Source organism: Gopherus evgoodei, chromosome 11 (assembly GCF_007399415.2).
Source record: "Gopherus evgoodei ecotype Sinaloan lineage chromosome 11, rGopEvg1_v1.p, whole genome shotgun sequence".
Classification (NCBI taxonomy): Eukaryota; Metazoa; Chordata; order Testudines; family Testudinidae; genus Gopherus; species Gopherus evgoodei.
In genome coordinates, this window is record NC_044332.1 from 48,103,467 (window position 1) to 48,228,172 (window position 124,706).

Genomic DNA, 124,706 nt, shown 5'->3' on the forward strand with positions numbered 1-124,706 from the left:
TTACAAGTTCTGCTAATACTGTATTGCTAAACTACCATAATGTAGAAAATTTACTTTCAGGTTCTTTTAATCTCTTCCCACCTTGTCCTTCTCTCTTTCTTTAGTCCTAGTTGTCCGCTAGTGCTTATGTGTAGCAAATACTGAGAGCTACGGAGATGATGCACAAAAGCAATTACCATCTGAGCCAGTTCAAGAATAATGAAATTGTCTTCCATCCCTCCCTGGGCTGATGAGTTAAATGGCAACAGATAAGGTACAGTGAATATTCATAATATTGTTGACAGCGATTGATTAAGTTTAAATGAGCCCCAGATGGATCAAGAATGTGAATCTCCAAATATGATCTCACATATCTGTAGTAGTGGGGAAGTCTCAACACTGGGGGAAGGGCTATGCATAAACAAAGGACCCAACTCCTCTTTCAAGAAGGTGAAGGTGCCACAAAATGTCACAGCTATGACATTAGTTGGATTGTGGGCCCAAACCATCCAGTTTGTTTTAGGCCTTCACTTGTAAAAAAAAAAAAATAGGATGGATATCCAATAATTGTTTGTATTTACTATTGTACCTTTGATAAAGCAAACATTATCTTAATAGCAAAAGATTCCAGATTGACCCACCAGACAGTCCACAAGGCCAATAGCCAGCCAATCATTTGTGGTTCAGAGGAAGATTAGCAAAAGAAAAAAGTAGACAGTTATGTAATTTAATGTTGTGCTATTTGGGGACAGGTGCAGTATTAGTGAATTGAGCACAAGGCTGGCATTAATGAGATGCCACACCTGAGTTCTCTTCCCAACTTTGGTGTTGACTCATGTGACCTTAGCTAACTCAATCACTTTCTCTGTCTTAGTCACTCCATCTGTAAAATCGGGATAAGGATATTTACTCACCAGTGTGACAGGTTTCAGAGTGGTATATATCACATTGGTATGAGATCATGTGCCAGCAATGCCCCTCTGCCATGTACATTGGCCAATCCAGACAGTCTATGCAAAAGAATAAATGGACACAAATCTGACATCAAGAATTATAACATTCAAAAAGCAGGAGAACACTTCAGTTTCCCTGGACACTCAATAACAGACTTAAAAGTGGCAATTCTTCAACAAAAAAACTTCAGAAACAGACTACAATGAGAAACTGCAGAACTGGAATTAATTTGCAAACTGGACACCATCAAATTAAGCCTGAATAAAGACTGGGAGTGGATGGGTCACTACAAAAACTAATTTCCCCCTGCTGATACTCACACCTTCTTGTCAACTGTTTGAAATGGACCACCTTGATTACATTGGCCTCATTACCACTACAAAAGTGATTTCCGCCCCTTGTCAACTGTTGAGAATAGCCCACTTCCACCTTAATTGAATTGGCTCATTAGCACTGACCCCACCACTTGGTAAAACAACTCCCATCTTTTCATATGCTGTGTATTTATACCTCCCTACTGTATTTTCCATTCCATGCATCTCATGAAATGGGTTTTAGCCCACGAAAGCTTATGCCCAAATAAATTTGTTAGTCTCTAAGGTGCCACAAGGGCGCCTCATTGTTTCCACCAATATGAAGCATTCTGGGATCAATGGCTGAAAAGTGCTATGTGAGTCAAAAGAGTTATTTATCTGTTAACAGTGGGGAAATCCTTCCTGACCCCCTTCAGCAACGGTTTGAAGTATCCTATTTTATACCTCATCCTTATAGTGCTTCTCAGGATATGGGAGAAGACCATTATCTGGAAAATTTGAATGCAGAACTGCGTTTTCTAAGTTTTATTTTAAAACCAAATTTGGAATAGTGTTAATTCTAAAACCAATCTATGCTAACACCACTGTAATGAACGACTACCAATTTCAGCATAAAAAAGATGCACAAAACAACTGTTCTTTTCACTGAAGTTGTGGGTAAAAAAAGTGGCAGAGTACTGCCAACCAAAAACTTGTTAATGCTTGAATATGTGTTAGTAACAGTCTTCTGAAACTGTGGCATAATGTATAAAAAGAAACTAGAGTAAGACATATCTTCTATTTAAATCAATGTCAGACACTAAATTTGTGTTTCCTCTGTGCTTCTCTTTTGTGTCCAATGTTTGGGTTTAGGCATGTTTTCTCAGATGACTGAGTCTCTGCTCACGCTTTGGTTTTTGAAGCCAAGCAAGACTCTTGGCTTCACTCTAGCTTGTTCTCACCTTACAATGTTCTGTCATACCTTGTCTTCCAATGTGCCTGACCATAAAAGTGTGTAGGCGTAAAGGTTAAAGATAAGTGCTTGGTTTGTAGTTATGATTGGAGTTAGGATTTCACTTACAGCTTGGGTTACTGGTAATGCTTGTGTTTGTTTTAAGGTTAAGATTAAAAGTATTGTCAGTGTTAGTGCCTGAGTTAAGGTGGGTTAGGGTTAGTATGTGGTAAAGATAATTCTGACACATTTTTAGCACTTTCTATTTTAAGAGCTGTATAAATGTTAAAAACCAAGTATTCGATGTGCACACGCTGGATAGCACTGTAAAATGCACATGAACATGAAGTGTGGAATTTATAGAGTGAAATGTCGCCATTGCAGAGTAAATGTATCATGATTGATGCTCTTGAATTGTGCACATCAGTTACAGATTTAATGTACACAGATTATAATTACTGGGCTTTGTAGACAGGGCTAGTGTATGTGTAGTCAAGCCCTGATCCCTATGTGTATTCCACACGTGATATGCATGTGCACCGTATGCCTGTGATAGATTTCTAGTAACTAATGTTCATTGGTCTGCGCAGTTGCCATCTTTGTGTTCCAAACCTAGGGTATTACTCGGGCAGTGTGGACCAACGCCTCTCCAGTTCCTTCTTATGGCCACCGTAGCCTTAGTCAGAATCATGTGTGTTCACAGATTTCTCCGTGTTTCTTCTTCGGAACCTTTTAAGATATTATGCCTAGTTTTTAGTATTGTTAGAGTTTTGGGAGAAACTAATCTCAGAGTCCTGGGGTTTAAGAACTATATCTCCTGCCTCTGCTCCTTCTCCTTGAGTGATGAATACCAGCATTGGTGGCTCTAGACATTTCACCGCCCCAAGCAGGGCGGCATGCCACGGGGGTGCTCTGCCAGTCGCCGAGCCGGAGCCACCTGCCGCCCTCCCGGTGACTTGGCGTGCTGGGGCCTGGAGCCACCCCTGGTCTGGGAGAAGCTCATCTCTCTGCTAAGTGAAGCTTCTCCCGCTCCTTGCCCCCAGGAAACTTCAAGGCACTAAAGGTCAATATGACTGGAAAGTACTTTATGGAGAAGTCCATAAGACCTCAGTCAGATTCTGGTCAGGGAGACGCTCATGTATATCAGTTTCAACCGACGAGCAGTGCCCTTTGAGCATGAGCAGTGCCCTTTGAGCATGAGCTCAGGAGCGGAAGCGAGAGCTGCTAAGCCCAAAGAGTCATCAACTAGGGCTTCTCATGAGAGTAAGGGACACTCTCACAAGCACAAGGAGAGAGACCCTGTGAGGCCTGCGTCTAAAGTCATATGTATCCTCATGCACAGGTCCTAAGGGCTTAGACCTATATAAAACCTCCAAACACGAGGGTAAAGCACAAATGAGAAAGGATCTGCTGGTACTGACTATGGCTCCGGTTCATAAGCTTACTGATCAGCACCCACCAACACTATCAAAGAGTATATCTACACTGCAAGAAAACACCTATGGCTGGCTTGTGTCAGCTGACTCGGGCTCACAGGGCTCAGGCTGCAGAGCTATACAACTGCAGTGTAGACATTCAAGATCAGGCTGGAGCCCAGGATCTGGGGTTCACAAGGGGAAAGGGTCCCAGAGCCTGGGCTCCAATTCAAGCCCAAATATCTACACTGCCATTTGATAGATCTACAGCTCAAGCCCTGTGAGCCAAAGTCAAGTGACACAGGCCAGCCATTGGTGTTTTATTCCACTGTATACATACCTTAAGAGTTCCCAATTAGACTGTCAGTACCAATCCATCCCCAACTCATTATCCACCATGACCACGGATCCACTGGATCCATCAGGCCCAACTACCAGAACATCATATACTACAGGGCAAACCAAAACCTACATGTCTCTGGAGAACAACATCCTTCCCTACCCTCAATCTCTTCTTCTTTCAGGTCCAACCTTTATGAGAGACATTCTGACACCGGAAGAGGAATCAACCTTGAGGAGACAGGGATGCTCTTCTCTCCTGTGTGTAGGCAAGAGTTTTCACCCATCAGTACTTTACCACTCTACAGGTTGAACGAGAGCCCGTTTTCTTTTCTGATGAAAATCTAGATGAATCATCATCCCCAAGTAGAAGGTGAGTTAAGACATAGACTCAAGGCAATCTGGGATCTGTCATTCACCCAGATACAACTATTCAAGGAACCAATGGTACCCTATGCCAAGGGGTCCCTCAACCAGTCAACTCTTCATATTGGCCCTGTTGGGGTCCATGGAATCCCTATGCTAGACACCTCTGATCCTTTCATGAATCCCACTGACCCTCTCCTACATTACATCAGTCAGCTCCGTTGGAGCATGAGGGAGAGAAAATCAAATCTGATCCACAGGTACCACAGATGTTTCATCTTCCTCTCCAGATGAGGCAATTGTTCCATCTTCCCCATCTCCGCCTGATGACCCCAGGCAATATCAAGAGCTCCTGCAGGGAGCAGCAATGATCTCCAAATTCCATTTGAGGAGGTCCAAGATACTCAGCATCAAGGGTGTGGTGAAAGGGACTCTTGTTTCAGGTTCATCTACCAGGAGAGAGAAGCCATGACCTTGAAGGGAATTGTTACTCTGGTGTTTATGTGGTCTCCATCTGGTGAGTAAACAGACCAATGCTAGGCCTGTAGGCAACATAGGTGAAGTTAATTTAGGCACTGGTTACTCCTGCTGGATCAGACATGGCAGAGATGTAGAGTGGGAAGTCATTAGCATTACAGAATGCTCTGCAGCCCTTATCTCCTCACTAACCCTCCGAGTGGCCTCCTATTCATACTGAACAAAAAAGCTGACAATATCAACCTCTGGCCACTAGAGAGATCCCTTGAGGCAGTGGTAAAGTATTCTCAGAAAGATAAGAATGGAACCTTCTTGAGCAGCTCCAGCCACATATACTAGTGTTCACAAACAACTCAACAATGTCTTGTGCTCAATGGTGTCAAAGGCTGCTGACAGGTCTGAAAGAGTCAGCATGGGCACTTTAATCTTCATCCAGTGCTAGGAGGAGGTCAGCAACTAACTCAGAAAGTGCAGTTTTAATTCCATCCAAGCCTATAATGAGACTGACTGGAAATCTGAGGCATGAAGAAACAGCCACCATTATCTTGTCACAGCCATCTCACTGGGAAGTTAGCCAGATTTGTCAACATCAAGAATTGGTTTCTTGACCATGGGTCTCACAGTAGCTTCTTTAAGGGAGGCAAGAATGCTGCCCCTCTCTGATAGGGAAACACTAGCAATCTCAACCAGCAGTGGAGCCTGTACTTCCCTGTGGCCTTCACCATCTAGGAAAGCCAGGCTCCAATGTGCAAGTTGTGGAATGAAGCTGCCTCAGCACCTCTATGACCTCAGCAACTAATATTGACTGTGACACAGAGAAAGACATAAGGTTTGTCCTACGTCAGTGGCTCTCAAACTTTTTTTACTGGTGACCCCTTTCACATAGTAAGTCTCTGAGTGCGACCCTCCGCATACATTAAAAACACATTTAAAATCTATTTAACACCATTATAAATGCTGAAGGCAAAGCAAGGTTTGGGGTGGAGATTGACAGCCCGTGACCCCCCCAGATAATAACCTTGTGACCCCCTGAGGGGTCCCAACCCCCAGTTTGAGAACCCCTGTCTTATGTGGTTTTGTTTCTGCAGCAGCAGATATCTCAGTCTGAATCTCAGCAATTTTATCTGCAAAGTAATATGGCAACTCTTCACAATGAGAACAACTAAAATCAGCAATTACGTAGAAATTGCAAGGATTCACAACTGGCTGTCAACAGTTCACTGTGCAAGTTTTTGCAGACATTCTGGTGGAAGTGAAGAAACCGTCCTAGCTTCCCACATATCATATGATTTTACGAACTCTATATGCTGCAATCAGTCAGAGACAAGAGACTTCCTCAACCGATGCGCCAACTTTCTACCATGTCACTGCATCTGTTGCAGTACAAGAATGCAGAGAAATACTTGCCAGAAAATCCCCCAGTTTCAAAGGGAGAAAGAAAAATATGTTCAAGATCAAAAATTTCTATGAATGGAACATGCTACTGAGCTGGCCTACTAGGCTACTACCTTCTCTACATTTAAATCCCCTCATTAAGACCCTTTTCTATAAAGCCTACAAGAAACTAGCTAACTAAGACATTTATTTTATACCATTAAAAAAAGCTTCACTGCACCATGCTGAACATTAGCCCTCAGTGAACCTATTTTAGTGATATTACCCCTTTCCTTTTTTTAACATTCTTCAGAACAGTGACGATTCACCTTATTCTCCCCTCACTTATGCCAATGTAAATAAGAATCAGCAGTCTGAGCCAGATACTATGTAAAACAAAAGCCCTGAAGTTTGTCCTAAGGAATTCTGTAAAAATTGTAAAAGAAATATCAGAAATCTATAAAAAATCTAGTTGAAAAATTAGATCTCTTACCTCTCAGTTACTTTCCTGAAGTTATGCAACACAATGATTTCGTAATGCCTTCAAAGACTGTGCTGTTGCTCCTGGAATAGGAAGTCTAAACAACAACAAACCTATTTTCCTTTTTTATTAAAAAACTCTAAATACTCTTTAACATTTACAAATAATTCTTACGCATACAATGTTTGGTTACAAAATAAGCCAACAAATTGAATAAGAATCTAGAAGAAGATCATATTTAGAGATTAAAGATCTTTGGTGTCATCTCTTTTAACTTCTAACCAGCTGCTGGCTGTGTCTCACTTATCCCTGAATGCCACCAAAACTGGTTATATGGTCACCAACAGGGGCGGGTCAGCCAAACCCATGCATTCCTCCAAAGACATTCATTTGGCATTCAGTCATAGTTAAGATGAAAGTTGCTATTATCACATTCTTTGTACCCTTATTTATCATACTAATTTCTGCAATAATAAAAACCAGTATTGACTCCAAGCCAGACAAGTGCAAACTTAATCATGTTTTGGAAAGTTTTGTGTAAAAATGTTTGCAGTGTTACTCAGACCAAACTTCTCTATATGTGAAATAACAATTAAATGACTTTTAGTATTTCAGGTAAGTGATAAAATATGAATCTCTGCATGTTTTCATTGCAAATATGTTTTCACTCAGCAGAGATTCTTTTTTATTAGAAAAAAAATCAGAAAAAGGACCATTTTCATGTTTGTAACAAAAGTTGAAAATGCTATTTTCGAGAAATGCATTTAATTTTGCATGAATATTTCAAATGCACCCAAATTTATCATTTTGCAAAATGTACATGTCCCAACAATGCCAAAAAATACACACAGCCAAACAGCCATAAAAAGAAATTCATTTGTATTAAATTTGATAATCCAACCATGCTTCTAAAGAATCTCCCCAAGTTGTGCTTCAGAACTCCACTTTCATTTTGCATTTTTAGTGAGACTGGTGTTAGCAGATGCTTTATAAAATACAGTTATGGATGATTTCTGACAGATTGAAGATCTGGACAACTCCCTAACATTTTACAGGCAGTAGATAGAACCTCTCTTTGCTCATAACTTCAGCAAAAGACAAACTAAACTAAGGGCTTCGATGCTCCACCTTTGGAGATAGCCATTACATGGAAACCAGCTATTATCCAATTATAACTAATAAGTCTGCATTTATTGTCAGATTGCTTGATTTTGACCAGTTCCTCTGGTTCAGAGGAGATGCTCGCTGTCATTTGGTTTTTGTTTTTCAGTTCTTGTTACTTTCATCAAAAATTTTACCATCTGAGTCTTTATTCCAAACTCATAGCTTACTGCAGTGTAAGCACTTTTGACCTATAATACCCTTTCTTCTCACACCTCTGCCATGCAGATTACACCCATCTATATCTACATTTCAGTTATGAGAATTATCCTAGCAGGTTTTAATTACAGTTTGCCCATTAGATCAAAATCTCTAAAATTTAGAAGTGTTTCTGGTTGTTCTTGTTTGTTTCTCAATACTCCTTGTATGCATATAGACACATTAGTATGCTCATACTCTTCATTTTGTTTCAGAACAACCCCATTGTCAGTCTTTTTTTGCCAGAGGCACATGCCAGATCATGTGAGTTAACCAAAAACTCTCCTCCTCCAGAAACCTAGTTCAAAGCTCACCTAACAAGCCCTGTCCATTTTGAATCCAGAAGGTTGGCACTCCCATATCCTTAATTGCATAAAATCGTGTCTCATGGCAGATGTAATTCCAGAGCTTCAGAAATCCAAAATCCTCTCCCCATCACTGTTGAGTGAGCTGGAGGCTTCCATTATCAGTCTTCCTTCTTCACTTGTGCTTGTCAACGTGGGGGGAAAGATGCTCAGATGCTTTTCCAGACCTCTGTTACCCAAAAACTTCTTTTACATGTGCCAGGTGTCCCCATATGAATTATGATCAGTAAGAGTTGCCCAACATTTTACAGAAATCTGGAACCCTTACTGTGATATTTTTGTCATGGCTCTCAGGAGCCAGCATCTTTTCTTTGTTTGGCTACAGGTTCCAGGTTTGATTTTCATTTCTACTAAGGCCCTTTTACACTGCTCTGGCAGTTTAAAGGTGCCATAAAGGTGGGTATTTTCCACCCATTTTAATGCCAGAGTTGTATAAAATGTCTGTAGTGTAAATGAATAATAGGCCCATTATGTTCATCATTATAGAGTCACCAAACAAGATAATTTGCCCCTCTTTCCAGTGGCTCCATTTCAGTGCTCTTGCCTACCATTCACTGTTTGGAGTGCTGACCTCATCTGGGCCTCTTCTGTCAGAAGCAAATATCAATTTTAAATATGTGCTTCCCTTCTGTTTTTCCTAGTTTTTAGTCTTCCTTGTGGTTGCATTCCTCCATCTGCTTTCAATTTCCACCTCTGTCTTACCCAGGGCACCCCACCTTCCCTGTGTCTCCTACTTTTTTATTTAAATTTTGTGTTTATATTCCATGGAAACAAAACAAGATTCTGTCCTTCCTTTTTTGTCTTATCAGCTATAATAGCTTTCTACATATCTTTCCTGGTGATCATTCCTTCTATCCAAATTGGAATCCTGGCTTTTTCTTGGTGGCTTAATTACTGTCCTTGCCCACACAATCTTTACCTTCAGAATAGAAATGAGCTTGCACTTCATAAATAGTCATTATTCATTTTAAATTGTTTTTGAAACTTTTACAATATACAAACATCAAAGGGCATAAAACTTGGGTATATAAATTAATATACATTGTGCTTTTGTATGTTATAATAACAAGTGCGTCTTTTAGCAACTTTCATCATCAAAATGTTTGTTCCCATGTTTATACACTGAGCAACAAAGCAGTTTACCCGAGCAACAACAGGTGTGAGTTCTTTAACTATTTTTTTTCCTGACTTTATAACTGTCTGTCCCCAGTCTGGGTGTGTGGGGGGGGGATGGGAGGGAGACAGAAAATGTGTTTTAGCTGGCAACTGAAATCTGCAGGCTGCATGTCTACTGCGTTATCTCAAGATTTCAATATATTAAGTATAAAAAAAAAGTCATTGCTGAAACATAATAAACTGTACAAACATTCATTTTTAGCACTCCTAAAATGTTCTTTTACCTTGAGACATGAAGGAGCAAGGCCTGTGATACCAATGATTTTGTCCCTGGTGTGATGTCTGTAGACAGCTATATGAAAAGAGACCACCAGCTGGAATTGTATTTTAGGGGAGCCAAACATGATTCTTTGCACAGTTTAGATTTCATTAGATTTTAACTTACTTAATATACATCATTGTTAGTGTAAGTGCAGTAAATATGCACCACATTGCACTTGCTACAGACTTAAAACTATGTTCCCCTTCCTCACCCAGACTGGAGACAGACCGTTATAAAGTTGGAGGAAAACAGTTAAAGAACTCACACTCATGGGTACAGGTGTCTGTGCTAGTGATTGTTGTTATGATATTGTATGAAGGGAGAGACATCACATAATGTCTGAATATATTTTTAATTTTAGTTTTAATCTCCTACTTGTGTATCAGAATTTCCATTGAGAACTGTGCTCTCCCTCACTCTGGGTTAACTGTTTATTTACAGCTCCAGTGTTCCAGAAAATGTATATTTTGTTCTAAAAGAGCAGTCTTAATTTTAAGGCAACTTACAGAGCCCTCTTCCCCGTTTGAAACATTTTTTTTTTAAATCATCTATGGAAACACCTGCTTCCTGACTCAGGGCTCATTGCTGAGTTCCAGGAAGAACATAATTTTTGCTCCCTTATACAGTTTTGTTTGTATCCCTCCTTTCTGACAGTTACACCTGACAGCATTATATTCAGCCTACCTACATTCTCAGATGGGTGTCCAGATTTTAAAGTGACTGGATATGTTAGAAATATGTAACATTGTAAGTGGGGTTGATTTAGATTACTGATCAATGATATGTCAAATAGCTCAGCTCAGTTGGTATTTATTAGTCAAAAATAGATCAGCACAAACAGAGAAGCAAATACATACCAGTCCCTGGGAAATGGCTCTGCAGCTCGAATCTGTTCCAAAAATGTGAACTCATTTTGATCTGTATTTATATCTTATCTACTTACATCAAACAGAAAATACCCTAATTATCACAGACCTTTCTTCTATTTCTTCTCTAGTTTGTACCACCTGTTTTTCAGGGTACAGAGAGACACCTACCCCAAATATTTCTAGGGCCAGCACCAATTATCCTGGCATCTTATCTTGCCCAAATATTCCTGATATTTCTGCCCAGCACACTAATTATTAGTTGGCAAATCTTAACAAAACACACATCTCATTTCTGACAGTTCCTGCATGTACAAGAAATTGAGGTTATAAAAATTTTTCTGGCTAATACAATTCTACTGTAAAGCTTAGCATACCTAATAAGGTATACTACAAGTTTGGTTCATAGTTATATAGCTTAGCATAAACCTTCTAAAATATATGGTATTGGCTAACAAAATAGATTCAGGGTTGCACCTTCCACCGTGATGGAAATCTGACTTACCCCCCTTGAATAGTTTTGTCTTCTAAATTTAATTATAATAGATTCCCCCAATATTTTTTTCTGCAAATTTTGAGTGAGGGAATTTGTTTCCTAGCTGGGGCCCTGCCTATATAGATATCTCTGGATCACCATATACACAGTATATCTCTTCATAAACAGATTATATTTTATTTCACATGCCTTTTTGGGAAGGCTTTGGGATTTTTTTTCCCCTTCAAGTCTTATTTTTTCGTATCTGTGACTCACTTATCCCATATGCTCATGTTCTTAGCTGCAGTTGTTTCAAATCCGAGAGGCCATAGACACCTGAATTTTATAATCTGACAGTTAACTCCCCTACCAGTTCCTTCACAGAATGACCTTTCTCCTCCTCATCATCTGTGGGAAGAAGGCATCTGTTTATTCCTGTGGATTATGTCTAGCACACTTTGTGTTCTTCTTTATGTTTTGATATGGCTCTTTGGCAACTAGCTTTCCACTACAATCCAAAGGAATACCACTCATCTCCCCAACCTGCACTTGGTAAAAACTTTTAGAGCCAACTTTTGATGGTCTTGCTCCTGTGAGTAATGGCTCTGAAGTAATTTGTTTTGGATGGAGCAGCAGCAAAATGTTATCACTCAAGTGGAGTTAAATGATTTTTTTAAACTCTCGTATGTTAATAATGTACATAGATTATATAGCACAAATCCAGCCCCTCCTCAACAAACACAGAGGGCCTTGTTGAAGTTCTGTTGCAGAAAGGATGAGGGAAGAATTTGAGATCTTCACATGGGGATTCCACTCCTCTGCATGTGCACAGAGGTCTTCTCTGTGTACACTCCTTGTACACTGGCTGTCCTCCTCTGTAGGGGGAGCGCACCAGCAGCAGAGGCTGTTACAGCCCTCAGGATGTAACAGTGCCACAGAACAGTTTCATTGTCATGCTGCAGCCTCAGGAGAGAGTGCCTCAATTGAGAAACCCATTCTTAGGACTGTATGTTGGGTCAAAAATTTTCCCCACAGATTAAAAAAATAAAATTAAATGAAAAGGCTTTCTATGTGTTTGATAGTGTCATGTTGCTGCTTATTAGATTGTGAAGCAAAGCCATGTTGATGTCAAAGGCTGTAATTTCCCTTATTGAACTGAAGTAATTCAGCCAAGAAACACCAGCGAGCTACGAAGGCAGCTCAGGCTGAACTCAGAAAGCCTTAAAACTGTACTAAGGAGCTGAGGCCTGATCCAGCTTCTAGTGAAGTCAATAACGAAACTCTCCCCCTTGAGCTTCTTTCTTCCATCATTTCTCCTTATCCTACCTTCTCCTCCATAGTCCTTACTCCCCACCTCACTACATTCTCACCCTCGGCTTCTTCTTCCTTCTCCCATTTTCTCCCTTGGTTTTCTTTCCTCCTGAAGGTTTTTGTTTTTCTTTTCTGAGAACAGACATGATCTATTTGGCATGTTGCAGTACCATAGGACATATATATCCCTACGTTTTTCTTTCCCTTTTTAACATTATTGTCTTAAGCATGCCTCTCTGTAGTGCCTCTTCACTTAGACCCAAATCTGCCCCCATCCCATAAGGATCTTGTATTTCTCTTTAATTATTACCAACCAGGCCCCAGATACTCAGCCTGTGTAAATTACAATAGTTCCAGTGACATCAATGGGGCTAAACAGATTTACACAGTGGAAAACCTGGCCCATCATTATTATGTATTATTTGTTAATCACCTTGAGGGGCCGGGCTGTATACAAGACCCAGTATTAGACCAATCCTTACTCCAAATATTTACGTTCTAAACATAGGCTGCCACCAAAGCTCTGGATTAGAACATCAGCAGGAAATTCCAGAGCTAGCTCTGGTTCAGGCTCTGAACTTGGTATTATAAGAGCATCAGTAATGCTGAATCAAACACTATTGGTTGCCAGCTCCTGTGAGTTTTGTTGCAAATGACATTTAGGGCTGGTGCTAGTCCCCATCTCCAGTCCTTTGGCAAGTTAAGAGGCGGCAGAACCCCCTCTGATTGGCTGCCTGCCCCACTTACCCACCACCCGGGGAAGAGCAATCAATCAATCAATCAGAGCTGCTATAGGAAGAGTGTACTCTCTCTGTCTCTCTTAGCAACACCAAGCCATTCTCACAAGACCTTAGAAGCTCCCTCCTCCTCCTTCCTTCTTGTGAACAGCTGGACAGGCCTCTGCTCCTCCCGCTCCCTCCTGGGCCTGGAAAAGGGCAGAGAGGGTGAAGTAGGGTTGCCAATCCTACAGTATTGCCTTGGAGTCTCCAGAATGAAAGATTATTATCTTTAATTTAGGATTGTCATGTGGTGGAACCTCAAAGAATATGTCCAACCAAACTTGGCATCCCTAAAAGAGCAAGTGAAGATGCACTTCAAGCCCAGAAATGGGTTAAATTGACTGATGTGTGGGCTGGAGCTGAACTGATGGGGGCTGAGGGGTTGTGACTATTGGGCAGGCTGCAGCTGAAGTGATGAGGGCTGAGAGGAAGTGACTACTGAGGGGCTGGAGCTGAACTGATGGGGAGGTGACGTGGAGGGCTGCAGCCGAACTGATGGAGGGTAGAAATAAATCCTGTGCTTGTAAAGCTTCTCCCACTGCTCCTTTTATGTGTGTCTCAGTGAGGCCCTTCGTCCCCCGTGCACCCCCACCAGGTGCCTGAGTGCCCTGAGAGATGTGATCTTGAGTGAGGCCCGCGGTGAAAGTAGTAGCGTAACCTCCTAGGACCGGCTTTCGCCCGGCAACAACTTACCCGCCCAGCCTGGAGTCAAGGAGAACGCTCTGATTGGCCCCAGCCTCCTCCAATGGGTCGCAGCGAGTGCCCGTGGGACTGGAGAGTGTCACTGAGCTGGGAAGCGCTCGGGGAGCTCTCGGGGGTCGGGCCAGCTGCCTGTCGTGCTCCGCGCTCGCCCCGTTAGAGGATGAGGAGGGGGCCCGGGCGCTCGCTGGCCACATGCTGGGTGGCTCTGCTCGCAGCCTGCTGCTTTGCGTGCGGGGCATCCGCAGGTAACGCACAGCGGGACTTTGACTTTGACCTGCTTCCAGGCACGCACCCGGCCCAAGTCCCTGGAGCAGCGGGGCCACAGCCCCGGGGAGCCTGAGCCCAGGCCAGACAGCTGGGCACGGGGGAAGACTCGGGACCTGGGGGAGGGAAGAGTCTCTGCAGGGGGCTGCGCTGTCCCGTCTGCGCTTTGGTGGCGCATTTAGTTGCAACTTCAGGATACTTGGGGGAGCGGGCAGCCAAACGCATGTAACTAGCTGGGAGGAGCGGGCGTCTGTGGCGAGGGGCAGGGTCTCCTAGTGGGAAGGGATGTGCGCCCCATGGAGAGGGGAAGGGACCGTCCCAAGGACAGGCGAGAGGACCCCACCGTAGGAGTGATCACGAAGGCGGCGGGGCAGGGCTCAGCTTAAACGCTAATTCACTTTTACTTAAATTCCCTTCACATTTGCGGCGAGTCCCCTCCGGCTCTTCTACCGTGTAATCGTCCCCTTTGCGTCTCCAGAAGTAACACAGCCCCAGACGGGCCATGTCTTGGCCTCAGTACCTGGATCCGAAACACCCAGGGAATCCCAGCTCCGAGAGATGAGAGTTCGGGTCCGCAGTATGAGGAAGTGGCGCAGCCCTGTGCAGCCGGGGAATTTCAGCTCGTGCGTTTGTGTTTGTTCACTGCTAGACGAGGCAAAGGAAACTCTCCTGCTAGGGCCAAGGAAATGGAAGAAGTTTAGTTTCGATATAATGTGACAAGGGCAAACCAATGTATTAAAAGCAGGCGAGGCAAGTAGGGTAGGAAGCAAAGTCCAAAGAATTGCAGCCTGCTTAATTCCTAGTCTGTTTCACTCCGGAGGTGACTCTGCTGCTAGAAAAGTGCTAGTGCTGATGTGTTTAGGATTGGGGCACTAGGGAGTTCTTCCAGTGTGTAGTCCCACTCTCAGGTGCTGGACAAATTCTTCTGGTAGTCAGGGTGGATCCTAAGCAGATCAGCTGCTGATTTGTTCATCCAAATGGGGATATTTTAGAATATTAAATATTTGGTGGGACAGATGAGCTCTCCAGGGGCTCTAAAATTTAAAATAGTCTAAGGCTGATTTCTCAGGATCTGATTACTAGTTTTATTCATACACAGGTTGGTTGAACACTTGACAGTTGTTACAATTTGATGAATGTTGTCATCTGATGTTCATAAAAAGGACTTTGAATTCATTTTTAACTCTGCTGAAAAAAGGTCCACGTCACCAAAGCCATTCTAGGTATTCCTGTTGGCAGACTCAGAAGAGAAGCCAGAGATTGAATAGAGAAGGTCCCTGTAGATGAGAGCAGAGGCATGTTGGTTAAAGTAGTGTGGGAAGCTTTTCTAAATTCACTTACAAAAGAATTTTTTTTTAAAATCCACTATCCCTGCCTGTACCCTGTACTATCCAAATGGCTTGGAAAAATCACATTGCCTTCCAGCTTGGGAAAACTTGCCATAGCTGCAGGACAAAGGATGCTGCTTTTCACATGCCCAAGAGACAACCAAAATCCACAATAGATCTTTTTCTCTTTCCTTATCTCATCAGGTACTACTAAGGTGCCTATCAGAACAGTATCTAAAGTGCTGATTACGTCTCCATTGTAATTCCCAATCTCTGCAGATGTTCCAAAATAGTCAGACCCTGAGAAGAGAAGTGGATACAACTCAAGTGGATACATAAGCTATGATTCCGTGGTGTTCTCTGCTCTGCACTTCTAGTAGAAGTACAGTCTTGAATCTTACCATTTAAGAATCATAGCTATGTAGGGCTGGAAGGGACCCTAAGCAGATACAGCCAGGCCAAACCTGAGTGGACCTGTCACACCAGCCAGGCCACAATACCTGGAGTAGGAAACCGAGCCCGACCAGCCCTGTGGAACAGGATCTACTGCTGTGGGATGTGTGTGGGGCAGACTTGCACCCCTCCTGCTCCCCCGAGTCTCTCACACCCCCAGGGGTAGGACCCATCCCACTTTACCACTGGAAATGGGGGAGGTACGTACTCCTCTGCCAGCATAGTTGCGACTACACAGGGGGTTTTGCTGCCAGGGCTGTATCAGCTGGGGTGTTTAAATTTTTTCACACTCCTAGTTGACATAGCATATGTGAACATAACTTTATTGTGTAGGCCTTGCCTACAGGACAGTTTTACCATAATACTGATATAGTTAAACTGGTATAACTCTGTGGACACTCTTATTCAGATATAAGAATTGTTTGTTTGTTTTTTCAGTTTTAGCCTCAAATCCTTCCCAGCTGACATAAGATATATTGAAAAAGAGCCAGTCAGTATCCACATGGGAAGTTATACTAGTGTAACGATATCCTTTTAAATCCACATCTTCGGTTATACCTGAAAAACTTTCCCATATAGACAAAAATCTAAGTCACTCTTGAAGGGACCTAGGCCCCTAATGCTTCTGAAAATGTTACCTTAGTCCTAAGGCTGGTAAGTGTTAGGTAATTATTTTAAGCCCTGGTTAATTGTATGGTTTTATGGTTGTATGCACATTTCCAAGGTGGGATAATTGTCCATTATTATATTATGGTCGCAACCAAGAACTCCAGTCTGGATGGGGGTTCCAATGAGCTGCACACCATACAAACACACATTCAGAGACAATTCCTGCTGATTAGTAGATAAAGATGAGGATGATCATTATTTATTATTGCTTGTGTATCAGCTACAGCGTGCTGGTTGTTTTACCACAGGCATGAAAACAAGGTCCCGGACACAGACAGGTTTCACATTAATCCAACATATGATCCAGTGTGCACTGAAGTCAATAGAAAGACTCCCATTGACCTCACTGGGCTTAGGATCAGGCCTTACATTGTAAACTCATTTTATGCGCATTCAGAAAGAATTACTTTTGTTTTATTAACAGAAATTTTTCACTTAGAAGGATGAAATTAAATGTGCTACTAACACTAGGGTTTATGTAAGTTGTGCCACTGGTAAGTAAGACTGTGATTTTGTCACAGAGGTCAGGGAAGTCACAGTATCTGTGACTTCCAGAGACCTCCAGGACTTCAGCCTGCAGTGGCAGGGGGACCCTGCAGCCATCCACTGCCGTGGGTGGCAGGGGGATCCCCGAATCCACTGTCCGCTGCAGGCGACAGGGGTATCTGGCAGCTCCCAGCCACCCTCATCCCCCGTCTGCTGCAGCATCAGGGGGACCCCAGCAGCTCCCCATCATGGGCGGCAGGTAGATCCCTGCAACCTCTAGCAGCCATGGGTGGCAGGTTATACCTGCGGCAGCAGGGGGACCCCCCCGGCAGCTCCGGCCGCTATGGGCAGCAGGGGGCCCACCACAGCTCCCCGCCTTCGTGGCAGCAGGGGGATCCCTGCAGCCCCCAGTCACCCGTAGCATTATCCCTGCAGCTTCCCACCATGGCAGGGAAACCCCCGCAGCCAGCCCTCCACTGTTGTGGGTGGCAAGGGGATCACCACAGCTAAGCCATGCCGCAGAGCGTGGCGGGGGACCCTGCAGCTCCCAGCCTGGGGGTGGCCCTGACTCTCCAAGCCCCCATGAGTGGTGGGGGGCCCAGAGCGCCTATCCAGCCCCGCAGCTGCCCAGAGGTTCCCATTTTGTCATGGATATTTTTCTTTATTGCCCTTGACCGGTCCGTGACTTTTACTAAAAATATCCATAACGAAATCTTAGCCTTAGTGATAAGGAGTCGTATATGTACTGCAATTGCTAGTCCTTTCTGGTAGAGCATATCAAAACTTGTCTTAGTTTTAAAAACAAAATTTCGCATGTAAATCACACGTGTATTTATATATAGGTAATGGTGCATTTACCATTCACCATGAAAAAAGCAGCAAGTGCCTACAAGTTAAAAACTCACAGATCATGGCAGCAGACTGCAAGGAGACAAATGAAACTTTGTGGAAATGGGTCTCCCAAAATCGCCTTTTCCACTTGGGATCCCAACAGTGCCTTGGATTAAATATAGCCAAACCAGCATCTCCGTTGAAAATGGTTAACTGTGATTCACAACTTATGCTATGGTGGCGATGTGTTGATGCTTCCATATTTGGTGCATCCCAGTACAAGCTGACTTTAAAAGACAGTGTTGTCACTGCAAGTATAAATTCGTCAGACGCCTGGAGAAGAAGTAACTCTTCCGATGATATTTGTGAATACCCTTACCGTGGTAAGTCTATGGTTTTGATTTTGTTCTGGAAGAAGTAGGAGATGTGGTGATGATTTTCACTAACAATATGTGGGTGTATGCCAACTTCTAAGCATTTGAAAGACTGATAAAGGAAGGAAATGTTTGCCACAGAGAGAGAGTGATGTTCAGGTACTGCAAATTTGTAACCTGGTGTTTATTGATTGATTAATCACACAGAAGTGGTGTCAAGTAAAAGGCTAGTTTTGTACATGTACACCTACCATTCTTTTGATAGCATCCCCTTCATATATGAAACACTAGCCACCTTTTAGCAAGACTGTCGTTGATAGGCCTTTTCCTGTCCCTGTTTAATTCACTGGAAGTTTTGCCATTAACTTCATTCAGACCAGGATTTCAGGTTTTTTTCTTTATCTACCATTCTAAATCTGTTCTTGACACTGATTAGTAGGAGTGGTGATTTGAAAACTGTGTAACTGGTTATCTGCAGTATTTTTTGCATTTAAATAAAAAATATTTTAATTGTTGGATCACTGGCTACTGTGCGAAAGTTCACGAGTAAATAGTTTTTCATGGAGAAAGTGTAGATTGAGCTATTTTCCCCATAACAGCATTATTTAAAAAAGTCAGGCCCTCAATAACAAACAATTAACTGCTTGGTTTGAAAAAAATAGGCCTGGATTGTATCTTTGCCACAAGCCCTGTATAAAAGGCAGGAAATAGCTGCCTCTGGAGTATGCGAAGAAGGAACAGAGAGATGGTTTTTGTCTTTAATAGTTTATTCTCTGCTGTCTAGGTAAAGGGGAATAGTCTGCACACTGTGCAAAGCCAAAAGCAGTAATAGTTCAATACCAGACAGCTGCTGAGCTGATTGGAAGATGATCTCATGCAACATGCTCCAAAACTCTCTATTATTAACTATTATTTTATTTATTTTATTCCTTATTAAAATGCTTTGCATTGATGATACACACAAGTAAAGACAGCCCAGCCTTTCTTTCCAGGATCCCAGGATCTGCTTCACTCTTCTCCTTCTTGGTGCCATGCAGCTTACCAAAATTACTGCTACTGCCATAGCTAAAGTAACTTATTATAGGGCTTCTGGTTTTCAGTTTTATCCAATAAACACCAGTAAAACATTCCTGATACAGAAAAGCAAAAAGAAATTGGTGTTTATCCAGTAAACCCTAGAAAAAACAGAAATTGTTACTTGTATCTAAGGGCTTGTGTACGTGGAGCAATAAGATGAATGATGAGGGTGTGATTTCTAAAGTGCTCTACTGTGTTATGCATTAATTGGTCCATATTGACCCTTCTGGTGCACATTAAAGAGTCCCTAGTGCACTTTAACATAGTGCTGTTTGAAACAGTACTATGTGAAATAGCACCAGGGAACATTACAAAGCGATTACTCATGGCAGTATATAATATACATTATTCATACAGTATATGTAAAAGAAAACCCTGAAAATCCCATCTGTATCAAACTCAACAATTACAAAAGTAAGCCCCCAAACCAAAATTAATATACCCCGTAAAACAGAAGCCCTATGTATTGTTATTATTTTATTATTTATTTATTTTATTTTATTTTATTTATTTATTTGCGTTGCAATAGCGGCTCAAGTCAGGGATTGGGGCTGCATAGTGCAAGGTGCTGTACAGACATATGATGAAAAGGATGGTACTGCCCCCAAAAGCCTATACAAGCTTTTATATGACAAGAGACAACAGATGGATATAACAGACACATAGGGGAATGCACAGTGACAATGAGACTTTTATGTTTAGCATAAGCAGCAGTGGTTAAAGCACACCAGCTGCTTTGCTGTTGTCAAGTGTTCTGTAGGCAACATGGCAGAAGTGAATTTTTAGGAGGGATTTAAAGGAGGACAGTGTGTCAGCTTCATGGATTTTTACTGGGAGTTCTGGTCATGCATACTTACCCTGCAACTCACATGTGTTTGCCACAATAGGAAGAGGATCAGCTTCCTTTAGCTATTTGGAAGTTGTAGGGAACCTGTGCCCACAGTGACAGCTTCCAGCGCTGTTTTTACAACTATCGTCCTGATAGTAAATGAGCACCTCACACTCATCAGTGGATTTTATACTCACAACACCCCTCTTAGGTAGGGAAGTATTATTATCCCCATTTTACAGATGGGGAATGAGGCACTGAGAGACAGAGGAGTTTAAGTGCCCAAAGATGCAGATAAACACCGAGGCCCAGATCTTCAAAGTTATTTAGGTATGTGACTCACTTAGGTGCCTTAAATACCTTTTGAAGATCTGGGCCCTAGTGTGATTTACAGAAGTACCTAAGGAAGGTGGGCACCTGTCTGTAGCTTTAGACATTGAAATACCTTTGTCAGTTTGGCCCCAAGTAACTTGCCCAAGGTCACACAGGAAGTCTGTGGCTAAGCCAGGAAGTGAACAATGGTTTCTGGAGTCTCAGTCCAGTGCCCTATCTAGTAGACCATTCTTCCTCCCCTCCAAGAGATTCCCCTATCAGAGATCTACTGGGGGAATCCCTGATCCTTGATTTTTGTTTAGGTTAAGAGGAATCTCAGGGGAGTCCTGAGGGTCATATGAAGCCTCGCCCTCTAACAGAGGGAACTGTCACTTAGGCCATGTGTACACTTCAGACTTTTGCTAGCATAGCTGTATTTTTGAGGCATGTCATGTGGAGTGATCCCAGACGGACATAGGTGTGCTGACAAAAGCTCTAGTGTAGATGTAGTTTTGCGGTGTCCTTGCTGGGCGAGAATAGCTATAGCAGCAAATTGTTCCTAGTGTAGACTTAGTCTTGGGGAAAAGTTGCTGCAGGCCATAATGTTCCTTTAGCATTTTCATGTTTGTTTAAAGGGATCATCAACTTGAAATCGAATCGAGGGGTCCCATACTGGGGTGTGGCTCACTTATGTCCTCAGAGCTCTTGGTGGTGCTTTGTGGCTAGCTGGCCCCGACTCCTTGTGGGAAGGATTCACAGGAACAAAAGGGGAAACTAACTAAGGTGATGATCCTGCAAATGCTTATACGCATGCTTAACCTTACATGTGTAAAGAGTCTTATTGAACTCAGTGGGATTACTGAAATGCATGAAGTTCAACACAAGTATGTTCACAGGATTGGGATCTAATTGACCACAGAGGAAGCATGGTGAAACTGGCTAATACACAAAGTAATGCCTGGGGAGTGGGGAGGAACAGAAAAAATATTTTTCTTTAATCCCTTCTAGTTATAGTATTATATGTTATTCGTAACAATAGAGTACAGTATTCCTAGATAGTAGTTTGATTTGGTAATTTTTAAATTAACATTCTCCACGTAAGTAGTAGCTTTTATTTGCTACTCTTTTCTTCCTCAACAAATTTGTGAGAGGGGAGTTTTAGATTATTCATTATAATGCTTTCAGGTATGTTCAGATTTCTCTTTCAAATACTATATCTTCTGTTTTGTTGCTTTTCCTACAGAGGTCTATACGAGGGATGGTAACTCCTATGGAAGGCCCTGTGAGTTCCCCTTCCTAGTTAATAAGACATGGTATCATGACTGCATTCGGGATGAAACACACACAGATGGTGACTGGTGTGCCACAACCTCCAGCTACAATCAGGATGCCAAATGGGGAATCTGCTTAAAACCAGGCACGTAGTTTTTCTAAACAGATGTTCTAACAGAGTTCTGCAATTTCATGTGTGTACAGCTCCATTTTATGGTACAATATCTGCACACTAAACTCTTTTTAAATTAGGTCTCACTGATATTGGAACATTGATGTAACAATCAACACAAATATACTCTGTAATATAAGTGATTTTAACATACAACTAAAACACTTCCTTGCATTTTCCTCTGCATTACAATAAAGTTCACTAAAATGTTTGAAAAAACCCAAATGCCATTATTGTTTTGCTACAGTCACCAGTATCATGTGTTTGCATTAAACAGAGGATGGTTGTCGTGATACCTGGGAACACGATCCAGGATTGGAAAGTTGCTACCAGTTAAACACACAGTCTGCTCTTTCTTGGAAAGAAGCCTATATTTCATGTCAAACACAAGGGGGAGATTTACTGAGCATCACAAATACAAGTAAATTAAGTTATATACAAGGTAGGTATAAAACTGTCTGTAATAAATGGATGAGAGGAGTATGTTGGCAGCAGAATATCAGGAAACCCTGACAAGTAGAATAACTTCAAGGGAGCATTAAAATTCTCTGGCACGTAAGATCTCTTGGTGCTGTAACTTGTATAATAGGAATGAATTACTAATCTAACCTGAGATTTTCTCATATAGCTCATCTGATTGTATTATAGTGTTTGTGAATGTAAACAGAAGTAAACTGCCAGTGTCCACACACAAAATGCAGAATGTGTCAGCATGACAGTTTTAGTGTCAGTGCAGTGCACAGGATCCAGGCTTGGATCTGGAAATCAAATTAGTTCTATCCATTCTAGCAGTGCACTCATCCCTTGAGGAAGAGGGTGTTTTGTGCCATTGTCATGTCATCACCTGTGCAGCCATACAGGGCTTAATTCAGGCTTGGATTGCAGGAGGTGTCACTGTGTCTTTGAGTATGTGGGGAATAAAACAATCAGCTTCTGGAGGAAACAGGAGGAAGAAACAGAATTCTGTAACGTATTAAGGGCCAAATTTTGCCCATGGACCTTAACTTCTTACTTCAGTAGAAGTTGCACATCCATATTCAATGCAAAATGTTTCTCTATTGGACATGTTTTCAGTTAGCTCTTTAATTTTAAAACAACGGTTTAATGGATGAACGTAGTTTTAGTTAACCACTTTTAATTATTAATTCCAGCTAAAGATGGCATTGCAGAGGCATTTTGGATTGGCTTAAACCAACTGGACATTTCTGGAGGCTGGCAGTGGTCAGACCACACACCCTTGAACTTTCTTAACTGGAATCCAGGTAACCATCTTTTCAATTAAATGAATGTATATTCATAACATGCACTAGAACTTTACTTTTCATCTTCCTTTATTGCACTTTACCAAAGAGAACATTATTGTTCCATTGCTGTAAAAAGTTGAAAAACATCCATAAACATTTTTCTTAAAAGGTGAATCCTACTATTTAAACAAGTTTCAAATTATGGAACAGTAGGGATTATAAACCCCTAGTAAAAAAGACAACTTTTAAAAACACCTTCAGTTTGAGATTGTCTGCATATTTGGTGCAGCTCCAGGGTTCTTTTACAATTTCTTCTTCCCACTGGCAGAATGGATGAGATTTTATACACAAATTGTGGACTTCAAAGATATGATTATCATAACGACTATAATTCACCACATTATACTGCTATATGAAGGCATACATTTAACAGCATATAAAATAACACGTATGTGCCGGGGACCTGGGATAAATTGCAATAGCAGCCTGACTTGTGCAGTTAAATTCTTAACTTTAAGGTTACATTAACTTGTGGCGTCTTAGGAGGTGAGGTAGAAAGACGAATTTTGGTAAACTTATTTTAATTGCTCAGAGTTCCATTGAAATCAGTGAGAGTTTTGCTCATTAAGTATCTTGGAATTTGAAGCCTTTCATTTGAAATCTGGTTTCATTTGTTGTGGGTATTTATGAGAATCTTTGCTGTATAACTGAACATTAATACTAAGGCTCCAGCCTCTCCCCAAAGTAAGTCTGTCTGGTCTTTTTGGAACTGAACTCTCTCTTTTTTCAGCTTATTAAATAGCTTCTTGTTCCATCAAATGGTGGCCATTTGAGGAAGCAAGGAAAAGAGAGATAAGATGTGGCTTTTGTGAGAGTTTATTATTTTTGGATAAGTTTGCTAAGTAGAGCTTTGTATAAGATTTGCCACATGAAGCATTTCTTTTATCATCTCTTCAAAGTCTAAGGACCCAGCTTTGCCACTTTTACACGAGTCACACCTTATTTGTGATTTCAGTGGGACAATTTGCAAAGCAGGGCGCTATTCAAGTAGAGCTGTCAATCGCAGATAACTCATGCAATTAACTCAAAAAAACTAATTGCAATAAAAAAATTAATCGTGATTAATTGCACTTATAACAATATAATACCAATTGAAATTTATTAAATATTTTTGGATGTTTTTCTACATTTTCAATGTTGACTTCAATTACAAAACAGAATACAAAGTGCATAGTGTTCACTTTCTATTATTATTTTTGCTACAAAAATATACACTAAAAATGATAAACAAAAGAAATAGTATTTTTCAGTTCACCTCATACAAGTACTGAAGTGCAATCTCTTTATCGTGAAAGTGTAACTTACAAATGCAGATTTTTTTTGGTTACATAACGGCACTCAAAAACAAAACAGTGTAAAACTTTAGAGCCTACAAGTCCAGTCAGTCCTACTTCTTATTCTGCCAATCGCTAAGACAAACAAGTTTGTTTACATTGACCGGAGATACTGCTGCCTGCTTCTTACTCACAACGTCACTTGAAAGTCAGAACAGACATTCGCATGGCAATTTTGTAGCCAGCATTGCAATGTATTTATATGCCAGATATACTAAACATTCGTATGCCCCTTCATGCTTCAGCCACCATTCCAGAGGACATGCCTCCATGCTGATGATGCTTGCTAAAAAAAATAATGCGTCAATTAAATTTGTGACTGTACTCCCTGGGAAGAAGAATTGTATGTTTCCTGCTTTGTTTTACCCACTTTCTGCATATATTTTGTGTTACCGCAGTCTCGGATGATGAGCCAGCAATGTTCGTTTTAAGAACACTTTCACAGCAGATTTGACAAAAGGCAAAGAAGGTACCAATGTGAGATTTCTAAAAATAGCTATAGCACTTGACCCAAGGTTTAAGAATCTGAAGTGCTGTCCAAAATATAAGAGGGATGAGGTGTGGAGTATGCTTTTAGAAGTCTTAAAAGAGCAACACTCTGATGCGGAAACTACAGAACCCAAACCACCAGAAAAGAAAATCAACCTTCTGCTGATAGCTTCTGACTCAGATGATGAAAATGAACATGCATCAGTCTGCGCTGCTTTGACTCATTATCAAGCAGAACCCATCATCAGCATGGAAACATGTCCTCTGGAATGGTGGTTGAAGCATGAATCTTTAGCACATCTGGCACGTAAATATCTTGCAACCCCAGCTAAAACAGTGCCATGTGAACGCCTGTTCTAACTTTCAGGTGACATTGTAAACAAGAAGCAAGTAGAATTATTTTCTGCAAATTGTAACCAAGCTTGTTTGTCTGAGTGATTGGCTGACCAAGGGAGGGATAGCTCAGTGGTTTGAGCATTGGCCTGTTAAACCCAGGGTTGTGAGTTCAATCCTTGAGGGGGACATTTAGGGATTTGGGATTGATCCTGCTTTGAGCAGGGGATTGGACTAGATGATCTCCTGAGGTCCCTTCCAACCCTAATAATCTATGATAAGAAGTAGGACTGAGTAGACTTGTAGCTCTAAAGTTTTACATTTTGTTTTATTTTTGAATGCAGTTTTTTTGGTACATGATTCTACATTTGTAAGTTCAACTTTTGTGAGATTACACTATAGTACTTGTATGAAGTAAACTGAAAAATACATTTTTTTTGTTTTTTACAGTGCAAATATTTAATCAAAAATAAATATAAAGTGAGCATTGTACACTTTGTATTCTGTGTTGTAATTGAAATCAATATATTTGAAAATATAATAAACATCCAAAAATATTTAAAATAAATGGTATTCTATTGTTATTTACTAATATAATTAATTGTGACAAATTGTTTTAATCGCTTGAGAGCCCTAATCATAAGAGTGGCAGAATCTGGCCCCAGTTGTCTGACAATCCAAACCGTGTAGCTCAAAATGTAAAACTTTTAAGGGGTAGATGGAAAAGCCCAGTAAATTACAACCTGCTCCACTCCCTCTTTAAATCCATGGCAAAACTCACAATAATTTCCAAGTGTGCAGGATTGAGCCCTTAATCAAGAAACCAAATTATTCTTTTGGCACCCAGTTTCCAAACAACAGAGAGAAGTGACCAGGAGGGACCGTGTATTGAAATACTTGTTACCTCACTCATTATAAAGACAGAAAAACTTGATAAAACATAAAGCAGTGCCTATTACCAAATGATTTCTGTGTCAAATGTAGTCATTATTCTTTCGTTTTGCTTTTACTGTGCTTACTATATTAATACAGGCTTTCTGTTTTGGTAAACAGTATATTGGTAGTTTCCATTTGAAACTCCTATGATCATAAAAGCAGGTATTTGTAACTGAGCTACCTCTAAACATACACAAGGACATTTAAGAGTTGACTTTTACTTAAAAGGAAATGAATTAATGAAATAATTGTATCTGCTGGTTTATGTCATAGCTTAAATTTTCCTTGTGTTGATTGTAGTTTAGATAGAATATTCTGCTAGGTCTGCTAGGTGGTTAAAGTACAGGACTAGGAATGAGGATTCCTTGGCTCTATTCCTGGTTCTTTCAGAAGGCTTCCTGTGTGACCTACCGTAAAACAAATTCCTTAGGCCAAAGGTTGTAAAGTGCATTATGATCCTCAGATGGAAGAAACTACAGAAGCAAGAAGTATTATTATTGCATCAAAAAGTGTGAGACAAAAGAAGCAATAATCACCTTCATTTTATATAAATCTGCACTCTTACATATAGTTCTTTCTCTCCCAAAGACATGCAAAATGTGTCGCCTTTGGATGGGTCAAGTTGTGTGGCGATGAATGCTGCCTCAGGTCAATGGCAGAGTTACCACTGTGGGACTGCACTTCCATATGTCTGCAAGAAACCACTTAACAATACAAAATCAGAATTACCAGGTAATCCATCTCTAAGCATCTGCGTTTCTGGTCAATATATAGTGATATGAGGGTAATATCCACTGCTGCTATAGTCACTTGCCAGTGTTAAAATAATGGTCCTCTCCCCGCTCTGACCACATCAGCCTCCCTCCCCAATATCTGTTTGCACTGAGTCCCTTCTTTTCCTACATCAAGCTCAAACTTTTTGCCTTCCATTTCAAAACAGTGCAGGATCTTCCCTCACCCTCATCTCCCATTTCCTCCTACTTTCTCAAACATTCCCTGAATGCTTCCCAGTTGCCTCCTCCATGCTGCTTTCTTTATCATATTTTCCTGTTTTCAGCTTGTGGCTTCTTTCATACTGTACCCAATGTTTGGAAGTTCCTATCCTCTAGGCAGCCTTGCTCATTCAAACTCTTCTGAAAACCCATTTCCCTCACAAAGCTTGTCTGTATTGACAAGATAGTGTTTTAGGTGGATTAAGCACAGGGAACCTGATTCAAAGCCCATTCAACTCAATGGGAATCTTTTCATTGACTCCTTTGACTTTATATCAAGCCCAGAATTAGAAGCCTGAGTTGGTGTCTGACCCACAGTATAATCTTTACCTCTCTGCTACCTTCTGCAGAGGGGTGTGCTGAGAGGTAGTTAATGTTTGTACAATGTTTTGGTGATGTAAACTAGAGAAGAGCTCAGTGTTATTCCAACACAGACCTCATTACCAGTGGTGTCCTCACACCTCCCATATCTGAACTGTGTCTCCTTGTTTGGTTTTGTATGAGTTAGCATATAAGATCTTTGAGGCAGGATCTTCTCTTCTGTTTTATAAAATAATTTGTGTAGTGTTGTAAACATTCAGTAAGCTTCTAGGAAAGGTCTGACAGGCTGTATGAAATAGTAAGTTTACCGACTGTAACACTTCACCATTCAACTTGTGATTACTTCAAACGTATTTATGTTTTGTGCTGTGTTTTAAATCAGTAAGGCTGAATCTCATTGGAGTTTGAGACTATTTACAGAAAACCTACTTAGGAGAAAAAGATAGTAGGATCTTCAGGGCTGAGACTGGGAATTTTTGTGTGTGTTCACAGCATTAATCTTGAATGAGGCCATTCAGTGATACACAATACATACAAATAATATTGTATACTTGACATGCATAATTCCTTCTAAATCAAGCTGCTGAAGCTGAGGGAGTGATATACTGGCCACTAACAATGAAGTAGCTTTGTTTTTTAGCTGCTTGGCTGTGTGTTCTAATATAGTTTCAAGGAAAGCTGTGGCAGTGGTCATTTTTCTGACAAATACCTTTCACTTACATCTCAATTAGGGTGATGGATAACTTTTACTTTCCACTGCAACCAGCTGCATTTTCTTTGCCGCTTCCCTACCACCTATAAATATTACTAATCACTGTTATTAGTTTCTCCCCCGCTAAACTAGCTGGATAGATGCAAGCCCCACATGTTTCTCGTTGACCCTTAGGTTAGGTTCCAACGTTGTAAGAGCCATGTTACTTGTTTTTATTAACGTTACCTCTCTCCATTTTACTTTAAGTCAATGATGTTTGTAATAAGTGAGAGACATACAGGAATGCTGGTAGAGACTGAAGCATTTTCTGTGCACTTCATGTTAGAACGATTTCTGTACTTTGGGAAGAGAACTTGAACAGTATCACAGAAGTAGAATTCTCCTTCCATTTGACATAGTTGGGGTAGCTCTTCTCACTGAATCGGAGGGTACAATGTGGGACATTGAGATCGGAGCCAGAGAAAGAGGAAATACTAGTAGTTTCCTGCTGAGTGAATACATTATAATTGCTCTGTTTTGGAAGCTTCAAGATTCTGCAAGAAAACATTTAACAAACTTTCAGTTTATACAATAATTTGTGTAACTCACATGGCATGTAATCCACTTTCTGTTCATTCTCAGATGTTTGGAGGTACTTGGAGACTCAGTGTGATTCAGGCTGGCTTCCATACAGTGGTTTTTGTTATATGCTAATGAATAACCAGGCTTCCTGGAATATGGCAAGTCAGTCATGCAGAGAAAATAAAAGTGACCTCATCAGCATACATTCTTTAGCAGATGTTGAGCTGGTTGTTACAAAGCTCCATAATGGTAAGTTTGGATAGTTAACAATATTAACAAAATTAACAATAGCTCACTGAGGCCAGAAATTAATGAATCAGCAGTTTAAAGAGAGAGATACAAGGCTAGATCCTCAGTATGTCTACATCAGTGTACCTCCATTGACTTCAGTAGTAGTATTACATTGATTTCAGTGTAGTAAACTGATTCATGTTAGCTGAGGAACTGACCCAAGAAGATCATCCTCTCTTGAGAAAACTATTTTTTTTTCTCCAAAGTTTTTCGGGTTGTTTACTCTGTTTTATACTGGTAGGGTTATATTTATTTTTATTTTACTTTGTGTTTTATTGTATTATGTTTTAAACAGAATGGTGATAGTTCTTCATTCAAATCTACACAGTTACTTGAATTATTACTTGACTATTGGTCATTGAACTTGTCTGTATTCTCCACTGCTGCTTTCTCTTTTTGGATTAGTGGTAATTTTGCTGGTACATGTAAGCATCACAAAAAAAGCAATTACGTATATTTATGCATAATAATAAAAAACTGCATGGTAAAAAATGTTTTGTACTAGTCTCAGATCGCATTGTGAGAATGGATATTTGAGAATAATGCAGTGCATTCTGAGATGTGGCAGGTTTGGGGAGGCTTCTATAGTATTTTGCATGCTGTTAAATCTTAAACTTGTTGGTTTCATTTTCATTTGCAATTATCTTACTTACTAAACTGAAGTTATATTCTCATCCCCATGTTAACTTTAGAAACTAAAGAGGAGATATGGATGGGTTTCATGAATGAGAATACTCCAGCTTTGTTTAAGTGGTCAGATGGGTCCAAAGTGGTTTTCACTTACTGGGATCAGAATGAACCAAAAATTCCTTTTAACAACACTCCTAACTGTGTGTCGTATTCAGGAAAGGTAAGAACCCAATGCTCTTTCAGTCACAGTAGATTCAATGTTATGTGGTGTATGTGTGAAGGTTGAGAGCAAAAAACCTCAAATACTACTGAATCATCTTAGATATATAAAGAAGTATAGGGATAATGAAAGCAAATCTCTTTGTTTCGGAAATAACTATTTGACACTAGTAAAAGCAGCAAAGAGTCCTGTGGCACCTTATAGACTAACAGACGTTTTGGAGCATGAGCTTTCGTGGGTGAAGTGGAGCTCATGCTCCAAAACGTCTGTTAGTCTATAAGGTGCCACAGGACTCTTTGCTGCTTTTACAGATCCAGACTAACACGACTACCCCTCTGATATTTGACACTATTTTAAAAAAAGAAATTGCTTGAAATTATTTATCCAAAGTTTGCATACTGTGTATCTTGGTTTCCCTGTTTGTATGATGGGCTTCAAGGGAATGAAAACAATTGTTTGCATTTCTCAAATTCTGCCACTAGCAGCTGCTGCTTTGGCTGCTGTTGAGGGGCAGCTAGTTGTTTCTCCTGTTGCTCCATGTTGTTCTTTCTAATCCTGCTCTGCCTTCTGAGTTGCCACTTACCAGCTCCTTGGTATGTCTAGGTGACAGAGAGCCAAGAGGGATGCGGGCAGAGCTATAGAGACGAGGAGCCAGCCTGAATCAAACCCTACAGGCTTGAAGCACTATGGGCAATTTAGTCCCTCCCTTCTGAGAAGGGGTAGTGAGACACCTGGAGTGTGGAGTGAAGGAGAGAGACCCTGACTCGTGGAGGGTAGTAAAGGGGACTGGAGGGAAGAGAGATCTTGATAACACCACAGAGATGCCAGAGTAGGGAGCTGGCCATAGCCATTCTCCTGGAAAAGACTTACTAGCTATTCCGCAAATACTCAAAAGAGGGTAGCGAGCCTTCCCTAAGGAGACATATGAGGGGGAGCAATGGAATGTTTTGGGAAGAAAGAGGTAGTGTAGAGGAGGGCTTCAGGGCTTGCCTGGAGGTATCACTGATATTGATAGCATCCGGACTTCTGCATACATAGCCGAACAAGTTGTTTCAGCAAACTCTGAACTTTGGGGTTTCTCCATTAAGGCTTTTATATGTACTTTTTAAATGATGACAGTGGGATTTTATGTGATTATGTATGTTTGGGCAGTATTGGATCATGATGAAACATCATTGTCTGTTGATGTAACAACATAGTGCATGTTAAAAGTGCAATTTAGGGCAGTTTGGGTTTGTATTTGGAGGGAACGATCTGATGAACCTGGGGGAGCTATTAAGTACTCTGTGACCAGCAGAGCTGGTGTCTTCAAGAGGGTCATCGCAGGCCCTGATCAGTTAAGAAGAAAATGAGGTATCCGTGTAATGCTTTGGTAAAGGAGAGCAAGAGACGGCACTGGCAAGAAATAGCAGGACACCCAGCAGACAACGGTCCCTTAAGCAGGCATAATTAATCAGGCTTTTTATAAGGCCAGTAGCCAGGAGAATCATTAATCCTTAAAGAGCAAGAACCAGGAAATGCTGATTCAGCCTGGAGGAATCCTCACAACTTAAATTGGCTTATGTCTATATCACAGCAATGATTTTAAACTAAAGTATAAATGGAAATACGTTCAAATTTGAAAGTTTTGAGGGGTTTTTAAATCCCATTTTTTCCTCCTTTCTAATAGTTGGGTCGATGGAGAGTCAGATCTTGTGAAGAGAAACTGAAGTACGTGTGCATGAAAAAAGGAGAGGTTTTGAATGAAACATCTGATAAACATTGTTTCCCGAAAGAGGTAATAATTCATAATGCCAATTATTTAAAAAATATGTGATTCTTTTATCTTACTTCAGTGTAAAAATGCTGCCTACATAAAATTACTTTTATTTCCTCTATTTTTGGAGTTCTAATTTTTAAAAGAATTTATCAAACATTGGATTGTCCTAGCTTTATAAAGATACATCCAAGTAGTTTTGACCCAAAATTTGACTTAATTTAAAATTCTCTTCACTCGGTACGGGGTTGTCTTTTAAAAGTCATACTCCTCTGTTTAGTGAGAAGTATACTGGGATGCTGGCAAGCAGTTTATTCCCAATATGTAAGCTGTAATGTTGAATTACTTTATTTTAAAAAATATATTTTACAAACTGTGACAAAGTTCCTCCTCTGTCCTGATGGTTCCTGCGCTTATTGACGTATTTGTTCGCTTCAGAGATTCACCAGGTGGGTTAGGGAACAGCCCAGAGACCTTCCCCTCTGGTAGAACCCACGGTCCAAGTCAATTCCTCCTGTGTCTGATCGGAAATTGGGAGGTTTGGGGGGAACCCGGGCCCGCCCTCTACTCCAGGTTCCAGCCCAGGGCCCTGTGGACTGCAGCTGTCTAGAGTGCCTCCTGGAACAGCTGCATGACAGCTACAACTCCTGAGCTACTTCCCCATGGCCTCCTCCCAACACCTTCTTTATCCTCACCACAGGGCCTTTCTTCTGGTGTCTGATAATGCTCATACTCTTCAATCCTCCAGCAATACACCTTCCCACTCTCAGCTTCTAGTGCCTCTTGCTCTCAGCTCCTCACATGCATGCTACAAACTGAAGCAAGATCCTTTTTAAGCTCAGGTGGCCTGATTAGCCAGCCTGTCCTAATTGATTCTAGCAGTTTCTTCTTAATTGGCTCCAAGTGTCCTAATTAGCCTGCCTGCCTTAATTGGTTCCAGCTGGTACCTGCTGGTTCTGGAACTGCCCCTGTTACCTTACACTGGGAAAAGGGATCTATTTAATCTGGGACTAATATATCTGCCTTCTAATGCCCCATGAAGTCGCGGGACCTGCTGGTCAGCCTCCTCCTGGCCCTGGCTAAAATGGCCATCTATAAGACCAGGGAGAGGAGGTTGGCCAACGGGGTCTCCTGTGACTGTGGGGCCTATTTCCAATCCTCTGTCCTTTCACACATCTGGGCAGAGTTCCTCTGGGCGGCTTCCACTGGCTCCCTTGACACCTTCAAGGAGCAGTGGGCGCTGTTCAGGGATCTCTGCTCGGTGTCCCAGTCAGGTTCCCTTCATTTGATCCTTTGACCACACTCCTGTCCCTGTTATTTCATTAGTTGTCCCCCCGAATTATTTGTTGTAAAAAAAAAAGAAAACACTCTCCTGTATCCATCTGGCCTGACTGTCACAAAACCCTAATTTTAATAGATGTATTTTCATTAATTTCCTTTGGGTTTGTTTGTTTGTTTAATTCAATTAAAACCATTTTCACCCCGAGACTTTCAAATGGTGTGCCTCCCAGCTCCTTCTGGATCTCAGAACAACTGAATACATTCTTGATGCATAATGCAACACCTCTTCCCCTTTTTCCCCCACCTACGTTCCGGAACAGGGTATTCGCCTCTAAATCACTACTCCAGTCATGGTCCTAAATTGATATTAATTGCATTTTTAAAATAAAATGTTTTAAAAATCTTGAGCTCATTAAAGTCAGTGGCAAAACTCTCATTTACTTCAGTGGGGCCAGAATTTCACTCTAGTATTGACTTTTGACAAGCAACAATTATAGTGCTCTTCCTGCACAGTTTTGCACACATAGTGTTGTGTTCTCTTTTGCCTTGTTTCCCCAAACACTATAGGTCTAGGGCTTGATCCTGTGGCCCTTACTCAAAGTAAGGATATTTGGTGTCGGACAGAGCCCATGATGTGTCACTCCTTCGCATGTTCTTTTTTCCCTTGCTGAGAGGGTGAAAATTCTGCAATTCCCTGATCTTGGGTCTTATATGTAGTAGCATATCTGTGCCTGGACACCAAACAACGGTGTAATGCTTTCTTTTTGGGAAGTAGGTTGGACTATACTGTCAGAACTTGCCTATAAAAATATAAATGTTTCATTCTCTAAACTTTTAGGGATGGAAGAGACATGGAGACTTCTGTTACAAGATTCATAACAATAAAGTATCGTTTGGAGCTCAGTGCAATCTTACGATAATGAACAGGTACAACCCTGTATCTTTTATTATTATTATTTATTAATTTGTACTGCAGTAGATCCTGGAGAAGGGGTTCTCAAACTGGGGGTTGGGACCTCTCAGGGGGTTGTGAGGTTATTACATGGGGGGTTGCAAGCTGTCAGCCTCCACCCTAAACCTGGGTTTGTCTCCAGCGTTTATAATGGGGTTAAATATATAAAAAAGTGTTTTTAATTTATAAGGGGGGGTCGCACTCAGAGGCTTGTTATATGAAAGGGGTCACCAGTACTAAAGTTTGAGAACCACTGTCCTAGAGGCTCCAATTAAGGGCTGTTGTGGTAAGCACAGTATAGACAAGTATTAAGAAGACAATTCCTACACCAAAGATCTCATAAGCTAGGTTTATATGACACAACAACAGTTGGTGGTGGGAGGATTAGGTAACATTAAAACAAGAATGATATGCGTGGTAGGCAGTAGTCTCAGCTTACCACCTGCCTATCCATTATCAGCTGTTAGTATTTTATAGGCAATTCAAACTTGCATATTTAGAAATTAAATTCTCTTAATGTACAGAATTCGTCAACTGCCTCTTATAACCATTTGGACTTACCCATCTACGTAGAGAAGAGAATATCCCTTCATTTTCAAATTGATTTAATAGTTACAAATGTCTTTTTAATATCTTTTTTAAATAAATTGTGACTATTACAGGTTTGAGCAAGAATTTATAAACAGTTTGATTGGAAAATACAGTAAAGGCAAAGAAAAATATTTCTGGACAGGCTTGCAAGATATCAGCCGGTCAGGAAAGTATACTTGGGGTGATGCAGATGGGAGAAAAAATGAAGCTGTGATGTATGCAAACTGGAATTCCTTACAGCCAGGTAAAATATTTAACAGTTAAGAAAACTAAAATAAATAATTGTGATAAAGTGCATTTATAGTCTCACAAGAGTGGCACAACTGTAATTCAAAAACCTTATGGCTTTTCTGAAAACCAGCAAGGACATTTTAAAAGTTGTCTTTGTTTATTAAAATCTTAGCATTTCCTGGAGGATGTGTAGCAATGTCAAGTGGGAAATCTCTTGGAAAATGGGAGGCCAAGGACTGTAAAACCTTTACAGCTTTATCTGTCTGCAAGAACTATACTGGGCCTCCCAGACAACCAGAAGTACTTCCTAAGCCAACTGATCCTTGTCCTGCTGGATGGCAAAATGGATCAGGCCTTGCCTGCTATAAGGTAATACATTTTCTTATTAAATGCCTTATTTATTCTGGCACTCTCTTGCAGCCGTCTGTATATACATGTTAGTGGCCAGTTTGTGGATTTAAGCTGTGCTGCAGGGAGTTTCAGAGAAGCCATACTGCACTGGGAGCCCAAGGAAGAATTCTTGCTGACTCAGAATTCCTCCAAAGGCTCTAGGCACACTGGAGCAGCAACTCTACCATCCTTTGAAAGGTGCAGCATGCACTCCCCTCCATGCCAGGCCAGCACTGCTGACCAGTGCAAGGAAGGTTGAGGCACAGCTCTACCATCACCTTGCCTCCTTTCAGGATGCCACTAACAGAGGCATTACTGCAGCGCTACACAGCAGCATTCGTTTGCTTTTGCATGATAGCAGAGACGGTTATCAGTCGTTCTGTACTGTCTGCTGCCATTGTAAATTGGCTAACATGACGGTTATCTGTCATTCTGTACTGTCTGCTGCTATCATGGTTGCCCCGGCTGAGATCGGTTGGGGGCGCAAAGCCAAAACTGGGAATAACTCCCCGAGTCAAAGTGGCACAGTGCCAGCACTTTCAGGAGGCTAGTGCTGTTGACTGCACTAACAGGGAGTGTCTTCCCTCCAGCCTGACTGTGTCTGGCTGTTGTACAGAGGCACAAAGAAGGCCCTTGGCACCTTGCAGCTTCTCTCCTCTCACATTCCCTTGTATACCGTCAGAAGCCATGAATGGGGACATTTGACTTTTCATTCTGGATGGCTACAGGAATATGTCGATCTTATCCACTAAAGAGTATAGGCAAATTTTGAAGTTGTATTTGCTGTTTTAAGATAGCTTTCTGAGTTGGCTGGAATGGCTTCATTGATCTTGAATTTAGAAGCACACTTTATTTTTCCATTTAAAAATCCTAATGGAAATGCTTAGAATCAAATCCCATTAAAATGAATGGCCTATTTGATTTATACCTCCTAATTTCTGGATTCAGTGTTTGGGATGCAGTACAAAGTTTAGACAGATAGTAAACTCGAGATCACATTTTGTTGCTCAGGGTACGTCTACGCTACAGGATTATTCTGATTTTACATAAACCGGTTTTGTAAAACAGATTGTATAAAGTCGAGGGCATGCAGCCACACTAAGCACATTAATTCGGCGGTGTGGTCCATGGTCCGAGGCTAGCGTCGATTTCTGGAGCGTTGCACTGTGGGTAGCTATTCTGTAGCTATCCCATAGTTCCCGCAGTCTCCCTCGCCCCTTGGAATTCTGGGCTGAGATCCCAGTGCCTGATGGGGCAAAAATCATTGTCGTGAGTGGTTCTGGGCAAATGTTGTCACTCATTCCTTCCTCCAGGAAGACAACGGCAGACAATCATTTTGTGCCCTTTTTCCCTGGATTGCCCTGACAGACGCCATAGCACGGCAACCATGGAGCCCATTCAGCTTTTTTTTTTACTGTCACCGTATGTGTACTGGATGCCACTAACAGAGGCGTTACTGCAGCGCTACACAGCAGCATTTGTTTGCTTTTACATGATAGCAGAGACGGTTATCAGTCGTTCTGTACCGTCTGCTGCCATTGTAAATTGGCTAAGATGACGGTTATCTGTCGTTCTGTACTGTCTGCTGCTATCATGGATGCCCCGGCTGAGATCGGCTGGGGGCGCAAAGCCAAAACTGGGAATAACTTCCCGAGTCAATCCCTCCTTTATGGTTTCTAAAAATAGAGTCAGTCCTGCCTAGAATATGGGGCAAGTGTACTAGAGAACCAGTGTATCAGAGAGTACAGCTGCTCCGTGTCAGATCCCGCAGAAATGATGAGCTACATGCCATTCACGGGGGGTGACTCTGCAACAACCCCACCTGTTGCTTCCCTCCTCCCCCAACCTTCCTGGGCTACCGTGGCAGTGTCCCCCCCATTTGTGTCATGAAGTTATAAAGAATGCAGGAATAAGAAACAGTGACTTGTTAGTGAGAGAAAATGAGGGGGAGGCAGCCTCCCCGTGCTGTGACAGTCCAGGCAGGACATTAAGCAGTGCGGGGGAGAGGAGCCCAGCATCCCACTGCTATAATAGTCCAGGCAGTACAGAATCATTTCTTTACACAGGAAAGGGAGGGGGCTGATGGAGCTCAGCCCCCAGTTGCTATGATGAGGACGGTTACCAGCCGTTCTGTACCATCTACTGGGAATGACCAGGAATCATTCCTATTTTTACCCAGGCGCCCCCAGCCAGCCTTACCTGAGGCCGGCCAGGAGCACTCATGGGCTGATGGTGACGACGGATAGCAGTCATATTGTACTGACTGCCACCAGGGAGGGGAGAGGAGCAGATACTGCTCTTCACTGCTGCAGCATCGTGTCTACCACCAGCATTCAGTAGACATAGGGTGACATTGAAAAGAGTCAAGAAACGATTTCTTTCCCTTTTCTTTCACGTGGTGGGGGGAGGGAGTAAATTGATGAGCTATACCCTGAACCACGCTGGACAATGTGTTTGAACCTACAGGCACTGGGAGCTCAGCCAAGAATGCAAATAGTTTTCAGAGACTGCTGTGGACTGTGAGAGAGCTGGAGTCCTCAGTACCCCCTCCCTCCTTCCATGAGCGTCCATTTGATTCTTTGGCTTTCCATTACGCTTGTCACGCAGCACTGTGTAGCCTGGAGATTTTTTTCAAACGCTTTGGCATTTCGTCTTCTGTAACGGAGCTGTGATAGAACAGATTTGTCTCCCCATACAGCGATCAGATCCAGTATCTCCTGTACGGTCCATACTGGAGCTCTTTTTGGATTTGGGACTGCATCGCCACCAATGCTGATCAGAGCTCCACGCTGGGCAAACAGGAAATGTAATTCAAAAGTTCGCGGGGCTTTTCCTGTTTACCTGGCCACTGCATCCGAGTTCAGATTGCTGTCCAGAGCAGTCACAGTGGTGCACTGTGGGATACTGCCCGGAGGCCAATACCGTCGATTTGCGGCCACACTAACCCTAATCCGATATGGTAATACCGATTTTAGTGCTACTCCTCTCGTTGGGGAGGAGTACAGAAACCGATTTTAAAAGCCCTTTATATCGATATAAAGGGCCTCGTAGTGTGGATGGGTGCGGCGTTAAATTGGTTTAACGCTGCTAAAATCTGTTTAAACGCGTAGTGTAGACCAAGCCTCAGCTAGGCTGAACTTTGGGTAGCCAGCTTTTTAGGTGCGAATGTAGTCCCTGCTGGGAGGTTGGATAGAACTGGGAGGAGGGGTTGGTGAGAGTAGGGGGTAGGGGAGAAGGTGGCAGTAGAGGGCGTCTGAGAGCTTCTTCAGCACAAAATGGGCTTTCTGTTGGCATGATTTTAGTGAAAATCAGGCTTTTCAGATTTTCACCAAAATCCATACAGTTCTGTCTTTCCATACATAGAACATTCCTTAGCATTTTGGGATTTAGCAGATGCCTTTTTCAAAAATTATTGTGGTACATACAGATAGGAGGAGAAATACTGTCGAGCTGAATGTAGACCAACAAAAATTGGACTAAAAATCCAGAGAATCCAGCCATTCCCTCAGAACTGGGGAAAAAGAATGATTTAAAAAAAATGTTTAATATCAAGCTCTCCACTTTCTTCCCCTGGAAAGAAATAATTTGTTCCTACAAATAATGCCCACATTTGAGCAGAATAACAGCGTCTAAACAATGCTGTCACTGAGTCATGCTGTCACTTTGTTTTTTTGTGAAGTTCTTTCATAGTGAAAGATTGCTGAGAACCAGGACATGGGAAGAGGCAGAACGATTCTGTGAAGCACTAGGAGGTCATCTTCCTAGTTTCAGTGATATTGCAGAAATGAAGGAACTCCATTATATACTAAGAGACATTATCAGGTAACAATCTAGAAATGCCATGATGATACGGTGATTTCAGTTACACACTGCTGAGATTGGAGTCTAACCTGGTGTTACATCTGAGAAACGCTGCATGTTTTGTGTATTTGTCATTTGAATAACTGTGATTGATGTTGAGGTTTTTACTTTTGTAAATGAGGGTCCTGAAGTTTCTGATTTAGTATGTGAAATCTGATTTTGTTTTGGGCTATGTTTCAACCCAGATTATTCATCAAAAGAAAATCTTCAACTAGTCAAAGTCTTCTCAGAAATGAAATTGAAAGCTCTAACAATTGGCCAGATTTAGGCTTAAAAGAAACAGGCTTGATTCCAGATGACTTTAGTTTTATGACAGTTATACATCTTTTTTTCCAAATAAGTCATTCCAATGCAGAACTAATTACTTTTTAGGACTCTCCTGGATCACTTACACCATTCATCTTAGACATGTCCCTAAAGTGTATATCACTAGATTGTCAAGAAGGAGACAGTGCAGGACTTTGAAAAGCTCTAATGAAGTAGAAAATTGTATTTTTCCTATATAAGTTTGTTGTATAATAGCAATAGCCTTAATTGTTCTGTAGCATATTTGATTGCCTCTTCTTTGCATAATAGTTCATCTGTCTCAGCACCCATTTATTTACTTCTTATTGCAAAGCAGTAGAGATTCTGTTAGTTAAATCAACCTTGTAAAATTCTGCTTTCCCACTAGAATGGAATGGGCAACTCTTCTTTTTAAAAATGAAGCAGTTATATGTTTTCATTATCATCTTTTTTGTATTGGTGACAAGATTTTGACAAAATCCTGGTCCCATTGAAGTCAAGGGCAAAACACCTATCGACTTCAATAGGATCAAGATTTCAACCTTTATGTCTCTTTATGTCCCCAGTACTGTAGTAAGTATAGATCCAAAACTTCATTGGACTCAGGTCCAGGGGCTTGCCCATTAGAAACATCTCCGAGGCAGCTTAGGCAATTATTAACTACTCTAAGAAGAGCCCATGACAGTCAATCTCCTGAACATAATATCTCTTCTTTGGATAGTGTTAAAGGGAACACAAGTTAGCCAAAGTTTTCTTGGTGCTACAGGAATAAAGAGGCAAAGCTGAGATGTTTGCTTTCCATCTTCTCTTTACAATGACTTTAAATCTACATTGTTACAGTAAAACGATTGCTTCTTTCTGCTGAATTTTGGTATAGTGACAGTTACTCTCTGTTCTCGACTGCTGTATTCCGATTGACTTGAAGAAAAAACTTACTCTAGGAATGGCTGATTATTAAATTTTTTAAAGTGAGCTTTATTTTTGTGCACAAGATGCTCTCTGCCTAAATAAAAGTTCTGTTTTTTAATTAATTAAATCAATGAATAATGTACTATCTAGCAATCTGGTTGGCAGAGATTCTATTTGGCATAACTGGGATAACACTGTACAGATATTAGATGAGTATGTTGAGTTCTCTGGTATCAATAAATTAAATGCTACATAAATTGTGAGTCTTGGATTTTTGTCAAAGAAGCTGTCTCTGAAAAGCCTTGTTATGCATGGGTATGATGTCGGATCCATGTGTAATAAGGTTTTTGATTGACAGTTTAGCCTTGCAGAACCCTTGCCAGCTTAAATTTGTTCTTGCAGCCAGCCTCACTTAACTTTTTAAATTTTTATCCACAAACTAAAGCCAAGAGCATTTAATATCTCCCAATGTACAGTCTCTTGTAATACGTTTTAAAAATTAAAAGTCAGTGGCTGAAGATTGGCATAACTGAATATCCAATTTGTTTTGTTTGGAAATCCACCAATTATGAAAAGGACCCAGCCATTGTTTGCACTAATACAAGACAACAGCAAACCCACATACTCTGTACATAGATGGAACATCCCAGAAAAAGGCACCTGTAATTTCTTTATTAAAGTGGCTTACTAATGTCCCTCAAATAAAATATACTATACAACTTTGTTGTATGTAGATGTAGTAAATCTATTCTAATTTTACTCTGTCATGTTGCAAATATAAGTTTTGTTTCTCTGTACCCAATTCACTATGAAATATGTTTAAGGAATCATTATATTTTGTTTCCCCACTGAACAGAGGTAGGTGGCACAGCTTGACAGCTTACCAATACCTATCCAATATTAATTACAACTAATGGCCATTTTTATTTTGTTAGGAGTCAGGAGATGAAGATTTACAATTTCTATAGATTCTGGCAATGTTATAATGTGAGATATTGTATATGTCATATGTAAGGAACCTCAGACATTGCTTGATAGAGAAAGGGCTGGATCCATTTCCCTCCTCTTCTTCTCCTCCTCCTCCTCCCCCTCGTATCCTTGTCACAAACTAGATGTTTTTCCAGAACTATCACTGCAATGAGGTCCTCCTTCATACAGATCTCCCAAAGAGTTGGCAATGAGCAGGTGCTCCATGGTCTGCACCTCACCTCATGTAATTAGAGTAGCCCCATTTGATCATATTAGTGTTTGATCTGCCAGTTTGTATGCACAGGCAGTTCAGGCATCGCTACATTGACCAGTCTTTGTCGGCCCTTCCGGGAAGGTCCTCGTGGGGTTCCAGCTCTATTTCAGTGCATCTGACTGCACAGTGTCTTTCATTCCATAACCTCAGTCATGCCTTGCCAGCTGTCGTATCCAATGGTATAACACTGGTTATAATCCTCTTTCGTGATTTAAGGCATTCGTTTACTCCTGACTTGGATATCCCACCTGAAGTCATTTAGGATCTTTTACTTGACCACAGTGGAATTTAAATTGGCCCTAATACAGTAAGCACAGTATAAACTGACTGTATAATCAAAGAGAGCAGCAATAACAGAATGCACACAACAGTAGCCCAAAACATGGAGAGAATGTTGATGAGATTGCAGGAGTGAATCATTTATGTCTTGAGATCATTAACTTCCACTAAAGAGATGTTACATGTTTAATATTGCCTCCGGAGACTGGCACATTAAAATTATTATTCTTTTAATACATTTACACGGTGCTATTAGTTTACGCTGTGCTTTGCATTTTTTTAATTATGTAGAGCATTTAGAACTTTTATTTCCTGAGTTATTGTTTTTTTTTCTTTTAGAACAATCTTTGAAAAGTGCAACATACCTACCTCTCTGTTGCAGTATTGTCAGTGATCCATATAGTATTTACATCAAGTAGTAAAAAAGACCATACCGCACTTGGTAGCATTTACCAAGGTCTAATTCTGTGTGAGTACTCCTCATCTGAATGGAAAGCCTTCAGCACAGAAACAGCAGATGATGGAGACTTACAATCCTTTAAACTCAATCAAATTTGAGTGCATGGTAAAGCATAGATTGAGTCCATTTTAGGTTCCATCTGTGCTACAACACTATATGATGATCTAACTGTAACCACCCCAAAACCTAGGTTACGCAAGGTTTTAAACTAGAACAGATTTAGGTGCAATCTACAATACAACTTTTAACCATGTTGTAACTGGAGCAGGGGACAACAGTGGTGTAACAAGGTTCTCTGATGCCATCATAGGTGCAGTGCAGATGGAATCTTAATTAACAGCTGTATTCCAGCGTTACTTTGGCCTGGGATGCCTTCTAAATTTACTTCATGTGAAGTGATAGTGCACTCAACTTAGGGTACTAAAAGACTTGACTTGAGCAGGAGTCTATCAAAAATAGTGGATCAGTTTCTGAATAAGTTTCATAATTATGTTTGAGCTCTCACAAAGAAGCCAAACTATGAATTGATATTATAAGTGTCACATCAGCTGAAAAGTCTTATTACATAATCAGGTTAATTATTACAAATTGGGAAATAAATTGGGGAAACTCTTGACTTGACATCTGGTTAAGAAATAGGTGGGAGCATCAAAGTTCAAGGATTTTGAAAATTGCTCTGTTTCCTCAAATAATTATTGCAAGTCTTCTTAAATAAGTGTTTTAGGGTCATTAGTCAGTACGTGTGTCTGTGGTGATTCCTTGTGCCACTCTGAGCTTTGGGATGTGTCTCAGAGAGAGTTAAGCAGTGCTTGAATAACTGTGCAGGGATGGACAATTGTAGAAGAATAAAATCCTAAAAGAAGAATGTCAGAAGCAATTCAGCTGTTAGATAAATGTAAATACCTGTTTCTGAGTGGTTTGCTGGGGAATGACATATAGCATTCTAAGTTCTTTAGAGTCTACACTTGTACAAATTTAATTCCTATCACTATAGAAGAGCAGAAAATATTGAACATGGTAAGTTTATATCCCACTGGTATATGAAGACGGTTAATGTTAGAGCAAGGCAAAATGTTTGCCACGTAAAGATTATTTTTTAAGTAAAACATCTATCCTATTAATCAAAATCCAAGTAAACAAAATGAATAATGCCGTTTTTTGGATCTGAAGTCAACTGACTTCAAAGAATTTTGAATCAGCCCTATGTATGTGGAATTGCTGGTTGTCATTCTTCAGTGCATTAAGTGCCATTTCCCCTAGGACAAAGCAGACTTAAACCAGCAGATCTGGTTACTGGAGTAAGAGCCAATTTTTGGCCCCAAATGATGATCTAGAATATAGAATTGTAAAATCTTTAGTTATGTACAATATCTGCATCTATAGGCCAGACTCTGATGGTTTAACACCCAAAGTGACCTCACTGACTTCAGTAGGCTACATACATTGTAAGTCAATGCAGTATTTGGTGTATGTCTACAAATTAAATAAAAGGATGACCAAGAATTTCCATAAAAAGAATCGGAGGACAAATAGAAATGGATGGTCTTGGAAATTAGTATCTTTACTATATTCAAATTAGTTATGCCTGTTACAGCCTGTCCCACTTCATTTCTAGACAGGCACCAGTCTATTTTAAATGGACTCAAATTCTAGCCTATGTCCCACTTTTTTCTGAGCTGAGTCATTGCTTCTGGCTCTGGGTCTCTAGGGCACACTCTCAGACTCATACCTCTTATCTGAGCCCTTCCTTGGGATATGGGACTCAGCAGTCCAGCCATCCCAGACCCTGGAGTCAGTGCCTCAGATCTCCCAACCCCCAGCTGTTTACTTCTGCTCCCTGAGAGTTCCATCTAGGCTGTGGGCACTCTGGCTTCTACATTAACCCCTTCAAGGCCAGTAAGGCAAGGAACACAGGCTTAGCAAAATAATTTTAGTCACAATCACTTTCCTCTTTAAAAGCATTCAAGAGATACAGATCTTTGGAAATAATTTTTTTAAAAAGTGCTGAGATGCTCCCTTGCCTAGTTTGAGCTCATCTCTTCTGTGAGTCCATGGTCTGGTCAGCATTTCGGGTTAGGCAGAGTCCCTCCTGCCTCCTCTCTCTCTCCAACCCTGTCTTTTTGCATGTGGCGATGGAGAGATCCTTTGCCAGAAAAGCATTCCTTAAATACAGTCTCTCTTCCTTTTTGCCATGTGCTCTACTGTGATGCTTTTCCCTTTCCCCCTCCAGGATCCTGTGTAAAACATCCATTTTTCCATGGGAATGGACTGGTAGTTTAGAGACAATCAGAGTCAGTGGCACTAGATTGTTGTCTTTTTGAAGGATAATCTCTGAGAAGTCATCAAGATACCAGCACTGTTCCCTAGGCAGCGTAACTGACTAGAACACTTCATAACCTTGCTTTGGCAAGGCTGGACATGTGTTCAGCACATAGAACAAAGTAGATGTCCTAAACCAAAATGAAGCTTACAATACAAATGGAGTTCACAGTCTGACCCAGATATATCCCACTCTGTCACAATGCCCTTAAAGTCCCAATCAATAGTAAAGAGACCTGTGGTATTACTGCAGTTTTGAATGTATTGAAATCCCCTTTTATAGTGACAACCTTGCTCCTGGAATGGAACTGAGAATTTTAAGTTGTAATTACCCCACTCCTAAAAAATGAAAAACAAAAAGAAAAAAAGACAGCCCTGCATTTGTTTAGTCCCCAGTAACTTCAATGAATTTACATGTGCCTAAGTGCTTTGCTGAATCAGAACCTAAGAGAAGAGAGAAAACACAAACCCCTTTGTCTCAGCTTGTTTCATCTATGCTACTTTTGTTTTAAATATCCCAGGCAATGGGACTCCAAATTAATATTGGCTTGTTTAATTAATATGTGCTATCAGAGGCTGTTTAAACTGGGATACAATACTAGTAATTCACACGGGGCTTTGTGGACAAAGCGAAGGGTTTGAAAAATTAGACACTATACTTGTATTTTTGTACTTGTCTCAAAAGTTTGATATTTAAAGGAAGGCTTTTAAAATGACTCATTAATCTTTTTATTTAATGTGCTAGAATGAACATACACTCATGCCGAGGTTTTTCTTTTAAATATATATTTACAGTAATGACCGATGGGTCTGGGTGGGACTCAATAAGAGGAATCCAGATTCTCTAGGAACCTGGCAGTGGAGTGATAACAATCCGGTAAGTTACATTAATCTTTATCCAGAAAATACATAGTAACATTTGTTTGAATTTAGATTGGATTGAAAATATAATCAAGTTACTGATATTTTAGATTAATCTTGTTCTGTGGCACATGAAGAATATAGAAAAACACTTATGTAAAACTTTGCACTTAGGAGACTTTCTCAATTAAAAATCTCATAAATAATAATCTGTCTTTATACTGTATTGCTGTCAAAATATTTAAATGTAATAAGGATCCAAATGCTGCTGGACAGAACAAAGTGTCTTTATATCCCAGGATGTACTTCAGCTTCTCAACCCCGTATCCTTGGTTTGTCTAGACCCCTCCAGAAAATGTCTATCTCACTTTCAAGCTGGTTTATGTGTATAAAGTAGGGCTGTCAAGCAATTAAAAAAATTAATTGTTATTAATCGTGTGATTAAAAAAATTAATCGCTGTTAATAGCACTGTTAAACAATAATAGAATACCATTTATTTAAATATTTTTGGATGTTTTCTAACATTTTCAAATATATTGATTTCAATCACAACACAGAATGCAAAGTGTACAGTGCTCACTTTATATTTATTTTTATTACAAATATTTGCACTGTAAAAAACAAAAGAAATTGTATTTTTCAGTTCACCTAATACAAGTACTGTAGTGCAATCTCTTTATCATGAAAGTTGAACTTACAAATGAGGAATTATATACAAAAAAAACTGCATTCAAAAATAAAACAATATCAAACTTTAGAGCCTACAAGTCCACTTAGTTCTATTTCTTGTTCAGCCAATTGCTCAGGCAAACAAGATTGTTTACATTTGCAGAAGATAATGCTGCCCACATCTTATTCAGAATGTTACCTGAAAGTGAGAATCATATATTCCTTCATGTTTCAACCACCATTCCAGAGGACATGCATCCATGCTGATGATGGGTTCTGCTCGATAACAATCCAAAGCAGTACAGACCAATGCATGTTCATTTTCATCATCTGAGTCAGATGCCACTAGCAGAAAGTTGATTTTCTTTTTTGGTGATTTAGGTTCTGTAGTTTTCATATCAGAGTGTTGCTTTTAAGACTTCTGAAAGCATGCTCCACACTTTGTCCCTCTCATATATTGGACAGCGCTTCAGATTCTTAAACTTTGGGTTGAGTGCTGTGGCTATCTTAAGAAATCTCACATTGGTACCTTCTTTGCCTTTTGTCAAATCTGCTGTGAAAGTGTTCTTAAAACGAACATTGCTGGGTCATCATTCGAGACTGCTATAACATGAAATATGTGCAGAAAGTGGGTAAAACAAAGCAGGAAACATACAGTTCTTCCACCCAGAGAGTACAGTCACAAATTTAATTGACGTGTTATTTTTTTAACAAGCATCATCAGCATGGAAACATGTCCTCTGGAATGGTGGCCAAAGCATGAAGGGGCATACGAATGTTTAGCACATCTGGCACGTAAATACCTTGCAATGCTGGCTACAAAAGTGCCATGCGAACGCCTGTTCTCACTTTCTGGTGACATTGTAAATAAGAAGTCAGCAGTATTATCTCCCATAAATATAAACAAACTTTTTTTGTCTTAGCGATTGGCTGAATGAGACATAGGACTGAGTGGACTTGTAGGCTCTAAAGTTTTGCATTGTTTTGAGTGCAGTTAAGTAACAAAAAAAAATCTGCATTTGTAAGTTCCACTTTCATGATAAAGAGATCACACTACAGTACTTGTATGAGGTGAATTGCAAAATACTATTTCTTATGTTTATCGTTTTTACAGTGCAAATATTTGTAATAAAAATAATAATATAAAGTGAGCAGTGTACACTTTGTATTCTGTGTTGTATTTGAAATCAATATATTTGAAAATGTAGAAAAATGTCCAAAATATTTAATAAATTTCAATTGGTATTCTATCATTTAAGAATGCGATTAAAACTGATTAATCATGATTAATTTTTTTGAGTTAATCGTGTGAGTTAACTGTGATTAATCGGCACCCTAGTATAAAGTTAAGTACTGTATGTACACATGTCTTTGCAGAATCAGGGCCATAGATTGAAAGCTGTTTGGGGCAGGTACAGTCTTTTATTCTGTATTACAACAGTGCCCAGCACAAAGGGACCGAATCATGACCGGGGTCCCTAGACAGTACTTCAATACAAATAATAATAAGTCACAATTCTGCTATCACTCCCCTTTCTGTAGGAAACTACTGTTGTTATGTCACACGATTTCCAAAGAGATGTCTATGACATTAGAGACTGTGCTGCTTTAAAGGTATGTTTCAAGATTTTAATAATATGAATATATTCATATGAAATTTTTATTTACAGTATATTTACTTTGTACTTTTAAGTTTTTGTACATTAAACTTAGACTGCTGCCGTAAATTTATAACTGTACACATTAGAAAGATGCTACTTTTCTTTTTATTAATTCACAAACCTGCTAATTTTCACAAAAAACAGCAGCTTTACCTCCTTTGCTGAGTAAATATTTAATAACAACATATAATGAGGATTTCCTTCACCAACACTTCTTTACTTCTATTAAAATACTACTGTAATAATATGTTGCATACAGAGCAATTTAGCAAAATACTGTAATTATGGTCCTACAAGTCATTAATCCAGACTGGTGTGGTTCTCTTATATTCATAAATGCCTCATTACTGTGTAACTCTAACCACATGGTATGACTGCTAAAACAGTACTTCTCAACCTTTTCCATACAATTACCTGGTTTCCTGTTTTGGGATCATGCTGGGACGTTCCCTCCCATTTATCCAGAACCACCTCTCATTTAGTATTCATTGAAGAGGGTGGTGGTCACTACCCTCTTGCCCCTGAAACCCCCAGGAGCCATGGCCCTTAGACTGAGAACCTCTCATCTAAAATATTAGGCTAACAAATTTTTGAATGTTAAGAAGACTGTCCCTAAACAAGTGTGAAGTAGGCATTGTGGCTTTTGTAACCACTATTTTCACAATTACAAGAGTCTGATCCTGTGTTGTCAAACTAAAGGAACCAACGTTATCTTTATTGTAGAAACCAGGAGGTGGCATCGAGCTTTTTTTATTTTGATTATACTAAGAAGAATCCTGTTTCTGGGCCAATTCAGACGATTGTCCCTTCAGGGCAGATACAAGAATCCTTTAAGGGGCAGTGACTATTACTCCAGATGAAATTTGTGGATTACAAAAAAAACAAACAAACACACAGTGTTGTAGTGAGCTGCAAGATGAGATTTCTGTGAATGGATACATTTTAAACTGATTGCTTCATAATTTCTAGTTGTTCAGAGACTATTTTTGAAGCTGTACCTATATTTTATCATTTTAAAAATTCAGTTAAAACTGCAAAGGGTTGGCAACAGGGTAGATGACTTCTGTTATCAAGGATATCTAAGGTATCTTATAAACAGTTTTATTGCTTCAGAAATTTGTATCTAGTATACCAACACAGTTTCCCACCCCCTACTTTTATGCAGACCACTCGAATGTCACGGAGGTATTTTTGGAGACTTCATTTCCATGATGACAGACAATTGGATTTTTATTTAAAACCTTTCCTGTGTGATGCTAGACTTGAATGGGTTTGCCAGATAACAAAAGGTAAGCTGCATTTACATACATTTATTCATCTATACCAGGGGTAGGCAACCTATGGCATGCGTGCCGAAGGTGGCACGCAAGCTGATTTTCAGTGGCACTCACGCTGCCTGGCTCCTGGCCACCGGTCCAGGGGGCTCTGCATTTTAATTTAATTTTAAATGAAGTTTCTAAAACATTAAAAAACCTTATTTACTTTACATACAACAATAGTTTAGTTATATATTATAGACTTATAGAAAGAGACCTTCTAAAAACATTAAAATACATTACAGGCACGCAAAACCTTAAATTAGAGTGAATAAATGAAAGCTCGGCACACCACTTCTGAAAGGTTGCCGACCCCTGATCTAAACTCTCATCTGTTTTTTGTTTAAAATGTCTTTAATTACTTCTTTCACTTTGCCATCATTAACAGTAAACCCAGGATCTCTGACTTTAAAACATCTCAGAAGGCATTAAAATAATCTTGAGACCTAGAGTCCTTAGAATGTGAGAGCGAGACTTGAACTTTGTGTATTTTAAATAAATAAGACGAGAGAGACTGTCACACTTGCAATGCTGTTTATTATCAACTTGAAAGGGTGCTTGATATAGGAAGTGTAAGGTTGAAGTATGAGTAACAGCTGGGTTATATTCTCTAAAGTTGTGTGAAATTCACAGTTTTTGGTTGTTGGGCGTCTTTTTCTTTTCTACTTGGGGAAAAGAAGGATATGAGCACAATAAATTTGGCAAACAGTACTTCACCACATCCTCTAACCAACTGGCCATAACAGTACACAAGGCAAGGGCCTGAATCCCTTGCATGTGTCATAAGCTCCTGTTCATAGAAACATAAACATACAAAACACTCATAAATAAACTATTACTGGGGGAAGGACCTTGTATCAGTTCTCTAGGATCCAACCTTGCTTCTACCCCTTAAGTTCCCTTGGAGTGAGAAATGTGCCACAAAGAATGTGGATATCTTAGTGTAATGGGGAGATACAGATCATAGCGTTCCAGCATTTATGTGCTTTATTTAAAATGTATAAACAAAAGAAAATCCCCTGGACAGCTTGAACAGCTAATTCCTCCAGACTTGAATTCAGCCTCTAATCGTCTTGTAAAATTTATGACTTGGGTCTCCAGAGTAGCAAAATACACAGAAAAGGGTTTCTCTGGTGAGGGTGGAGAAAGGATGGCATGAGGGTTCTGCACAGATTCACTTGTTTTTGTGAGGAGTTAGGAGTTTTAGCATCTAGTAATCTTAGCTTCTTCTAATTATTCTAGTTGGTCAGAAAAATAGCTTTTGGGGACTTAAAACTTTCCTTGACTTGTTGGAAATTGCAGTGAAAATGCCAAATCTTAGTGCCTATGTGTGTGGAGAATTGGCATTATTATTAGTGTGAGCTTTGGTGCTTACGCATCTCTAATAAGGAGAAAAAAATAATTTTAAGTCTGATGCGTGCAAAGCTCCCGTTGACTTCTGTGGAAGTTGTGTATCAGGAATGCAAGATCAGTGATTGTTTCTTTCTCTCCTGAACAGGTAGTACCCCAAAGACGCCAGAGTGGTATACACCAGGTAAACAGATTTAGTTTTTACATATGTTTCAGTTACTTGTGTCTAGTGTTTCTCACTGTATATCCTTTCTAATGTTAGTGAAGATCATGCTGACACACAGAAGGCCTGATTCAGAGATAGGCCAACACTCTCAGCTCTCATTGATTTCAATGGGAGATGTAAATACAGCTCCTCTCAGCATCAGGCTCAGATTGTCCAGCCCTTTCCTTTTCTGAGTGTAATCATTTTCTAGGATTAATGTCATGTGTGTATGTGTGCTTTTCTTCCCCAGATGTAGATGGAATTCATGGACCGCCACTTGTTATTGATGGAGCTGAATTTTGGTTTGTGCCAGATAAAAACCTGAGCTACCAAGAAGCTGCTGTCTACTGTGCAAACAATGATAGTGACTTAGCATCTGTGGACTCCTATACAAAACTAAGGGCACTCCTAACCAAAATAGAAAAGGTAATGAAATACATTGTACATCAGGAATTGTCTTTGTTGTGTTTCCACTATACGAATGTTAATGTTTTTCTCTTAATTTTACTCTGACATATAATCCGTAATAGTTTTTAAAACTCCTGTAAAAGGAAAGGCTTAGTTGAAAGAGGAAATAATCAATTTTGTTTTAATCTCCTTTAAATCTGCATTTAAATATTTAAATTTAAAACAACCTTAATAATAATTAATAATAATATTAATAATATTAATAACAGAACACAAGCTCCAAACAGCAAGGAGATGTTGTGACAAGATTAGCATAAACATTCCATTGTTCGTGGATTCAGCCAGAGGTGTAACACTGTATAGTCATTTTGTATATGTGTGTTCCAACATGGGGACATCACACCATTATCTGAATAAGAGGACTATATTAGAAACTAGTAATAAACAGATGTGATCAGTCCCTGTAGGGCAGAGCGTATGGTTTATGTAATCAGGAAATCAGCTGCTCTGTGGGAATCATTTAAAAAAAAAAGACTTCAGAGTGCCATATCTCAGTTACTGCCATTTTTCAGTGTCATTGAGACATCACATCACTCTTTATTTTGTGGAAGTGGGAAGTTAACAGGGTCCCCTCATGGAGTTTCCTTAGAATTGTTCCATTAGGATTAAGATGGGGTTTGCCCCCAGGAAGAAAAATTCATGAGTCCAACTCTCCAATTTTGCAGATCCTACATGGATTTGGAGGACACACAGGGTCATCCACAAGAAGGTTCTATGACTTCACACCAACTTTCGGTACCTTGCAGCAGAGGCGATGTTGGGGGGGGGGTTAGGGGTGTCATGTCCCCGCCCCACCATTTCTGCCTTCCATTTAGCACAGAGCATTTCAAACTCTGGGTGCACCCCACAGTTTGAAAACTGTCATCCTGCCAGGAGCTGGCAGATCAGAAGCTGGTGGGAGTCGCCTGGCCCACTTGGGCGCCTGGCTCTCCATACTGGCCACCTCCACCAGGCAACCTCTGCCACCTCTGCACAGCTGGGTGCCCCCCAGGCAGGGCGGGCAGCACAGCCTGAGGTGCACCCAAAGGAGCCTGGTGCCACTGGCAATGCCCCATGGAGCTGGCCCTTGTCTGCAGAGCCCAGCTGCCATGAGATGCTCTCTGAGGTGCTCACTTGCAATTACTGTAGTGCTTCTGGCTCTGTTGCTGCTCCTCAGCCCAAAGGCGACACATGGGGTGGTCATGTGCCCCCCACTTTCAAGAGTTACGTGTCCCCCACACCTTTAAATTATGCGTCATCTCTGCCTGACAGTGTGACTGCACTGGAGTTGTTAGGGATCCTGGAGCAAGTGCCCAGAACCCCTCTTTAAGATGTTTCCCATAACAGAGGGTGCTCTGTTTCTATATATAATCTGTTTCTCTGTGCATTGGTGGGAGAAGAGGCACATCAATCCAGCCTGCCTCATCCCCCCCCCCCAAACTAGCGAAAGGCTTCCTCACAGCCTGGGTGAAAGGGCTATATTGCCACAGAGACAGTTGTTCTCTTTACTTTCTATGTGTAGGGATGGCTCTATGCTCAGAGGTGTCCCATCACTGCATGTATCCTGAGGGTATGATCTGGCCCCTAAGAAAGTTTTTATTTTAGTATTGTACTTTCATTTCAGTTACAACCATTTCATTCTTTATTTTAAATGTTCCTTCATGCTCTTTGCAAACAAATATTACTTCATTGTGCTGGCACAGAGGTTCCCATACTGCTCAGGGGGATTTTGATGGTCCAAAGAGCACTTTCTATTAGTCCACAGAGATCTAGCTCTCACCCTTGTTTCCAGGTGAGAGAAACAGTGTAGATGGAGGAAAAGTTTAAGGACTGGATCCTCAGGCTCATTGCACTACTTTTTCCCACTCCTGTTCTCAGCAAAGGTTTCTTAAAACCACCCTTTATTCCTCCCTCCTCATTCCGCACTGAGAGCTACTTGGCTGGGCCAGAGGATCCATCCCAAAATGAAGTATGTAAGGCAGTAAGATTATCTCTGTTCAAAAAGGTCAAGAAACTTATTGCACTAAAGACAGCTACAAATACACAAAATCTATCCTTATATTATCTTTCTATCTAAGTAATTGCTATAGTTGCCACAGAGATATTATATGATCTTGAATGGGAGAGTAGATCATACATGATTTTATGAAGAATAGGATGTACAAGATGTGAAGATGTCATTAAGATCACTATTAAGATGTGACCTACCATGAAAAAAGTTGGAGAACCCTTGTGTATTAGCACATGGGAACCCAACATTGAAACTAACTAGCCCGATTTTATGATCCCAACTGAGTGAAATGTAAATGTTCAAAATATAGTAAGCAGTGGGAAAATATACACCTCTACCCTGATATAACGCTGTCCTCAGGAGCCAAAAAATCTTACCGCATTATAGGTGAAACCAAGTTATATCGAACTTGCTTTGATCCACCGGAGTGTGCCGCTCCGCCCCCTCCCCCAGAGCACTGCTTTACTGTGTTAAATTCATGTTATATCGGGTGGCGTTATACTGGGGTAGAGGTGTATTTGAATGTAATATTGGTTTTAATAATAAAGAACTACTAGAAACAGATTTGAGATTATAAAATATCTGACCTGACAATGCCCCTTTATGAACTAGAATTTGTGAATTCCCCATGCATAGTCTATAGCCAAGACCAAGAAGTTAGTCACTTGAATTTTTGAATCATTTACAAGAACATTACTTGTAAGTTCCAGTCCTGCTTCTGTTAAACCATTTACATCAAAAGGAATTTTACCACAAGGATGGATGAAGACCAATGGTCTATCTTGGGATATTGTATTGTACATGGTAGTAAAATCTAGTTGTTTATGTTTTTTATTTGTTTGTTTATTTTGGCAGTTGTCGGGTGCAGAGCAGAAGTGGTGGCTGAAATACATGGATCGTGGAACTAGCCATCATTCACCGTATGTATTGTATTTGCAGGCAACATTATTATAAACTTTTGTTGACATTTCTTGTATGGGGAAAAAAATTAGTGAAATAAGTGGGTTTTTTAAAATGACTATTGAATAGTCCCAAATTGTTAACAAAGCTCACTTCTGACAGGTACAAAAAGCATAAAATAATTATTTGAAAAACCTTGTTAAAAAACCACATTATCTGATAATTGTGACTCTTTTCCATTCTCTTGCTTTCCCCCTTTTTTATCTGCTTATGACCTGCACTTTTCCTGGCCATGTCAAATTTAAAGTGTAAGGTCTCTCGAGCACCGACTGAGTCTTTATTTCTTTTGGTGAGGAGTTTAGGACACTGGGGATTTTGAGTATAATAAATAATCAACAGAATATATGTGTAGACTTAATACTTGAACTAAGGACGTAGCATCTAATTCAAGCAGGAATGTTTACAAAGTGCTGTTCCCACTACAAAGGTTAGAAACATTTCTAACGCCTAAATTAGTAATAACAACACTTAGCTCTTATATGAGGCTTCATGTCTTCAAAGTGCTTTTCAGACATTGTCCCCAAAGACTTCTGCACAGGCATAAGTCTTTGAATGGCCAGGGACTTAATACATTAGTGGTATCATCAGAAGCCCTGAAAGCTTGAATCCTGGTCCTAACAGTTAACACTTGCCAGTTCCTATTTCATTTGTTTTTATTTGTGATTTTAAGCCTGTCCATGTAGCCCATTAATTACTTGAGTTCTGAAACAGGATTGAAGGTTTTTACATTATTTTACTCTTCCATTTAAGAAACCAACAAAACCAAAAACTTTCAGTTCATCTTGTAAGTTAAAAACCATGAACAAAATATTTACATATAGAGCATATGAAATTAGATAAGTCATCTTCTGTCCTTGTCTCTGCTTTCTGCCATGCCCAGCCACAGGAAGATTATCCTAGGTTAGGGGATCCTTTGGTGTTGTAAAACTAGGATAAGGCTCCTACACTACTACTCCTCCCCCCTTTGGCTGGCTTGAGAGTTATCCAGGGCTTCTTTGTGCCCTGGGGGTCCCTGGTCCTTGGTGCCATTGGCAGGCAGTATAATTTAGAGCAGCCTTCAGGCTGCTTCTATTTTATGACATAGTCTGGCACAGTGTTGATCCAGGATCAGGGAAATGCAGAGATGTCTTACAGCAACCTTTATACAACCCTCCCGAGTTGCACTGTGTGCTCCTCAGCTGCAGCTAAGGAACAGGGCCTTCCTATCCAAGAAAATCTTAGGATGCATAAGTAGCAAAATGTTACATTTAAAAAAAAAATAATTTAGAACAGAAGAATGTAGAATCTATATTTTATTATCCTCATGGTGCATGATAATGTAGGAGGGGTTGCAGTAGAGGCAAACAATTAGACAGCTCCTTAGTGTACAGCCTGAGTAGCCAGGCAGAGCTCCTGTTGTGTACCTCTCTGTAGGGTTTATTTGGTCAGTATATCCGTGACTACACTAATCACTACAGATCTTCTGACCCTACTGCCCGCTTTCCTCTACACTAGCCCTCTCCCTAAACCTCTTGCACATTAGGGCACAGGCAACCCCTTCATATGTGTACACTCTTGAAATTTCCTCTTTCCCAAGCAGCAGAGGCACGCTAGTTCTGCTGCCATGCCCAGGATTTTCCCCTAAAAGAGCATCTTTTGTTAGGGACTGACTCTGAAATGTTTGTATCTAGTTTACAGTTATTTCCACGTTTCCATGATCGATTCTGGAGGGATTGTTGGTATATTTCTTCGAAGGGCTGGTATAGAGGTAAGGTTGTTTCTTTAATAAAAAAAATTAGCTCTGTCCAGAATGCAATACTGAATACAAGATCCAGGAGCAAATGACTTTTTGCACTGTGAGACAGATTCTGAAACTCACACTTACAGCGTATAGGACTTTATTCCACATTTCTCCACTGAAGTCAGTGATACTACTTGTAGAGTAAGTAACTACTGAAAGTGAGTAAGGTTGTCAAATCTGGTCCTTTCTTATCAATACGATATTTTCTCATACATTTAATTTTTTATGCTTTATTCTACTGTCATTTTAAAATACTTTACTTTGCATAATTTGCAGCTGTATGTTATAGTTACATAGGACTGTCTCTTCTCACAAGGCTAGGTAACACCTAACACATTGTAGTCATCAGAATACAGATAATAACTTTATTTATATTTCCTACAGACTATCCAATAAACTGCAATCTGAAACTGCCCTTTATATGTGAAAAATCTAATGCATCCTTACTGGAGAAACATGAGCCAGAATATCACCCCCCTAAAGGAGGATGCCCTAAAGAATGGATTCTGTTTCAGAACAAGGTGAAGGGGGAATATAGGACGATCATCATTAGTTGCATTACGGCAACCTAACTTTGTAGTGTAGACCAAGCCTCACTTTCAGGCCAGAGTGTTTAAACCAGATCCCTCCTTTGCAGAGGACTCGGTAGCCTTCAGCCCCAACCCCTGGTCTTCTTTCAGGTGTCCCACAGCTCTCCTTCTCAATGTTTGCATCAGTTCCATCAAGTTCCTTCTCCTAGGCTCGTCAGTCCAAAAGCTGCCTTCTTGCGATCTGCATTAATTCAGAGTAGCTGATGCCTTAAAACCGGCTTCTTTCTCCGCTGCCTCCACCACTTTGTAGTTCAGCCCTTTTCCTCTCTGGGATGAGAGACATTAGCAGATGGCAATCCTTGCCCTCCTGTGAAAGAGGAGGCAGCTATATGCTGCCCTCCTTCTCCATGCTCCTCTCACTTAGCTGGGAGAGAGGGGAGCCTTGTCCCACCCTGCACACAAGGCTTCTGGGCCTTTAAAGAAACAGTAGCCTTGGTTTCCCCCAAGCATTACCTATGTCTCTGGGACCATCTTCCTCTCTCCCAACACCTGCCTCTGCCTGTCTGTAGGTCTTCATCTGCTCCAAAAGTCCTAGGAATCTTAAAGGAAAACAGGGTTTACTGACCCTTAGTCCCTGCTATCCTTAACTGGACAGTCACCTGTTAAAGGCACCTTGCTGAATCAGAGCCTGAATGCATTTATCTATAATTGCATTTCTAATACTTTCTCACAGAAAGCAAGATAAGTGAGGTGTGAGGGTTTTAGGGTCATTGATTTATCAATTACATCTAAGATACAATAAATCTTAAAGAGAAAGTGAACTTGTGCTACATTGCATAAGCTTTTACCATTTTTATTTTGCAGTGTTTTCTAAAGATAGAACACAGATTTTTAACATTTAAAGAAGCCAATGAAGTATGTGAAACTTTTGGAGGCACTCTTCCATCAATCTCAAGCCAAGCTGAACAAGGTATGATGGTAAATTCAAGAATCTTTATACTATATAGAACTTTAGACCAAAATAATATGTCAAGCCCCTTCCCCAGTCTATGCAGCATAACTGCACAGGATCATGAAGCAGACTGGGAATTATGTGACGGTGTTATCTGATTGTAAAATCATTCAATTACTTTGAGTCTTACTGAAATAATTCTAAAAATTCACAATAAAATAAAAACCTATAACTAATGCCTTTTAATTATTTGCACTGTGTCAGAGGACTTCTGTCTGTCACAGAATGGGAAATGCACACACAATGGGCAAACCATGGAAAAAGGAAAAGAACCAGTTCAAAGACCAGTTTTTCTTCATACCCTTGCGTATGAAGGGAATTAGAAATTGCAAAGACTACCAGAGATTTATGAAGAGTAGCAGGACTGTGTCTAAAGCAGTTTCCAAGCCTTACTTCAGAATTTAAAAGCTCATTGAGGTGAATGCAGTGAAGAGAAGACATTTGCTGCAAATAGCTGTCTACAGATGTGTCTGACTACCTATCTGTTGAGAGAGACATCTGTTAATACATTTGTATTTCTGTAGCGGGCAGGTATTTGCCTACAGATATGTCTGAAGATGTAGCTCACAACAGAGCACCATACTATGTGTAACATTATTTGTATAGGTAAGTGACCTCCAGCCAAGTCAGTTCAGTGCAGTGGAATATAGAAAATAGACCAGGCAGGCCACTTCAGTAGTTAACAGTGCACAGTGGAAGAGCAGTCTGCTGCTCTCTCAAGGCACTGAGATGGACCCACACTGGAACTCAAGTGGCTGAGACTGGAGCAATTCAGAACTCTTTTAACCCTAGAAAAGCATATTCTGCTTCAAACATTTCTTAGTATGATTGTGTAAATGGAAGTTCATTTCAATTGTTTGAAGGATATTTAGCATAATAAATTAGTCCTGGTGAGAGATTTCTGCCAGCAGGGCTGGCTCAGGCTCTTTTGCCTCCCCAAGCGGCGAAGAAGAAGAAAAAAAGCCGCGATCGGCGGCATTCCTCGGCGGCGGGTCCTTTGCTCCAAGAGGGACTGAGGGACCTGCCGCCGAATTGCCCCTGAAGACGCAGACGTGCCGCCCCTTTCCTTTGGCCACCCGAAGCACCTGCTTCCTGCTCTGGTGTCTGGAGCCGACCCTGTCTGCCAGGCAAGTCGGTGCAATGGCAAAGCTGTGGTGGAGAAAGACAGCTCTGCCATAATTTAGGTAACCACCTCTTCCTGCCAGCCTTCCCTCCACCCCTCATGTACTGTGGCCCTTTCTGTAGCTGTCTATCGGATAGTGACTACTCCTGAGAGGTGTTAACCGTTAATGGGTTTGTCTGGTTTAGGAAAAGAGCTTGGGACTAGCCTGGAGCTAGCTAACATATGGCAGGTAGCTAGTTCTAAATGTCTTAATGAACATTCAGTGCTTAATTTGTAATGAAAGAGGTGCTGGGGCTCAAGCAATTATTTTACATTCATAACTGATGCAGCAAGCCTAGAGGTCCCAGGGCTATGAACTGTCAAGCCTAGGGGTGCTGAGGCTAAGCCCTGGCACACATTAAGCATTCGTAATCTCACCCAATAGTGGGCGTTGCCACAGAGAAGAAAGAGTGGCTGTCTTGGGATTCCTGACTCTTTCTCAGTTGGAACTGATCCCTTCCCTTTATCCTGATTTTCTCTGTTTCTTGGTTGAGTAAATCAGACACTTATTCAGTAAGTGGCTCTGTTTTAGAGGCATGCCCAGCAGTCAGAGAGCGAAGTGCATGGGAAGCAAGTGAAACTCTCCATGCCCTCAAAGAGGACATGGAGCCCGCTTTTGATGCTTCTGTGGGAAGTCAGTAGAAGATCTTACAGCGCAATAGGGAGAAATTTGGGTGGAGACGCAAGGAGACAAGGTTGATGTCAGGGAGAGAGAGGAGGAGAGAGACAGAAACAAGTTAAACTAATCTCCTGGCCCTCTATTAGACCTTAGCCTGTTAAAAGGCTAATCCTCTCAAATGATTTGTTTAAATAATATCCTTGTCAGATATGGAAAGGATGGAATGATAAAACTGCAAAACACTTAATACTCTATTAAAATGGCTTATTGCATTTTCAAAGACTAGGGTGAGAAGTTAAGTTAATGTAGATGGGGGTTGTACTATCTTATTTATGCAAGCTGTTTTCCAAATGTTTGCTGTGGTTGTCTAAATCATAGTATGTAAATTTTTATTTTTCTGCCCAACAGATTTTTTAACATCCTTGCTTCCTGGTTTGGAAGAAAACATTTGGATTGGTTTGAAGTTTTTTTTCAGCATAAGGGAAAACAAATGGGTAGATGGCAGTAGACTGCTGTACAGTAACTTTCACCCATTGCTGAGAGGAAGGCTAAGGAAGATTCCACTTGATGTAAGTTATCTGTTTGAATATACAAACCCGGCTGATGTTTTGTCCTATAAAAAGTATAGAATGTTGGTGTTTTGGTAACTGTATCAAAATAACAAAAGAGAAAAAACATGTAAAGGTCCCAAACCAAGAAATTGTATTCTTAATTGGCAGACATGGGGACCAGTAATGACTGAGCTCTTTGTATCTTTATTTGGATAATATGTTTTAAACACTAATTATTAAAATGGAAAGGGATGTACAAATTGGAATCTCTTCAGTCTCTTCCATAAAAATGTAGATAGCAGAGGGATGTTACTATATAGTTTTTTGTTCAGTTATTTGCAGAATACATCCATAAACCATTACACATATCGTTTTCCTGGCTGCACTGTTCATTGAGCAGCATAAGAAACATAATGGAATGCCACTGATTAACAAGGATTTTTAAAGAGTATAGTGGGTCCAGGTAATGTTTTTCACAAACAATCCAGCAACCTGGTAATATTGCAAAATAAACTAGCTGCGTGTTGTACTACTGCTCTGCACATACTAAGAGAAGTATGTTCTTCTAACTTGATCTTCATTCGCTCTCTCCACACAAGAATGTTTGTATCATACATGAACTTGATGAGTTTTCTGGTTTTCAGATGTTTGATGAGGAGATAAACAACCAGTGTGGTGTAATGCTCAACAACCCCAAATCTTTGTATGTTGGAACATGGAATTTCTTGCCTTGTGCTGAGGAGCATTTTTTGGGTATCTGCCAGAAGGCACCAGGTAAGACTGACTGTGCCCCTAATATCCACCTGCCAAGAAGCCCCTTCGTGCATGGATATCACCCTTCCTGAGGCACAATCTCCCCCTACACAGCACCTCAAGAAGGGTGTTCCCTGGTGGCAGGATCCTTCTGGCAACTAAACAGGCCCATACTGGGCATCCAGTGGTGGGGCCATGAGGACAAACCTCATCGCTCCTGAAAAATTTCCCATGCCTACATTTTCCATGACACCATCCACAGTGTGAAACCCCTTTTAGGAGATGTTTGGGGAAAACCATGGGCAGTGGAGGCCCTGATAGTGAAGTTCCTGTGGAGTTACGCTGCCTGAGAGTGAAGGCAGGGGGGAGGGCCCAATAGATGGCATGGAGTACAAGGTCTCTAAGTGAATGGCCCTGATCTTCTTTGGACACTTTGGGGACCTACAGGGATTGGGGATGGACTTTGTTTCATTCAGTGAGGAATGGAGCAAACGACTCCTCTTCCCCAGAACAACATGGGCAAAACTCCATGAGGAGAACCACACAGAGTTTTAATCCCACGTAACCAACTCCTGTGAGTTTTAACAGTGAAGGGATAATATGAGGCCTCATCTACACTTGGAATTAGCCTTGATTTCAGACCACTTGTTTAGCTACCTTAGTGCAAACCCCAGGTGTAGACAAGGAGACACACAATTAACATTGGTGCAACTTGCCCTGGCTTCAAGCAGGGGTCACCTCCACTGATACAGTGTGGCTTTCCTGTTTATACTCAGGATTGGGGAGGGGCGCTGCACCAGTGCAGCTATATTGGTGGCTGCCCACTGATTACTCGAATCAGGGCAATTACCCAATCTGAATAAAGCTTTAGTTACTGTTTAACTGCCAAGGGTTTAATATGCGGTACATCCATCTTCGGGGTATGTTATGCTATGTATAAATCCTTTTAAACAGCTATTGATAAATTTGAAGGAGGGACGGACAGTGATTCAGTCTGAAAAATCTGAAGGGGATTTTTTTAAATTAATTATTAAAAAAAAAGAAAAGGTGAACTGCAGAGGCTCTGAACATTAAAAACGTTTGTAAGACTCCAATAAAAGAGTGCAGCTGCTATTGATAAATATATTTCTCTCCAGAAAAGGAAAATGACATTCAGGGAAAGTGCAGTGATTGCTGCAATATGGTCCCCATGATTCTTGGGTTGTTGAGCCTCTAAACACTCAGGCATGCAGGGAAGGAGCGCTCAGTTGGCTCTTCCAGAAACTGCAGTTGTGCCTGGCCACAGCTCAGGATGCTGCAGCAGGGGAGACTTCTTCCACTCTGCCATGGCATCCTTGGCCAAGTACAGTCTGGCCCTATGGTTTTCATGTCACTTTTGTCACAGAAGCAAGTGAGTCAGCAGCTCGGATTCCTTGGCATCTCAGACATTTAATGATTATCTCAAAATGTTGTGATAATTGTGCTTGTAAACATCAGCAATATTCTTTTTTCATCTTTGGGAAATGTATATTTTTCCCCTAACTCTTTACTATTAACCTTTAGGTATGTGAGAACAAAACAGTTCTCTTTTGAAGCTGTTTACTGCATAGAAGCACTTGACAGCAGCCATGAGCTAGATCAAAAATTCTGTTTCTTTCATGTCACCTCTCTAATCCACTGACAGCTGCAAATTGTGCATAAACATAAAATTAATATTATGGCTCTGTCGTTTGAGTATTGGTCTGTCAGCCTATTCATCAGTCACTTGAATGCTCTTATTTATACAGAGTAATTTTTTCCCTTGACAAATCTTTGTATTCCTGAGACACCTCTGTGTTAGATGCCAATGCACATTTTACAAAATTCTAGGGCCAAATTTAGCTCTGGTGTCAGCCCATAAACTTCTTGGAATCATTAGATCCACATGCTCTAATTCCCCATCCATGTAAAGTTTGCATTTTTTGTAGTTGCATACATCACTTGATTGGATTAAATTAATGCAGCTCAGTGTGATAATATTGGATGATTAGAACCCAAATGGTAAATTTCACCCTTCCCGCACAATACACAGGTCAGGCGGCTTTGTGCAAGAAACTGAGCATATGCTATGGAGGCAAACTTTTACCTCTCTGCTTGTGTACTGGCTGGAAGAGCTACCTATACCAGGTTTACTGCCCATTAGATTTATGTAAGAATGAATCTGATGGCTCTTTACTGGACTCATTCCTCTCTCTGTCAGACTGTTCGGAGATGCATGGCCTCTGTTGATTGTCACAACATCTGTGCGCAGTTCTGTAGAAGGCTACCAGTTTCACATTAATTTCACCCAGAGCATATGTTTTTTCCCTAATAACTTGAACTCTTTTGTGTTAAATTGAATGAATCTGGAAAGCCACAAAGCCCAGTAGTTCTGTTACTGCCTTTCTACCAAGCTTGTATACAGGGACTTACATATTTACATTTAAAAAGAGCTTTACATTTTTCCATAGATACACACTCTATCGATTCTGATATAGTAAAATTGTAGTCTACAACAGTCTATGAATCTTTTTTTAATTTTATTTTTGATGGTTATTCTCAAAAGAAATTTGAATGAGTTTTGCTGCTGTTGTTACAAAAAAAACCTGAGAACTAAAATGTTTTGCAGTGTTTATCCTACTTAATGCTTCTGTTTCTTGATTATTTACAGGGGCTGCTGACAACCAGACACAGCAAGTCCTTAGTGAAACACTGACCTATCAAAATGTCCATTACACAGTAATTCTGAAGAATTTGTCCTGGTATGATGCACTGCGGGAGTGCAAACAGAAAAACATGCAGCTTGTTAGCATCACAGATCAATACCAACAGGCTTTTCTTACTGTGCAGGCTGCTGTTCACAATTACCCTCTGTGGATTGGACTCTTCAGCAAAGATGTAAGTTTTATCTCCTTCCCATCCCTCCTTAGAACCATTTTTTAGGGTAGGGAGGAATAGTAAAGGAATGACTGGGGAAACAATGAAACTGAAAATTACTGGGTTATTTTTAAATAGATGTTTCCATTGACATCTATTTTCAGTTGCAGTGAACCATCTTGAAGCTAGAGATCTACCAGGAGATCATCCAGTCCTGATGCTCAGGGTTATATACTAGATTTTCAGTTCTCTGAGGTGCACATTCAGGTGTGGAACTCCTATTGATGGACTGATTGAGAGGAGACTACGTCCCTCAGGTTTAAGACGGAAGAAAATGTTTTATAGTAGCAGCAAACTATATCATTGCATCATCTTTGCCCCTCTGTTGTCAGTGGTTCTGTAATTGCTGCTGTCATTTGAAATTCTGGGGCAGGGTCAAGGAAGGTCAACCAAAATGTTTTAAAGAGAGAAAATCTGAAAGAGAGCAAATGAAATCCAAAAGCAACTGCTAAAAACTGTTTGAAATATATTGTAAAATCTTCTCTTAGAACTTGGAATGGATTTTTTCAGGTAGGGTTTGTATGCTTTATTGCTTCTTAATAATGGAGAAAAGTTGTGAAAGGGTATTTTTAAAAAAAATATGCTTTTTTATCTTAAAAATATCAATAGTGTCAAGTCTTCTTTCTTCTGTGTTTGTTGGAGGACTTCTTGGAAATTCCCAGTGTGGATTGGGAGCTTTCTCATCTGTTAATTAAAAAGCTTGGAGCATGAGTGTGTGAGTGAGTGCTGAATCTTTAACAAACATCTTTTCTTCTGACCATTTATGGATGTTTGAATTAAATAAGTATTACCAAAACCAAGCAAAACACAAAGTTTTAAATAGCCAGAATAAAAATTGTTTTCGTGGTCATGTATCTATGTCGTCATAATTCTCCTACTTCTGCAGCTGTCCGTAGAGTTTTCCAGGAACAACAGAGAAGGAAAAACCTGGTATTTTTAATGTATAAAACATACAGAGAATTTTTAAAGAAAACAAACTTTTCATGTCTTATGTGTACTTCACAAAGAAGCAAAAAAGAAGACAACCTCTCCTCCCTTTGTAGGTGACCTTTAAGTGGGGATCAAATGCCTCATCCTGTTGCATATGGCATTAAAGCTCTGAAACATGTAGAGGGGTACTGCCTACACAGCAGCTCATGCCTGTAGGCAATGAGACAGTGCCAGGAGAGTTCTAGCGCTGAACATACCAGGAAGATATATTCAGCTAAAAAAAAAAAAAAGATTAGCACAGCTGGTATCAATTCCTAATATAAGAGTGGTCTTAAATACAGAAGAAGACTTTTAAATTTAACTTTCCTAAAGCATAGATCCACTTACTTTTCTTGTGTTTTAATACGATTAATTATTATTATTTATTTATTGTTGTCATCTTCAGGGCAGGAATATGTCTAATTATAAATTTGAGAAGTACTTAATATTAAACATTAATACGTTATATTTGATCTAACATGGGGAAACAACAGGACTGACTCTTAGAAATTGCTTCTAATTTCCATGCACAAATAATTGTGCCCACAGTTAATGGCAGGTGCAAATGGTACCATTTAGAAATCAAACTACCTGGCTTTGCCTGCAAATCAAGCATAATAGTTAGACATCTAAGTTCTGCACTGTTGTTGTAGCCATGTTGATCCCAGAATATTAGAGAGACGAGGTGGGTGCGGTAATATTTTGTATTAGAACAACTTCTGTTGGTGAGAGAGGCAAACTTTCAAGCTTACAGAGTAGTTCTTCAGGTAACCTCTGTGTAAGGTTGAAAGCTTATCTCTCTCACCAACAGAAGTTGGTCCAGTAAAAGATATTACCCAACCCACCTTATCTCTCTAACATCTACGTGTTATCATTTGCCATTCACAATAGTCAATGTAGTTTTTTTCAGAACCAAAACTGAATGTGACAGACTTCGTTTATTATTTTAACAAGAGACCAAATCCTAAAAGCTGCTGAGCACCTGCAACTCTTGCTGAACACAGGATTTCACCGGGTAGAAATGTAGTATCATGTCATTTGATGTACCTAGACTTTTTTTTAAGTGTGTAAGCTCTCATCTTTTATTGGTATGATGCTAGGATGGAAAACATTATGGCTGGGCAGATGGAAAGCGCATTGATTTTAGTCGCTGGTCTGAAGAAGATGAAGAAACAAGTGAAGAATGTGTGTTTTTGGATATTGATGGATTCTGGAAAACTTCTGCATGTTCCTCTGAAAATCCGGGTGCTATTTGCTACTTGCCAAGAAGTATGTATTCTGAGAAAATACATTCTCATTATTTTTAAAAAACCATCTTTCATAAGTAATATACATAGTAAAACTTAATAACAAAGATGTTTTATAATTATTTTAAAATAAAAATGTTCCATTATATACACTGAACATAGACTACTTTCTAGAACAGGCTTGTTTAGTTGTTTGTGTACCAGAAAACCCGCTGGTGCCTTGGAAATGGGCCATGTATACACCTGAGCAAGTTACCCAAACACTGTGTAATTATTTAATAGCATTCAGGATTGCTGTGTTGACCCAGATTGTGCCCTCCAGATCTGCCAACTGAGGACACCCTCTGCACATGGATCTCCCTCACCTCCATGTGGAAGGAGGATTTAGCCATCTCCCCTGCACCATCTGGGCCCCCATTTGGGCCCTATGGAGGCCTCTTCATACAGTCTGGAGTCCAGGCTGCGGGGGGAGATTGGTGACTGGGTAGGTGGAAGGAGTTGCAGGTGGAGATCAAATCGAGAGGTGCAAATTGAGCCTTTGCCAACTCCACAGAAATTGTTCCAAATAGAATAATGCACCCTAGGAAGAGGTCCCTTGGGATCTTCTAGGTTTGGCCAAGGACAACGGGGGAGGACAACAATTCCCCCCTCAAAAACCAAACAAAAAAAACAGAAAAGAAAAGGATGATGTGAGGGAATCCCTCTGAGATCTTCACAGAAATTTCTTCCTCGTGAGACCACTCTTGTAGGTTTTTCTGTGGAAGGGCATGATATGGGCTATTGCTTTAAATACAAAATTGCAACCAGAAATTCCTTGTGATTATGGTATAATTAAGTTGATTCTTTCAGTCTGAATTACTAGAGGAGTAGTCTCATTAACTTCAATGGGAACAACAACGAGTACTTGTGGCACCTTATACACTAACAAATTTATTTGGGTATAAGCTTTTGTGTGCCAAAACCCACTTCATCAGATGCATGGAGTGGAAAATACAGTAGGAAGATATATATAGCAGCACATGAAAAGATGGAAATTGCCTTACCAACTGGGGGGTCGAGACAAATCAATTAAAGTGGGCTATTATCAACAGGATGAAAAATCAGTTTTCTAGTGGTAATCAAGGTGGCTCATTTCAAACTGTTAACAAGAAGGTTTGAGTAACAGTAGGGGAAAATTAGCATGAGGACATTAGTTTTTTTAGTTCTTGTTGTGACCCAGCCACTCCCAGTCTTTATTCAAGCCTAATTTGATGGTATCCATTTTGCAAATTAATTCCAGTTCTGCAGTTTCTCATTGGAGTCTGTTTTTAAGTTTTTTTGTTGAAGAATTGCCACTTTTAAGTCTGTTATTGAGTGTCCAGGGAGGTTGAAGTGTTCTCTGACTGGTTTTTGAATGTTATAATTCTTGACATCTGATTTGTGTCCATTTATTCTTTTGTGTAGAGACTGTCCGGTTTGGCCAATGTACATGGCAGAGGGGCATTGCTGGCACATGATGGCATATATCTCATTGGTAGATGTGCAGGTGAACGAGCCCCTGATGGTGTGGCTGATATGATTACTACTAATGATGGTGTCCCTTGAATAGATATCTAGACGGAGTTGGCAACGGGGTTTGTTGCAGGGATAGGTTCCTGGGTTAGTGTTTTTGTTGTGTGGTGTGTAGTTGCTGGTGATTATTTGCTTCAGGTTGAGGGGCTGCCTGTAAGTGAGGACTGGCCTGTCTCCCAAGGTCTATGGGAGTGAGGGATCATCCTTCAAGCTAGGTTGTTCTGGAGAGGTTTTAGTTGGGGACTTCAATGGGAATTACATGGTGCCCCAAGATTGGAATGTTTTACCCTTTCAGGATTGCTATGTACAAATGTAAAAGGGAGTCTGTGCTTGCACAAGAATCACTGCAAAAGCTAAGTTACTGGATAATATTTGTTCTGGTTTTATTATATGTATTTGTTTCTAAAACTACTTAACCTAAAATAGTTCCTGTGAAAAGCCTTTTTAAAGTATTTGCATATCCCATTTCATAAAATCATTACTTCTTACCATATTTAAGTTTATGGAAATATCACTGTTCTGAGAAGACTGGGAACAATTTTATATTTTATGCTGAATTTATGTTTTGTAACAGATTTTCGTATCACACTGGAATTTGTTGTGAGGAATGAGCTGTCTTATTTTAAAATTGTGCATGACCTAAGAGAGTCTTCTTTTTTTTTTCCAGATGAGACTGAGAAAGAACAAGTTGTTGAACATATTAAATGTCCACATAAGTTTAAAAATACACCATGGATATCATTTCAAAATAGTTGTTACACTTTCATGATAACAAAAGATAGATGGCAAGAAATGAAATCACAAGAAGCCCACCACTTATGCAAGAAAATAAGTAAGTACTTCTTTTAATTACTAGATTTCAGATTGGCAGTGTCTTTTACGCTGATTGTACAGAAACTGAAAAACTAGGGAGGTGAAGCCTAGGTGGAGTTTGAAAGATAGCAAATATTGTTGTCCATTTTTTAAAATCAGAAGGTCAATTTTTAATGCATAAAGGGTCCTACACAGCAAAGGAAAGCCTGTGGCTGGCCCATGCCAGCTGACTCAGTCTCGCAGGGCTTGGGTTGTGGGGCTGTTTCATTGCTGTGTAGTCTTCCGGGCTTGGGATGGAGCCTGAGTTCTGGGACTCTCCCTCCCCACAAAGTCCAGAGTATGGCCCCAGCCCAAGCCCCAAAGTCTACACAGCAATGAAACAGCTTCATAGCCTAAGTCCCACAAGCCCAAATCAGTTGGCATGGGCCAGTGATGGGTTTTTCCTTACTGGAAAAGGAATCTTGTTTTTAAGTGTATGAAGTGCTCCTGAAAAGTAAGCTGACAGTGCTAGAAGCTGAAATCCTCCACTTGTCTACAAAATACTCACAGAACAGGTAGTGTTGACATTGCCTTTTGAAAAATGGTAATTTGTCCTAATATTTTTGTTGGCTGATGTGTTGTCTGTCCTTTTAGAATGTTTGGGGGTGTGTGTGTGTGTGTAGTAATGATTAAACAATGGCGATTAAAACTTAATTTGTTTTGTAGATGATAGATAAACTTGTAATAAACTAATTATTATTTTAAAAATTGTTTCAACAGATCCAGATGCATTTGTCTTGAATATTAGAGATGAGGAAGAAAATAACTTTGTTGTTGAGCAGCTACATTCGTTCAGTGGCCTAGCTACATGGGTATGGTTGGGTGTAATTTATGATGACAGCGGTAAGATTTTTTTCTTAATAAAATTTGTTAATTTACTATCATTAGATTGATACATTTCTTACATACTACATGTGGTAGAGAAATCCAAGATACTATAAAAATAAATATATACTAATGCTTACAACTGCCTATATTTTCATTTATATTTTTAGAGGGAAATAATTGGATATCTTTTGTCTGTTCTAGTGATATTTAGATCCTACACAGTCTGCTTAATCCAGGTTATTGATTTTACCAAAAGGCAGGATTTAAAAAGAGCACAATGATATGTGCTGACATTTTTAGCAATATACATCGGCCAGACTTACAGAGATACTGAGCACCCACAACTCCCACTGAAGTTAGTAACAGTTTGGGTGCTCACTGCTTTGGAATTTCAAGCCCAGACTGAGTAGCAAACTACTAAAGCTCCTACAGCTGCAATTTGTGACCAACCCTGCATTCTCTATTATGTGCAGTAAGTTTTCTGCAATTTTTCCGTTAGAATAATAGTGCTTTTCATCTTCAAAGCACTTTACAAAGATGAATGAATAACATCTCAGTGATGTAGATCAGTAATTTTTTCATGATCCCCAAGAGTCCATGTACTCTGCTTCATTCTGAATGTAGATTCTGAAGCAGGGTGTCTGAATTCTGTTGCAATCTGGAGCCCTTGGAGAGGTGGAGCAGGGGTAGTTTTGGATTGTGGGGCAAGTGCATGAACTGGATGTTTCTATTTAAACAATAAACTGTAGAGCAGTTAGCAGGATTGGAACTTAAGGGATTCCATGCAGATGCAAAGATCTGATTTTAGTATTGTAGCCTTAAATTTTCATCTTTAGGTTTCAAATACTGAACTCATTGTGATGAATGATGTAGTTCACACTTCTCAGAGCTATTATTTCAGACTGTTTGCAGACTCAGAAATACAACACTGCATCAATTACATTCAGTTCTTGTTTTAAAAGTAATCTTCATGGGCAGGAAACATCATTTAAAAAAAAAAGAAAGAAGAAATCTTAGATTTGAGAGCATCTTATTCCAGAGTGATGGATATTCTGGCAAATTGCATGGCTAAGGAATTGCAGAACACACAGGGTAACGGCAGTCTCCATTTTACAAAATGTGAAAACAAGGCAGAGACATTAGTCACATTAAGCTACCGAGGGAGTGTGCATCATAGCCAGTATAGAATTCAGGAGTTCCTGATTCCTAGTTATAGCTATTATCCACCAGACCGCTCTTCTTCATAAAATAGTACTGGGTTACTTGCAGGGCACCTGTTGTTTGTTTGGTTTGGTTTGGTTTTTGTAATCTGAATTTTCACAATTCTAATTTGGGTAATCTACAGAGAACATTTTCTCGTGACACTTCGAATTTTGGTGAGGGCTTAGAGGAAACTCTAGCAACTTCAAAAAACAGATAATTTCTGATCTAAAGTGAGTGTTTATGAATACTGGTCAGGAGCACACCATCTTCAGTTGTAGATGAATTTCACGTTTCTTAAAAAATCAGTGCTTTGCTCAAGGCTAACTATGGAAACTTTTTCATATTTTCCACAGATAATTCCCTAAAATGGTATGATGAAACTTATGTGTCTTACAATAACTGGAAACAGGGAAGACCTAACGTAAAGAAGAATCAGTTTTTTGCTGGAGTGAACCGTGATGGGTTTTGGGATATTTACAATCTTACGCAAAATTGGCAAGCTCTCCAGTTTAATCAACACAGTATTCTTGCCTGTAAAATTGAAATGGGTAAGTAATATCCAGAAACAATTACACCCAAAGGTTTGGGGGCTGGGGAGGTAAAGTTTATTTTAAGGCTTAGTCCTGCAAGCCCTCCATGAACATGACTCCCAATGAAGACCCTGCATCTGCTCCCATTGAACTCATTGGCAAAACTGTCATGGATTTCAGTTTGCAGGATGAAGCTGTCTGTCAGTATTCTAGTACTTTGCCCAGGATGGATGTTGGCTGTGTGCCTCCATCTTTCTCCCATCATTTAGTATAAAAAAAGATAATGTGTATCCCATAAGTAATTTATATTGAACACTTCAGTGCTTGAATTGAGTTGTTATAGACTGATGGATTTCCACATATTTCTAATAACATGAATGAAGTGTATAGAATTAACTATGATCTTAATCTTGAAATAGGGCCCAGAGAAAACAAGCCTCCATTGCCTGAGTATATACTACATGGAAATAGCACATACAGGGTCCTTCAGAAAAAAATAACCTGGTATGAAGCATTAAGAGAATGCAAACAGAATGGAAGTGATTTAGTCAGCATACACAGTGAATCCCATCAGGTGTTTTTGGAAGATATTGTAAAGCGTGATGGATATCCACTGTGGCTTGGGCTATCAAGCCTTGATGTAAGTTTCTACTGTCATGACCATCGTTTCTTTTTCTGCAGTAATTTTCTGCAGTTGATTTCCAAAATCTTTGTGATCTTTCCAGGCTTTTTTAGAGGCTTGAATTTCATGCTAGAAAATTATTAGCTTTCTTTTCCCCCTACAACTAATAATATATGTTAATTTTTCCTACACGTTATTACACTTAGATATTAGGGATTAAAAATGTATTTTAGAATGAGTGCCTGATTTCATACTTACATGTGGGGTTCCGCAGGGGTCTGTTTTGGGGCCGGTTCTGTTCAATATCTTCATCAACGATTTAGATGTTGGCATAGAAAGTACGCTTATTAAGTTTGCGGATGATACCAAACTGGGAGGGATTGCAACTGCTTTGGAGGACAGGGTCAAAATTCAAAATGATCTGGACAAGTTGGAGAAATGGTCTGAGGTAAACAGGATGAAGTTCAATAAAGATAAATGCAAAGTGCTCCACTTAGGAAGGAACAATCAGTTTCACACATACAGAATGGGAAGAGACTGTCTAGGAAGAAGTATGGCAGAAAGAGATCTAGGGGTCATAGTGGACCACAAGCTTAATATGAGTCAACAGTGTGATACTGTTGCAAAAAAAGCAAACGTGATTCTGGGATGCATAAACAGGTGTGTTGTAAACAAGACACGAGAAGTCATTCTTCCGCTTTACTCTGCGCTGGTTAGGCCTCAACTGGAGTATTGTGTCCAGTTCTGGGCACCGCATTTCAAGAAAGATGTGGAGAAATTGGAGAGGGTCCAGAGAAGAGCAACAAGAATGATTAAAGGTCTTGAGAACATGACCTATGAAGGAAGGCTGAAGGAATTGGGTTTGTTTAGTTTGGAAAAGAGAAGACTGAGAGGGGACCTGATAGCAGTTTTCAGGTATCTAAAAGGGTGTCATCAGGAGGAGGGAGAAAACTTGTTCACCTTAGCCTCTAATGATAGAACAAGAAACAATGGGCTTAAACTGCAGCAAGGGAGATTTAGGTTGGACATTAGGAAAAAGTTCCTAACTGTCAGGGTAGTTAAACACTGGAATAGATTGCCTAGGGAAGTTGTGGAATCTCCATCGCTGGAGATATTTAAGAGTAGGTTAGATAAATGTCTATCAGGGATGGTCTAGACAGTATTTGGTCCTGCCATGAGGGCAGGGGACTGGACTCGATGACCTCTCGAGGTCCCTTCCAGTCCTAGAGTCTATGAGTCTATGAGTCTATGACGCGCCAAATTCACCCGACTAGCATAGAGAAGGTACAGCATGCAGCCTCTCTGCTCCACCTTGCCCATTATACCAGCATTCTTCCCCAGGGTTTTCAAAGAGGAGGGTAGCTTTAAGCTCCCCTTGGGGCCCACCAGCAAGTAGTGCTCAGGGAAACATCAATTCAGTGCATCTGTCCACCACCCTACCCATCTTTTGGGCTCCACTAATCCCTTCACTTCCCATTGCATACTTTCCACTGCTATGGTTTCCACCAGCCTACACTTCCAAGTGAATCTAGCTTAGTAGCTTTCATCAAAAACTGATAAACTTTACATATTGTTCCCACCCCTGTGGTTTCACAGCTCACAGCATGACTAAGTAATAGATTTGTTAGGACAGGAAGTGAAGAATGCCTTATGTAATTGAAATCATAGGGAAAAATTAGGGAGACATAATGTTACCAGGTTGGGATTTGGCCTGGCCACAACCCTACTCTTAGAATACCACAGACTCATCAATGATCACAAGTGGCCAGGGCCTCAGTTTTAAGTATTACCGGGAAGATAGAAGCTGCTAACCATGTTGGGCATTGGTTCAGTACTGACTTGGAGGAAATGGGTTTTTGACTCTTTAGTGCATCACTCTCTGTACGTTATCTGTGTTTATATTTGAGTAATTAAGACCTGAATGCAGTGGTATAAAAAATATTATTCTTTAATCAGGGAAGTAAATCTAATTTAGAATGGTCTGATGGAAGTGAATTTGATTACCGTCCCTGGGAACTAGAAAACTCTACATCTATTGGGAACTGCGTTTTTCTGGATACTAAAGGATTTTGGAAACGTAAAAGGTGCACAGATGTTGTTGATGGTGCCATTTGCTATACTTCTTCAGACAGTAAGCCTGATTTCCTTTCTTCCTGTAATTTAACACACACTCTATTTTACATGCTGTATTATGAACAGAAAATGAAGACTGAAAGAAATGTGATTTAGACTAAAGCAGACATTTTGTTCTTTAAGACTGATTGTTTAGAAGGAGTGGCAAAGTACTCGTCAGCATATCTTGTAAGCTTTGTGGCATCATACTTCGGTATTTGATAACAGTGGTGGCCAGATACCTAAACAAGCATTAAAAATAGATACTGCTTGTTAAACAGCCTAATGTGAGAGGGTTTCTTTATGCCCAAAATGTTTTCACTGCAGAGTTTTGTTGGCTCAGCTTCCATGAAATACCAACTCTGTCAAAGTCATGTGCTGTCACTGGATTTCTGTTTTAAGATTTTCATAACTGCCGGAGACATTTCTTTCCTATGCCCATTAATGGAGTGAAACTTTAAACTGATCTGAGCAGGGTGTAACACATTACTGAAAGGCTTTGGGGGGCATTGTTGAGTAGTAGTTAGAATAGGAGACTCGTAGTCAGTACTCCTGAGTTTTATTCTCAACTATGCCAAGATTAGCTTTGGGCCTTGGGCAAATGGCAACCTTTCTGTGCCTTAGTTTCTCCACTTATAAAATGGGAAATACATATCTTCCCTTTATAAAGCAATAAAGCACTTTGAGATCCTTGTGTGGAAGGTGCTGTGGAAATTACCATATTAATTTATGAATCTTAGTTTGAGTAGTGGGAACATGAAACTGTCACCATCTGTATCTGTTTCATACTCCCTCATTTTAGACAATTACCTTGGAAAAATCTGATAAATAAAACTGGTGACCTCAGATTATTTTAGTTTCTTCAAATTAGAGGGATCACTTTCAACATGACCCAATGTTTCATGGAATAAATTAATATAATTAAATTAATATAAATATAAATTAATATAATTTGTATAAATTGTTAGACTGATTACCTCTTTGTGACCTATGGTATAAATGTCAGCCCTTAAATCAGGTGCACAGTGAATGAGCATACCATATTTCAAGGCCATTTGAATGCTTGAAATCCAATAAGAATGAGCAGTTCCCCCACTAATGGGAAGGTGAAAGTCCCAGAATATCTGGAACTTTTCCTGTAATCATTGGCTGATAATGAATGAATCTACTATATTTCAAGAAGCAAGCTAAATGGGATATAAATCAATTTTGTCGGTTAGTCAGACCGTTTCCAGCATGTGTGTGTATTTTTGTATATAGCATCCCTACCCCAGAGTGATTTGACTCTGCAGAGCCTCTTTTAATTTGCATAATACAAAGTTTTTTAATACTTTTACAGAGAGACGACTACAGCCACAGCAAACCAAAGGCTCCTCCAGGTGTCCACAGGGTACTAGAACATCGCAGTGGTTGCAGTATAAAGATCATTGCTATGCATTTGACATGGCATTATACAATTTTTCAGTATATACTGCAGAAGAGGCTAAAAGAGTCTGCCAGAAGCTGGGTATGTTTGGTTTTATTTATAATGTGTTATATCTTGTAACTAGCTCCTCATTAAGGGAGGATTAGAAAAAACACACTGGCAAAACTTATGCTTTATGTTTCTTTGACTTGGGAATATGTCTAATGGCTGGTTTTATCTTATGATTTCTGGAGCATTTGATTAATATTTTTGGTAAAGTTGTGCAGTGTTCTGATTACTTATCTGGAACATGAATGTACAAAAAGTGATACCTCGTATAACCATTGATAAAGGATTCAGAAGATCAAGGCTGATTTTCAAGGGAAAACCTTTTTATTTTACACAAACCACTTTATACAAATTAAAGCCTGTATTGTTACAGTCATTCTTATTATAGCCCTGGGCCTAGGATGAATGCAGAGAAATCCCACGTAGGATTTGAAAGTAGACACTTCACACTTTAAACTTAATGACGCACACAGAAGCTGAAAGGCCAATTTTTGTGCTAAAAGAAGAGTTTTTTTTTCTTTAGTAAATACTGGGGATTGTTTTGTGACAGATAATATAAGCAGCATGCAATTCCTCATGTACAGAATCTTTTCCTCCCTTCACAATTTTAGGATGTTTGAATTGTCATAATTTTAGCTATGTCATTTTTTTTTAAGATTTAAGGTTAATTAAACTGTGTAAAATAAACTGAAATAAAAGAAGCAGGTATTCCCATTACCAGGTGTGACACCCAGTTCAGGGCCACTTGGACCCAGCGTGTGTTAGAGCAAGAATAGTCCTTCTTTAACTTATGCTGTTGGCAGAAAGTCCTTTATGCCAGCAGAGGATCTGGTGCATTGAAGCACGCCTCCTGCTCTCCCCACCCCCAGTGCACCCCTTATATATATATAAGTGCAGTGACGTATATCAATATATGATTGTTATTTAGATACAGAAAATTGCCCTGATTCAAGGTGCTGAGCCTCTATTAGGTTAATAGGAATCAAGGGGGTTTACAGAAGATTCTTAGCACCTGACAGGATCAGTGCTTCTGTTTCCATACAGTATCATTTAACATCTTTCCAGACTTGCAGGAGAATTGTCTTAATTTTATTTTGCATCACCTGCCCAGATGATAAAACAAGGAGTTAACTTTGATCTGAGGCTGCTCATGACATTGCACTGTTCTCCTAATCTGTGTTTTTCCTCTGCAGATTACATATCACAAAATTTTAGGAGTCCAAATTAGCAAATGTTCTTTCTCATTTCTGTGCCTTAAATGATCCCTTTTGAATTTTTAGAAAATCCATTTAATTTAAAAAGACTATGAGGGAAACCTCTAAAATTTCTTTCTGTACTGACCACTAAACTCTTTGCTTAGATCCTTCTGCAACACTATTGACTATAAAGGATGCCGAAGAGAATACATTTGTCAGCAAGCACATAAGGCAAAATGACCTCATCACCAGAAGAGTGTGGCTTGGATTGTCTCAGAACTTCAAGGGTAAGAAGTAACTACTAACTATGTGTGTGTATATATCTTATATGTTAAATAAAAATGAATGAACATAATATAAAAATACTTAGAATTTGAAAAGTTAACTGCCCTTGCTATGCAATTTGTTAGCATTAATTTATACGGTATAGTAACTTCTACCTCTTCCCAGTTTGTGTCAGTTCCTAATGTTTCTTGATTTGTGATTTAGAATTATTTTCTCATATATTCAGTGGGTTAAATTCAAACATTTAGCTGCTAGATTAAGACACATGAGTTAGTGGGGAGAGGTGTTTTTTGTTGGCTTTTTAAAATTATTCTGAAATTTATTTTACGAGTTTCACAGAATCACTTTTATTTTTGTGGTTTTGGAATGAAAATTAGATAATCAACAAAGGGATATTGTACTGGAGTTTGGGGGTTTGATGAGAACTAGTTGGCTGTGATTTAATCCAGGCAAAACTGAGATAATGGTGGATTGGTGGAAGCAGGAAGAAGAGTAAGTGGAATTTATATGGGCATGCAACTACCATTTGTAAAACAGTATGAAAATTTGAGATGGTATTAGATTCTGGGCCAGTCTTAGATGCCCAGGTAGCAGCTGCGACAAAGTATTTTCCATCTGCACCTGGCAAGACAAATATAAACCTTTCTCTCCAATGCGAACCTTGTCAGAATTATCCATGCTTTTATCACCTCAAGACTAGATTACTGTAATGTGCCCTACATGGGGCTACACATGGGGACTATTTAGAAGCTGAATCTACTGCTGGAATGCTGTAGTGCTCTTACTAAGCGGAGTCGCACATTGGGAGCACATTAGCCCAGTACACCATGGTCTACACTGGGTTCCAATAAGATTCTAGGTGGACTTTAAGCCCGAAATGATTTGAGACCTGGTTACCTGAGGTATCATCTCTCCCTGTGCCACATTTAGGATGAGCAGAGGCACTTGAGCTGGAACTCCTTCAATATAGATGAGACTGAGGTGCTGACAGGGCATTTTCTATGCAGGGTGCTCAGTAATTGAACTTACTTCACTCCCAACTCTTAGTCTGCCAGATCCCAGATTTGTTAACCTGGGCATGCTGCAAAGCCTGTCTCTCTCAGGAAGGGTGCACTGAGGTGGATATATTTATCTTTATGGGCAGTTTATGTTGTCATTTGTTATTTATGCAATAGGCACCCATCTCACTGGATGGGCACCTACAGTTGTTTTTTAGAAATGAGATGAAATTAATAAATGGCGATTTTCACATTATGTTGCAATATTGCAAAATTTTATGGTGATTTATCAAAGCAGTATTTGTGATCTTTCCCTACAGCTAAGTTCTTGAACTGGCTTGATGGTTCAGCAGTTAAATATGCCAATTGGGCAAACGGAACTTCAAAAGTCAATGGTAAATGCAGTGTTATCCTATCCACAAATGGATCATGGTCTGAAGTTGACTGCAGTCATAGTAAAGGCAGAGTTGTTTGTAAAGCTCCTCTAGGTATGTCTTTCTTGTGTTTAATATACAATTTACTTTTTTTTTATTGTTACACTAAAGGATTTTTATGTCAGGCAAGGTCTGTGTACAGATCACTCAGATGAAATTCACTCCAGAAGACCTGTGGCTTAAGTGGAACTTAAATGGTGCATAGATTCATTTATCCTGTTTATTTTTAGGCTGCTTTTGTTTTTGTACAACAGCTAATATCTGCTTTAATCTTTGTATGTTCAGTACCTGGTTGTCGCATTTCTATGCATGGGATATGTCGTGTTGATGGGCACACTAGAAATGCATAGATGGATATTAATAAATAGTTAAGTATCAGAGGGGAAGCTGTGTTAGTCTGGATCTGTAAAAAGTGACAAAGAGTCCTGTGTCACCTTATAGACTAATAGACGTATTAGAGCATGAGCTTTCATGGGAGAATACTGCATCTGACAAAGTGAGTATTCACCCAGGAAAGCTTATACTCCAATACATCTGTTAGTCTATAAGGTGTCACAGGACTCTTTGTCACTTTCAATAAATAGTTAGAGGCCCTCATTATAAGAATGGCCGTACTGAGTCAGACCAATGGTTCATCTAGCCCAGTATCTCATCTTCCGACAGTCGCCACTGCCAAATGCTTTCAAAGGGAATGAACAGAACAGGGCAACTGTCAAGTGATCCATCCTATCATCTATTCTGGAAGTCAGAGACTAGCGACAGCCAGAGCATGGGGCTGCATCCCTGACCATCTTGACTAATAGCCAATGATGGACCTATCCTCCATGAACTTATCTAATTCTTTTTTTAATCCAGTTATAGTTTTGGCCTTCACAACATCCCCCTGGCAATGAGTTCCACAGGTTGACTGTGCATTATGTGAAGAAGAACTTCCTTTTGTTTGTTTTAAATCTGCTGCCTATTAATTTCATTGAGTGACCCCTGGTTCTTCTGTTATTTGAAGGAATAATAATTCCTTATTCACTTTCTACACACCGTTCATGATTTTATAGACCTCTATCATATCGCCCCTTGGTCATCTATTCTCCAAACTGAACAATCCCAGTTTTTTAATCTCTCCTCATATGGAAGCTGTTCCACACCCTTAATCATTTTTGTTGCCCTTCTCTGTATCTTTTCCAGTTCTAATATACCTTTTTTGAGATGGGGCAACCAGAACTACACACAGTATTCAAGGTGTAGGCATACCATGGATTTATACAGTGGCATTATGATATTCACTGTTTTATTATCTATCCTGTTCCTAACATTTTGTTAACTTTTTTGACTGCTGCTGCACTATCCACAATGACTCCAAATTCTCTTTCTTGAATAATAACAATCAATTTAGATCCCATCATTTTGTATGTATAATGGGGATTATGTTTTCCACTGTGCATTACTTTGCATTTATCAACATTTTGTCTGCCATTTTGTTGCCCAGTCACCCAGCTTTGTGAGATTCTTTTGTAACTCCTTGCAATCTGCTTTGGCCTTAACTATCCTGAGTACCTTTGTATCGTCTGCAAATTTTGCCTCCTCACTGTTTACCCCTTTTTCGAGATCATTTATGAATATGTTGAACAGCACTGGTCCCAGTCCAGATCCCTTAGGGATCCTGCAGTTTACCTCTCTCTATTCTGAAAATTGACCACTTATTCCTACCCTTTGTTTTCTGTCTTTTAACCAGCTACTGATTCATGAAAGGACCTTCCCTCTTATCTCATGACTGCTTACTTTGCTTTAGACCCTTTGGTCAGGGACCTTGTCAAAGGCTTTCTGAAAGTCCAAGTACACTATATCCTCTGGATCACACTTGTCCACATGTTTATTGACCCCCTCAGAGAATTCTAATAGATTGGTGAGGCATGATTTCCCTTTAAAAAAGCCATGCTGGTTCCTCCACAGCAGATCGAGTTCATCTATGTGTCTCATACTTCTGTTATTTACTACAGTTTTAACCAGTTTTTCTGGTACTGAAGTTAGGTTTACTGACCTGTAATTGCCAGGATCGCCTCTGGAGCCTTTTTAAAAAATTGATGTCACATTAACTATCCTCCAGTCATCTGGTACAGAAGCTGAGTTAAGTGATAGGTTACATACCAAACTTAATAGTTCTGCAATTTCATATTTGAGTTCCTTCAGAACTCTTGGGTGAATACCATCTGGTCCTGGTGACTTATTACTGTTTAATTTACAAATCAGTTCTAAAATCTCCTCTATTGACACTTCAGTCTGGGACAGTTCCTCAGATTTGTCATGAAAAAGAATGGTTCAGGTGTGGGAATCTCCCTCACATCCTCTGCAGTGAGGAACGATGCAAACAATTCATTTAGCTTCTTCACAATGACTTTATCTTCCTTGAATGCTCCTTTGAACCTCCATCGTCCAGTGGCCCCACTGATTGCTTGGCAAGCTTCCTGCTTCTGGTGTATTTACAAAAAAATTGCTGTTAGTTTTTGAGTCTTTTCCTAGTTGCAAAATTGCAAAATTTGCTAGTTCCAGAATTCTTCTGCTGGCATGTACCAAATGTATACCATCAGTCTGCATTCCCTAATATCCAGTCTGCTGTATGACAGAAGTGTGTTTTCCCAAGTTTATTAACAGCTACAACAGAAATAAATATGGGGGCTACAGTATACAAGTATTTGTCTTCTTTCTTGCCCCACCAGTGGACCTCACATGGAGAGGCAGGAATTCATGGTTTTAGTACTGGGGCTGGTCCTATGGGCAGCAGGTGCATGTATGTAGCATGCCAGGGAAAAGTTGAGGGTGTCACCACCTGGTCACTGAGAGATCAGTTTGGAGCCACTAGCATCTTAGTGGCTTCATCTGTGTATGCAGTGTTAACATGACAGCTACATAGATTTCAGCAAAATCTAGAATGTGTGTCCATGTCATAGAATAATCTCTGTAAGTTTTCTTCATAGTAGCAAGTTTCCCCCTTACTAAAATACCTGTCTTTTCTAGCTATTTCTGTATAGGATGCGGCACTACACTTTTTCCATTGAGGAGCTAAAGTAATTCTTGCTGTGAGTCCCATGTGCAGGTTTATCCATTCTTGCAGGCAGACAAACTACACTAGATTAAGGTCTTGTTTACTCTTAAAGGTTTGCTGGTATAACTTTACTTGCCTGGTGGATGGGGAAAGGATCCAGTTCCCATACTGCTACTTCACATTTCACTCCTTTCAGAATAGAAATCAGTTTCTTGGGTCAGAAAGGGTCCTTGGAAGCAGTGGAATCTTTCAGATTTTGCCTACACCTTGATGGAAGTTGAGAGGGAGGAACAGTGGGAAGCTAATGTTCCTGTTCCTATTGTTAAGGAAGAGAGCTACAAGATCTTCTCTGACCCTGCCTCAGAAATGGGTTTCCTCCTGCTTCTAGGAAGCTCAGGGACAGAATTAACTATGCACTGAGGCACAAAGTACATTTAAACAGTGAGGAAAACCAACGTTAACAATGATAGGTTTTATGACGGATTCAGACCAGACGACTATAAAAGAGTTGTGGAAGGCAAATATATCAGCCTCAGGATGAGCATGTCCCTGTTCCCTGGGTAGCCAAACAAAGGCTACTCCAGGACAGTCAAGACCCCTGATGCCAATTAAAGTAGTTAGGCTCATAGGCACCAACTTTCCCCGGCACCAGTGGGTGCTTGTCTCCCGCCCCCACCCCCGGCCCCTTCCCCACCCCCATTCCAACCCCATACCCAAAGTCCCCACCCCAACTCCGTCCCCTCCCTGCTCCTATTGGACACCTTCTCCAAATGCTCCCCTGTACCCACCTCTTCCCCGAGTGTGCCACGTTCTCCCTCCTCCCCCCTCCCTTTTTTCAGCGCAAGCACTGGGAGCTAGGGGGAAAAGGCGGGCACACAGTGCACTCGGGAGGAGGTCAGGGAGCTGCTGCTGGGTGCTAAGCACCCATCAATTTTTCCCTGTGGGTGCTCCAGCCCCGGAGCACCCACAGAGTTGGTGTCTATGGTTAGGCTAATGCAGGCGCCTGACTCCAGTTAACTAGCAAAGGGTCAGTTAAGACCATTAGGCTAATGGAGACAGCTGGAACTAATTTAGGTCCCACTCACAGTGCTTAAAAGCTCTCCTTCCAGTTCTCTCAAGAGAGCCCAGGTGGAAGGAGCTGGAGGAGAGGAAGCATTGCTGAATCCTAAGGTAAGAGTGCAGCTAGGAAAAGGAGACTATGGGGAAGTGGCCCAGGGAATCAAAACAGCACCAGTGGTGAAGGGGAAGCTGCCAACAGCTGCTCCTATTAAGGTCCCTGGGCTGGAACCCAGAGTAGAGGGTGGGCCTGGGGTTCCCCACCCACCCCTTTGCTCTACAGCACCCCCTGAGGGGGAAGCAGGCCTAGGTCTAGGCAGGATTGCACCTACTGAGCTCTGAGGAGCGACAAAGGGGGGGGAGTATTCCCCATTCCACCCTTCTGTACTGGCCTGTGATGAAAATAGCTCAATAAAGCTGTGACCTTTGCCACTACATAAAGAAAGGGAGGTCACATTGAGGGCCTTAGCAAGCTTTGGAGGCCATTAAATCTGCCTGGAAGTACAGAACCCACAACTACAGGCTTGGAATTTTGTCACCATTTTTATGCTTCAGTGTAGACCTTTAAGGTGTGACTCCACTTCAAAATTTGCTGCTACTTCTATTTTTCAAAAAATGTTCATGTCAGAGGACCCAAAGTACACTCAGTTATATTGAGTGCAATTCCACATTGATTTAAATGCAAATAATTTCTTAATAGATTAAGAAATATCAGCAAAGTGATTCAAAATTAGCTACTAGATTAAATAGCAGAAAACTTTGTTAATATAGAGTTAATATTGTCCAGCAATAGCTTGTGCCATTCCAGAATGTCAAGTTCAGACTTCAGAAAATCAAGAAATACAGAGTTAAGGTACACCCACATATAACCTTAACTCTGGCCTCTTTGAGCAGTGCTCCCAAAACACCCATACTACACATACTCACTCTGTCTTTTCACTGTAAAGGAAAGAAGCTATCTGCACCTGCCCTGCCCTGCACTCACTTAACATACTCTCCTGATAGACTACCACACTTGTGAAATTCAGCAGTCACTTCCCAAATACATGCAAAAAAGTATTGCCAGAATAGGTCACCTTTAATTTAAGAAAAGCTGTTTGGGGTGGCTTTTTGTTTTGGTTTTCTGGGGAGCTGTATCCCAAATATAGATCACTGACCCTATTCTGAATCTCCATGAGGCAAACCAAATATCAAGGCAATCCAAGTAACCAGACGGATTGTAGCACAATCAGAACAGTCCAGCTTTAAACAGAAAGGGCTTCCTAACCTTAATCATAGTGGAGCTTGTGCTCAGCTATAATATTTGGCACTTAAAGGAAACTGGCTTTTGAATTGATGGTGTGGAAAATATTAGTGTGTGTCTGTCTGTAAGACTTAAAATAGAGTTCCTGAACTTCAATAAAATGACTTTATAGTAAATATATACATATTAGTATAAAACTTTACTGTATAACAAATATATTTCAGTCAAAAACACTGATTAACTATTTTCATTTCTCTTTTACAGGCATTAATCATACTGGAGTGGCTATAACATTTGCTCTGTTAATTATCCTAGTCTTGGTTGCTGGATTAATTTGGTATCTCTATAAAAAGAAACGGCTTCAGTGGGGTGGCTTCTTTGCAGTACGCTACGAACGAGGAATGAATGAAGATGAGACTGATAGCATGTTTACCAAAGATGGTTACTGAGAAATTGTTTTTGCTAATTGTTTTATTACAGATTCTACTGTGTGAAGCTATGGGGATGGGCTACTTGACACTTTATTAGCTCCTTCTGAAAAACAAGTAAAAAGATTATTAACTAATGGCTAAATTCTGCCCTATAACGTGTGCAATTTTAAGTCAGTGGGAGTTAACTGAATTTGGCCTTAGCTGTAAATCTTGCACAAGGTAGAAGTTCCCTGAGCCTCTATAGCTCTGTGATTCCATATTAAATCTGGGTACTGCCTCTAAAATCTTTGCGTATATTATCTTTTTTTTTTTTTTCTTTTGGTAAAGTGTTTTTGGGGGGTTGCAGGTGAGGAATAGACATTTAAAAACCGCAAACCAAACAAACTTTAAATTAAATATCTAGCTTTTAACAGGCAATTATCGATTAAACCGTTGGTGTCAAAAGACATACATTTTGAGGTACAGTACCTTCCCTGTTCCTAGCATTGGGTCATCCTGCAACAACTAGCACAAAATACAATGATAAATACCAGAAAAATGATATTTGGAATAACCACTTTTGTAATAACTCATTAATTATCAACTCTGATATAATACAGAAGGGCTTTTAACCACTGACAGTTTCTGTTCTCACTGAGGTAGAATCTTAACATTTGGTATGCTTATTATGATCCATTGAGTGCAAGAGAGAAAAAAATTATATCTGAACATTGTTGTTTGTTTTTCGCACCAACAAGCGATCATCACTCTTTCCTAATTATTGTTCAAGTGCCCTTCAGAGCTAGAATCATGACATAGAGTATGCTCTTTCACTCTGGGATTCTATCAATAAGGAAATATTCCTATTAAAAAACCAGGTAACATTTAAGTCTGAGCCTGTTGCAGGCTCATACATGAATAGGCATGACCTCCCAAGATGCCACTGATATCAGCACAACTGGGATTAAGGGCCAAATACAAACATGAGCAAAATTCAAACCTTATGTAAACACTCTGTGACCATCTAAAAGCAGTTCAAAGAATGGTGTATTTTTCACTGTAAGGAGACTGTCCCTTTTAAGAATTTTCAGTCTTCTTTTCATAGGCTCTTATATGTGGTGCTGCAAGTACCCCATAGCAGGCATGCTGAAAATCAGTTTCTGGGAATGAGGAGGCAATAGAAAAGGAAGACTAGTCTTTAAACTAGTAGTTAGAGAATAACCTTTAAATCTTCCAAAATCCATCCTATGTTTTTAAAGTTGGTATAGAATTAGATCTGAATGATGTCCTACACTAACACATGGGAAAGACTCACAGTTCATTTCCTAGTCTATTGCACTCTGTTGCAGGGCTACAGGAGTGTTTCAGAGCCAGTATTCCTGGTTCTGTAATGAGGAAATCCATACAGTTGATGAGCCACAGTCCTGCCAGCCAATTTAAGGAGCTTCATTGACTATTTCCTAAGCAAATGCTTGTTTTTCAAGGATAGTTGGAATGAGATATTACTTGGAGTGGGTGGTGTGTAAAGTGGGAGAAAAGTCAGGGCAGCAGAGGGTGCTGTGACAGAGACTCTGGAGTAATGGGGGAAAGTTTAGACTTAAAATACAAAGTGATCTAGCACAGCTGTTCTGATCACATAATACAAAAGGATAAACACTGTATTTGGTTTGAATAGTATCCTAAGTCACCTGTGCTATGATTAAACATACAACTTGATAACAAATAAGGTATTTCCTCTATAATCAGTTTCAAAGGTTGAGATGAAAATATGTCTTAGGTAGTGAGTGGGAGGGAATGTTTCGCAACTCAAGTTGTGTACATACGTGCTACAAATTCTTGATCTATTTACATGCGAGATAAACTTGATTTTTTTTTTTACATGCTGTGTCAGTTGCCTTTCCTATGTACTCCAAAAAGGCTACAAGAGTGAAGGGTTTTTTGAAGTATATATTACTTGATTAAACCATTATAGTAAGTCACTGTGTGAAAGTGGAATAATAATTGTAAGAAAAATGTTTCTTAATGCACACTGTCCTTTTTCAGATCAGATCTGTTTACTGTTTTGAAGGAATATATACTATTTAAGTAAAAAAACCACACTGTACACAAAAGACCAAATTCATTCCTGGTGTAATTCAATTGAGTGGTATTCTATCAGGAGTATATTTGGCCAAATATGCTGAGAACGCTTTTTTTTTAAGAGATATTTTTAAGGGTGACAGGCCAGACCTGTGAGCCTCTCTGTTTTTGTTGCTGATGAAACACTCCCCTTTGTGCTTGTTTGCACTATTCTGGATATGCAGTCTTTTTTAAAATGATACTTGAACAGTACAGTATCTTTCGAGCAAGATTCTTGTAAATGGTTTTAGCACCATAAAAAATAATAGGTACCAGACAAGCACACTAAAGAAAATAGTTCTGTATTAGTTCTCTGATTGGAGAAAAAGTAAGCACGTTGTCCTTTTGATACCTGGCCATAACTAAGAAACGAGAGTAAGAAAGAAATTGGCCTTGTAGCAATTCATGCAAAAAACTATTGAAATTGGCTGCAATACCTTGGAGTAAATTTTAGGTAAAATGTGAGACTATTTAACCTTGTTGCTGTGCTTCACATATTGCTTTTACAACAGTCTGGTTCTTGTGATCCTTTATTTTATTATAATTATGAAACACTTATATTACAGTAGCACCAAGCAGAGTGGGGTCTTACATGGTAAGTATTGTACAAACACATGAGAACACAGTTCTTGCCTCTATTGTGTATTTAATGACAAATTTCCAACAAATGTGATAAAAATATTATCAATAAAGCAATAGGGAGCATGGCCATGATCCAGCAAAGCACTTAAACATGCATTATTTTAAGTTAACATAAATACTTAAATGTTTTGCTGGAAGAGGTCTAAATTAGTAGATTTAGAGAAGTTTTGTACTGCATTAAATAAAGTTGTATATGGTTGTGTCCTTTTCTAACAAAAGTACAGGTCAGGGTATTTTTGTACAAATATAAATTAGATACATGTGTGTTCAGCCTTGCTAGTTTTTTGACTATTTGCACTTATGGGCTTGCCTGGATGTGAATTTACAGATAGAAAGTATATTTTTAATGTTATTACCAAGATAACTAAATTATGATTTCAAGACACATGAATATACAATAAAAGGATAGTGTTTTTATAAAGTGTTTGTGTATTATTGTTGTGAATTATGTAAATAATTTTGTAAGGCGCACTTCCAATGTTTTTTACAATATACCAGTAAATGGAATCTTGGGTAGCTTTTTTTCAGTGAGCACAACTGTCTTAGCATAAATGAACAGCCCACTTTCTGGATTGAAGTGTACAGTGAGGATAATATGCAAATATGCTCTTAACTCTTGAAAGAATAAAATTTATAAAAAGTCAGCCTAATTTTTTCGTTTGTTTTCTGTGGAGAAAAATTAACAATGCTGAATGTCTGTACAACACTTAGCACAATCATGTTTCTACAATAAAATAGTAACTAATGTTAAGGGAGTTAGTAGAAACTTGGATAAATTGGTGGTGTTAAATTCTTTTATAATGGAGAAAAACGTTGCTGTGGAATACAAGAAGACTCCTAATGACTACTAGGCTTCTGTTGTAAGGAGCTGGCAATAATTAAAGAGAAATGTGGCCAATTTAAAGCATTTAATGCATGTTAAGGTCTGATTCACCGGTGTCCCAGGGCTCCAGGGCTCCTTTCTGCCTATGTAACAACCTCTAAAGTTGCAGTAACAGCCCTAAAGGGAATTCCCTTGAAAACAGGGGAAGAACCCATCAGGTGTAGTCATCTATCTTCCAGTCCCAAGATACTTTTGGTCTGATGTATAATGAAACACATCAGTTATAAAATTTACATACCATCTTGCCTTTTTAAGATTTACTATGAATTCTCTCCTGCCTAAAATGACCTCTTTAAATGTTTCTGGGCCAAATTCTGCAGTTCATACTGATATAAATCTCCCATTGACTCTAGCAGGAGCTTTCACCTAAGGACTGCAGATTTTTTTGTTTGTTGGTTAGCAAAGGAGACAAAAGGTCCTATAATAGTGCAGCCTGATTAAATGCAGGGCAGATCTTCTTCACTGGTGCTTAATAATTGAGATGGGGTTATTTTATCTTAATGTAATAGTATTTGTGGGTGAAGTTCACTGGGTATATTATAAATGTTAACTTATTCTAAAATGCTAAAGAACAAGCATGAGAAAATGAGCTTTTTAAAAAGCCCATGTACTTCACCTCACACCGGGAGCTCAGTCATGGGCCTCAAACTATTATATGCATCTGTATTATTAGTGTCAAGTGTAGTTTAGATTCCTTGGGGAGGGGCTACATCTGTGTTTGCTCAGTATCTGTGTAATAAAAGGTGAGACAGGAGTGTGTGTAAAAGATTGATCTTTGTTACCCAGCTTCAGTCACATGACATGGATCAAGGCTATCAAAGTTTCTAGATCTGTGGCACCTGGCAGAAGTCAGTAGCCTACTGATTTCAGTAGCTACTGTTATTGCTTCCCTCCCCACACCTGTGTTGCCAGTTTTTCTCGTTCTGAAAATAAAATGCAAACAATATAACCCAAAGGTCACCACCACCACTGAATAGAGCCAATTGATAAACACAGACAACTAGGCCAGGCTTCTCCATAGCAGTTCGCAGGCAAGTTACCAGCACAATCGAATACTGTTGAGTTTTCAAACTGTTGTACTCAGAGCCTATTCCAAGCTAGCTCCACGTGGAGACGAGCTGACAGAAGTGCTGAGGCCCGGAGTTTAGAGAAGCCAGTTAAAAGCGAAGGGCGAAGCTAGAGGCCAGCACGTCTTACATTAGTGGGATGAGGGAAGATTTCTCCTGTTAGTATATTTGCATCGTGCGCTGCCGCGTTTCTGGTGGCTAATACGGGCCGGGCGCGCTCGCTCCCCCACTGCTGAAGGCAGAGTTGGCCCTGGACAGCCCAGTCACCTGGGGCTGGGTGTGTTTCCACGGCCCGACTCGCCTGCACCCCCGGACGCCTGGCCCGGTCATGCCCAGCAGATGTCACGTGGGCCCCACGCCGGAGCCAGCCCTGTTGGGAGCGGCGCGTTAGCCCAGCCCAGCCTGCAGGGGCTGGGCAGCCTTCGGGGGCCGCGCTCCCGGCCCCGGGCTGCCCCCGGAGTGGGTGGTGTCCGGCCGGCCAGGGCGCTGCTCCCCCCTGCGGGCGCAGCTTTCCGAGAGTGAGCCGGGGCTATGGAGCCCCCTTTCCCCGCGCTGCTCTGCCTGCTCGGCCTCCTCGCCACCGCCTCCGGAGCAGCCGGTAAGGGCCCCTCCTGCGCCTGTCAGCCCCCCGCCTCCCTCAGCGTGCAGGGCCGCTTCGAGCCCGGCCGTTGTCCCTCTCAGGGCGGGCGAGCGGGGGGTGACACCCCCTGCGGGAGGAAGCGCAGCCCACGCTGCTGGGTTTGCGGGCTAGCTGCGGCCCCCCACCCCGGTGCATTGTAAGCCTATAGAGGGGAGGAGTTCACCGTGCCGCTTGCATATTTCCCGCTGCGGGGGGGTGCTGCGTTGGGCACTGCAGGCCCGCGGGGGTAGCTGCTCTGGGACACTCTTGGCCTGCCATGAACATAGCTGTTGTCTACGCTAGAAACGTAGGCCATGGTTTGAAACGTGGGAGCGAAAACATATTAACTAGCCCGACCATTGCAGCAGATACTGTCAGTCGTGGTTAAAAACCTGTTCCCTGGCCGTGGTCAGCCGTTAAGGGAGTCTAGTGTTAGCCACAACCAGCAAAGATTTCAAAACACAACCTATCTCCAGATCCAGACAGGGCCACAGTCCCGTTATGTTTTTAGTCTTGCTCCTCATATAAAATCAGATGGGAGGCAAATTCATTTCCTGTTCCTCATGAGGGGAGAGGAGGCTTCTCCTGTTGTGTGCTGAGAAGTTTCATTTTCTGGAAAGTCCATTTGGCTAATGTACAACTATTGAGAAACAGTGGAAAGCAAACACCCCTTCAAACATGGAACATTAAAAAAACCATAGGATAGTCTGGAGCCAATGCCTTCTCATGCTTTCTTATCAAAACTAACCACCCAGTCCTGCAGAAATGTACACGTATGTTCAACTCTAAGCATGTGAATAGTACCGTTAATTTTATTTCAGCTGGACAGTTTGAGTGAGTAAAGTTAAGCATGTGCATAAAGATTTGAAGGCTTGTGACCTAATTATGAAATGAATAGTAGCAAAGGAAAGAACCAGTTAAACTAGGGAAAATGACACGTGATGTGTTCCTGTCAGTTAAATGCCTAATGCCTGGGAACTATATTTTTCCCTTACCCAGAGCTTTTTCTATATCTAGTTATATAGTAGGACTTTGATCCTACATAATTCTGGTAAAGAAAGTGTGTGCACATTATCAACATATATATCGGCGTTATGGCATAGAAAAAATCATGTTTAGTCTTGCAATTTATGAAAGACTTGCATTGCTGCACAGTCATGAGTTGTATGATTAAGTGGTTTTGATTTTTTAAAGAAATTAAGAGAGTTTTCTCCTTTTGAATTTTTCAACATTTCTGCGCTTTTCCTAGATAATGCTATTTATTAGTCATGTGAAGTGGAAAAGTAAGTAAACTGATCAGTGTTATTCATTAATGCACCAGCACAATGCTGCCATGTTTAGGTTACAAATTGTATAGGGAAATGTTTAAATTTAAACAAAATATATGTTTTCATTTAATTTAAAAAAATGTTTTAATTGTTATGGTAAAAGTTTCTAATTACTTGCATACTTGTTTATACATCGTGACCCCAGTCTACACTAGCACTTTTGTTGGTAAAATTTCTGTCGGGGCTATGAAAAAAACACACCTCTGACCGACATAAATTTCACTGACAGAAGCGCTTGTGTGGACAGCGCTGTCAGCGGGAGATGCTCTCCTGCTGACATAACTACCACCGCTTGTAGGAAGTGGTTTAATTATGTGGATGGGAAAGCTCTCTCCCATTGGCATAGAGCGGCTAGGCTACCCTGGAGACCTTACAGTGATGCATCTGCAGTGGTACATCTGTGCTGCTCTATGGTCTGTAGTGTAGACATAGCCAAAGTGAGATCAGGACCCCATTGCATTAGTCACTGCTCAAACACATAGGGTTAGTCTTCACTAGAAGTGATACAGCTGCGCTGCTGTAGTGCATCTGGTGAAGACGCTCTGTGTTGACAAGAGAGAGCATAATAAAACCATGAGAAGCAATAGCTATGATGTCAGGAGAATCTCTCCCACTGACATAGTGCTGTCCATATCAGCTGTAGGTTGGTGTAACTTATGTCATCACTCAGGAGAGTGACTTATTCACACCCTCGAGTGACATAAGTTATAGTGACATAAGTGATAGCGTGTACAAGCCCATGGTAAGAGAGAGTCTGCCCTGAAGAGCTTGCAGTCTAAATAGACAAAATAATTAAAGGGGGGTAGGGAGAGAATCAAAGCATGGAGAGGTGAAGTGACTTGTCCAAAGTCACAAAGCAGGTCAATAGCAGAACTAGGAAGATAACATGACTTTCTGAGTCCCAGTCCACTGCTTTATCCACTAGCGCACACTGCCTCTTGGACAAAACCCTAGAGTTTGGACCAGGATACAAGTAGCACTATAGATTTGTCTACAGACTCTTCACCAGGGATCTCAGACTCAAATCACCACGAGGGCCACATGAGGATTAGTACATTGGCCCAAGGGCCACATCACTGACACCTTTTCATACAACGATACAAACGTATAGTAAAAAATGAAGACTATAGTATGCTATTTAAAGTCAATGCATTAACTTTTCTGAAACTGTAATGCAAAAAGTCAATGCTAATTTTGACAGTCATTTCATTTTTTGGCCACTTAGCTGGCAACGTTTTGCATCAACCAGAGCATCAATATTAGGTTTGATATCCTCAGACAAAACCAATCTCAGTGTTGCTTGCAAATCATACCACATTCCATACAAAAACCTACACAAAGAGAATGTTAAGACTGCACAGTTAAGCACACATGCCAAAATTAGGGTTGCATACACAACTTTTTCTCTACCCCTTTGAGACTGTTATCATGTAATCTTTTAATTACAGGGTCACATACTGTTTCTCATATAATATATACCTTTTTTTCTACACCCTTAAATTTTATAGCATCTTACAGTGGTTTTTCTACTGACTTTTATTGCATTGTCACAGTAGCTGAATATATGCTTACTAGCAAAAGACTAGCCACTTAAGTTTATGGTAAGTATGAGTGAGGGTGGACAAATGTGTATTGTGATGTGAAGTTGTGTTGATTTGTGCCTGGGTTGTGTTGTGCTAGGAGATTTTGGTTGGTTTGTGTTGGTGGCAGATAAAGGGGTACGTGCTGGGGTGAGGAGCTATCTGTATTTGGACTTGCTGATTGTGTTGTTGTTTAGGTGGTTATGTTGATATGTGAGATGGCAAGTAGGCACAAGGATGTGGCAGTTGGGCCAAGTAATCCCCATTCCATGTATGCTGGTCTTCTTACCGAGGGAAAGATTGTCCCTGCCTGTAGAAAATCCCATGAGAGGAGAGTGGTGCAGGGATGATAATTCCATGCAGTTCCCCTTGCTGACTTTTTTCCCACATTGTTCTGTGAGGTGGGATGGAAATTCTCTCTTTTACCTTTCCACCACAAAAGGAAAAGGGATTTGGTCTCTGGAAGCACAGGACCATCTGGATGTAGATTCTGTGCCTTCCCATTCCTTTCTGGCCTGCAGTTGCTCTTTTTGATACGTGCATCCTCCCCTCCAGACCCATCAATGCCCTCTCAGCATAGTACCATTAGCCTACAACAGTGGTTCTCATCCAGGAGTATGTGTACCTCTGGGGGTACACAGAGGTCTACCCGGGGGTACATCAATTCATCTAGATGTTTGCCTAGTTTTACAACAGACTACATAAAAACCACTAGCAAAGTCAGTACAAATTAAAATTTCATACAGACAATGACTTGTTTATACTGCTCTATGTATGTACTGTACACTGAAATGTAAGTACAATATTTATACTCCAATAGATATATTTTATAATTATATAGTAAAAATGAGGAAGTAAGCAATTTTTCAGTACTAGTGTGCTGTGGCACTTCTGTATTTTTATGTAGGATTTTGTAAGCAGGTAGTTTTTAAGTGAGGTGACACTTGAGCTTACACAAGACAAATCAGACTCCTGAAATGGGTACAGTAGTCTGGAAAGGTTGAGAGCCATTGGCCTACTACAGGCATGTTACAAATGGTTGGTTTTGAAGTATAGGTATGGCCTGAGTGTTGAAGAATGTATGGTACATTTCACAATTTACAGTAAATTTGTATCATAACTGTCATTCATTTATTGATTTTTTTTTGCCTTGGCATTATTTTAGTTTCTCTTTTCTGTTGTCGAAAATAACTACATGTAATTGTGTATGCAAAATATAGGGCTTAAGAGTTTGTGGTGGTTCTATTTCTTTCTTTTTTAATCAAATGTACCATCTGTTCATTGCCCTGGGCATATGCTACACATTTTAAAAAAATTGAAAGACTGAAATAAATTCTGTGGCTAGTGAGTGATTCTATGGCTTTATGGCTGTAAACAAACAAAAGACAAGTATTGAGATTTTTAACATGGATTGTGATTTACATGAGTTTAAGTGGCTGCATTGTTGCCATTTCTGCAGTGCTGTCTTATTTTTAATAGTATTATATGAAGTTCTCAGATTTTTATGGTTAGAAAAGTCTATTCTGTTCTTAATAAGTATGTAAAACTCTTAATAACTAAACCAGGAGTGGGCAAACTTTTTGGCCTGAGGGCTGCATGGTGTTTCATAAATTGTATGGAGGGCTGGTTAGGGGAGGGGGTCGTGGCCCGACCCTCACCTCCTATCTGCCTCTGCCTCCCCCCAGGACTGCGGGTGTACCTGGGCTAAACTATTAGATTAGCTAGGTTTTGGATGTTTTTATCACTGTGAATGAAAACTTGTGTGTTTGAGTCACAACCACGCTAGTGGCTTAGCCCCATTGCTAGCTGTTACTGTAAAACAAATTGCCAATTTTTCAAGTGCAAATGGAATTGCCCAGGAAATCTGTGGCAGAACTGAGTAAAACCCAGACCTGCATATACCTATGCTTTAACCACCAGACCATGTGTCCTTCCTGTACAATATATAATTAACATATACTTTTTAATTTTTTTAAATGTAAGTAAAAATCACCTCAATTATACGTTACTGCTCCATAGCCTGCAGGAAAGGATAGAATGAGGTATAGATGGTATAATGAGGTGTTTTTATTTAAAATAAAAGTATACGAAAAGTGTGTATTATAATATTAGAAACCAATATTTTCCTCTTCTTTCTGTATGTCACTTGTCATCTTAGATTTTTAATCTGATCAGGGATGGAAAAGCATATTGTTAATGTGCTTGCACATGTCCTAGCACAAGGTGGCCCTGATCCTGACTGAGTCCTCTGGGCATTACTGTAATGCACATAATTCCTACTAGAGTTAATTCAAATTGTATTAATATTATTAACTGTATAAATACCACATATGCATAGATCATGTATTTCAAAGCAAACAGATGCACCTTAAAACTCTTAGCCATTAGGAAGCCTATGAAAGACTTGCCCAGCTGGAAATGTAATTTTGATTTGTCATATAAACACACCTGAGCCTGGCCTACACTAGAGAATCTAATTGATACAGTACTTAAAATGTTGGAGGCAGCTGACAGCCTTTATACATTAGGACTCTCAATTTTGCTACCACCAGTAAAATGTAACTGATTTTAGTATTAGTAGGAAGTTTTGCAAAATGTCCCAAGGCAAATTGGAAGAGAAAAACGTACTCACTTCCCCATCTAGAGTTTCTGTGGTTTAGGAGAAGAACAAGCAGTTCTATGAAGAATTCACTCCAGAGCTGCGAATCTTTCTGAGATAGTGTGATTCATCAGATGCCTCTTTTTGAGATATTGTGTATTGATCAGAGCAAAGCACAGGAACTGGTTCTGTTCCTGACTGTGTAAAAGTAAAAGAAACTGTTGAGATGCTGTGCTTTTTCTTCTAAGTAGAGTAAGAGATAGCTTGCAGCCCAAGGAGGTAGGGGGCAGGGTGTTAAGATTGCTTTAAACCATCTTTGACCCTGTCCAATCCTGGGCTGCACCTGTGTCCTCAATATCTGTGCTGGAGGAACCCTCTCCTGGATAGAACCAGGGTTTTTAGGGCCCAGTTATACTGCTTCATCCCCTCGCTGGTGTAAGGCTCTCATCTAGTGTATGCATTGGAAGGTATTTATAGTGAATTTAGTTGTAGTAAAGTTTCCTTTAGGGTGTTCTAACAGATTCCATTCTAAATGCACTTGTTTGCTGACCACAACTAAGCAGTCAGTATAAATCAGGGCAAACTGTGTTCAGTGTCTTATAAGCTAACTATGGCCATGTCTATACTCCCATTTTTGTTGGTATAATTTGTCACTCAGGGATGTGAAAAAACACACCCCTAAGCGACATGAGTTTCACTGACAGAAGTGCCAGTATGGACAGCGCTGTGTCAGCAGGAGAGTTTCTCCTGCCGACCTAGATACTGCCACTTGTGGAGGTGGTTTTATTATGTCGACGGGAACATAAGAACGGCCATACTGGGTCAGACAAAAGGTCCATCTGGCCCAGTATCTGTCTACCAACAGTGGTCAATGCCAGGTACCCCAGAGGGAGTGAACCTAACAGGGAATGATCAAGTGATCTCTCTCCTGCCATCCATCTCCATCCTCTGACAGACAGAGGCTAGGAGCACCATTCCTTACCCATCCTAGCTAATAGCCATTTATGGACTTCACCACCATGAATTTACCCAGTTCTCTTTTAAACGCTGTTATAGTCCTAGCCTTCACAACCTCCTCAGGTAAGGAGTTCCACAAGTTGACTGTGCGCTATGTGAAGAAGAACTTCCTTTTATTTGTTTTAAACCTGCTTCCTAGTAATTTCATTTGGTGACCCCTAGTTCTTGTATTATGGGAACAAGTAAATAACTTTTCCTTATCCACTTTCTCCACATCTCTCATGATTTTATATACCTCTATCATATCCCCCCCCTTAGTCTCCTCTTTTCCAAGCTGAAGAGTCCTAGCCTCTTTAATCTTTCCTTATATGGGACCCTCTCCAAACCCATAATCATTTTAATTGCCCTTTTCTGAACCTTTTCTAGTGCCAGTATATCTTTTTTGAGCTGAGGAGACCACATCTGTACACAGTATTCGAGATGTGGGCATACCATGAATTTATATAAGGGCAATAATATATTATCAGTCTTATTCTCTGTCCCCTTTTTAATGATTCCTAACATCCTGTTTGCTTTTTTGACCGCCTCTGCGCACTGTGTGGACCTCTTCAGAGAACTGTCCACGATTGCTCTCCTATTGGCATAGAGCGACTACACAAGCGATCTTACAGCGGCACAGCTGTATTGGTACAGCAGAGTCGCTGAAATCTTGCAAGTGTAGACATGGCCTTGTGATGGCATGCTGGTCGCAACAGGGTCTAATTTCTTTAGCAGACACCACAGTATGCCTCGGTCTGTGCTGGCCAACATTGTATCAGTAACGTGGTTCTTCAGAATTGTGTTCAAACACAATCAGATCTTATCATGTGGAAAAGTCCTTTTCCAATATCAGCTCTGACTTTGGTAGAAGGGAGAGGAGAGGAAGTGAGAATAATAATTGAAGCATTTCAACAAGTCTGCATACACACTGGCACTAAAAACTTCAGAGTAAACCAGTATTTAGTTCTGCAAAATCTATCTCTGTGGGACAACTGGTAACCCACTTGTAAATCATTTGTAGCACTTTAGAGTGGAATATTTAAATTTATCAAAACTTCTAAAACCATTTTATTATGCTGCTCTGTAAAACTTTTGTGACTATTAACTGTGTTCTCGCTATTCTCCTATGATGCCTCCTGATGCTCTGATTCTGTTCCTTTTCTGTTTTGAGACAAATTCTACTTTCAGATGAATACACACAGCTCCTATTGAAGTCAGTGGGTGTTGCACACATGTATCTGAGATTCTGAGACCAAACTTCATCATTTTCTGCTTTTCATTTTGCCTCTGTCCTCTTTTGTTCTGTTATATATTTAATGTTAAAGCTTTGCTTGCTGAGAGAGATTCTTGATGTACACATCTAATTTTGTTTCAGAGTAGCAGCCATGTTAATCTGTATCCGCAAAAAGAACAGGAGTACTTGTGGCTCTTTAGAGACTAACAAATTTATTTGAGCATAAGTTTTCGTGGGCTACAGCTCATTTCATTGGATGCATGTAGTGGAAAATACAGTAGGAAGATATATACACACAAAGAACGTGAAACAGTGGATGTTACCCTACACACTCTAATGAGAGTGATCAGTTAAGGTAAGCTATTATCAGCAGGATAGAAAAAGAACTGTTTGTAGTGGTAATGAAAATGGCCCATTTCCAGCAATTGACAAGGAGATGTGAGGAACTCGGGGGGAAATAAGCATGGGGAAATAGTTTTACTTTGTGTAATGGCCCATCCACTCCCAGTTTTTATTCAGGCCTTATTTGATGGTGTCCAATTTGCAAATTAATTCCAATTCAGCAGTCTCTCGTTGGAGTCTGGTTTTGAAGTTTTTTTGTTGTAATATTGCAACTTTTAGATCTGTAATCAAGTGGCCAGGGAGATTGAAGTGTTCTCCAACTGGTTTTTGAATGTTATAATTCTTGAGGTCTGATTTGTGTCCATTTATTCTTTTACATAGAGACTGTCTGGTTTGGCCAATGTACATGGCAGAGAGGCATTGCTGACACATGATGGCATATATCACATTGGCATATGTGCAGGTGAACGAGCCTCTGATAGTGTGACTGATGTGATTAGGTCCTATGATGGTATCCCCTGAATAGATATGTGAACAGAGTTGGCAATGGTCTTTGTTGCAAGGATAGGTTCCTGGGTTAGTGTTTTTTGTTGTGTGGTTGCTGGTGAGTATTTGCTTCAAGTTTGGGGGTTGTCTGTAAGCAAGGACTGGCCTGTCTCGCAAGATCTGTGAGAGTGATGGATCGTCCCTCAGGCTAGGTTGTAGATGCTTGATGATGCACTGGAGAGGTTTTAGTTGGGGGCTGAAGGTGACAGCTAATGGCGTTCTGTTACTTTCTTTGTTGGGCCTGTCCTGTAGTAGGTGACTTGTGGGTATTCTTCTGGCTGGTCAGTCTGTTTCTTCGCTTCAGCAGGTGGGGATTGTAGTTGTAAGAACGCTTGATAGAGATCTTGTAGGTGTTTATCTGAGGGGTTGGAGAAAATGCGATTGTATCGTTGAGCTTGGCTGTAAATAATGGATCGAGTGGTGTGGTCTGGATGAAAGCTGGAGGCATGTAGGTAAGTATAACAGTCAGTAGGTTTCCAGTATAGAGTGGTGTTTATGTGGCCATTATTTATTAGTACTGTAGTGTCCAGGAAGTGGATCTCTTGTGTGGACTGGTCCGGGCTGAGGTTGATGGTGGGGTGGAAATTGTTGAAATCATGATGGAATTCCTCAAGGGCTTCTTTTCCATGGGTCCAGATGATGAAGATGTCATCAATTTAGTGCAAGTAGAGATGGGGTGTTAGGGGACGACAGCTGAGGAAGCATTGTTCTAAGTCAGCCATAAAAATGTTGGCATACTGTGGGGCCATGCAAGTACCCATAGCAGTGCTGCTGATTTGAAGGTACTCATTGTCCCCAAATGTGAAATAGTTATGATTGAAGACAAAGTTCAGCTACCAGATTTGCTGTGACATTATCGGGGATACTGTTCCTGACGGCTTGTAGTCCATCTTTGTGTGGAATGTTGGTGTAGAGGGCTTCTACATCCATAGTGGCTAGGATGGTGTTTTCAGGAAGATCACTAATGGATTGTAGTTTCCTCAGGAAGTCAGTAGTGTCTCGAAGATAGCTAAGAGTGCTTTAGCATAGGACCTGAGGCAGGGCCGGCTTTAAACTAATTCACCCGATTCCCCGGAATCGGGTCCCACGCTGAAGAGGGCCCCATGCCTAAGAGGGCCCTGCTCCGGGTGTCTTTGGCCGCATTTTGGCGGCAGGGGGTCCACTCCGGGGGTCTTTGGTGGCATTTTGGCAGCCGGGAGTACTTCGGTGCCACAGAAAACCTGGAGCGGATCCCCCGCCGCAGAAGTGCTACCGAAGCCCCAGACAACTGCCAAGTGTTCCAGTCGGGCCCCACGGGTCATAAAGCCAGCCCTGGCCTGAGGAGGAAGTCTACATAGCCAGACAGTCCTGCTGTCGGGGTGCCAATCCCTGAGATGATGGGGCATCCAGGATTTCCAGGTTTATGGATCTTGGGTAGCAGATAGAACTCCGAGCAGGAGTATTCTAGGGGTGTGGCTGTGCGGATTTGCTCTTGTGCTTTTTCAGGGAGTTTCTTGAGTAGATGATGTAGTTTCTTTTGGTAACTGTCAGTGGGATCAGAGGGTAATGGCTTGTAGAATGTGGTGTTGGAGAGCTGCCTAGCAGCCTCTTGGTTATATTCCAACCTATTCATGATGACAACAGCACCTGCTTTGTCAGCCTTTTTGATTATGATGTCAGAGTTGTTTCTGAGGCTCTGGATGGCAATTGCTGGAAATGGGCCATTTTCATTACCACTACAAACGGTTCTTTTTCTCTCCTGCTGATAATAGCTCACCTTAACTGATCACTCTCGTTAGAGTGTGTATGTTAACACCCATTGTTTCATGTTCTGTGTGTGTGTGTGTGTGTGTGTGTGTGTAATCTTCCTACTGTATTTTCCACTACGTACATCTAATGAAGTGGACTGTAGTCCACAAAAGCTTATGCGCAAATAAATTTGTTAGTCTCTAAGGTGCCACGAGTACTCCTGTTCTTTTATCTAATTTTGTGAGTTTCCTGTAAGAGGCAACAGTCTTTTGGTCCCATAATGGTAATACACCAGCATAATTTAATAGTATGCAAAAAAAAAATAGTGCAGGACAAACAATCTCAAACAGAAGACAACAGTGAGTTGTCAATACTTAAATTGTTTTTACAATGAGAAATGGTTGTAAGAGATTAGAGAAAACAAGTTGACCATGTCTTCCTGTTTCTGTCCTTTGCTATCTCTTTCCTTCTGAGAACCTCCTCATTCCAAAGGGTCTCTGGGTATGTCTACTCTGCATTTGGAAGTGTGATTGCAGGACAGGAAGATGTACTCAAACTAGCTTTAATCTATTTTAGGAGTAGGCAACCTATGGCACACGTGCCGAAGGCGGCACGCGAGCTGATTTTCAGTGGCACTCACACTGCCCAGGTCCTGGCCACTGGTCTGGGGGGCTCTGCATTTTAATTGAATTTTAAATAAAGTTTCTTAAACATTTTAAAAACCTTATTTACTTTACATACAACAATAGTTTCATTATATATCATAGACTTATAGAAAGAGACTGTCTAAAAATGTTAAAATGTATGACTGGCACGCGAAACCTTAAATTAGAGTAAATAAATGAAGACTTGGCACATCACTCCTGAAAGGTTGCCTACCCCTGATCTAGCTAATGGGAATACCAATAGCAGTGAAGCTGCGGCAGCACAGGCTAGCCACACAAGTAAATAGCCCAGTCTTGGGCAGGCTTGTATAGCTTGCACTGAAGCAGCTTCATTGCTATTGGTACTTGTGCCAGCTAGATCAAATGTCTACATCTGTGCATCAATCATACCTCTGATTGCAGTGCAGACATACCCAATTACTGAGTCTTTCACCAGCACTTCCCCTGCAATACATCTTTGACGTTTGAGTGCCTTTTAACTTTTTTTCATTCAGTTGGCTAAGGGTTCCCCACTTGCTCTCCTGTGGCTCAGCAAGTTTGCCAGTTTAATTTTGCATTATGCAGCCAAAGTGATGTGCTTAATACTGCTAGTTTAGGCCCCATGTTTCCCTTCATTGGCAGTCAAGAACCTTTTCTGCAATTATAGTTAAAAGCTAACTTGTGATGGGTGTGATTTTTCAAAAGTACCTGAGTGAAAATCAATTAGACTTGAGCTCCTAAGATGTTTAGGCACTTTCAAAACTCTCACACTGTGTGTGTGTGTGGCTTGCTCACTCGCTCTCTGCTCAGATATATATTGAGAGGCCATTAAACTAAAGAGTGGATAAATGAAAAATGTTTAAACCTTCTATTTAAAAAATGCAGAAGGAAATATATCTAAAATGACTTCAAGTTGCAAATGTGCTGAGTTATGAGGTTCCTGCTACACAAACAATGAAGTAATGCTGTTTTTTTAAATTATAGCATTTTTAGAAACCTTTTGCTTAATTCAAAGTTAAATGAAAGATTTAAAAAGATAACAGTGAAAAGAATGAAACAAAGATTCTCCCTCCTTCCCCCATAAAGTGTTGTATGTGCCTGTTCAACCCAGGTGGAATGTGACCCAGCTGTTCCTTGGTTCATTTGAAGCAAATGAAGTTGATGACATGGAAATGGTTAGACGCAGTATGTAAGTGGGAGGTATATAGCAAAACGGGTAGCTAGAGAAGGTTCAGCCCCAAAATTTCTCTCTTCCTGGTCATTTTGTGAGCCACCCCACTGCCTGCATGTATGCCCAGCTCAACAAGTGAAGCCCCGCATCTGGTGGTGCCAAGGCCAAAAAGTGGGCAGGACATTGTGGGGCGAGGGCCGTGCTTGCACACTGGATTCCTGGCAGATGGAGCTAGATTTCGGTCCCAGCAAGGGATGCTGGCTTCTGGTTCCTGAGTGGCACTTCCCGGAAAGGTTGAAGTTTGTGAAGTGTCAGTTGTTGGAGGCTCCAACAGGCAGGGAGGCTCAGGAGCCACATCTGATGCAGAGTATGGGGGAGGAGGTGCTATGGTGTCCAGGGAGACCTCTCTGAGTGGAGATCCTGGGGGATTCCTGAGAGACGAAGATATGGCTTGCAGGGATTTTGGAGAGTAGAATCCCTGCGCTGGGGGTTGGGATGAGGTTCACTGGGACAGGGTGAGAGCTCTGAGGGAAGGAAGGATCTTGTGGGGATAGTGGGGAGAGGAGTCCTGGGGGAAAGAAGAATCTTGAGGAGGTTGGGGGAGGGAGTCCTGGGGAAGAGAGAAATCCTGAGGCCCTGTACCCAGTAAGGGAATGGGGGGGATGTTGCTGTGGGAGGGCCCCACCTGCATGTATGTGCATCAGGTGACACTGGAGTGGATGTCTCCGTATCTGCATGTAGCAGCCCAGCAAGAACCAATGGGCTAGAATGGAGAGCCAGTCTTAGCCCCATGGGACAGGAGCTGCCATTGTGGGGTGATGCAGGGTAGTCTCATCCCCCACCCTCACCCCCACACACACGCTCTCTCAAAAAAAAATTTTCACCCAGCCACCTATAGTATAGAGTGGTGTTGCAAGAGCACTGGAAGGTCTAGAAGGAAACATCAGATCTGAAATAACCACTTCTAAAAAGCTTTGTCCTCACCCCTTGATAGGAGTCACTCCTATCATGTATCATGGCTCTGTCTGAACACTCAGGTCAAAGTTCAAATAATTTCTTCCTTTTTTGGCATTGTTTTATGGCATTAATCAGTCCTTCTGAGGATGAAGACTACTTAGTTTAATATGTTTATAAGGCCCTTAATTAGTATATGAGCACCTCCGAAGTATTTAAAAAATATAAATAATGTGTAATATCCCTTTCCAGCCTACAGGAGAAATAACTTGCTTTTAGTTTATATTTTTGTTTGTGTGAGAGGTAGTAGGTGTGGGCAGTGTAATTTACTGAAGTTGAACTACACTGAAGAGAGATTAATTTTGCATTTAGAGATGGTTCCAGAGCCTATTTAAAATTGGGCCCCTTAAACATGTCTTAAATTAGGCACCCAAAAATGAGGTTCTCAAAATCACTCGTCACTCCAGAAAATCTTGACTACATTCTTCTGATGCTGTCTTACATTCTCTACTCTACTCAAAAGCCACTGGATTTTGACGTTTTTAATTGGAAGCTATTTAGAAAAGTACTGTTTCTACTAGGGTTTTCAGTCATCAGTCTATAATTATTATTGCAGAAAATTAGGTGCTTCCAATATAATTTAAATATTTTGCATTTATCAAGTAAAAGTGCAGTATCTGATCTTGCTTACACAGCATGTTTCAGTGCTGGAAGGTGTGGAGTTAATTCCTTCAAATGTATGAATGTATTAGTTTTTGGTCGTTTAAATGGTATGTGCTATCAGTGTCTTGTAGCTTTTGTGTTGTATTAGAGTAGCCTGGAACCTCAGGATAAATAAAATGTAATGACCAAATACAAAGTAAGAGATCTGCATTTGTATTTTTTTAACAGTTTATTTAGGAAGTGTTAACAAGCTTACATATCCTTGGCATGTAAATATCAGAGACAAAATAATAACCATTACAACAGTGAGCTTTTGTTTAGAGATTATACAGGAATATAGTAATCTGTTCTCTCTCTTTAACAGGGTGTCACTGTATTACAGAGTGAGTTTCATTACACAAGCCATGACGTTTCATCACTAGTGATTTTTATTCAATTGAATGAACTCTTTTGGATCTGCATTTGTAGGACTGGATGATGCAGTGTGCTAAGACAATAGCCCCTTTTTATATTTAGAGGATATATTTTTATATTTCATCTTCCTGTGCAGCATGGGACATGGGTCACTTGCAGATTTAAAGTATTATAAATGGTGGATTCTCTGTAACTTGAAGTCTTTAAATCATGCTTTGAGTACTTCAGTAACTCAGCCAGAGAGGTTAGGGATCTGTTACAGGACTGGGTAGGTGAAGTTCTGTGACCTGCAGTGTGCACACAGCATTCTAAGTGTGGACATATCATGGATATATAGTTGCACTCTATTTCCTGTTTTATTATCTATTCCTTTCTTAATGATTCCTAACACTGTTGGCTTTTTTGACTGCCACTGCATATTGAACGGATGTTGCGATGATTTTTTTTCCAATATGCATTATTTTGCACTTATCAGTATTGAATTTAATCTACCAAAATGTCCCCTAGTAACCCAGTTTTGTGAGATCCCTTTGTAACTCTTCTCAGTCATCTTTGGACTTAAATATCTTGAGTAATTTTATATTGTCTGCAAACTTTACCACCTCACTGTTCACTCCCCTTCCGAGATAATTTATGAGTGTGTTGAACAGCACTGATCCCAATGCAAATCTTTTGGGGACCCTGCTATCTATCCATTTATCAACTGTGAAAACTGACCGTTTACTTCGTTTCCTATCTTTTAACCAGTTACAGATCAAGCAGGGACCTGGTCTCCTACCCCATGACTGCTTAGTTTGCTTAAGAGCCTTTGGTGAGGGACTTTGTCAAAGACTTTTTGAAAGTCCAAGTACACTATATCCTCTGGATCACCCTTGTCCACATGTCTGTGAAATCTCATAAAGAATTCTAATAGATTGGTGAGGGATCACTTCTCTTTACAAAAGTTATGCTAACTCTTCCCCAACATATTCTGTTGATCTGTGTGTCTGATAATTTTGTTCTTTACTGTATTTTCAGCCAATTTGCCACATGCGGGAATAAGCTCCATGTTCTAGGTCCAGCTCCTGTGAAACTCTGCCTTCTGCTTTCACAAGCCTCACTGTTTTGGTCAATAGTTTCATTGGAGTGTTCCTGCCATTGGAGGTCATTATCATGGAGGGATAAGTGATCTCTCTGGTAGCTAAGGCCAATCTAATAGAGGACTTTGAATATGAGGATGCATCCTTGAATTTAATTCCCTATTCAATGCAGAGAGCAGATTGCTCAGTTAATAGTTCCTGGTGGTCTGTGTTGCTAGGTAGACAGACCAAAATAGGTTCATAGAAGGTAATAAACAGGAATGCTGGCTTTGATTCTTCAGAATCACACATCTTTTTGTAATTACTAAAGGGACATGATTAAGTTAGATGGGTTTGGGAACGTTAGTGAGAGGAGGCACAGACTAGAGGAAGAAACTACTTTCAGAATGAAAATATATTGTTTTGGTTAGTTGTCAAGTCTGTCTTTTCTTTTCTCCTTCCTGCTCATTGAGCCATCAAGTAGCAGTTATATAGTGTGTCCCCAACTACATATTTTCTTACTGAATTTATTTCTCTCTTCCTGCGCTCTTATGGAAAATAACTGGTAAACTGAAATGCTATAAGAGAGGTAAAGGGCAAGAGTGGGTAGTAAAAGAGCATATAGTCCAAAAACAAAAGTGTTGACAAAAAACAGAGTCACTACAACTTTATGCTGCATAGACAGAGGGATCACTTAGCTGGGAAGTGAGAGTTGTTCTCTGTTTGGTACTGATGAAATCACTCCCGGATTACTCTGAGTTTTAGGTACCTCAGTACCTGAAAGATGACGATAAAGTGGAGGAAATTCCGGAAAAAGCAATAAAAATAGCTAAAATGATGAAGGAATTGACTTGTGATGAAAGAGTAAATTAATACATATAACTTGCTCAAATGAGTAAAAGGGCAAATATTTTGCTACCACCTAGTATTCAAAGGGTGTAAACACAAGTGAGCAAGATGAATCATTTAGAGTGGTCCAAGGTTATCTAGTTGAGAGTAATGGGATAAATAAATATCATGGTGATGGGCTCTTTATAAATACGTAGAAAAAAGCAAAGGACAAATTAAACTGAATATAAGGGAAATCTCCTAACTCTTAGTGTCTATTTGTATTATTGTAACACCTGGGAGCCCTAATTGTGGACCAGGACCCTATTGTGGTGGTGGTGTACAAACAGAACAAAAAGATAGCCCTTCGCAGTGATATCTGTGAGATATGTCCAGGATATCCCAAGGGAATGGTGAAAGGCCTTCCTTCTACTGGAGACCTTAACAATTATATTGGCCAAATTACTGGAGAATAAACTAAAAAGCAGAATACTAGCTAGAGGATGGGTAAGTGATCTAATGAGTCTTTTGTGCCTCTGATTTCTCTGCTATGTCACACATCCTCATGTCCTGTATTTGTTCTTCATCTGACCTGTTAAATTAGATTCTTAAGAATATTGTATTTATTTTTACTCCAGATATTTATTGTTTCATGCTCCATCAGAGATGCATACAATCCAGAAAGATAAACTCTATTATTTTTCTTTTCATCTAAATCACCATTTGAAACAATTTCTTCGTAACAACAACCATACTACTATTTAGTGTTTAGAATAATGATGTTTGTTCTTCTCTGTGTAGAGTGCCCTTCCTCTGCTTGGATTCCATTTAGAAGTAGCTGCTATATTTTTATTCAAGGCACATTAGAGGAATCGGACAATATTGATGAAGCCAGAAATCTCTGTAAAGACAATGGTACTGTAATCCATCTCTTTTATTTCTGCTTCATTATTAAGAGATATGTACTGTGGTTGCATTTAATGAATAACTGTATTATTTTAGGACATTATTGTTATTAAACAAGCTAAAATAATGAAGGTAATGAAACAGCATTTTGGAGAACCCAAGGGATCAGGAAAGAAATTTCCCTTGTATGGCAGAATGTTGCACATTTGACTAAATGCATTTTTTGTCTGTCTTTAAAGCACCAAGTACTTGTTACTGGTCTGGTCTAATCCAGTACAGCCAATCCTGTGTTTCTGGTAATTTAAGATGACTTCAGCAGAGTTTTTACTGTCACCCGGGACTTTCTCAATAGTCAAAATATGGTAGTAGAGCAACTACTTTTTTAAAACTTCACCTCAATGGATGAGCTTCCAAATGTTCTTCAAGTTGTACTGGTGTTTATCTGAGAACGGAGGCTGCAGTGGCAGTCAGATACTCTGGAAACACTTCCATATTCTTGTTAGACAAGAGATTACCACAATTTTTGCTGTGTTAAACATATATAGTATCTCACCAGGTCACCCTGGATCCGAGTCCTTGCCTCAGTATTCTCTGTAAAGTCTGGAAGTGACTATCATTCTCTCATTTTTCATTACTGCTTTTCCCTCAGAGTAAAAAATCATAGACATACATTTAAAATTTCAGTCTATATTCTTCTTTTAGCCATTCTGGGATGCATGGCAGAGGAGGTACAAGGAGTCTTCCCTAATCCCCTGCCCTGCCCCATCCCAGCCCCCATTCACAGCTAGGCAAATTCATGGTACTGCTCTTAGGACAGGGAGACCAGCAGAGTCTAATGAAGACACAGGTGTTGTTCGATTCTCCTGTGGGGAGGGAAAAAGAAACCATTACCCTGCCAGCTAAGCCGAGCTCATGCTGCACTGTGTAACATGGTGTAGAGGGCTTTCCTCTGCAGCATTCCCAGAAGCATTGTGCCTGCCTCATGTAGTGTTGCCAGAACAGTGCATGTCCACATCCTCTCCTTGCCACAGGGCGAGGACTTAAAGCCACAGACTAATAATAGTTCCTTCCTCTAGAATACCATCATTTTCTTTCAGTGGTAGTGAAAGTAAAAAAAATATAAACTGAACTGACATCTCCACCATTGTAACCTGGAATATATGGTTAGAGACTGTCCGTAATTGCTTGCATATTATATCACTTACTCCGTAGGGACATAGTTCATCGTGTTTTTGTTTTAAATGGAAGATTACTTTGGTTTTCTTGCCATTTTTGGTTCAGTCATATACTTGCTAATGGGAATGGGAAAATTCCCAGTGGCTTCAAATGGAACATGATTAAGGTTACGATTTTGTCATGGATATTTTTAGTAAAACTCCTGGACAGGTCACAGGCAATAACCAAAATTCACAGAAGCCATGACTTGTCCCTGACTTTTACTAAAAACATCCCTGACAAAATGGGGAGGGAGGAAGGTCCATCACCCTTCCCCACTGAATGCAGCAGCAGGGAGCTGTGGCCCCCCACTCCTGCCTCATGCCTAGAAGGCACTCCTGACCATAGGGCTAGGAGCTGAGGGGGCCCTCCACTGCTGCAGCTGAGAGCTCTAGGGGGTCCCCCACTGCCGTGGCAGCTGGGCTTCTGCAGGGCCTCAATATCACGGAGGTCACAGAAAGTCACAGAATCCATTACCTCCATGACATTCTGGTAGCCTTAAATATAATCAGCTATTCAACATTTTCTTTTAACATTCAATTTACTATTCTGCATTTTATTTTATATTAAGTCTTATTTTACAAAGGAAAAATCAGCTGAGCACTGACAAGGAATTTCCGAAGCAGAGTACAGTTCCAACTTGTAGCTATTTCAGAGTAGTATTTATGTATTAAATCAAAAGGATTGGACTTACTTATGTGTATGTGAAGATCTTTTCCCATAGCTCATTAATATTTTAAAGAGATTTGTATTGCAAACAGCATGTAAATGATATGATGATAGTGTAAATAACAAAAGAGCTTAAATTTTGTGTTTCTTTTGAATGATCCACTGGTAGTCAGTGTATTCAAATTGAGTACAAAATCTGAGACATATCAAGGGAAAAAGACTATAATTCAACCCTTTGATCTAATTACATTATCTAAATTGTTTAGATTTTTTTTTCAAGATTACATACTTAAATGTCTAAATACCTGTGTGTTCACTAACATCGTAAATGGCATTTATATGACACTATGTGAATGCATTGTATATCCTGTCAGTCTGTCATTGCACTGCTGAGATGTGGTTAATGTACGTACACAATTGATTGGTTACTGGGTGATCAGTATGTTAAGATGCTTTTAATATAATATTTATAGTTGTTTCACTTCTGTTGCATGAAATGTGCTTTCAAACTTAGATTTATAGGGTTTTTGTTTTTTTTTCAAATACAGCTTCTGGAGCAGACATTATTAGTATAAAAAATAAAGATGAGAATACCTTCATACAAGAAACATTCAAAAATCACTGGCAAGGCCCTGATTATATTTCACTGGGCATGTTCTTTGACACAGATGGTAAGTGAGAACTACCTTGTTGATATCTTAATACTTTGTCTCTATTAACTGCAGAAAATGCAGATCTTTGTGGTGGAATTATTAAATTATATGACAGTCTCAGTTTCAGTTCTTATTGAAAAGGTGTCCACATCAAAAAAAACAATTGCCATGCTAATCAGAACTGTTGTTGACAATATCTGGAATTGAATCAGAACAGACACATAACTCATCTCTCAGCCCTAGATAGTCCCTCCAAATCAGGGTTGAGACGTGTCAATAGAGGACTACGTGGAAGCTTGTATTGCTGCTATCTGTGCTATACCTGTGTGGAGGATAAGTATAGGATTATCTCCAGGTCTTTCAGTCTGACAGTTTTGACAAGACCAATATTCATTTTCACAGATGATGGTTACAAACATCTTTATGTGGTGTTTGCGTAGTTATGGAAACACGCTTGCTTTTCTCCATTCATATCAATAGTTAAAAAAAACTGTGAATAAAATTTGTCCCTTTGTATATACGTACTAACTTCAGATACACTATGTAAATCTGGAGTAACAACATTGATACTAATGGATTATTTTGACTTTACATATCTGAGAACAGAATTTAGCCCGGAGAGGGGAACATGATTTTGCTAGAGATCTTGAATCATAGAATTGTAGGACTGGAGGGGACCTCAAGTGATCATCAAGTGCAGTCCCCTGCACTCACGGCAGGACTAAGCATTATCTAGACCATCCCTAACAGATATTTGTCTAACCTTCTCTTAAAAATCTCCAGTGATGGAGATTCCACAACCTCCCTAGACAATTTATTCCAGATCTTAACCACCTAACCATTAGGAAGTTTTCCTAATGTACAACCTAAACTGACCTTGCTGCAATTTAAGCCCATTGCTTCTTGTCCTAGCCTCAGAGGTTAAAGAGAACAATTTTTATCCTTTCCTCCTTGTAACAACCTTTTATGTACTTGAAAACGGTTATCATGTCCCCTCTGTCTTCTCTTCTCCAGACTAAACAAACCCAGTATTTTCAATCTTCTCTCGTAGGTCATGTTTTCTAGACCTTTAATCATTTTTGTTGCTCTTCTCTGGACTTTCTCCAATTTGTCCACATCTTTTCTGAAATGTGGCACCCAAAACTGGGCACGATACTCCAGTTGAGACCTAATCAGCATGGAAAAATCTTGGCTTTTATTAAGCATGGGGAATGTTATTACATGCTACACTTCTTTCCTTGCCCCAGAACAACAGCAAAAGATAAGGTTAATTCTTTTTAAGTTTTCTAATACTTTGTGTAATATGTTTTTCTATTACAGAAGTTGTGTTCTGTTCTAGCCTATATGTGTGGCTATCTCTTTATGATGTGCCTCTTTCTTGATGTGGCCTTGAACTGCTTGCTGAGGGATGACTAATATTTATTACATTACAGATTATGATCATTTAAATCCCTCTTTCTTGGGTCCCAAGCACTGTACCCTAAAAGCCCAAAGTTACTTTCATTAGGGGAGCAAAGTAGGAATATAAAACTTCTCTGTGTCTTTTTAATAAAATCCTGATTTATTTTTCTTCTGCATATCTAAGAAAATCAGTTTTATGTCAGAATCCGAGGCTCATTATTACATGCTAGTTTAAAGCGGAGTTCAGAAGTAACTATGTTGCTGGATTTAGTATTCCAATTATACAGATGGGAAATTGAATAACAGGGAGAAAATGTGACTTGCCCCCAATGTCACACATTAAGTCTGGCAGGGAATGTAACCCAGATGCCTGAGCCAAAGTTTGGCCCCTTAACCATGAGACCAACTTTCCTCCTCTGGACTTCCTAATACCAGGATTCTCACTGTGTCCCTGCATGGAAAATATTCATGTTTGTCAGGATTCTTTTTATCTCCTCCTTTGCTGCGCTTATTTTCTTTGGTGGAAGCTTCCATGAAGATACTACAAACCTCAAAAATCTCTCTGGGCTGGGACACAGGTGTGTGACTTCTGTTCATGATAAAATCTAGCCGGCTCCATAGTGTGGATTACCAAGTCCATTTCCTACATCAAGGAGAGTTTGACATTATTAGTTTATTTAAATTAATGATCATTTTGATGTCCCTAGTCCTAAAGGATCATTCTACTGGTTTTAGGAGTTTTGTAAATTACCAGCAGGCTGAGGACAGGCTAAAGACTGAGTTTGTGATCTGGAGAATAGTGTATATTAAAGAGCTCCTGGTCCTAACATAAAATCCTTCCCATGTTCACAAAGAGGAAGACAGGAGAAACTTCAGAGCTAATATGTAAGCAGCAGTGTAAGCAATTTGTGTAGAAATTATAATCTTACTATGGCACGCAAAAGGATGGAAGCCAGCCACATGGCTAAGATGACCGAATATGCATCATGAACACAAAAGGAATGGTCTCTATGAAAAAGATGTTTGATCCCAAACTGGCAATCACATATGATATTGTCCAAGAGCAATGAGTATATTCTTTATGAGAGAGAGCAGTAACAAGTGTCCTGAAGCATGATCTGGTCCAAATGTCAGCCTGGTGTATGTTGGCAGAATTTCTCTTGTCCAAGAAGGTCTTGAGAGCATATGTTGGACATGAACTGCATCTCTCACTGCACTGCATTTGATGCATGTCACCAGGATGCAGCCTGTAAAAAGTACCAATAACTTCAAAATGTTCAGTTTTCTTTTAAATTCAATTATTTCATTTGATTTGTAAGTGTGAAAAACTGTTTTTGCATGAATGACATAATGTATAATTCCTTCAATCACAGATAATGCTTTTAAATGGTTTGACAAGTCGGAAATGAAATTTACCAATTGGATTGAAGAGGAAAGCAATGAGGAACTCCTGAACACATGTGCTTCTATGTACACTAAGTCTGGGGAATGGAAAAAAATCAGTTGTGAAGATCTTCCTCGGACAGGGACCCTTTGTAAAACAGCCTGTAAGTACAATGTGGGTCTACATCACAAGACTTTCGCCTTCTTTCTCTGTACACACACACACACACACACACACACACACACACTTTAAACTTTTGATTATGGCTAAGTTACAATAAAACGTTAACATACTACACTGTACATTACTTGTTCAGGATCAGGTTAATATTCAAAGAATGTGGCATTTTGGCTTGCTAGCTTGGGAGCCCTCCTCCTCTGAGTACACTAGAAAATATGACCAAATTTCTGTCCTCTTTTTGGCACTTCTCTTTTGTACATACTTGGTGTGAAGGGGTCATATTTTTCAAGTAGTGCACAATACAGAGTCTAGTTGCTAACAATAGAAAATAAATAATTTGTCCTTTATTTAAAATGCAGATCCTCTACAGGAGCATTCAGTAAGCACGGCAGAGGATCTCCAGAAAGCTGGAATTTTGTGATAAAATGAATCTCTTTAAATTCCTCCCAAAATCATATCATATATATTCCTAGACACAACCACTACATGTGCAAGTATGTTCCACTTTCCCAAAACAGCCCCTCCCACAGAAAACCCCTCTAATAGCATCTCCCTAGAAGATGGATCTTAACTGGAGTCAAATGCCATCTATACAATAATTGATACAAATTTTCTTTGAGCTACCCAAATTAAAGATGTTTATCATCTTTCCCATGTATACATCCAGATTGATTTTTGTCCAAATCCTTCTCCTAACTTTTCATCTGGGTTGTTTTTCTTATCTACATATTTTTCCATCAAAATTGTATACATCTTAGAAATTAAACCTTTTGTTCCAGCTTCCTCCTGGGTCAGCTCCTCAACTGCAGTTGAGGAGCTCTAGTTAGAGCTGCCTTGTATCCAGATTTAACAGTACAATGCTTGACTTGTAAATACTGAAAATATGGGATTGTTATATTATTTTCTATATTACATACCATTGATATGATTTCAAATCAGGACTTGGGAACAGATGTGTGAATTCAGTAATGTCAGTTCTTATCCACAATTAATAGACACTCTGATATTTCTTTGGGATAAATTCCTGATTGATAATGGAAATAGCTGAGAGAGCGTGCCTTGGCAACAAGAATTTAGAAAATTTATCCAAAACCACTGTGGTGGTCTGGAAGACTGGGTGACTTTTTATTTTTGGTGATTTAAATTTCTTTCTGACTCATCAACTACTATAAATAGCTGTATTTGGGCTCCATTCTTGTTTGAGTTTTATGCACTGTTTTGATGTTTATTGTTAATCTACTTGATCACATCTTTTAACTGTGATGTATAACAATAACATGCCAAATTAGGGAAGCTAGTCCATCTCACTTTGTAAGTTTATACAGAACTTTTTGAAATCACCCTTTGTCTTTTATGTTTCCTTGTGCATTTTAATAGAATATCTTGCCATGTTTCTAATGTCATATCAGGGATACCAACAGGGATGCGCTGAAACAAAAATAACTTTTGAAGGACATTCATTTTTATTGAGGCTATATCCTGAGTAACCAAGAAATTTTGTTTGTTCCATTCCTCCAAGAGGTTTATTATATTATTCCACACTGGAGGCTAATTTCACTTAAAGAGATTTTTTTATGTTTCTCCACAATATTTACGCCTACACATTTTAAAGATTCCTTTATCCATTTAAATTTATGTAGCTCACCACAGTTTGTTTTGAGCTTTTTGGGAATATTAATTCCTAAAATTTCAGATTTTATTGTAGTTTATTTTGAAGCCTGATACCTACCTAAGTTCCAAAGTCAATTGTTATGTAACTTTTAACAAGGCTTCTGAATCCTGCAAATATAACACATTGTCCACATGCAGAGCTATTTTGTGTTCTAATCCAGAAGATGTTTTGATGCCCTTTACCCAGGGGCTACTTCTTCTTACCTTTGTTGCAGGGCTCTCAAACTCAATTTACCTTAGAGCCAGTGCCAGTCCTCAAATCCTACCAGCAGGCCAATAATGTCACTGAAGATGGTGTTCAGAAAAGAGAATTTTTATATTTTTTTTAATTTTGAAATTCTTAGAAATAATGAAACTGTCATAAACCTTTATACAATTCTTCGCTTGCCAGACACCTGGCAGCGCTTCAGTTCTGTCAGTTTTTTGATGTTTGGCCTCAGTAACTGAGCAGTTGAAACCTTCAGGATTTCAGCGAGGTGTGTATCAGATAGTTGTTTGGTATTTTGACTTGTTTATATTCATTGTGGGGTAAAAAAATGATGCTGCCTCCATGGCTGATTCTGCCTGGTGACTAATGATGGTATTTCTGTCCCTCTCCCCCAGCCAATGAGAGCTGTGGGGGGCGGTGCCTACAGCAGACATTGCCGGCATCATGGCTGCATGCGTCTCTCCTCTGCGGGCCGCAGTGGCGAGGTTCTCTGGCCGGGACTTTGAGACCTCTGCTTTATTGCAAATGGCTCCATTGCCAAAGAAAACAACAGGGGGATAACAGGCAATCCTGACTCATATCCCTTAACAAATTAAAAGGAGGGGATTGATGACCATTTACCAAAGCAGATGCTCGAGGATAAGTATTTAGTGCCGACATGGCCCTATAACACTGATTTCCAGAATCTGTCTGAGGTGCTCCCGTTCCAGACAGTTGAAGGCTTTCTCAACATCCAAAGAAAGTAGCACATGGGAAGAATTCCTGGAATTAACATTATAGTTCAATTCAGAGTTCTGATATTATCAGATATTCCTTTGAACAACAAATCCACACTGGTCCAGCGGAACATATTTGGGCAAGATGACACTCAGGGTATGACTACACAGCAATTAAACATCCATGGGTGGTCTGGGTCAGCTGTCTTGGGCTCTCAAGTCTTGGGCTGCAGGGCTATAAAATTGCTGTGCAGATGTTCAGGCTTGGGTGGAGCCCCCCCCCCCCCCCCCAAAAAAAAAAAACAACAAAACACCAAAGGTCTACATAGCAGTCTTGCGCTTCAGGGCTAAAGCCCCATAAGCCCAAATCAGCTCACCCAGGCCAGCTGCAGACATACCCATTATCTGTTTGCTAACACCTTTTTTACTTTTAGCATCCTCATTAATAAAATAAATAGGTGTTATGATGCACAATTGGTAAGATCTTTTCCTTTTTTAGGAATTGCCACAATTGTTGTCTTTCCACAAATCAGGAATCTCATTCCCCTGCAATATATCATACTTTATTTGCTGATTTTAATATGTCGTAGAAAATATCATCCAGTGTGACCAGATTTCTCCCTTCAGTCTCCTCTGGAATACTCTTAATCCTTGCTTTCTTCCTGTGTTCTGTATTTTCCATGTCCTCCATCTTTAATTCTGTTTTTTCTTTTCTTCTCTTTCCTCCCCTCAATTATTTCTTTCATTTAGATTAGTAGTGCTGTCCAATTGCTTGATTAATCCTGTTTCCACATCTGATATTTTCCCATTCATATAATTAACTTCATTTTTTTATTTCTTTCTTGTAAGCCTGGAACTCTTCCCTCATCTCCATATTCATCTTTTTTTGTTTTTAACAGCAGGTCCTTCAGGTTAGATAGTGACTGGTCTTTCTCCACCTGCCTTCATAATTTGCTGGAGGGGAAGTTACTCTCTTTAGTAGTTATGTCTTTGTTTTGTTGGAACAGATCTTTATATTGGAAGATCTTTCCTTTCACAGACACCTAGATCTTCTTGTCTTTCCTTCTTACTAGTTGCTTCTCTCTAAAGATGCCTCTTGCCACACTTCTACTTGTCTGCTCTTTCCAGAATGGCCTCTGCCACGCTTCCTTTCCCAGCCACAATAGTAATTTTTTTAAATTTTGCTGCACTCACCCCTGTCTCTTTACAGGGTAGTGAGGGTCCAGTTCAGTATCTCTGGGCTTGCAGAGTCATTTTTAATATGTTCTGCAAGCTGATGACACTGGATTCAGTTGCTCAATTTTTCTCTCACCAAAGCTGCTCTGTGGGACTGGGATCTGTCAGCTCTCTTCATCCGTTTTTCCCCCTCCTCCTGCTTTTCAAAGCTTGCTCCACTGATGGTTACTCAAATGTAAGGCATGGATCTGTGGGTTCAGGGTTCTTTTTATATCACTTTCATTTATTCCCCCACTGCCGTTTATTGCAGAGAGCTGGATTAAGCCACTATCTTGTTTGTTGCCTTAGCTACATTCCCATAACTATGTTTTTAATAATTTTGTTTCACTGTGTGTTTGGTCTTTAACAATTAATAGACTAGATTTCACAATATGCTTAAAAATAGATTTTAATGGTGCTATAATTTAAACAATTCTTCCAGAAACCCTATTCCTCTCTCTCCTTTGGGCTGGTTCTGGGTTGTTTTCCAGTACTCTGCTTTGGCCAAGGCCTGATCTACAATAAAAAATTAGTTCCATTTAGTTACGTTGGTTAGGGGTGTGGAAAAATTCGCGCCACCAAGAGGTGTAGTTAAGCCAACCTACATCCCTGTATAGACAGGTGGACAGAAGACTTCTACCACTGACCTAGCTACCGCCCCTTACCTATGCCAACAGGAGAATCTCTCCCATCAGTGTAGACAGTGTCTACACTGAAGTGCTACAGCGGTGCAGCTGCATCAGTACAGCTGTAACATTTTAAGTGAAGACAAGCCACAAGTCTTGTGGGCTATAAAAGCTATTGTTTTTCTGATTTACTGATAATTATCTGAATTACTGACCCCTTGAATAGCTTGCAGAGAGAATTTATCTAATCACATGACTGTGCATATAATTTCAGTCTAAGGGAAGCCACAGAGAAGGAGTGTTCATGCTTACATTAGAGATCTCTCTGTAGCCTTGCCCTACCCACTACTGTCAGGATGTCTGTTTGTGGGTGATCCTTTTTTGTATAGTAGTTCCGTTTTCTATCAGACAACACAATACATCTAAAAACATGAGTTTGCTGTGTTACTGTCTCAAAACCCTTATTGAAGAACCATATATTAACAGGAATTACAATAGCCTCTCATCTACTACAATGATAATACATTATACTGCAGTTAGTTTTAGAAACATAAGTTATGTGGATGTGGAACCATGTAGATGCATTGGTGTGTTGTGGGGGAAAAAAAAAGGTTCAGTGTTGACACTTGGCAGCTATGTTTGTTGCAACCAAGTCAGATGAGCATGTCACAACCTGGTTATAAAAACAAAGTTGTACTTACAGGATCCTAGTCCTCTTCTCTTACTAGTGCAAATTAGGAGTAACTGTTGAAGGCAAGGCACTTACCCTGACGAATGAGAAGAATAAGGCCTGTGGTGTAGATGGGAGCCAAAGTTACTTGACTGAGGACATAGAGAAGCCAGTCATAGAAGTAATATTAGAGTCTGGCTCCTAGTTTCACACTTAAATGACATCTCTCCTCATCCACACTTACGTTACCTTATTCTGCATTTTCTGTTAACTTCATGGACATCTGCATGAGTGGTGGGACCATCGTTTTTTATTAATACAGTTAAGTAAACTTTTTCCAGTAAGAGTGCTTTCTTCCCTCAATTGCTTACACATCAAAAACTGTGATGAAAATTAACTTTCTTTGAAAATAGTAGTTTATTCCATACAAACATGAAACAAGCTAAACACCTAATTTTAAATCTTTTTTTTTTCTTATAGTTGCTTATGAAAAGAAGTACTTACCAGGTGAGTGTTTGCATACCTTTGCTTGAAGTTTACAGGCTTTTTATGGATGTTATTCACTGCCCCACTCACTTGCTTCCCAACTCCCATCTCCAAAAAAGGAGACACTGTATTTCTCCTGGTTATGAACTACACATCTTGATTTATTTGTCTATTACCTTATCTTGGTGATGTGTATACATATTATGTCAGCTGATATTCTGTTATAATATTAGACTAAGCTTTCACAAGGAAGGGAAAGAGCTTTATTACTTATATTAGAACTTCAAAAGGCAAGAGGTTAGTAAAATTCCCACTGTTGGAAGAGAGGTCGGGCAGGGTTGCACAGATTGACATTTTCCAGCGCGCTTTGGATGGTTAGTCGTGTTTATCACTTGGATGTAAAATAGATAAAGGAATAAACTGATATAGGGTTACCGTATGTCTGGGTTTTCCTGGACACAACCTCTTTTTCAAATAAGAGGCAGTGTCTGGGATTTTTGCGGGCAGACGTTGCAGCTCAGAAAGAACTGTCTTCACGCCCTGATTGGTCTCTTCCCTGCAGCCACAGCTGTTGGATCCCACCCAGCTAGGCCCCAGCGCCCATCCCTGGGGAGGGGGAGAGGCCCAAAGGCAGCTGACTCTATCCTGGGCCTGCATCAGCATGCTGAGAGGGAGCGACGCTGCCCTCTAGCTTGAGTGAGGCTGCAGGTACCCCCTCCAGTTTCCCCTAGGTACCCTTCCTAGTACACATACCCCTCCAGCTCCTCCTCCTCCCCCCACCTTTGACGGTGTCCTCTTTTTTGGGAACCTGAAATATGGTAACCCTAAACTGATAGGAATTCTCTTTTTCTTTATCAAACCTGCAGCTGTTATGACTAACCCCTAAAGGGTTTGTTCAAAGTAACAAGTGGAGCTTTATCCCTCTCCTTTCCTAGACACAACTCTCTCATCCTGGCCTAGTTTCTGCCTACCTCCTCCATTTGCTAAATCATCTGAGATTTCAGAATGTACTAAAATTATTCAACTTAAAACATACAGATGGTCTTCAGACCAGAGGATGAGGGAAGCAGATCTCTAGGGTTGTTGGCTGTACGTGTGCATGGATAATTAAGGTGCTTTTTAGGCCCCACCTGCACTTCAAAATGGATTGTGTTTGGAAACTGTTTTTAAACTCTGTCATAAAAATGACTTCAGCTAACATGGTTGTGTCACCACTATGAATAGGCTCCAACAGGTTAACAGCATTTTAAAAAGAAATACTTCAAAATTATCCTTCATCCATGTGTGGCACAAATAGGTGTGAGCTGAACATATTTTTGTAACAGGAAGCATTTTAAAAAACGCAGCATGGCATCCTGTGTACTGACACAAGCCTTAAATTAGGGGGTCAGGAACAAATGTCCCTTGCTGGGACTAGCTCTACTACGTGTAACTAGTATGTAACTTAACTAGTCATAAGATACATATTCAGAACCAGTTTATAAATATCTGTTACTTTTCTTGACCAGTTCCATAACTTCAATTATTTTATCATTTTAGCAGAGTAAGATTTTCAGTGCAATACAAGAGAGGGCATCCCTATCTGAGCTCATAGTAACCTCTTCAAGTCAGGAATCAGCATTACTTTTATCACATAATCCCCAGGATACAGAGTTCATTTTCTTCAAAAGAAATTTTCAGTTATCTCAATGAAATATTTGCTAATTGGATCAATATTGAGTCAGGCGGCCTGTACAACAATTAAAGAAAATGGAGAAAGTGACTACCTTAGAAGATAAATTACCTCATGTCTATGTAAGTTTTCTTGTCTGCCAAATGTTAACCCACTGTTACCTGGTGGCAGTTAATGTCCCATTTTAACAAAATAGCATACGGTTCATAATAGTTAATCAAAACTAGAAATAAATTAACATTTTTTTAAATAAGCTACTTTTTCTCCCTTTAAATCTGAATAGCTTATCACTTTATACAGAACAGAAACCCTCTGTTATCTGTGGAGGTTTTGAACTAAATGGTTAACATAAGCTTGAATGGAGTATTTCTGAAGCATCTGGATTGATTCAGGATATTTTCCTCTGAAACTAATAGAACCTTGCTGTTGAATGAGTAGTTTTGCTCAAAAATGTCTGGGTCACTGCTCATTTCAGTTGAACCAAACCATGGCTGTAATCAGATAAAAACAACTTTCTGAACTAGTTTAAATTTTTAAATAATCAAAGGCACTAGTTTTTCCTGAGCTCAAAGGATGGAAGTCATCCCCACTTTCTCAGCTGCAAGTTCTAATAATCAGGCTTTGTGTAGCTATTTTTGCGGGGAATAGAATTCACATGGGTGGGTTTAGACTGTAGTTCCTTTGTCGTTGAACGTGACCACTGCCATATCCTCTCCTTACAGCTTTGTAAATCTGGAGTAGCTTCTATTGACCTGGGTAGAGTTACTCTTGATTTATACTGAGGGGAGGGCGTAATATGAATCTATGTAATCATGCATCTAAATTCCCCTTGTCAGCTGGTCTATTCAGAGCTTATGCAGATACTCCTTCCATGGCAGGCTCTTGGAGCCACTTAAACCCCGAGTAGGCAATAAGAGGAATGAAAAGAGAGAATGATCACCTTTAGGCAACAGCTCCATATTTTCTTCTATTTTCACAGTATTTGTGACACTTCAGGGCAAATTCTATTCTCATACCTTGACTACTGCAGATTCTTTCTGTTTGTCAAGAAAGGCACAGGATCAGTGGGTGCTAGTTTAATTTTTTTTTTTAACCCCACACCCACATTGTACATGAGGAGCAGGTTTTCCTATAATGAGCACTAAGCAGCACATTCTAAATTGAATTCCCTGACACCTGTAAATGTACAATTTCCGCAAGTAATTTCCCCCTGAGGGATCAGAAAAATACCACAAACTGAATGGTAACTTGGTCTTCCATTATGTTTGATTGACTCTTGCGATTAAATTAATCCCTTCGAAAAAAAGACAGCTATAAAATACTTCTGCCAAAATGAAGTTAATTCATTATTTTAGTGATGTGTAAAGTGTGATGTCTAGAGTAGTTCATCCCTTTTTAACTTCAGAATATTTATTTGATTAAAGAATTCTGGAAAGTGAAGAGTAGAAACTGGGATTTGAAAAGAAGTCCCAACAGTTGGAATTTTTCTAAGCAATTAAATGACAAAAAAAAAAAGTCAGCTATGAAGACAGAGTAGATTACAGCAAAGGAAGAGCTAATGGTTTAGGATGTTTGCCAAATAATCCCAAGGTTTCCATATGCTGCCACTGAACAAACAATATGAATGCAATTAATTAAAAAATAAACTTGATAACTGTGCACTTAATGTTTATATCCCCTTTAGTATAGATACCTAGTGTATGAATGGTTATTTACAACACTATCTTCTTTTGTTTCAGATAAAACTGCTTTGACTACCACCTTGGTCATAATTTTTACCATAGTTGTGACAGTTTCTGCAGCATTATTTTGGTTCCTGTACAAAAGAAATATGTCTTCTGGAGCTTTATGTATAACACACCATTCAACAGCTGAAATGCCATACAGTGATGAAACTGTTCTAATAGATGAAGAAAATGAGTATACTGCTTAAAATGTAAAATTATACAATTTTATTTATATGCCAGAAGTGACATCTTACCCATATTTAGGCTTCAGTCCTGTAAGCACATGCATAACTTTACTCGCATAATAATGTGCTAGTTGTTAGGACACAGATAGAGAAGACAGACTAAAAATAGTCAAAAGTATTTCCTATTGGGCTGTCAGAGCTCATATTCAAAATTCTCTCCAAATGTATTTAGTGCACCTGGAAATACCTGGAGTATGAGTTGGTCTGTCTCAGTGAAGTGTCATTCTGAAAAGAGCAAGCATTTAATTAAACGTTAAGATTTCAAAAATTCTGCAGATTTCCATAACAGGTTTTTAATTCATTTGTTTCATCTGTGATAATGAAAACCAATCATGCCTGTGAATATTTTAGCAAATAAAAGTTTGAAAGACTAGCTCATTTTAATGACTATTATAGAAAGAAAATTTGAATTTGTGTTTGCACTGAACCTTAATTCAAAGAACTTCCAGTCAATGCACAGAAAATGAGCTACGTGGTCTGCATCCAGTCAAAACAGTCTGAACTTCAAACCATTCAGACTCATGAAACTGGTTTAAAAAAAAAAAAAAGCTATTACCCAAAATGAATAATTTGAAACAAAGCTAAGCAAATTTGCAAATTACTTGCAAACAATTTAAAAGAGGGAGGTGAAATTCCTCAAATTATTTGCCCAGTTCAAATTAGGATTTGAGTCCAAATGTTCACAAACTCTCTAGTTTTGTATTTGCAGCTAATTGTAGCTGCAGGATTAAGACGTCAAGTCTTGGTCCCAGTTGTGCAGACCCTTAAAGTTGCGTAGAAATCATTCGGTCTCTGCACAGGAACAGGGGTCTGCCTCCACTGATCAGGGTTTAGCATCTATCATTTATAGCTTATTTGATTGCAAAATTAGCTTTCTATACCCTGCAATATGTAGTCAACCTATTTTTTTTAAGGGGGAAACTAGTGGGCAAACTGTTTGCCAAGAGTTCATCTGGCTAACTTGCAACTGTTTTAATATATAAAACAAAACTGAAAGATTGTTGTGTGCATGTGTACTCTGTTGCCACAAATTTTCTTTTCTATGCTTTTAAATGTTGCATTTTACCCAGTGAGACTGCAAAAAGACCAAAACCTTGAGTGAAGATTCACATCTCTGTGAAGCAAAGGAATTGGTATTAGAGAAGGTAGATTTGATACATACCAACCAATAGTTGGTAAATGATGTTAATAGCATGATAGAGAACAGAATATTTATATGTATACAGTATGCTTCCTTCAGAACTTAATGGAATTAAATCTTGATTTCTTGAGCAAGTATCAGAGGGGTAGCCATGTTAGTCTGTATCCACAAAAACGAGGAGTACTTGTGGCACCGTAAAGACTAACATTTGGGCATAAGCTTTCATGGGTAAAGCTGTTAGTCTTTAAGGTGCCACCGGACTCCTCATTGTATTTCTTGAGCAGAAACTGGATTGGAACTGCAAAGAAATGCAGGCTGACCTTATTCTCTATAGATATAAAATAATAGTCTTCCTTTTTTGCAGTTCCTCACCTTCTTAGGTGATATGAGCTCAGGTTTTATAGGCACTCTCATCTCTCTTCCTCATCAAATCTTTTTACAAAATCTGGTTCAAACATGAGAGAGCTTCATGCCTATTGCTCCACCCAGTACCACCTTCCCTGTTTTTCCCCCCCAATGCTGTTTTGTTGATTCTGTCTTGCTCCATACTGCTTCTCTGTTTTCATTATGCATTTGATGTTCCTATTGCGCACCAAACCTGTTGTTTTGCCTCTTGCTCTTTTTTCACCTGTTGGAGATTTTCCCTGAAGGGACTTCTGTTGCTCTAATCCTTTTGTCTGCTAAAAGGTGATTAAGATTAAGATACACGAAATATTTTAAACATTCATATGAGTGGCACTAGGATGTATGTTGTCTAAGGGCTGAATAGAACGTTCAGTGGGATTCTGCCAGTTCCTAGAGAAGGGCGACAAAGGTGTGACAAGATTATGGCGATCAACAGATGGCTCAGGCAGTGGTGCTATAAGGAGGGCTTTGGGTTGTACGGCCATTGGGAAGCATTTATGGACAGAAGACTGTTCTCTCGGGATGGACTTCACCTGAGCAAGGAGGGAAATAGAATTCTAGAATGGAGGCTTGCCGACCTGATTAAGAGAGCTTTAAACTAGAAATTTGGGGGAGATGGTTGGGAGATGTTCGGGAGATCTCTACGCCGGAATTTAACCTTGAGAGGGAAGTAAACAAAGTAAGAGGGGATACAGCTGTGGACAGAAGAATTGGCATAAGGAGGAAGGGTAGTGTAGATAACAGACTAACAGGTGATGGTGGTGGTAGAATGTCTGTGCCTAACAGGGTACAGAATGTGAGTGAAGCCAAACAGCAAAAATTAAGATGTCTGTACACTAATGCGAGGAGCCTAGGGAACAAAATGGAGGAACTAGAGCTACTGGTGCAGGAAGTGAAACCAGATATTATAGGGATAACGGAAACATGGTGGAATAGTAGTCATGACTGGAGTACAGGTATTGAAGGCTATGTGCTGTTTAGGAAAGATAGAAATAAAGGCAAAGGTGGTGGAGTAGCACTGTACATCAATGAGGAGGTTAACTGTAAAGAAATAAGAAGTGATGGAATGGACAAGACAGAGTCTGTCTGCGCAAAAATCACTCTGGGAAAGAAAGCTACTAGAGATACCTCCCCTGAGATATTGCTTGGGGTGTGCTACAGACCGCTGGGATCTGATTTGGATATGGATAGAGACCTCTTTAATGTTTTTAAGGAAGTAAACACTAATGGGGAATGTGTGATCATGGGAGACTTTAACTTCCCAGATATAGACTGGAGTACAAGTGCTAGCAAGAATAGTAGGGCTCAGATTTTTCTGGATGTGATAGCTGATGGATTCCTTCACCAAGTAGTTGAAGACCCGACAAGAGGGGATGCCATTTTAGATTTGATTTTGGTGAGCAGTGAGGACCTCATAGAAGAAATGGTTGTAAGGGACAACCTTGGTTCGAGTGATCATGAGCTAATTCAGTTCAAACTAGATGGAAGGATAAACAAAAATAGATCTGGGACTAGGGTTTTTTATTTCAAAAGGGCTAACTTTAAAGAATTAAGGAAATTAGGTAGGGAAGTGGATTGGACTGAAGAACTTGTGGATCTAAATGCGGAAGAAGCCTGGAATTACTTTAAGTCGCAGCTGCAGAAACTATCGGAAGCCTGCATCCCAAGAAAGGGGGGAAAAAAACCATAGGCAGGAGTTGTAGACCAAGCTGGATGAGCAAGCATCTCAGAGAGGTGATTAAGAAAAAGCAGAAAGCTTTCCTTGCTAATCCCACCCTTCTTCCACTCCTTGTAGGCTATCTTAGTGAGGTCAGAACATGTAGGGATAAAGTGAGAGAGGCTAAAAGCCAAGTAGAGTTGAGCCTTGCAAAGGGAATTAAAACCAATAGTAAAAGGTTCTATAGCCATATAAATAAGAAGAAAACAAAGAAGAAGTGGGACCGCTACACACTGAGGATGGAAAGGAGGTTAAGGATAACCTAGGCATGGCCCAATATCTAAATAAGTACTTTGCCTCAGTCTTTAATAAGGCTAATGGGGAGCGTAGGGGTAATGGAAGGATGACAAATGGGAATGAGGATATGGAGGTGGATATTACCACAGCTGAGGTAGAAGCCATACTTGAACAGCTTAATGGGACAAAATCGGAGGGCCCGGACAATCTTCATCCGAGAATATTAAAGGAACTGGCGCATGAAATTGCAAGCCCGTTAGCGAGAATTTTTAATGAATCAGTAAACTCAGGGGTTGTACCGTACGACTGGAGAATTGCTAACGTAGTTCCTATCTTTAAGAAAGGGAGAAAGAGTGATGCGAGTAACTACAGGCCTGTTAGTTTGACATCTGTAGTATGTAAGATCTTGGAAAAAATTTTGAAGGAGAAAGTAGTTAAGGACATTGAGGTCAATGGTAATTGGGACAAAGTACAACATGGTTTTACTAAAGGTAGATCGTGCCAAACCAACCTGATCTCCTTCTTTGAGAAGGTGACAGACTATTTAGACAAAGGAAATGCGGTAGACCTAATTTACCTCGATTTCAGTAAGGCATTTGACACGGTT

At 40.1% G+C, this 124,706-nt stretch overlaps 2 protein-coding genes across 3 annotated transcripts; both read left to right on the forward strand.

The window, feature by feature from the left end:
• Positions 1–13,990: 13,990 nt before the first annotated feature.
• On the forward strand, positions 13,991–86,945 carry LY75 (lymphocyte antigen 75). The gene is made up of 35 exons (XM_030581112.1): positions 13,991–14,170; positions 17,968–18,339; positions 21,792–21,965; positions 22,270–22,434; positions 23,144–23,254; positions 26,977–27,120; positions 29,035–29,223; positions 29,958–30,115; positions 31,785–31,892; positions 33,991–34,079; positions 34,767–34,939; positions 35,099–35,295; positions 38,996–39,138; positions 45,468–45,549; positions 47,746–47,817; positions 49,030–49,153; positions 50,679–50,714; positions 50,986–51,161; positions 54,049–54,113; positions 55,824–55,900; positions 56,318–56,454; positions 57,328–57,433; positions 59,665–59,825; positions 60,452–60,581; positions 63,229–63,455; positions 65,564–65,732; positions 67,929–68,093; positions 68,834–68,956; positions 70,498–70,692; positions 71,094–71,314; positions 73,253–73,427; positions 74,748–74,915; positions 76,243–76,365; positions 77,682–77,849; positions 83,396–86,945. Exons 1-35 carry the CDS (start codon positions 14,086–14,088, stop codon positions 83,578–83,580), a joined length of 5,193 nt encoding a protein of 1,730 aa, XP_030436972.1. The 5' UTR covers positions 13,991–14,085; the 3' UTR covers positions 83,581–86,945.
• A 1,737-nt stretch (positions 86,946–88,682) lies between these two features.
• Positions 88,683–121,598, forward strand: CD302 (CD302 molecule). 2 transcript variants are annotated; one of them, XM_030581113.1, is made up of 6 exons: positions 88,684–88,849; positions 105,757–105,870; positions 108,294–108,416; positions 111,173–111,346; positions 116,950–116,976; positions 120,367–121,598. In XM_030581113.1, exons 1-6 carry the CDS (start codon positions 88,783–88,785, stop codon positions 120,558–120,560), a joined length of 699 nt encoding a protein of 232 aa, XP_030436973.1. In that variant the 5' UTR covers positions 88,684–88,782; the 3' UTR covers positions 120,561–121,598. The 2 variants fall into 2 exon arrangements, with proteins under 2 accessions (XP_030436974.1, XP_030436973.1); XM_030581114.1 differs by lacking the exon at positions 105,757–105,870 and having other exon boundaries at positions 88,683–88,849.
• The last annotated feature ends 3,108 nt before the right edge of the window (positions 121,599–124,706 follow it).

Excerpts from the sequence above, each read along its gene's own strand:
- LY75 (XM_030581112.1), top strand. The coding sequence starts at position 14,086 with ATGAGGAGGGGGCCCGGGCGCTCGCTGGCCACATGCTGGGTGGCTCTG. Across the intron at positions 35,296-38,995 it reads CAGGCCTTGCCTGCTATAAG|TTCTTTCATAGTGAAAGATT; the intron begins GTAATACATTTT and ends TTTTTTGTGAAG. Across the intron at positions 54,114-55,823 it reads GGAACTAGCCATCATTCACC|TTTACAGTTATTTCCACGTT; the intron begins GTATGTATTGTA and ends GTTTGTATCTAG.
- CD302 (XM_030581113.1), top strand. The coding sequence starts at position 88,783 with ATGGAGCCCCCTTTCCCCGCGCTGCTCTGCCTGCTCGGCCTCCTCGCC. Across the intron at positions 88,850-105,756 it reads CACCGCCTCCGGAGCAGCCG|AGTGCCCTTCCTCTGCTTGG; the intron begins GTAAGGGCCCCT and ends TTCTCTGTGTAG. Across the intron at positions 108,417-111,172 it reads CATGTTCTTTGACACAGATG|ATAATGCTTTTAAATGGTTT; the intron begins GTAAGTGAGAAC and ends CTTCAATCACAG.